At 40.3% G+C, this 127561-nt stretch overlaps 1 protein-coding gene across 7 annotated transcripts; it reads right to left on the bottom strand.

The window, feature by feature from the left end:
• Nucleotides 1–38109: 38109 nt before the first annotated feature.
• LOC310766400 (cadherin-19-like) lies at nt 38110–109463 on the bottom strand. 7 transcript variants are annotated; one of them, XM_083622588.1, is made up of 15 exons: nt 109151–109386; nt 98074–98157; nt 86248–86381; nt 85747–85816; nt 84724–84951; nt 81462–81564; nt 76902–77003; nt 75728–75886; nt 73307–73491; nt 71982–72235; nt 69547–69683; nt 66332–66453; nt 53965–54082; nt 47911–48162; nt 44188–45856 (listed from the first exon to the last, which is right to left on the bottom strand). In XM_083622588.1, the coding sequence occupies exons 5-15, from the start codon at nt 84919–84921 to the stop codon at nt 45363–45365; spliced, it is 2124 nt and encodes a 707-aa protein (XP_083478714.1). In that variant the 5' UTR covers nt 84922–84951; nt 85747–85816; nt 86248–86381; nt 98074–98157; nt 109151–109386; the 3' UTR covers nt 44188–45362. The 7 variants fall into 7 exon arrangements, with proteins under 7 accessions (XP_083478719.1, XP_083478714.1, XP_083478715.1 ...); XM_083622589.1 differs by lacking the exon at nt 86248–86381; XM_083622592.1 differs by lacking the exon at nt 98074–98157 and having other exon boundaries at nt 85723–85816.
• Between the last annotated feature and the right edge of the window lie 18098 nt (nt 109464–127561).

Below are 127561 nucleotides of genomic sequence, written 5' to 3'. Positions count from 1 at the left end.
TGCAGGTGAAAATAAAATGCCTTCATGCATTACCTGTGCAAATGGGGCTATATTGATGAAAGGGACATGGAGCTGAGCTCTGCTGACCCAGACAACAATGTATAGTTATTCCTCTCAGTTACCTGACTTTCAAATTATGTATAGGGCTCATTGCTATCTACTAAAATTGCATCCTAAATTTTAATCTAACACCGCAGTTTACCTGCCATGCTTGCCCTCCTCAAACTAATCATCAGCACTGAGACCTATATATTGTCATAAATCTGGGGGTGCAAGACACCCTAAATTCCAGATTAAGCTAGTGTTAGAATTTAATCAAGGTTTGGTTTATTAAAACCAAGAAAGAGCCAGACCCATGTGTATTTGAGATTGACCCAAGTGTGTATTTGAGCCATGCTAGACCTTGCTAATCCTTTAATTAAGCCACGTGTTACAGCTAATTAAGGTGGCCAGTGGATTAGCAGGTCAGGGTTAGGAGTGATATGACAAGCAGAAAGCAAACGGGCAGAGAAAATCACCAATATCTTCTTTGAATCCAATGCTGCTCTTATGGAGGAGGCAAGACCTTCCTGGAGTGTAACTCTGGAGACCCCTCCATCATACACTCAAGTTTTATATGTGTGTAAATAAGCCATATATCATAAAGACACCACAGTCTCCGCTGTGCCTCATTTCTCAAAGGAAACACAGACCCTGGTGGGTAAAACATACCTGGAATTCCCTGGAATCTCGTACTGTTGTGGTGATTGTGTAACAATGTTCAACACTGGTAAGAAAGAGGCCTATACAGTAATTACTACTCTACATCATGAGGACTATTAAGGTGGTCAGAAATCTTGATCATTTGGAAATACCTTTCGCATGGTCCACTATATACTCAGATATTAAGGGGCCTGAGGTCAGTGGGTAAGTGATTCTTTCTCCTCACCACACACATCGGGTATATGATTTGGAAGAGGAACACAAGTGTACCATCATGGCCTGCCTTCTTGAGCTCTGTCCACCCCTCCATATAATGTTAGACTATAACTCCCCAATAAGTGGCCATGCCGGCTGGGGTTGATGGGAGTTACAGTCTGACAACCTTTGGAGGGCACCATGTGGGCTAATCATGCCTTAGTGATCCAGATTTAGATTCAGATGTGCTGTGAACATCTTTTTAAACACACACACTCTTTAAAAGGCACAATAATGTATTGAAGGTTGAATGTAACTTTTGCTCCTCTTCTTAGGCACTTATGTTGCTATGAGCCTTGTGCTTTAAAGTCCTTACAATTGAATTTACCATTCCCCAGACTTCTACAATCTATGCTGGGTTATGCTGAAGTCAAAATTCTACTCAGTAATTACTCCACTATAATTACAAGCTTACCTTTGGTAAAAGTATATGCCAAAATAATAGAATAGATTGACACCAACAGTCATCAGAGAGAGAGATCTTCACCCAAATTAACACAAGCACTGAAAAGCCATTAGTATGTAACACAAAGACCAAAAGGTGAGAGCAGCTAGTTCAGCAGGATTTGCTAAAGGAATAATTTAATTTGCAGTCTAATTTTGGGCCATGTTACTATGACAGTAGAGGATGGCTTGAAGAAAAATATGCAAAGGAAACTTTTATTTATTCTGGCTGCCTACACCCTTTAGGATACATATGCAGTTGTTTTTAGTTATATCATACATAGCCTCCCCCCCCAATAAAATTGCCTGAAGTGACAAACACTCACACACACACACACACACATATCCACTCATCATCATCACATGCCCTAAAGGGAACACAAAGGGGAAGTAATTGTATGTTTGTATTTTGCTTCTTCAAAACAAAATAAAAACATCCAATGATACATCCAAACAGTTCTGTAAGATCATGTGCAATGTCCAGTATAGGCTCAGCTTCTTAGAAATAACTTTAACTTATAAAAAGAGCTGATAAACATACTCACTTGCTCTCATGCTCCATTTTGCCTGCATTCCACCCCCAAACCTATGTGCTCCTGGACAGCCATTGACATGTCCTCACTCTCAAAGAGTCTAGGAACAAAGACTCAAAGGCAACTCCCTTCAAAATGGTGATTTGTAATTCAATACCTTTGTCACTTGATCTAAGGTTAAACCCTCAGGTGTTAGCCAGCAGAAAACAACAATAGTTAATTATCAACTCAGTTAAAGCTTATAGTCCCGTTCTTGACTTCAATATAGCCCCATGGAAAATCTCCATATTAAAGCCTTCAGTAGTACACATTTAGGGGTAGTACACATTTAGGGGACGCGGGTGGCACTGTGGGTAAAACCTCAGCGCCTAGGACTTGCCGATCGCATGGTCGGCGGTTCGAATCCCCGCGGCAGGGTGCGCTCCCATCGTTCAGTCCCAGCGCTTGCCAACCTAGCAGTTCGAAAGCACCCCCGGGTGCAAGTAGATAAATAGGGACCGCTTACGAGCGGGAAGGTAAACGGCGTTCCGTGTGCTGCACTGGCTCGCCAGATGCAGCTTGTCACGCTGGCCACGTGACCTGGAAGTGTCTGCGGACAGCGCTGGCTCCCGGCCTATAGAGTGAGATGAGCGCACAACCCTAGAGTCTGTCAAGACTGGCCCGTACGGGCAGGGGTACCTTTACCTTTAGTACACATTTAGGCATTCACCATTTCAGTGTTAAGTATAAACCAATTATATTTAAAAGCCTATGTGCGGAAACAAGGCTACTGTACAAAGGTGAATTTTACATTAATTACTCCACCTACTTTTGCCTCTGGCTCCGATTCACACTGGCACATGACCCTTGGGCTGAAAACCATTCCCCACTACTGCTGTATAATATGTCTGGAAAGAGACCATTGTTTACAAAGGTCTCTGGGAGGCATGTTTGTCCCAGACCAGTAGCTCCATAGCCCGGCCCAGCAATGGGATCCTTCTTCAATACAATGATTTTCCCATGTTGTAATTTATTTCAGCCACAGAAACTCTACACTTTTGTGTTCATATGCAAACTAGTGGGGAAGAAGACAAAAGCACACAAAAAATCCATGATCAGATGAGGCAAATGAATCCAGTTCCGAAGAAGCAGAAATTATATTTACGTCAACTGCTATCAGCCATGACCCTAACATACAATAAGAAACAATGAATGAGATGGAAAACCATGGGATTGGTCCTATAGATAATGGACTGAAACAGGAAGGATTTCCCTTGAGTCTAAACCTTTGTTACAGTTCTGGAAACAAATTGAAACCATTATTTCCGTTCAATAAAACATGTGCCTTATGAGCTTGGCCACTTTGCTGGCATGCTGTGTGTGCCTTTTTACTTTGCTCTTTTGGGTCATCAGACTGAGGCTGTAGGCAAGAATCCATAATGCAACTATGTGGGAATGTGACCCGAAGATACTGCTACGGTGACAGTCGCCAGATGGTGTGATTTGGGTGGGTGGGTAAATCTCACCAGCTCTTCTTCTTGGAGTCAGAACAAATATTCGATCTGAGGCAAGTTATCTAAAATAAAATCTGATCAAGCGGCAGAATTTACTTTCTGAAAAACCTACAGCTGCTTGCACATAACTGGAAATGCTGTTGATCCAGTGGGATGAATGGCCCCACATACCTGCCCTCGTCCAGGGCATGACCCTCATCATCCTCTCCCAAATAAGGAGAAGATGAAAGTTGGATTTAGACGGCTAGTTACATAATTTCTTGCATTTATTCTGAAAGAGACAGTTGGTACAATCAACATATGAGATGGCTCTTTTAGAATAAATGAAACCATCATGTCACTGGTTATGTGGATTTTGAACTGATTGTTGTTAGATAAGGCTATAGACACAATCACTTCTAAACAACCACAGGCAAGATAAAGTGTTCTGGGCTACTCTGCTGTGTTTCACAATTGATGACAATTAAATGGCAAGTTTAACATCTAAAGTGTAGATGGTGGAAACCTTCACTATGACTGGGCACAGGTTAGAGTCCAGACCTTCTCTCTGGTAGCGATGGTGGTGGTGGGGAAAAGTATTTCTACATCAATATTGTTGTTGTTATTTAGTCATTTAGTCATGTCCAACTCTTCGTGACCCCATGGACCAGAGCACTCCAGGCACTCCTGTCTTTCACGGCCTCCCGCAGTTTGGTCAGACTCATGCTGGTAGCCTTGAGAACACTGTCCAGCCATCTTGTCCTCTGTTGTCCCCTTCTTCTTGTGCCCTCAATATTTCCCAACATCAGGGTCTTTTCCAGGGAGTCTTCTCTTTTCATGAGGTGGCCAAAGTATTGGAGCCTCAGTTTCACGATCTGTCCTTCCAGTGAGCACTCAGGGTGATTTCCTTAAGAATGGAGAGGTTTGATCTTCTTGCAGTCCATGGGACTCTCAAGAGTCTCCTCCAGCACCATAGTTCAAAAGCATGAATTCTTCGGTGATCAGCCTTCTTTATGGTCCAGCTCTCACTTCCATACATCACTACTGGAGAAACCATAGCTTTGACTATACAGACCTTTGTTGGCAAGGTGATGTCTCTCCTTTTTAAGATGCTGTCTAGGTTTGTCATTGCTTTTCTCCCAAGAAGCAGGCGTCTTTTAATTTTGTGACTGCTGTCACCATCTGCAGTGATCATGGAGCCCAAGAAAATAAAATCTCTCACTGCCTCCATTTCTTCCCCTTCTATTTGCCAGGAGGTGATGGGACCAGTGGCCATGATCTTATTATTTTTTTTATGTTGAGCGTCAGACCATATTTTGCACTCTCCTCTTTCACCCTCATTAAAAGGTTCTTTAATTCCTCCTCACTTTCTGCCATCAAGGTTATGTCATCTGCATATCTGAGGTTGTTGATATTTCTTCTGGCAATCTTAATTCCAGTTTGGGATTCATCCAGCCCAGCCTTTCGCATGATGAATTCTGCATGTAAGTTAAATAAGCAGGGAGACAATATACAGCCTTGCTGTACGCCTTTCCCAATTTTGAACCAATCAGTTGTTCTATATCCAGTTCTAACTATAGCTTCTTGTCCCACATAGAGATTTCTCAGGAGACAGATGAGGTGATCAGGCACACCCATTTTTTTTAGAACTTGCCATAGTGTGCTGTGGTCGACAGAGTCAAAGGCTTTTGCATAGTCAATGAAGCAGAAGTAGATGTTTTTCTGGAACTCTCTAGCTTTCTCCATAATCCAGCGCATGTTTGCAATTTGGTCTCTGGTTCCTCTGCCCCTTCGAAATCCAGCTTGCACTTCTGGGAGTTCTCGGTCCACATACTGCCTAAGCCTGCCTTGTAGAATTTTAAGCATAACCTTGCTAGCGTGTGAAATGAGCACAATTGTGCGGTACTTGGAGCATTCTTTGGCACTGCCCTTCTTTGGGATTGGGATGTAGACTGATCTTCTCCAATCCTCTGGCAACTGCTGAATTTTCCAAACTTGTTGGCATATTGAGTGTAGCACCTTAACAGCATCATCTTTTAAAATTTTAAATCAACATTACACCTGTTCAAAGTTGGCCAGTTGATCTGTTTGAGATCCTGCCAGGCCTGGTGAAACATCATCAGGTTGATCCATCAAAGGACTGTTGTGACCCATTTGCATTCCATTTTGCAGAAAAAAATCACTTGTCTCTGCTTTGCCTTAGGTGACCTACTTTTGACTGAATCAGAGGTGGAGGCAGCCAAGGTTCTGCTTGGTCATGTTGTTATGGATACTTTTGAGCTTCTGCAGCCTGAGGATGTAAACAAGCAGCTTGGCTGGATGAAGCCAGCCACCTGTGTTCTGCCTCCCTTGTAGGCACAGCTGGTGGGGAGAAAACAGTGGCCATTTTCATTTGCAGCACCCAGACTTTGGACTCCTACTCCAGAAACACTTCGATGGCCCCTTCCCTGATGAACATCAGGCATGCTGGTTAAGATTTTTTCCCCAAGACAGTTTTTCCGTACTGATTTTCTCCTCCTGCTTGGTTTTAATGTGCTGGCTCCTGTTCTACTGCTTATGTCATTCTTATGCTTTGACTACATTGGCATGCCTTTAATAGGAAGCCTCATTTGTGATGCAATGGTTTCTTGTCATGCTCAACATGGGGTGAGCTCAGGTTGCATTCCACATCTTGGCTCTGCTCTCCAGGCAACACACAACAGAAGAAGAAGAGTTTGGATTTGATATCCCGCTTTATCACTACCCGAAGGAGTCTCAAAGCGGCTAACATTCTCCTTTCCCTTCCTCCCCCACAACAAACACTCTGTGAGGTGAGTGAGGCTGAGAGACTTCAAAGAAGTGTGACCAAGGTCACCCAGCAGCTGCATGTGGAAGAGCAGGGAATCGAACCCGGTTCACCAGATTACGTGTCCACTGCTCTTAACCATTACACCACACTGGCTCTGGTATCATAACAGACTCCTTTATTACTGCTGTACGGAAGAAGACATTAACTTCTGAGGAGCCACTTGGCCTCAGTTCCAAGGCCTGCTCTAAGGCAGGTCTCTGGGAAGAAAAAACTAAAACCTATATGATATCTTAATGCTATATATACACACTCCTAAAAATTAGGGCTGTGGTGTTGTTGTTGTTTTTTAAAAAAATCTTATAATCTATTAAGAAGCATCCCTTTGTAATGACAAAAGCTAAAACTGTCAAATGTTGCTGTCAAATTATAACAGTGACACCCACATTTTAACATCAAAATGTTAAAATTTGGAATGAAGATGGCATAGTGGAAGCCTGCATGGTCTTTGGGAGTTCTCTTCCATCATGATTTTCATCTGAACTTCCCTCTTTTCTTTCCCCTACCCTAGGATGTCTGTATTGTGGCTGGCAAGAGGCAAAAAGATATTCTGCCTATGTATCAACTAAAGTCAGCAACTATTTATGCAGAAATAATGGGCAATGCTTTGAACTTTCACCCCTAGGTTAGACTATCACATACTTTGTTTTTTTGGGTATTCTGGGGGGGGGGGAGGCCTGCACAGACTTCAAACTGGACAAAATGCTGTTGTCAGAATTTTACTCACACTAAGTGGCCTCAGCATGTTGCAAGTATCCTGAGGGAGCTACATTGGCTCTCTGTCAAACATAAAATTGATTTTCAAATTGCTGTGATGGTTTATAAGGCAGGGCAGTTTGGGCACTGTGAATTTATTTGAGGCACTGCCTCAGCATGTGCTCAGTCTCTCTTTGAGATCATATGAAGCAAGTAAATTGGCCATTCCAAACACCACAGTAAGGTTAAAAATCTAAGGTTCTCACACTGAGCCAGTTTGTAGTATTGCAATACGACTCTAGTATGTGTTCAGTGACCAAGCTTTTCATTGTGTACTTCACTGACCCATCCCTATAGTACTATATAATGAAGTTCAGATACTTGTGGGAAGCAAATGATGGATATATTTTTATCTAGACCTGTGCAGTCCATGTCTACTTGGGGGTAAGTCCCAAGTTAGTGTGCATTAGACTGAAGATTTATAACATAGAAGGCCATTATTTTTTCTGTATAAAGGTTGTTGTGACACCCATAACTCTTTACTTTCAGAAAAGGAAGATGCCTCCCCTCTTAGTCATTCATGTACTGGGGTTTTCCTAGCACTCAGATTTGAATTTAACACAACTTTGTCTGTAGTTCTGTCTCCTTGCATGCTCTCTGATATCTATGGCAAGGCTGTATGTCTGCAAAGGGATCCCTGCATTAAAGAGGATACAACCTAAATTTGTCAGGAACTAATATGCCCCTCCATTTATCCCAGATTCCCAGAATTTGTGGTTATAAATGGTGATGGCAGTTATTTCCATTCTGACTATCTGTGAGGATCTAGATGAGTGGTACCACATGATGCAGTTTTGTATCAAACCATGCCTCTCTGCCTTGCTGACTTGTCTTCCTAGAATGTTGTACCTAATTATGATTTTCCAAAGCCACATTTTGCTGTTGCTTTGAGAGACATTGTTTAAGGCCCTTGCTGTTCTGCACACTTGGATGCAGACATGAGATAATATATGGGATGAACAATATAATCTGTCCCATCTCTATCTGCAAGGTAATAACAAATAATTATCTCAGTGTGGGTATTGCTCTTTAACACGATGGCTACATTTTGACTCCATCCCTATCAGCCTGAGATCAGCCCTATTTCTTGTAGGTGATCCTCTCAAGGAGCTGAGGCAACTACTGACAGCAACATTAACCTCAAGGTGTTTCATCTTTGAGAACAATGAAACTTTCTGTGCCCCAGGGAGGTTCCCATTCCACTTCTTTCCCACCACACAGGCTTGAAGGTTGATTCTGGCATCTTCACCAGGAACAGGTCTCACCAACATTATCCTACTTACTATTTTCCTTTCTACCTCAGTCACACTGTACTTATCCAGCGCAGACATTTTATTGACCTCATCTTCAAGAAGAAGAAACATTTTTCTTTAAATCCCATTAAAATTCTCACAAATTCTCTGTTTCAAGAATGGAGAATCTGTGGCCCTAAATATGTTGTTGGGTTCCACTCCCATGATCCAAAGCTAGCATGATCAATGGTCAAGAATGATGGGAGTTATTGTTCAGTAACACTTCTAAGGCCAACCTTTTCCCCACACCACATCTTTTTAATGTACTCCCCCCCCCTCAAAACATATTTATCCCTCTCTTCTTTAGGCAATTCAGGCCTAGTTTTACTGGTGGTAAACTTGGGTTGAAGATGGGAGCCTAAGAATGCTGCTCGAAACAAAAATATCCTTCACGTAGGGAAACAAGCAATACTAGGAAGCTAACCAGAATATGTACTTGTAGAGTCTAGTTTTCTATGTGTGGTAGGTTTTTGAAAAACGAAGAAACCCAGCCACATTAAATCAGTTTCACTCTGAAATGAAACAGTCCAGACACAGGTTTACTACCTTTGTGAGATCAAGGCCTCCAAATACATCTTTAAAGTAATAGTTTTCATATTACCATAGCTCACATTAAATCTATAAAGTCTTGGGAGATTTCAGGTAGGTATTGCAATACTAATTGTGAACAGATTATGATAAATCACAAAAGGCTGCCACAGCATTTCAAAGAAAGGGTGTATTGTGGGTTGTTTTTTTTGCTTATTCAATTAAGTTGTGATTTTATTGTGCATTTTTACAACAGATATCAACAATCCTGATGACATTTTCAATATGGCTATCAATGTCTCTCATTACAATTACTTCAAGAGCTTTGAACTTTATGCTTTGACAGGGAGGAAGGAAACGCTGATGACATTAGATTTTATGTTTTCTTAACAAGCCTCTGTAGACTATGCTTTAAAAAGTAAAAGTGTTCCAGAACATAAAAATCAATTATAATTATGTGAGAAGAAAAGATGAGAAGTACAATTTCATCAACTTTCTGGAAGTTATCTTGACTGTGTTAAAATAAAAGTAAAGTATCTTCATGAAATTTTGTATGATCAGACACTTTTCCTGGTGCTATGGCCACTCTATGGACCACTGTGAATATTATAAATTCTACCTTGAAAATGAAAAGGAATGTTTTGCATTTAACTTTTTTTAAAAAAGAAAACTACACTGTAAGCAGTAAAGCAATCTTATTTCTGATGAGATACCATATCTTGATGCTACTATAAGAAAAAAGGCCTCATCTTCACAGAGCAAGTCCTGGTGAAGAAAGCTGTGGAGGTTCATATGAGAGGAGGTGGTTCTTCGGAAACCTTCTTCTAGGTAAGCAAGAAGAAAACTTATTTCTCAAAATAAATTAAATAACTCCAAGAAAATGTTTAGAGTTAGAAGTGGCATAAATATTTTTTTTTATTTCTTTTTTTAAAAAAGATATTTATTGAAATTTCACAAAAAACAAAGAGTTACAGAATAAAAAGAAAACAGAAAGAAAAAAAAGAAAAAAATATACAAAAAATACAAAAAACATATATAAAAAGATATAAAGAACATACAAAGATAAATAGAAAAAAATAAAAAACAAATTAGTTTTTCTATCTTAAATTTCGTTTGCTTATTTCCCTGACCTCCTCACACCTCCCTTTTTTGTTTTCCCATTCACATGATTGGTTCAGCAAATCCTTACCCTCTTTCATTTATCTTAACTCAATATCTCAACACATTATAACTATATATTTTCATCCATTATCAATCCATTTTTACATATTCTTATTATCTTTGTTGCTAAGGCCACTTAATTTCAATCCAGCATCATTTTAACATTCATTAATTTTACAATGTTTCTGTAGATAGTCTTTAAATTTCTTCCAATCTTCTTCCACCAAATCTTCTCCCTGGTCTCGGATTCTGCCAGTCATTTCCGCCAGTTCCATATAGTCCATCACCTTCATCTGCCACTCTTCCAGGGTGGGTAAATCTTGTGTCTTCCAATACTTTGCAATAAGTATTCTTGCTGCTGTTATAGCATACATAAAAAAAGTTCTATCCTTCTTTAACACCAATTGGCCGACTATGCCCAGGAGGAAGGCCTCTGGTTTCTTCAGGAAGGTATATTTAAATACCTTTTTCATTTCATTATAGATCATCTCCCAGAAAGCCTTAATCTTTGGGCACGTCCACCAAAGGTGAAAGAATGTACCTTCATTTTCTTTACATTTCCAACATTTATTATCGGGCAAATGATAGATTTTTGCAAGCTTGACTGGTGTCATGTACCACCTGTATATCATTTTCATAATATTCTCTCTTAGGGCATTACATGCTGTAAATTTCATACCTGTGGTCCACAACTGTTCCCAGTCAGCAAACATTATGTTATGTCCAACATCATGTGCCCATTTAATCATAGCAGACTTAACCGTTTCATCCTGTGTGTTCCATTTTAACAGCAAGTTATACATTCTTGAAAGTATCTTAGTTTTGGGATCTAACAGTTCTGTTTCCAATTTTGATTTTTCCCCCTGGAAGCCAATTTTTTTGTCCAAAATATAAGCTTCCCTTATTTGATAATAGTGAAGCCAGTCTCGCACTTTATCTTTTAATTTCTCAAAACTCTGCAATTTCAATTTGTCTCCTTCTTGTTCCAAGATTTCCCAATATTTCGGCCATTTGGCCTCCATATTGAGCTTTTTCTGAGCCTTTGCTTCCATCGGTGACAACCACCTTGGGGTTTTGTTTTCAAGTAAGTCTTTATATCTTATCCAGACATTAAACAATGCTTTTCTAACAATATGGTTTTTAAATGTTTTATGTGCTTTAACCTTGTCATACCACAAATATGCATGCCACCCAAAAACATTGTTAAAACCTTCCAAATCCAAAATGTCTGTGTTCTCAAGAAGCAGCCATTCTTTCAACCAGCAGAATGCTGCTGATTCATAATAAAGTTTAAGGTCTGGCAGGGCAAATCCACCTCTTTCCTTTGCATCAGTTAATATTTTAAATTTTATTCTGGGCTTCTTGCCCTGCCAGACAAATCTAGAAATGTCTCTCTGCCACTTCTTGAAACAATCCATTTTGTCCAAAATTTGCAATGATTGAAACAAAAATAACATTCTTGGCAATACATTCATCTTTATAACAGCAATTCGACCCAACAAGGAAAGCTTCAAATTTGACCATATTTCTAAGTCCTTTTTCACTTCTGACCAACATTTCTCATAATTGTCTTTAAATAGGTTTAAATTCTTAGCCGTCATATTAACCCCCAGGTATTTTACTTTCTTAACCAATGTTAAACCTGTCTCCTTCTGAAACCTCTCTTTCTCAAACAGTGTTAAGTTTTTCTCAAGAACTTTAGTTTTTAACTTGTTTAACTTAAATCCTGCCACATGACCAAATTCTTGAATCAATTCTAATACTCTTCTAGTACTAGATTCTGGCTCCTGTAACGTCAATACTAAGTCATCTGCAAAAGCTTTCAATTTGTATTGTTTGGCTCCGACCTGTATACCTTTAATCAGACGGTCCCTTCTAATCATATTTAGCAAAACCTCCAGGACCGAAATAAAAAGCAATGGGGAAATTGGGCAGCCTTGTCGTGTCCCTTTCTCTATCTTAAATTCCTCTGTCACCACATTGTTAACTATTAGTTTAACCTTTTGTTCTGAGTAAATTGCACTTATACCATTTTCAAACCCTTGACCAATCCCCATCCCCTGAAGATTTTTCTTCATGAGACTCCAAGAAATATTATCAAAGGCTTTCTCCGCATCTACAAAGATTAAAACTGCTTTAGTATTAATGTTCACTTGCAACTTCTCCAAAATGTTAATTATATTCCTCGTGTTGTCAGACAAGTGTCTACCTGGGAGAAAACCGGCTTGGTCCTTATGTATCTCTTCCACTAATACTTTTTTTAATCTATTGGCCAAAATATCAGCAAATATTTTATAATCCACATTGAGCAGGGATATGGGGCGGTAGTTCTTAAGTTGTGTCTTTTCAGACTCAGTTTTCGGTATAAGCGTAATATAAGCTTCCTTCCACGACTCTGGCGCTTTTCCCCCCTCCAAAATTTCATTACAGACCTCCTTTAGTGGTTGAATTATCCAATCCTTCAAGGATCTATAATATTTTGAGGTTAATCCATCCGGCCCTGGAGATTTGCCCAACTGCATATTCTGGATGGCACCTTCCACCTCCTGTTCTGTTATTTTATAATTCAACATTAACTTATTTTATTGAGAGATTTTTTGTAGTCCATTTGTTTTCAAGAATTGATCTATATCAAACTCTTTCTGTGGCCCTTGTGTATATAACTGTTTAAAATACCTCTGGAAGCATTTTCTAATTTCCACTGGATTCTGAATGTTCTTTCCTTCCACTTCCAAGTTGGTAATAGTGTTAAGTTTTTGTCTTTTTTTCATTTGCCAGGCTAGCAATTTTCCACATTTATTAGCCGATTCGAATGTCCTTTGTCTCATCTGTTTAATTTTCCATTCTATTTCCTGATTCATCATCTTCATGTATTGAACCTGGTATAACTTTATTTCTCTCAGAATCTCTTGTGACTTTGGTTTCGCTCTCAGTTTCTTCTCACCCTCTTTTATTTTTTCCAAAATTTTGTCTTTTTTCTCATTTTGGATTCTTTTCTTTATTGCATTCTGTTGAATCAAAAACCCCCTCATAACCGCTTTGCTTGCGTCCCAGATTACTCTTTTTTCAATAGTGGTGTTCAAATTTATCTCAAAATAGTCTCTCAAGGTTTTTTGGGCCTTCTTAGTAACCTCTTGATCTCTAAACAAGGTGTCATTCATCCTCCATCTGAAAGAACCGGTTGATGTTAATTTCATCTCCATTTTCACAGCATTATGGTCAAGCAAGTTTTAGGGCAAATTTCCACTTTTCGGGTCTTAGGTGCCAGTCCTCTAGTTATCCAAATTTGGTCAATTCTTGTCCATGTCATTTTGGCTTCAGAGAAGAAGGTTCCCTCTCTGCCCAAGGGATTTTTTATTCTCCAAATGTCAATCAAGTCCATATTGTCAGTCATCTCAAAAAAGGTTTTTGGTAGTCTGCCATCTTTAGTAACTACCTGTCTCTGCGATTTGTCCATGTTTGTAGATACCACTCCATTCATATCTCCCATCATGATAATGTTGTAATCCATATAGTCTAACAATGTCTCATGCAACTTCTTAAAAAATTCAGATTTCCCCTCATTTGGTGCATATACTCCTACAATCAAAATTTTTTCTCCTTGTGTTTGAATTTCAATTGCCAGAAATCTTCCTTGGTCATCTTTAAAAACAAATTTCAGTGATAGGCTCTCTTTCGCATAAATTACTACTCCTCTCTTTTTAACCTTGTCCGATGAAATAAACTCTTGGCCCAATCTTTTATTAATCAATACTTTCCTATGAAGCCTTATCACATATGTTTCCTGTAAACAAATCAAGTCCAATTGTTCCTTTTTCAATAAATGAAAAACTTTTTTTCTTTTCTCCGGGGAATTAAATCCATGAATATTCCAACTTAATAGTTGCAGGGACATGGTGTATTTATTTTGCTTTTCCTCCACCTGCTCCCAACAATTGTTCTTGTTCTGACGGTGGTATCGCCTTCTCTAGCTTGTCCAATCCCAAAGGTAGTGGTACTATGTCTTGTATTCCTGGTTTTAAAGCTCTTGGCTCTTCTTCAGCTTCTTTTTGCAGGTCTTCTCCGTGTTCTCTCAGAAATTTTTCTTTATCTTCCACTGATCTTATTTTAAACTTTTTCCCTTTAAAGGTAAAAGATAGGCCTTGGGGGAATTCCCACCTAAAAATGGTTCTGTTTCCTCTTAACAGGGCCACCAGATCTCCGTAGTTGGACCTGAGGTCCAAAAATATTTAGGGATCTCCTTAAATATCTCCACTCTTGATTCGTTTATTTCCAAGGTCTTCTGGAAGTCAATATTCTGTCTCTCTCCTCTCTTGATCGGAGGGTAATCAAACAGTCTCTCACCCTGTTCTTTCTCCCCCCTCTTCCAAGTCTAAAAGCGCTTACTATCTTGAAATCTAACTTGTCTGAGTCTAAGTTCCAAAAGTCTGCAAATTCCTGCGTAAGAAAGTCACTCAAACTATCTTTCTCAAGTTCAGGTACAGCCCTGATCCTTAGATTTGTCTGTTTTTCTTTTAATTCAATCATAGACAGCAATGACTTGTGGTCCTCAAGCTGCCTACATATCGGTGGTATCTTTTCCTCTACAGCCAATACTTTTTCCTTGGCTTCTTCAGCTGTTTTTCGGTTCAAAGTAGATTCCCTCTTCTTTTTTTGCAGGCAAAAAATACTTCCCCTTCTCCCTCCCCTCTCCTGCACCTCAGGGAGGGAGTTCTCTTTTTATTGATGTTAAGATTTGAGTCTTTTTCAACGCGATTTTCAGGGTCTTAGCTTAGACAGTCTTTGCTTTGATCTATTTACAGAAAACGGAAGGCGGACTTCCTGTTTACGCCTTCCCGCTTCAGTGCTAAATTAGTCCTTCCCCAACCTTAAATTCCCCAATCTTCAAACTTGACCTACTCACGGATAGTTGTTTAGTAGCCGAATTGTCACAGGAAAAAGGTCAGCGCTCTCCGGCAACAGCTGCGCAGCTTCACTCCACGGAAGAAGCAGTTGACTCTCAGCACCGCGCCAAACTCCCCGTTTCTCTCCGGAACTCTTTACAGGGTTCCCTCACAGATTGGGGGGGGCGCTAAGGGTGCCTGCTGAGTCCCACGGTCACAGGCTTCACCCGCCTGTGGTTTTTGAAGGGGTCCCTGCTTCGCCGTAACGGCAAGACCCGATTTCCGCGGAGCTACTCCCTCAAGACTAGAGGGAATCCGCCATTGCCGATGGCGCCGCCTGCGGAAGTCTCGGCATAAATATTTTTGATCTCCTAAAAATAAAATAGTATTTGCTATAGACTGCCCTAGCAAAGCAATGCTAGAACTAAATCTAAGCTAATCTAAATGCAAATTTTTTGCACGTCAAGACCTCGAGCCCTCCCCAGTTCTTAAGAATAAATCACACAGGGACCAGAATTTGGGTTAATGGGCGATGCAAGAGGAGGAAGAGAGAGCTTCCCCGGCCCTGGGGCCATTTAAATTGCCCTACCCATGCCCTCCTGGATGACTGGATTGGTCAGTCAGGGGCCGTGACGCAGCTGAGGACTCCCTGTGATCTGGGGGCATCGCTACGCCCCCCTCACTGTACACGGGGAGAGTGCACAGCCAGACTGCAACCCTGCCCCCCTGGGATGGAGAGCAGATTAAAGTTTTGCTTGTTAGCATGCAAGAGGGGAAGTGGTGGCCCCCTCAGTATTTCCCTAGCGGATGGAAAAGATGCTCAACACAAGTTTCGAAACAGTATCCTACATGGTCTAAGGCTGTACTTGTAGTAAAATCCCCATATCCTCTTTGCAGGTGCCATTTTGCAGGATGCCATTTTGAACCAAGATGGTCAGCAGAACCTTTCAAAACTACACTGATTTGGGGGATTTCTTAGAATTCCTGAGCAATGCTGGGTGTAGGCTGCTAGTCCTTTGTAAATAATTAAAATATATATTTAGTGTTTTGAACTGTTATGTAATATCAACAAATCTGTATGTGTTTGGATATTATTGTCAAAGCTGACTTCTTTATAAGCAATCTTTTTAGTAACCTTAACCAAAATATTTTCAAACTTTTAATACTGCAGGTATTTCTTATTATTTTTTAAAGCCTACCTCTCTTTAGTTCGTCTTCTTTTGCAAAAAAAAGTAATTTTATTTATTTAAAAGACTATGCATATTGAAAATAAAGTTGTTGGTAAATATTTCTAAGTTACATAGGTAATATATAAAAAGTTTTGTCCCAAATGAAAACAAAATATAATAGAATTTAATATTCAATATTCCTCAGGCATTCTGAATTAATTCAGCACTGAAATATAAAAAAGACCCAAAGAAAAGGACTCATGAATGAAGTCAAATACATTGTTTTAGCATCCATTATTATTTTTCTCGCTGAAACCCAGGAGGAGGGGGAATATTGATTTACTACATTTGTAGCCGTTAGTTATCATTGATTTATTATTTCTCTTTCTGCTATTAATCTACACCATCAGACTAAAAAATAGCTTAACTACACAAATTCTCAATTTGTATTTCCCAAACTAACCCTTCTAAAATATCAGAACAATTGGCCCTTTTGACACAAGCTTGAGACAGCACTATTCAAATATCAAGAGTTTAATAGCGATTTTCAAATGTTTCAGGAACACAATTTGGCAATTAACTATTATCTGAAATAGTCATATATTTATTTCACTTGGCAAATGTTTTAGAACTTGAGCCTCGGTCAATATAACATACTTTTTTTACAGACTGCCTGAAGAAAAATGCTTAAACAAGCCATGCAATCCCATACATGTATAATTTATATTAGAGATTGATGGTTGCTATAAAGGATTTTTATGTAAGCAATGCCCTTAATTTCAGCATCAGAAATAAAGGAAAATAGTTCAGGCAAGGAAGACCGATACAGTCCTGGGAGTAAAGTTAGATAACTGGGAGATGATGGAATGACATTGGCTGAGGTGAATATAGATTTATAAATTGTTCTCTGCCCTGTGGCTACTGCAGGGTGTAAAAATGGTTTCTCACACTGTCAACATGAGATTATGTTAGGTTACAAACAGAGTACTTGATTAGCCAGACCAAAGTATTAAAATGGAGGGAAGCTTATTTTGAGGAAAGTGCTGTTTTGATATGTTGTCAGAATAAGGAACGTCTATATTTTTCTAATAGAAATAGTTCACCATTATAGTAAACATAAGAGATCACAGTCAGACAAGATCTATCAGGTCCAGCTTTCTGAGCTCACAGTGGCCAGCCAGATGACCATGGAAAGTCTCCAATCTCAATAGCACTTTCCTACTTGTTATCACCAGCAACTGGTCTTCAGAAGCTTACTGCCACAACTACTGGAAGTAATATAACTATTGCAACTAGAAGCCATCAATTGCCTTATCTTCCATGAACCAACCCTGATAACCATCTGAGGCCCATCTCATGTGCCTTCTCTGTCAGAGGTCTGGAGGCAACACAAAAATGGGCCTTTTTCCTTGGTGGCTCCTCGCTTGTGGAATGCTTTCCCCAGGGAGGCTCACCTGACGCCTCCATTACATATCTTTAGGTGCCAGACAAAAACATTCTTCTTACCCCAGGCCTTTAGCTAATTAAACAATCTATGGCCTTTTAAACTGTGTGTATTGAGTGTGTGAGTGTTTTTGTTTGTTATTAAGATATGTATTATGCCCCGTGATCTTATGACCTTGATGCTTCTATCATTAAACTTTAGATTGTTAAATAAGAATTTATTTAGATTGCATGAAACTGTCATGAAAGAGATGGCATATATTGAACTATGGCTTAATGGTTTATTGGAAAAATTCTTAAATCCAGATCAACTAAAGCTCAGTCTTAAATTTCATCTAATTCTTTCTCTTCTCTACAATAGCCTGAAACAAGTATATGATTGGCTCACTTAGCTAAGTTCATGGTTATATTTATAAATAGTCCTTTCTCCCAGGCAAGCAGAATTAGAGAGACTGGACAGAATCTCATAGGCCTTTATAATTCAGCACCTTGAATTATGGCTAAAACCAATGCACCAGAGATCTTGTAGCACATGAAATAATAAAAGCTGTCTAATGGCACAAAAAAGCTTTGCATTTTCTTAACGACTTGTTAAATCTATTAATATCTATTAGGGAGTGGGGGGGAATGTAACTCCTTAAAGCATGGTAACTGTTACTTGGAATATGCTCTATAGGTACACCAATTATCCTTACCTACGGAAGGTTATTATTCTTTCCAGTCCAGCTGGACATCATCTGCTCATTAATTCAGATTAACAAAGAGAGGTTCACAGCATTCTAGACAAGGGTGACATATCTAGGACACTGTGGAAACCCACAGCACTACCAATGGGACAGACGTATGTTAAATGTTCTTATTAAGAATACAGAAATTTCCTGAACTGTGACAATAATAGGACTATGGTTCCATGCAGTAATGAGACGGGCCATTTCCTCTTTAAATATACATGGGGTGTTGTTGTTTTTTGCTTCTGATATATTTGTTTGCCCTTGAAAAATGACATTATTTGCCCATGAACTATTCTATGTTCTTGTGTATAGCACACTTTGTCCCTGTAGCAGGCTGGATAGCTCAGCTGGTTAGAGTGTGGTGCTCATAATGCCAAGGTTGCAGGTTTGAGCCACTGTATTTTTGATAGGATCATAGAGGTGGAAGTGACCCTGAATATCATCTATGAATTATAGGTTTTCGTTTTACAAAAAACGATGGGAGACGTGAAATAAGCTTTATTTTCTTGGCTAAAACAAGGCAGATAATACACAAATGTGGGAATGCTGGGAAGTATAGTTTGTTCCATCACAACAGGCAAGCTTCACGAGGGCTCCTCTCCTTCGACATTCACCTGGGGCAGCCATTCCATCAGGCTGCCACAGTGGGAGAGATAGATAGCAGGGCTCATTTCTCCAAATTGGCTGGAAGCCCAACTCCATCAGGTACTTCCTGTCCCTGAACAGTGCCAGCTGGTCATTATAGTAAAAACTGTTGAAAAAAATGTGCCTGAGTTTTGATTTTGATTTTCCTCTTCCCTCCCTGTCCCCTTTCCCTGGCATTTATTTATTTATTTGTCAGATTGTAAGCCTGCGGGTAGGGACTGCTGTCTTATTTTGATTATATCTTAGCCACTGTGGAAGGCTTTTTTTGCCTGAAGAATGGGGTACAAATGCAGGTATGGTAAGTAAATACAACACTACCATATTCATAATCTAGTCTTACCCCCAGAAATGCAATTTTGACACATCTATACTTCTTAAAAGTTTAATAAACTGCCTAGGCTCTCCTGCCACCTGCAGCCCCCCACCTGCCTTCAAAATTTTCTCCAGAGGTTTGGGGTACCCTTTGGTGCAGATATAGGGGGCACCCAAGAAGAGGAGAGAAAGAGAAAGCTATATGGTGCAAGCAGAAATCCAATTGCACAGCTATGATACACCATAACACTCTGCAATGACTGCTTATGCACATAGGTCAGAATGGGGTAGGGTGGGGGCTAAGGCCAGAGCATTGAGGGACTCCTATGGGAAAAGGAGACAAGAAAATTTCTCTTGAGGAAACATTGAAACAACAATTAGTCATGCAGGAGGAGAAGTCACTACAGACAACATCACAGAGACTTAGAGTCAAAAGGGAGTCTAACAAGAGATACAAACAACTGTATCAAAGGTAGAAAGTTATATTTCATTAAAACTATCAGGGTTCACAAAGGCTAAATACTGTTTCACCCCATAGGATGCACCACCCCATAGGACACACCTAGGTTTTTTTGGGGGGGGGGGAATAAAGGAAAAAAAAATATTTTCCCCCCAGGCACGGGGCTGGAGCAGGGGAAGCCTGAGCTTCCCCCGACCCCAGCCCCCAGAACAGCCTGCTATCCACAAGCCTAGGGAGCCGCACTGGTCTCCTCAGGCTTGCGGAGAGCTGCGTGAAGCCCGGGCATGCTCTTCAGCGTGCCCCAGGCTTCGGAATGCAGGCAGCTCTGTGCAACCTTTAGGAGCCCGGCGCAACTTCGCGCCGGGCTCCCTATGGTTGCGCAGAGCTACGCAAAGCCCGGGAATGCAGGCAGCCCTGTGCAACCCTCAGGAGCCCGATGCGGCTTCGCGCTGGACTCCCTAAGGTTGCGCAGAGCTGCCTGAAGCCTGGAGAGCAAGAGGGGTCGGTGCACACCGAACCCTCTCACTCTCCAGGCTTCAGTGAAAGCCTGTATTCGCCCCATAGGACGCACACACATTTCCCCTTCATTTTTGGAGGGGGGAAAGTGCATCCTATAGGGCGAAAAATACAGTATATCATTTGGCATGCTGGAAATCGTATTTTCAAATGCTCTCACACTTTGTTTAGAAAGATAAATAAATAAATGAAAAACACTGTTGATACACCTTTTAAAAATGCAGGGAGAGAGAAGAATTTCACAGCGTACCATGGCTGCTGCGTGTGGGAGGCTAGCCATCGCTGTTTAACTAAGTAATTAAAGCAATCATAAAATTCTACCACATATGCTTGGCTTTCATTAGAATAGTGCTATATAACTGGAAAGGAGTGTTCCAAGTAAAAGCAGATGCAGACACTTATAAAATGTCCATAGGTATCTGGCATTCTCATCCACATTTGCCCTACTGTTATTATTCTATCCCATACTAGTTTTCTGACACATACACAAAATCAAGTTGGCATACAGAAGCTTTCTTGGATGAAATTTTATAATTGACAGATTGGAGCAGTGGCCAGAGGGGGTGAGAGTTTCTGCTTTTCCTGCTTTGAAACGATGCTGGTTTGTCAGCATTGGAAATTAGTGGCAATAATTGTCCCTGTCTAGCAGCTGAAAGAATGAGGTGCCAACTGGTGGCAAAGCTTCAATAGGTCGAGGAATACTGACAAACCAACCCTCCATTTTTTTTAGTGCTCCAAAGTGCTGAGAGGCAACAGTGAATGATTTCATACAACTATTCAGAAAATAAGTAAATGCGGGATTTTGGGGATAGCGATCTGCTCTTATCGACTACTTCCATTTGAAGAGACAGGAGTTTGAAAATACTTACCGCTCTTATTGCTCAAACTGTGTTTCCACTGGCTGGATCAGGGCAATGGCCCATCCAGTCCAGCATCCTGTTCTCACAGGAGCCAACCAGATGCTTATCTCCTAATAATTTCTCTCTTGACAGCTCTACTGCTCTGACCTTCTGGAGAAGGACAATTACACACAGAAAGGTTGTCATCTATTATCTTCCATTCCAGAAAAATAGTCAAATGTCCCTCTCTGTTTCATCGCCCCTCTATTCAATAGCTGATAGTTCTAGAAAATCATTTTTATATATATAAAAAATGAGATGGATCCAGGTTTCTTATTCACCTGAAAGTTAACAGTCATGGCAAAGGTCTCCCTGACTGAAATATTTTAAGGTCTTCTCTTCCCCTGATCGAGATGAGGGGAGAAACATTAAAGGGTGTGTATTTTCATGTGTTCTAAGAGCAGACAGTACAATGTCTTCCAAGCAAGGCAAGCTAAAGAATTAGAACAGTTAATGTCATTCTTCATAGCAGGAGGTCAATAGGATTGTTATTATTATCAAGAAAAGAGTTATTTTAGGTAATTTACTGCTGTAGCTAACACAAAAGCATGCTGATAGGCATGAAAGGAAGTAGGCTCATTATCAGCCAAGAGTGGACAGGCTGGTAAGTGTTAGGTAATAAGGGTGAGGAAAGATACTGCTATATCAAATCACAGCTCAAAGTTCAGAGCCACATTGTTGAATATGGTTGATGCAAGATGTGGCCTTTCATGCCAAGAGTGCAATGTGATGGGAAAGTTTCCTCCTTTCTCAGATTCTCAACAGTAAGAAATTTAACACTAAAACTGACCAGACTCTTTCAAACACTGTGATGACGCTCCAATAAAATGTCAGGTACTTATTTAATTTACAGCGCAGCGCTAAGAACTTCACTAGAAGCAAGCCCCATTGAACATAGTCACTTGCTTCCAAGTAAACTGTATTGTTAGTTAAACTACTTTTGCTAGTCTACCACTTTATACTGTCGTTAGATTATTCTTTTTCTAGTCACACCTACCACCAAAATCATGTCCTTGCAACATGTTACTGTACCCATGGTGACAAGCTAAAAATAATTTCTCAGCACCTTCTCATAGATTAACTAATATACTTGTAGGTTATACCTGAGGTCTTCCAATAACTAGATTACTAAAATATCACACACACACACACACACACACACACACACACAGCATTTCCCTATCTCCTTCTCCTTCTGTACTTTCATATCTATCCCTACCATTTTTAATTAAGATAAGTGTTTTAAACAAAAACATTAACATTATCTCACAAGAAGCTGATGTACCTTGTATCCGTTCTCCTAGCCAAGGATCTCTTCAGGAATTATTGTGGTACAGTCGTACCTCAGAAGTCAAACGCTTTGCAAGTCAAACATTTAGGCTCCTGAATGTCACAAACCCGGAAGTGATTGTTCTGGTTTGCAAACGTTCTTTGGAACCCAAATGTCTGTTGAGGCTTCCAATTGGCTGCAGGAGCTTTTTGCAGCCAATTGGAAACTGCACCTTGTTTCCCAAACACTTTAGAAGTCCAACGGACTTCCGGAATGGATTCTGTTCGACTTCCAAGGTACCACTGTATACTGGTCTGTGACATCCCTCTTGCGTTCTCAACACCTTTACCTTATGAGAAAATAATCTGCAAAGAATTTAATCTATTTTGCAGTCCCATTTTTCCTTGCCTTTTGAAGCTGGACAAGCTTTGGAAAGAAGAGAGAGAGATATAGAAATGTCCTCTCTAACCTGCTCCCCTGCTTTTATAATAAAGAGGATGAAGAAGATCCATCAGCCTTGGTGCCTGCCCGTCAAAGCAAGCCCTACCATTGGACATTTCTTCTCATCTGTTTTACCTTTATAGCAAAACTGAGTGATTTCACAATAACAAATGGGAAATAAGGGTGGGGTGAGGGTGGGAAGAGAAGCAACTTGTAATTAAGGCACTCCCCCCCCCACTCCCAGTGACTCTCATTAAAGAACAATTTGGAAGCTAGTCACAGGGCAATTCAAAGGTTATTCACTAGTATTATCACATTATCCTCAACTAGAAGCAATAAAAAGGAGACAAACTGGAGGAACCTTTTAATTAAAGGCTCATTAGACCTGAGAGGTCTCTATATATCTTGGCCAGTCCATACTGGATATTTTGCACTGACACTGCATTGTATTACACACACACACACATGCACACAGAGAGAGCGAGACAGCGCAAAACAGGTTTGAAATTTTTTGAAAAGCAATATAGAGACATCTAGAAAATAATGGGCTAGCAATAATATTGTATGGATCCTAGGTAAAAAGTGAGTGGCAAGTTCCAGACTAACGTTATAGTATGCAAAAGCTACCTACACAGTTCTCCTAGGAGATCTAGCTGCTCCTTTCATTTACCCAGGCAGTTGCATTATGTGATGCATGAGAGCAGCAAATAACCAGACTGTACACTGCTGATGGAATAAATTATTATTATTATTATTAAAATATTTTTTATTAACAGGCCAATCAAATCACATTAATTCCAAATCACATTAATTCCAAATTACACAGCCAAATTTTAAAATTTTTGTTGGGGGTACCCATACTTTGAGCTCCAAACAGGATCCAAACATCTCTCTTGATGCTGCTTTAATATACACAGTTCTATCCAAATAGTATTCACAGTTCTATTCCATCTTCTCTTTGTTGTTTTCCTCATCTTCTTGTTTTCTTTATGATCTCTGATAGTCTCCACAAGCAGGTTGAAAACAAACGTTGTTATATCCTGTGTGGATTTTACACTCATCCAAGAGCCATATCAAAATAGACAGACATCATTTCAGCACCTCCGTACAAAACGTTTCCCACCATCTGTCCTGGTTTCCACAGGCCTGCTGCTCTCATAAATTTTCTCAGGGGGCCCTGCCAGGCCGATCTCACATTCCGATATAGTAACAGCCATAGTCCTCCTCCCCCTCAGTCCTCCTGTGGGCAGGCCTGCCATAACAGTCTCTTTTTATGACTGCGTCACAGAGAACTTTCTTGATGTTCCCACACGGCATATCTTTGATTAGTAATTAATTTCCACACAGTTCTTACTCATCCTGCTTGTGATCAGTAATCATGACGATTCTTTCTTAGGGGGAAGGGTTATTGGGTACTCACATAAGACAAAAAAAGAAAAAGAAAAGTTCCCCCCCTTTTCAGTCTCGCTCCGACATACCAATCCTTTGATGATTCTTCTTCTTGATTTATTGTTGAATCCAGCCCGTCGCTCCACATCCCAGAGATCCCTTTAATTAGCAGTCTTTACTCCTGATCTTCACTTGAAGTATGTGCATTTGCTTCTTTTCTAATTGTTTATTTCGAGCTAATGCAGCCAGCGCGCGATCAGAGACAGTGTCCGGGAGAGCCGGACCCACACAAGGGCTTTGTGCCTAGTGCCCTCACCCCCTTCTTTCAAATCCGGGGGTGATTTATGGCCACAGCAGGCAAGGCAGTGTTCCCCATTCCCTTGGGCAACAAGGGAGGCTGCATACTCCCATATCAGCCTCTTAATTACCTCGTGTGAGTCGGAGAGATGTTATTGTCGGCCATCTTCCAATGTGCCCCTAGTGGCCCCCCGCTGATGGAATAAATTAGGCCAGATCGTTATTGACAACAACAATCATGGTAAGGGTTGGCATGGCATTGGGACCAGGACCAGTTCATCATTCCGCAACCACATATTGATAGAATGGGTCTGTTGGGTTTGGGCCACCCCAAACCTGTTCCATGGGCGTTGGCCAGTGTTGAACCTTGTTGTGGTGCAAGCCAAACAAGCAAAGGTCTCATTGGGCAATCAGGGTGCAGATTCCAACCAGGCAGATACCCCAACCCAAGCTTGTGAAGTACCATGGTCAACCTTCCCCCTTAGCTCTCCCCACATGCTTTGTTGGTCCTGCCCAATGCCATTTCTGCCCTCATACAAACAATGTACTTCTGTTTAACAAAAGTAGGCCATAAATTCACTGAGGAGAAGGTGAGAAAACCCCAGAACCAAGTGCCAATCATGCTGAGAGACAACATTACTTTCTGGCTTGTCAACCAGCACCCCAAAAGTGATCAGCGAAGGCTCTAACCTGAGGGTGGGTGGGAAGCACTCAAGGCAAAATGCCTCTGAGCTCCTTGCCTAGTATTTTGCTGCAGTCTATGGGCCACAGCGCTTCGTCTTCTCAAAATATCTATAGCATAACAAAATCCCACCTCTTTCTCATTTCTATCAGCCTGAAATAAACCATAACCTACTTTTGCATCCACCCACTGTATTTACTTATTTTGTCTTAAACGTGCATCTTGCTTTTTTGCTGGCATCAATTTGCTGCTCTTAATGACATGTATATGACAGGGATTGGTTTCTGTCAAGTTCTGCAGCTATGTCTCCCAAGCAACTTTTCCAGAACTCATTTTGAACAACAGATAATGTGTGACTGTGAATATGCTAGAGTGAATATGCCAGTTGAGCACCTGCTCAGCATTGTATAAACACCTTTTTCTCTGAAATTCCTGATTTGCTATGAAATAAATTGTCTGTTTTTATGTTCAACATCATCCACAAATTTTTGGTTCGCTTCCAACTTTTCTATGTCATCCCCTAAGAAAGCCTGCCTTTTCATTACTAGTAATTCAAAGAGACTTGTAGAAGGTGATGGTGGTAGGAGCAAGGACAAAACTCCTAGCACAGATTTGTGGGTGATGTTGCTCTGGTGTAGTTTTAAGTCAGGCTAACACTCCTTAGTCCATTAAAATTCCAGCACACTGAACAACACTGTATTTTCTCTACTGGAGAAAAATACTTTGCATGTTGGAAAGCATATATTTGATTCTTGATGAAATACAGAACAGCATGAGAAATGAAAGATCATTGCAAATATCTTTCCCCATCATCATTATTTTTCTCATAATAGGAGAAAAATGAATTTACCAAGAAAAATACATTTTTTAAAAAATTCCTAAGGCAATAATATGGATAATTGCAAATATTATTACTTTAGCTTGAATTATACAGACAAGGTATTTCAACAATTTACAGTACAACCATCTACACAGAAGCAAATCCCAATAATTTCAGTGGGGCTTACTCCTACATAAACAGACATAGGATTTCAAGTTTGGGCTGCAAGCCTAACCCCACTTAGTACTTGGGAGCAAACCCCACTGAATTAAACAGAGCTTACTTCTGAGTAGATCTCTTTAGTACTACATTGTTGCGATTGCCTTCCAGTTCTAGGTGAGAAGACAAAAATGCAATCATCCAGAGAGAGAAACGGCATAGAAAAATTGACAGAGTTGTGCATTTGATAAAGGAAAAATAAATACACAAAGTTACACATAAATAAGCAATGACAAAGAAGAGATTGATTATTTGGTGCTTTAATAATAAATGTCTGCAGCACAAGCTGAAAAAGAAAGTATAATAAACAGAAAGAACATTCAAGATTAATAAGAATTATGATGAACTGTGATGATTGCAGGATTTTGAAAATAATGGTTTTCCACTAGTCTTTTCAGCCATCATTATATGGACATAAACCCTGTAATTTCTTCTTCTTCTTTTCATTAGACTGGTAGTAAGCAAGAGTTTTGGCTGTGTTTGGCAGTAGGTTATGAAATGGGGAAAACACCCAACTCAGAATGATTGTAGATCAGGAAAGAAACTTGAATGATTATACTTCCTAGTTTTGAGGTCACTTGGCTGGGACACACAAATAAAATAGCCACTTTATCAGTGTTTGAAAACAGTTATTACTTTGCCATTCTCAGAAGCCACTGTTATGAAATGCACTTTCCTTTCCAAGGTACAAATTGCCATGAAGCATTGACTAAGAAGGGGATGGTTTGAGGTTTGGATAGCTTTTTTCACTGCAGCTGAACATGACCTTAAGTTTGAGTCTGTGCAGTTTAAATTTGAGTCTGAGCAGTTTACATAAAATAAAATTAGGAAAAAATAAAGTATTATTATTATTAATTACTACTACTACTACTATGGGACACAGGTGGTGCTGTGGGTTAAACCACAGACCCTAGGGCTTGCCAATCAGAAGGTCGGCGGTTCGAATCCCCACGACGGGGTGAGCTCCCGTTGCTCGGTCCTGGCTCCTGCCAACCTAGCAGTTTGAAAGCAAGTAGGTAAATAGGTACCGCTCCGGTGGGAAGGTAAACGGCGTTTCCGTGTGCTGCTCTGGTTTGCCAGAAGCGGCTTCGTCATGCTGGCCACATGACCAGCTGTACGCCGGCTCCCTCGGCCAATAAAGCGAGATGAGTGCCGCAACCCCAGAGTTGGTCATGACTGGACCTAATGGTCAGGGGCCCCTTTACCTTTACCTTTACTACTACTACTACTATTAATAGCTTCCCATGAGGCATACCAATGTGATTTAGGGTCCAAGATACAAAATGCAACAATGACAACAGAACTTTTAAAAACATATATAAAACCATAGATAAAACTGAGCAGTCTTATTCAGTGGGAGGGGCAGAGGTTTGTTTCTTTATGGTTTTGACATTTTTCTGTTGAATCTTTTGAGAACTCTGTTGCTGACTTCATGGGATCTGGAACTTGATCCTTATTGTATGCCCAAAACTGTATTAGGGAAAGAGCTGGTCACTAGGAAAGGGGCCATAGCTCTGTGGTAGAACATCTGCTTTTTTTCTTTTTTCTTTGCATGCAACAAGGTCCCTGGTTCTTTCACCAGTATTTCCAGGTAGGTTTGCTTAAAACCACTGTTTGAAACCCTGGAGAGCCACTGCTAGATGGATCAATGGCCTGATTCAGTAGGCAGTTTCCTATGTTCCTGTATCTTTTGGGGACTGCAAATCTAATACAGTGGTACCTCGAGTTACAAATGCCTCAGGTTACAAATGTTTCAGGTTACAAACTCCGCAAACCTGGAAGAGTTACCTCGAGTTGAGAACTTTGCCCCAGGATGAGAATGGAAACCGTGTGCCGGCGGCGCAGCAGCAGCAAGAGGCCCCATTAGCGAAAGCACTCCTTTAGTTAAGAACAGTTTCAGGTTAAGAATGGACCACCGGAACGAATTAAGTTTGTAACTAGAGGTACCACTGTACCACCATACATTTGAACAATGCCACTTGACACAGCCTGAATCAAACAATAAAATAAAGACACAAATCTGACATTATTGGGTCAGTTCTCCTACAATGCCCTATCACCACTTTTGATCCAAGTGACTTGAAGATTAAGCTAAGTTTGCAATTAACCTACATGGTTTTTCTATCGGAGTCCTTTAAACAAAATAAGCTTCGTTTCATTCTTCTTGAGCAGACTGGTTTTTATGGTGGCATACTTGGTTCTCCCCTTCCTCATTTAATCCTCACAACAACCTTATGAGGAAGGCTAGGCCAAGAGGCAGCAACTGGCCCAAGGTCATCCAATGAGCTTAATGGCTGACTGGGGATTCTGGTCTCCCAGTCCTACACACTAACCACTATGCCACACTGTCTCTCCAACTTTGCCCAAAGCTTTCAGAGGGATCTGGAGTGTTAAGAGATATATGTATCTCCTACTAGGTAGGGGAAATAACAGGTAGCTGAATATTTTGTCCCAGAGTGTTAATATTATCTACACACACACACACACACACTTCTACTTCCACTCTCTATTTCTTTCCTTCTGAGTCTCACTTCATTCACTTTTTATGTTTTTTATGTCGCAATAAAAATACTATTAATGAACTTTATGCAGGTTTATGGACTTGAGAGCTAAGCAGGGTGGCAGAAAATACATTATGGCATGTATGCCACCTTCCTTGATCTACTTACCTTGCAGTTACCATCTTTGTACTACCATGTTCCCTGCATGACTCTGCATATCTTTTCTGGGATGTCAAATAGGGTCCCAGTATTTTAAGAAATTAGTGAAATTATATCAGAATGAGAAATTATAGATAGTTCTAGTTAGAAAGAATCCATAGCTAATCTACATTAGCTTTCAACCTCATGCTTCCTCTCAAAACAGCTACACTACAGCTACCTCTACAGATAGGCATATTCTCTCTCGCTCGCTCTCTCTCGCTCTCTCTCTCTCTCACACACACACACACAGACACACACACACAGAGCACAGTACAAAAAGTATTCCTAATTTGCCTGCCCTTCATTCTAAGGTTTTGGGACAGGTTACAATCACAGAAATAAGGTGGGTTCTAAAAATATACAGCTCAAGTGTCAAACGCCAGGGTAAGCAGGTGAATCTTCACCATTCACCAAAAGCTGAAACTCCCTTCCAGAGGTTTCTAGGGCTTGAAGTATAGGGCAAGACAGGTGAAAAAAGCAATCCCCCGATGGCCAATTTGAAGTCTCTCACCCCATCATATTTAGGCAGAGGTACATAAAAAAGAAAAGCAATGCCTTTTTAGATCCACTTTGGATATGTTTTGTTGGTTTTTACAGAAGGCTACAACTATGAAGCATGCTCGGAAGAGCAAGCAGGTTTGCATGCTCCCCCCCTTGGGAAATGTTAGCAGTGGCCACTGGCCAGTACACAAATAAGATTTGTGTCTTATAAATAGTCTTGTACATGCTAATTACCCTGCTGAAAATGTTCAGTCAAATAAACTGTTGCAGTGGGGGAAATTAGAAGAGAAATGTAGCTGCACACAACAGATCTAGGTTATTTCAAAGACATACAAGCTGCCATTGTGGGAAATTAAGAATGAATGGGGCCCAACAATGAAACAATGTTCAAGGTTACCCATGTATGCTTACAATTAATTAACAGAAATGAGTGCATTAGTGCTACTTAAAAATATTGACGCTGTGGCATGATGTAATGGCATGGGGGAAGCAAGAGTCAGCTACCGCTGCAAGTCAAGTAAGTCTGAAATATTTGCATTCGATCTCATCTAGTCTCACCGATTCACAGGTTGCTAATACAGTTTAACTTTGAGATTGCTTTCCCACATTGCTTCTCTATATAATACAACTACTAATAATTTATTTTTCTATGCCACCCATCTGACTGGGTTGTCCCAACCACTCTGAGCAGCAATGCGAGAATTCTAAAGCCATATGGGAGGAGCCCACAACTATGGCTCCTTCCTAATGTCAGATAGTGGGACAATACTAGTATGGGAAGGAGCCAGCAATGATTTGGGAGGTATTGACAGAAAGTGTGCCTGCAAATGCATGTATTAATTAAAATGAACATACAAATGCATTGTATTGGGGAAAATTGCTCTGCAAAGAAGTGTGTATTAGGCAAAGTTGCATACAAAACTTCTGCTGTCTGTGCTCTGGTAACCTCCATGCTAGATTACTGCAATATGTTATATGTGGAGCTGCCTTTGAAGATGGTGTAGAAACTGAAACTGGTGCAGAATTCAGTGGCCAGATGGCTGACCAGAGTAGGATAGTCTGAAAAATAAAACTGATTCTGGCACAACTGCACTGGCTACCAATTAGTTTCTGGGCTCAACTCAAAGTTCTGGTTTTCAGCTAAAAAGCCTTATGCAGTTCAGGACCCCAGTAGCTCAAGAACCAACTTTCCCCATGTGAACCAACTCAAAGCCTGCTTTCATCATCTGAGGCCCTTCTCTCTGTGTGTCCCCACCCAATAAGGTGTGGAAGGAGGCAACACAAGGGCCTTTTCAGTGGTATATTTTCCTGAACCTTGCACATGTCAAACTGTGTAAAAAACAGCCTGTCTAATTAGTCTACTTTATTTTGGCTGCCTCTTACATAACATATATAAAGATGAGAGTTGTTCTAATATTCAGCATGATTCAGTCTCATGATTTCCCCCTCCCCAATTTTCTGAGCTTTTCACTTTTAAATAAGAATTACAGTGGTACCTCTAGTTACAAACTTAATTCGTTCCGGAGGTCCGTTCTTAACCTGAAACTGTTCTTAACTAGAGGTGTGCTTTTGCCTAATGGGGCCTCTTGCTGCTGCTGTGCCTCCGGCATACGACTTCCGTTCTCATCCTGGGGCAAAGTTCTCAACTCGAGGTAGTTCTTCCAGGTTAGCGGAGTTTGTAACCTGAAGCATTTGTAACTCGAGGTACCACTGTACATCAGTTCAGTCAGAGTTTTGGAGTCATAAAACATTAGAACTTTTGCAGAACTGTTAGATCCCAAAACTAAGACATTATCAAGAATGTATAACTTGTTGTTGAAATGGAATACTCAGGATGAAACGGTTAAATCTGCTATGATAAAACGGGCACAAGATGTTGGACATAACATAATGTTTGCTGACTGGGAACAGTTGTGGACCACAGGTATGAAATTTACGGCATGCAATGCCTTAAGAGAGAATATTATGAAAATGATATACAGGTGGTACATGACACCAGTCAAGCTTGCTAAAATATACCATTTGCCCGATAATAAGTGTTGGAAGTGTAAAGAAAACGAAGGTACATTCTTTCACCTTTGGTGGACGTGCCCAAAGATTAAGGCTTTCTGGGAAATGATCTATAATGAAATGAAAAAGGTATTTAAATATACCTTCCTGAAGAAACCAGAGGCCTTTCTCCTGGGCATGGTCGGCCAATTGGTGCCAAAGAAGGACAGAACTTTATTTATGTATGCAACAACAGCAGCAAGAATACTCATCGCGAAGTATTGGAAGACACAAGATCTACCCACCTTGGAAGAATGGCAGATGAAAGTGATAGACTATATGGAATTGGCGGAAATGACTGGCAGAATCCGCGACCAGGGAGAAGAGTTGGTGGAAGAAAATTGGAAGAAATTTAAAGACTATCTGCAGAAACACTGTAAAATTAATGAATGTTAATATGATGCAGGATTGAAATGAGATGGTTTTAGTAACAAAATTAAAAGAATATATCAAAGGATTGATAATTAGATGAAAATATGATGTTTAACATGTCAAGATTTATAATTAGGATAAAAACAAAGAGGGAAAGGATTTGCTGAATTAACTATGTGAACTGGAATACAAAAAAGGGAGGTGTGAGGAGGTCAGGAAACGAGTAATTGAAATATAAGACATGAAAAGTTTGATTTGTTTTTAATTGTTTTTTATTTTTTATATATTTTGTATTTTTTCTGTATTTTTGTATCCTTTTTCTTTGTCTTTTTATTTTCTTATATTGTAATTTTCTTTGTTTGTAAAATCTCAATAAATATCTTTAAAAAAATAAAAATAAAACATTAGAACTTTTGTTTCAATAGCCTTGTAGCACATTCTTAAACCCGGGGGGGGGCGGGCGGTACAGGGTTCAGATAGATGAATCAGAAGATAAATCAGAAAAAGACTATTTGCTTAAAGCATTCTTAGTAGGGCTCAGGTCATAAATTAATAAAAATATAAGAAGAAATTATTCTGATCCTAGTCCTCAGTGAGAAATGTATTCTTAATAGATGATACAAGTGTTTATTAAAACTAATGGATGATAGACACAGTGGACAATTTAGTTTTCCATTTAGTATACTGCAGTAGTAATATGTGGATTATTTTACCCAAACCACATACTGTATTTCTGACTATCAATAATAATAAGGCAGAATACAACATCCCCCGTGCCCCCCATCTGCACCAGAGGATCCCACAGATCACTCCCCAGAGCAGATGTTGAGGGATGACATGAGGCTTCAGGGGTGGGGGGAAGAAGAAGGTGAAGTCCCATTGCATTAGCACACAGTTTTGGATACAACCCATAATCATTAAAACTGTGTGTGTTTCCTATTTAGAGTTTTAAGGGAACCAGGGGGAAATGATCACTCTGAAAACTCCTGTTTACTTTAGTGGTCCTCATAACATTCATATTGGCTCTAAACTATCTCCTTCATAAGATGTCTGATGTATTTTTGCACTATGAAATCATGGGAACTGAATTCTATTATGTGTAGGCCATTTAAGGTGCATCTAAGCAGTCACCATAACTAATGGATAAAGTCTGCTAAAAGCCAGTTCTCAAGATTTTCATTCTGCACACTTTTTAACCTTGAAAATGTGTGGCTTTCTGTTTCTGGGTCCTCAGAACAAATTATTCTTTGTACTTTATAGGTGGACATATGTGATGGATGATTTCCTTAGCTAGTCTGTGGCCCTGAAAACAGTGCAGCTAAGAAATATTCATGGTAACAGGTCTTAGTGCTATGGGCCCACCTGTGCTAAAGTTGCTTGACTTGGATCTAGTTCTGTTTATAGTATATTGGCTGCAGAACTGCCTAGTTGTAGTGTTTTTGCTGTATGGCTTTGTTTATCTGATCCCTTTGGGAAAAATCTAAAACATTAAAGCCTTGGGTTCTAATAAAATATACATATATGCCTTATATTCTATATAACAGCAGATTTTATTCTGTTTTAGTAACTAACCACCATACAATTTCAATGAAAATGTACACTCACCTTTAGCATCACTGTGACATTAATCCAGAATCATACAGGCTGAAAGATACAGAACTACAGTGAAGTAAAATGCAAGTGAGCAGCCTGGTTCACATTTGTAGCACTTTTATCAGGGGGAGAAAGTGAATCCCTGCTAGACATTTTACAACAGCATCCTTATGTAGATTCATTCAAATCCAAGCACTTTTTCAAAGCTACTGTTATGAATTTTCCTATCTTTAATGTGCCGTACCTACACAAATCAGATAGTAAATCTAATTTATCCTGGCTTTCTTCTGAATTTCAGAAATAGCAGTTACACATTTCTAGTTTCCCACTCCAGTAAAAGAGGCGAAAGAACCTATATTCTACATAGTCTATATACAAGGCACACATGTTGCGGAGCCATTGTGGTATACTTAGGGAGCAATCTTATGCACAAGAAGATGGCAGAAAGCATACCGCTGTTAAGTTAAGTAGGCGTGAAGTTACACCAGATCCAAACACCACTCAGCAGCACAGCTGCTGTTGCTGCTCTGCCTAAGCCTGGTAGAAGCAGGGGGACAACCTTTTAAAATAGTATTTGATGCTGGGTTGCTAGGTCTTGTGACAGAGCTGAACTCGGTCCTAAATCCCCCCTCTGGACCTGCCTACCCACCCACTTTGGGGGACTGAGCCCCAGCTGAGCCAGGATGAGCAAGTTATGCTAGTTCATCTTCAGCTGAGCAGGGGCTCGGCTTTAACACTGGCCAAGCCCAGCTGATCTTGCCACAATATTGCCTCCCTTAGTGACATATTTGACTAAGTGAAACTAGAATGCCACACCTGATAAAATGCTCATTTTAGGAATGCCATTTGCTTACATCATATTTTGATTCCCAAACACCACATTTGCCTTGATCCCTTGGTCTATTGGGGAGGGTGATGAATACAAGGCTATCAATGAATGCAAGGGTGACCTATCCTTGCACCTTCTGATGTAATGCCTTGAACTGTATGTCTTAAAAAACTTCTCCCATAGGTTGTGTGACACCAAATAGGAAGTAAATGCAGAAACATCCATTAATTTTCAGTCTAGTCACTCAGTGGTCTTGGTTAACTCATGTTTGTTTCAAATACCCAAATAATTTAGGAATTATTTAGAAAGGAACACTGATAGCATGCCATTTTTGACAGTGCCCTCACAGCTACAGGTTTCCCTCCTCAGGTAAATACCCACATACTGACTTTTAAAAGAATGTTGACATTGATTTCTAAAAGAGCCATGAACTTTATTTTTTAAAGATCTATGTTTGTTTGATGTGCTCGTTCTTGAATTTTATTTGTTGCTGCTCATATAGGGTTATTTGGAAAGTTTGTTTTATGTGGTTTTATGTTTGTTTGTTTGTTTTTATAAAAAAAAAATCATTCTGAACCACCTTGGGAGAGCTGTGCTGTGAAAGGGAGGTTAGGAATAAATAAACCACAAATAAATAATACCTACACCGTAGTTCGCCAGGGACAGCTACCAGGAAAAGTGGGATTTTTCTTGGGTCATTTGGCTCAGAAATCAGCATATGTAGTACTAGCAGCAGCATAATGGTGACTGTGACAGAACTAGTCAGGTGAATAAAATTTAGACCTTAGGCATTTCCCTTCATTATTTTTTTAGACAGAAAAGCTTCAAATTCTTTGGATTTCTGAGAAACCTGAATGCATTATGTAAGAGAAAATCCAGAAATCGCAATCTATTCAGCTGAAGCGCTCCTCTAACAGACATAAGTTTATTAAAGCCCTTTATGAAATACTCTATCTGACTACCACTGAAAAGTTAATCACAATATGAAGCTGTGACTGGATATCAGGATTTCCTCCAATAAGCTCTGTGATCTGCGCAGAAGGCTCCACTGTAGCGCTTCTGTGCTTTACATGTTCAGGCTTGGACCCACAAAAACCACTTTAAGCTGAAAAGAAAGGCAAGAAACACAGTAATCAGAATTTAACCTAATGCAGGAGCATGAAAGGATCTATATAATCATGTGCTTAGTGAAAGCTGCTTGTGCGGTAATTCTCACTAAGCACTCGTTCCTAACGTCCTTAGTAAAGGCACTGCTTAAAAAGATGGCAAAACTATTCTTGTCAGCAACTAAAATTACTGCAAGGACAGCAATTCTTAAAATACTTTTTGGGGTTTTTTAAAAAAACACATTTCAAAGCTCAGTGCAGTTGCTTTACACTAATCTAGCAGTTTGGAGAAAACTGCTGGAATGACGATAGAGGTATTCCACATTTAATGACATGGCTTATTAACTTCTTTCATCTTTTTCCAGAAACTGTATCTTGTGTTGTGTGGACCATAGGGTAAAAATGCATCCTGCTAGATTTAGGCTGCAATTCTGTAGCCACTTTCAGGCTACAGTGGGATTTGTTACTGAGTAGACATGTGCAGGGTTGCATTGTTTGTGACTCATTGCAAGCAGAGAGGGCACACATTTCCAGCTTCAGAGAGGCGGTAGCCATAATCTCTGTGTATGGGAAATGCAGACATTTAGCAGTCTGGCCCCTATAAAACAGAAATATGCTCCTGCAGATTTTAGGGGTGGGCTGAATGAGGTGAAAAGGAACAATATACTGGATCCTTTTGTTTGTGCTCACTTTTGTTAATAAATATTGGTAAAATAGAAAAGAGAATCTACATAATATGAGGCCTAGACAGTGCTCCCCACCCCCTAGAAAAATAGGTCCTGGTACTCACCATGAAGTTGTTACAGCAAGTGCCACACTTTTTAACAACCAAAAAGAGGCATGCATACCATTGAGTAACCCCTGATATAAAAAGCACTGGGCCTGGATGATATTATATGGACCAAATATCCATATTTACCAGGGATTGTCTGGTTTTTCTGGGGCTATGCTGAACATTTCTCCTTTTCCTACTCAGTCATTCCCCTTTCACTTAACAAGATAATAAAATGTATTTGAAAATTATCAAAAGGCAGATATCATAGGTGTTTTGTCACACTTATTTTTATTTTCAAGGTGTCTGTTGGATGTTTCCAAGTGGCCTTCCTTCAACAAATCACCTCTCCAGTGGTCTGCATTCTGTAGCCCTCCCAGGGGTCTTTGTTTCAATCGAAGCCCAGAGAAAGACATCATGAAGTAACTTCCTTCAGGAATTGCTGATAGCCAGGGACACTGCAGACTGCTAAAGGAAATGTTTACTGGCAAGAAAACACACACAAACACACACACACACACACACACACACACACACACACACACCCCACCCTAGGCCACCTTATAGTGATAAGGCAAACTCAAAACCCAACACTGCAAGAAATTATCAAGTGCCCTGAGAATGAGAAAAATGGAAGCTTGTTTCACAGGGCAAGAACACTTTTGAGAAATCGGAGGATGGATGTTGGTATTGAACTAGAATTTTCTAGTAACTGTCCTGGGAGAATAACTGTCCTTTTGCTTTTGATGCCAGAGATATTCAAGTTTCACTCTCCAATCTCTAGAGCTTGAAGGGGAGGAGGGAATGAATCCTAACTCCCATGCAAATGGATGCAAATTTCTAGTGCACTATTTTCCTACCACCTCCCCATAACTCTCAAACATCCTTAAGCATTGCTTCTTTCCACATATACTTTTATTAGTTTAGGCTATTAATAAAATACTAATGAAAGGATGGAGCAGCTCTAAAGCCTTACTATGACCTAAAGAGGGCATGGGAACTCCAACTCCCTTCTGTCCCAGACATAATGGTCAAAAGTCCAGAATGACGGAAATCGTAGTTCAACATTTGCGCTTCGAGGACCTCAGGTAACCCCCCATAAATAAATTCACACAGACTCAAATTTTAGTTTAAAATTAATGGGCAAATTTAGGCCACAACTTTATTGATTACACAATGTGAGCAGTATTGGCTTAGGCATTGACAAACTAAAACTGACCCCTTCCAGGAGGTCTGGATGGGTAGACCAAACAAGGGAGCTAAATCGATGCAAATCAGCTGTAGCTCACCCCAGGTTTCCTGTGGTCCTGGCATGCCCCTAGCCCCTCAAGCAGACTTCGGACGAGATCCAGAACCCCCAGATTCCTTTAACGGAATACCCTTTTTTAAGGAGGAGCAGGTGATGGCCACACCTCCCCTCTCCCAACCACACTAAGTCAATGCCTAACCGCCAAACCTTACAAAGTTGTGACGATTGCTGGGAGGTAGGCGAGAACCCAAATGGCCAGTGCCAATCTGCCAAGTGGACAAAATTCCTACCAGGCCCCTGCCACAAAACAGGTGACCAACTGAAGTCCCAAGCAAGGCCAGAGCACAGAAACCAAAGAGGGCGGGTGGGCAGGTGTTTGGCAGTGTGAAGCAACTGGCTCTGACATGTCACGCTGCCGTTTATAAACCCTCACCCTCCCCAACTTGCAAAACAACCTGATTGGGTGCTGGAAATGGGGTGATCGAGAGACCATCCCAGGAATGCCCAGGCTAAGCCCTGCTTCCGGATGCCATGGGGGGCCCCAAGGTCCTGAGTGCAATTAGGACCCTCTTTGAAGAGGATCCCATATCCAGGACTGCAACTTCCTTCCTCCAGGCAAGAGGTGGATCTAGCTAGAGCATGGAAGCTTTACCAGCTTGGGTTAGGAGCTGCATTTTTAAAGAGTGGGGAGATTTTTTGGGTGGGGGGGCGGGTTGCAGTTTCTTTTTTCCAAAGGGAAAATAATATGAAAAGGATTCCCTGAAGGTATCCTTTTCTGCAGGTTGGTAAATTGACAATAGTGTCTTCAGCAACAAGGAAAAGCTCTGTATCACTCTTCATGTGTTAATAATTAGAGAGACAACAGCGACTCCCTGTGCAAATTGAAGCTTTTTATCTGCAAATATTATGAGATGCAAAAGGAAATGAAATGTATCTACGGAACACACACATCCTTTTAGGGGGTGTTTTTAAATGTGTTTGTTTCTTGTCCTGCTTTGACCATTTGCTTTGTGGAAGCGCAATATTCATTCTTTGTCAGTGTTTAATGTTGCAGAAGCCATTTCACTTTGCTTTCCAAAGGCAGAGGTTTCCTATCAAAAGAATGTACCATAAATGATGTTAATGCATAATGATGAACTTTTTTTCCTAGCACACATTCCTTTCTATTGACATAGTTCTCTGCTACTTTCCCTTCACATATAAAATGCATTAGAAAGGCTGTATTGCCAATCCAAATAATTAAAAAAACTCAGCCAGCAATGTAAATGAATTTCACAAAACCACTATGCAAAGACACTTGAATAAAGTGTCAGGTAGTCTACATAATATGAAATTCAAATACAGCCTTTCCTCAGGTTGGAATTCCTTTGTCAGGAGAGAGCCGCCGGACTCTTATGGTGTTATATATCCTTTTAAAAAAAACACACACAAATATATAAGTAGAGTTTAGGTAGAGGAAAAATTAAAACAAAGATAAAGCACTATTTCTTTTTTCTTTGCCTGTTGAATATAGTGTTTTCCAGTTTCCTTCTCACATTTATTATGTATATATGGCAACTTGTATTTCTCCAAGGGAATCCTTCCCTCACCCCAATTCTGTCAATATTTCCAGCCTTATTTCCAGACTATCTTTTTTATTTCATTTTGTAGCTTATCTCAGCTCTCCCTAGTGTTGCAATATATCCCATTTTTATCATTGGCAAATGTCATTAAAATGCTGTTTATCTCCTCTTCCTGATCATTAATGTAGGTGTTATAAACAACGTGGATCCTGTTTTTTGCCCCAGGGAACATTTCCTTCCATTTGATGTGTTGAAGTTTATCATATTCCTTTATTTATGATCCTTCAGTTACTTTCCAATTCTCTTGACAAACTAGGTAGGTATAATTGTCAAGAATATGGAGTATCTGGCTGCTGACTTATTTACCTTGAGGCTTTGGCTGTTTACTTTCTTCTTCTTCTTCTTCTTCTTCTTCTTCTTCTTCTTCTTCTTCTTCTTCTGTGCTAGGCTTTCTTTAGGCGTCATATAAACTGCTAGTTATCTAGTACAATTTGTATACTTTCAAATACCATCAAAATTATAGGCTCCTCCTTTCTTAAGTGTAGTATTACTCTGGCTGATTCTGTGATGTCTTGAAGCACCTGTTCCTTCAAAAATATGAAGCATGACTCAGTTGGTGTCAGGCAGACAATCTAGGAAAAATGAGGGACATCTGCTGCCACCTTATTGAGGATCCACTCTGTATTTATCAAGAGTTGCTTCATCATATTTATCAAACACCAAATGCTTACATCTTGTTGGCATGTAGTGAATCATGGGGCAACAGAAGTGTGCATGTCTGGAGTGGGTAGGAGAACAGCAACCATCAGATAATGGTGATTTTTGTGCTACACACCCTCCAACATTTCTCCAATAAAAATAGGGACATCCAACCATACCCCCCAACATTTCTCAGATGAAAATAGGGATGTCCTTAGGAAAAGCAGGACATTCCAGAATCAAATAGGAAACCGGGACAGCTTTTATAAATCCAGGACTGTCCCTGAAAAATAGGGACATTTTGGGGGTCTGGTGCTATACCATGTCAACTAGTGTAAATGAAATTTAGCATGCCATGGTGGTATAACAGTCAAATAGCCACAGCTGTATAATGCAATGGGTGCTGCTGTTTAAAAGGAACGTTAGCAATTGGGACAGTTTGTATCCATTAAAATAACACAATAAACCCCATGTCTGAATGCAGCTCTAGTCTTCATGGCTACATTGAGCTGGACTGCCTTTAAATAACATAACCAATTCAATATTAATGGCAAACAACTGGTTTGTTAATTGTGCATCCAGCACGTGCAGTTCATGAACACAGAAGTACTAGAGCTTGTGTTAGAAAAGGAGTGTTTAATAGAACATCTGAAATAGGAATGTTTGTGGAACTGGATTCTTTGTGAATTCTGCAATCAAGTGAGCTGATTCGAGCCACCTGGATTAATGTATAGAATTGAATTAGTTATCCACTGGCTTTCGCCCTTCCCAAACATTGCATTTCAATCACAGTTTTTGACACACAAGTGCACACACACACACAGTATATACACATTTTTAAATTCAGTTTTAGATAAAACACATTTAGAAATCCGTTTCTTTGAGAAAACATATCATTGGAATACATGTTTTCATATGGACTTTTTTTTTTTAATCACAATTGGCACAGAAAAAGGATTGGAAATATATTGAAAGCAGATTTATTCATCCATTCCCTAGTCTGAAAGGGGCTAGCTATGCACATAGAGCTGTAATTTTACAGAGGCTACATGTGATCAGGAATTCTGACCGTGCTGGATTTTTATCAACTGGAAAGCCTCAATATTTAGATTGTATGCATACATGTTGACTGTATGCACTCAGTCTCAGCTATTTCACTGAATATGTGGACATCAAGTGGGATGACAGATGGATCTCTTATTGTTATAAGAAATAAGAACAAAGCCTCCTTTACTTAAGAGAGAGGAATGTGGGTGATTATCATCTGTGCTCACAGGTATCCCTGCGTGTCTTTGCCAATAAGCGCATTGAAGAACTATATTTAGTTTTCATAGCCACGTTCACTCCCAGTTATGTATCTCTGAGACAAAGTTTCATTCTTCACTTTTAAGGAGATCTGTAAAACTTCAGGAACTCCTTGGTGCTACACCACATAAAAGTAATTTAATGAAGTGTAGTGAGGAAACTCTCAAACTGTAGTGTCCATTGCTTTTACTTTGACACCTCCACATAAAAGAGGACGCATGCCCTGAAAACTCAAAGTACCATGTTATATGAAGTTTTGTGTGCTGTTATTCTATATCCTCCAGCTAAAGGGAGAACAGCATAGCCTGTGCTTTCAAATATCAAATCCACTGAATTTCATATTTCATCAGATCCCTAAAGGCAGAAGGTGTACACATGCTGTTATGTCCTACATTCTGGCTTTCCAAGACAGCCCAGAAAATGTCCTCAAGCCATATATATATATATATATATATATATATATATATATATATGGGATGTGGGTGGCACTGTGGGTTAAAGCACAGAGCCTAGGGATTGTCGATCAGAAGATCGGTGGTTTGAATCCCCGTGACAGGGTGAGCTCCTGTTGCTCGGTACCTGCTCCTGCCAACCTAGCAGCTTGAAAGCACAAAGTGCAAGTAAATAGGTACCGCTCTGGTGGGAAGGTAAATGGCATTTCCATGCGCTGCTCTGGTTTGCCAGAAGCGGCTTTGTCATGCTGGCCACATAACCTGGAAGCTGTATGCCAGCTCCCTCGGCCAATAAAGCGAGATGAGCACTGCAACCCCAGAATTGTTCGCGACTGGACGTAATGGTCAGGGGTCCCTTTAACTTTACACACACACACACACACACACACACACACATACAGTGGCACTTCGGGTTACAGATGCTTCAGGTTACAGACGCTTCAGGTTACAAACTCTGCCTAACCAGAAGTAGTACCTCAGGTTAAGAACTTTATTTCAGGATGAGAACAGAAATCATGCGGTGGCAGCGGGAGGTCCCATTAGCTAAAGTGGTGCCTCAGGTTAAGAACAGTTTCAGGTTAAGAACGGACCTCCAGAACGAATTAAGTTCTTAACCTAAGGTACCGCTGTATATAAAATTTCATTTCATTATTATAACAACCAAATGAGGTAGATTAGGCTGAGAGAGTAAGAAATCCCTGAAACCTTTTAAGCAACTAAGCAACTTTCATTGTGGGGCAAAGATTGAGTCTGTGGCTACCCAGTACTTAAACTTACCTCTTTAGTATCTCCAGGCTGGGTGAATTGACCTAAAGTTGCTGGTGAACTGTCCTGTCTGGGGACTGCAGTAGATATTATGGACAGCAGAGGTGGCTAACTGACGCTCTCCAGATTTTGTTGTACTCCAACTCCCATCAGCCCTAACCAGCATGACCGATGGTCAGTTATCATGGAAGCTGTAGTCAAACATCATCTATGCCACGTCCAACCTCCAAGAGACTGTGATCTACTCCCACTATAAATAAACTGGCAGTGATCTACCCATTGGATTGACCAGAGTTGCTAAGCTTTTTTTTTGGGGGGGGGGGGAGACTTCTTCATAGTTGTTGAGCTTTTTTGGGGGGAGGCTTCATCAAAATTGATGAGCTATTTTTAGGGAGGATGAGCCAAAGTTGTTGAGCTTTTTTCTTCTTCATCAGATCAGTTGGACATACCTGAGGGTCAGAGGATATTCACCCCTGACATAGGTGACATACGACTAGATGTACTGTACCTATAGGGACGTGGGTGGCGCTGTGGGTTAAACCACAGAGCCTAGGACTTCCCGATTAGAAGGTTGGCGGTTCGAATCCCCGCGACGGGGTGAGCTCCCGTTGCTTGGTCCCTGCTCCTGCCAACCTAGCAGTTCGAAAGCACATCAAAGTGCAAGTAGATAAATAGGTACCGCTCTGGCAGGAAGGTAAACGGCGTTTCCCTGCGCTGCTCTGGTTTGCCAGAAGCGGCTTAGTCATGCTGGCCACATGACCCGGAAGCTGTATGCCGGCTCCCTCAGCCAATAAAGTGAGATGAGCGCCGCAACCCCAGGGTTGGTCACGACTGGACCTAATGGTCAGGGGTCCCTTTACCTTTACCTCTTACTGTACCTATGCAGTTCTATTACTCAAATAGGAACTACTGAGAAAAGGATTTAGGTCAGGACTGCAGTATGGGGAAGGAGAGTTGAATACTTTCCTTATCCAAATGACTTCCTCACACGGTTGTTAGTCAAAAAGAGGGATGCATAATAGCTCATTTCTCTTGCTCCCTTCATATGCTTTACAGGAGAAGAAATTATGTGGGTGGAAAGATCTCTCTCTCTCTTTCTCTTTCTCTCTCTCTCTCTCTCTCTCTCTCTCCACCTTCACATGAATATTCATTCTCCTCTACCCCCTGCAAAAGAAAAAACAAAACAAAACCCTACACAGCCTTCAAGAAAGTTCTAGAACATTACTTGGTGAGATCCAGTCACAGAACAACTAATTTTGGCCCTAAGAAACTCAAGCTATAGAACAAATTGGCGGAAAGGGGCTGTGGAGGATTTGCAGAGGAAGCCTGGGTACAAAACTGTCAGAGACGCTTTAAGTGAAGGTTATTTTGTTTTAAATAAAGATTGAATTAAATTACCAATATTGTCTCTTACCAATTCTACTACACTATAGTTAAGATGGCAGGCAAATTGTCCCTTTACCAGCAGCTTTCCACTTAGCCTATACTCTTCAGGTTTCTGTTTCTGTCTAACAAGCAAGTATAATAGTACAAACACTGATATTTGCAATTCCGTTTGCTTTTTGCTTCTCCATTTTTGCCTCAATGGTAATTCATTTGAGATTTCCTGTCTGGTGTTTCTTTTGCTTTTGTTCTTAAAAACAAAGTAGCTGATGGACTCGTTTTCCTTATCACAATGCCAGCTTTTGGGTATTGAAATGTTTCAATTGATTACACGACGCGGAGGCCATAAAATAAACACCTAATAGAAACATGGTAAATAAATAAGAGGCAGGGCTCTCTTTGCACCGGATGCCATTTGAATGCATTTGATGGCTTTTAGATCACTACATTTTGTGCTGATCAGCCAGATGGATAAAGTGACAGAGAATAATAGTTCTGAGCCAATTTTATACTGGCTGTAGATTGTGCAAACAAAAATACAGCAGGGGAATTTAATTTGGAAGACTGACTCTATTCCTGAAAGATGAAATGGAATGGGATCATTTTCTGAAGAGCTGGATTAACATTAAAGTGTTTTACTATCTTATTATCTAATGTTATACATAAAGTTTTATGTCCACCAGCTTAGCATTTTAAAGATCTTTAATACTGTGACAATAAAATTGAGTGCTGCAGCTAATTTTATATTCCATAATAAAAAAAATAAATCTGTGCTGGGAAATCAGTCATTTTTTAAGCTCTTAATAAAAAGGGGAAATGCCCAGATGTGAATAGTATTTGGTTTTATGCAACATGCTTGATTACCATAGTTAAGTTGAATATTGATTCACACTTGAACCTGCTATATTTTTACTTTTTCAGGTTCTGCCAGTGAGAAAATTAATTAGGAGTATAACAAGAAGTCACACTTAATTATGAATAGATATCGGCTGTTACAGAGATCTATGTTTTAACGCGGATAAATTAGATTTATTTCAAAATAAATACTTTTGCTGAGAGTCTAAAGTATATGTACAGCCACAACAAAGACAAATCACAAATTATGTGCACCTATTAATTTGTCTGAGGAAATGTAGGTGAAAGTCTCAGAGAGAGAAAAATGTGAAAAACAAAATGACTGTCACAACAGAGTTTCAGATTTCTCTAGATAATTCTAGAATTGGCAGTGAAACACATTGGTTTTTTTCTTTCTCTCCAAGACTTCAGGTGTTTCTGTATTCACTATAAACTGTACAAAATTCCATACTGTATGAAATACATATACATTTTCGATTGTGATTATTAAATTGTAGCCAGCAGAACTTTGTAAATAGCTGAAAAGCTTAAACTGCACAGAATATTGAAAGAAAATTAAGTTTTTCTGTACTTGTAATGTTGAATGTCTTTTTCTGAAGAGGAAAAAATAGCACATACTGATAATCTGAGATGATCATTTTAAGCAAGGATGTCTTTTCAAATGCAATATTCCTGTACACAGAAAATAATGTCTCAACAACAGGTGCACCAACTCACAATTTGCTTATATCAGAATCTTCCATTTTTGAAGGGAAGGTGGGTAGCCTTTATTCTAGCATCGTTTCTTCAAGATGCTGCCAGTACACAAATATATTTCTAACAACCATATGCCAAAAATACAATTTAAATAATAAGACTTGTGCTGTATTTCAAAACGGCTTGGCTTTGCCATCTGTGTTGATATTTCCCACTTTCTTTGATACAATAAGAGAGTTGCACTCTTTTGTAACTATTGCCACAGTCATGTCTGCTGGACTTTCCCATAATGTCACAATTAGCAGTGCCTATGGCTTTGCCCTCTTTGCAGAGCCCCAGGGGCTTCTTACATACTTGAAGCGAGATCCCAGTTCAGGAACATAGTCATAACTTTCATCCTGTTCAGAAGAACTTGATCCCAGGGAGCTAAGCGATCCAGCCACTGACCCAGTACCTTCAAAAGCATATATCTGAAGGGAATCATAAGGGGGAACATCGGGATCAGAGTTGGCTTCTTCTAACTTCATGGTAATGAATTCCCGGAAAACAGCACTCTCGGGGCCAACCTGCAGAGATTGCCTGTAAAGGCTCTGGATCTGTGTTGTGATATTTCTTCGAGGTTTGTGTTCTCTGAGGACAGTTTGGTTCCTCAGGGCTGAAATATCAAAAGCCTCCGTGTCCTGCTCCCCACCTCCTTCGTCGTCATACTTCACAATGTTTTCTCTGAATGCTTCTCCTCCTTTCTTGTGAAATAGAGATTGCTTTGTCTGCTGCTTCAAGGCCACAATTGCTAGAATAAAAACTGCCAAGCAAACAAATAAAAGCGTGGTGCTGGTGAAATACTTGAGAAATTCACACACACACACACACACAATTTTTACTAATCTTGATGCTACTGCAGTGTGACCAGTTTTATAGACTCTGGTTTCATGGGTGAGATAGGAAGAGTGTGGATCATGAGCATGGTAGTATTATGAGCACATATATGTGTATAGAACTGGGGTAGATAAATGGGGTCTATGAGTTATTGTAAATGGGGTTTTGTGTCTGGTGCTTTTTTAGTTTTTTAAAAAATTGAGGTGTTGGTACTCATATCTTGATAAAAGTGCTATAAGCACCAGCACAAAATCGTTGTCATCGTAGCAAAGGAAAGTGATGATGGCACCCTGTACCGTGAGTACTATCACAGATACAAAAGCACTGGTTGCATCCAGGATATACCGTATTTTTCGCTCTATAGGACGCACTTTTTCCCCTCCAAAAATGAAGGGGAAATGTGTGTGCGTCCTATGGAGCGAATGCAGGCTCCCTGGCTTCAGTGATAGCAACGCGAAGCCTCAGAAGCCTGTGCTCCGGAGGCTTCGCGTTGCTTCCGCTGAAGCCAGGAGAGTCTGCTCTTTGAGGCTGGCGGTGGGGGAATTCCCCCACCTCCCGCAAAAGCAGGCGAAAGCCGTGCGCTCTTTAAAGGCTGCGCGGCTCTTGCAGGCTTTTCTGCGAGGTGGGGGAATTCCCCCACCTCCAGAAAAGCCTGCAAGAGCTGCACAGCCTTTAAAGAGCGTGCAGCTCTTGGGGGCTTTTCCCCAAGGAGGGGGAAGGGACTGACTGGCCGAGTCAGTCCCTTCTCCCTCCTGCGGGCTTTTGCGGGAGATGGGGGAATTCCCCCACCTCCCGCAAAAGCAGGCAAAAGCTGTGCGCTCTTTAAATGGGCTGCGCGGCTTTGCTGGCTTTTCTAGGAGGTGGGGCAATTCCCCCACCTCGCAAGAAAGCCCGCAGGAGCCGCACAGCCTTTAAAGAGCGAGCGGCTCTTGGGGGCTTTTCCCCAAGGAGGGAGAAGGGACTGACTGGCCGTTTCAGTCCCTTCTCCCTCCTGGTCAAAAAGCCCGCAGGAGTCACGCGGGGCTCCTGTGGGCTTTTGCGGGAGGTGGGGGAATTCCCCCACCTCCCGCAAAAGCAGGGAGAAGGTCTTGGAGTAGCGCACAGGCTGCGTGCAGCCTGTCCACTGCTCCCAGAGCTGCGGGGGGGGGGGGATCATATTTTTTCCTTGATTTCCCCCCCTGAAAACTAGGTGCGTCCTATGGTCCGGTGCGTCCAATCGTGCGAAAAATACGGTAATCACCATGAAGGTGTTGAAAATTAGGGTAAGGGAAACTCAGGGCTGGGAGTCAAGTGTAGTCCTCCAGGCACGTCTATCTGGACCTTGGAACTCTCCCCAGGCTATGTGTTATCTCATCAGCCCACACCCCTCACTGGTTCTACTTCGTACACCAGCTGTCTGGCTATAATGCATTCTTTAACTCTAATCATCTCTCTTCCTTGTCTGGACAAGGATAGTGAGGATGTATTTCTGTGCATGTGTGTAGAAACTAGCCTATTATACAATGATAAAAGTTACATTCATTCTCTGGGCTATTTTTGCCTCTGGCCTTGTCCACCACTGGCATTTTGCTCTAAGGAGATTGCCCAGAAGTGAATACAGTGGTACCTCGGTTTTTTAACGTAATCTGTTCCGGAAGTTTCTGAAATGTTCGAAAACCGAAAACTCAATAGCCAACAGCTAGGCCTCAGGATCTTGCACTCAGCGGAAGCTGCGTGGCACATTCAACTTCTGAGGTGTGTTCAAAAACTGAAGCATTTACTTCTGGGTATACGGCATTCAAAAAGTGAAATGTTCATCAATGGAGACATTCAAAACCGGAGGTACCACTGTATGGTCCACTGTCTAAAAAAAGGGTGCCATTGACTCATATATGAGTTCTGTCAGGTTTTAATATGGGTAATACAAACCATGTTCTGGGCAACAAATCCATGGAACCAAGAAGACATAATATGAAATGAAGAAAGGATTGTTTTTCTTACCTAATATTATTAGTAGGCAAGCTACAACAGCAACTAAAGCTTGTACACTGATGCCCATTGAGAAGAGCATTGCTCCATATCTGCATGACTGGAGACTAGGTTTGTGGTCACAATCGCACACAGTGACGGTCAAAGTGTTTGTGCCGGTGAGGGGTGGACTTCCGTTGTCAGCAATTAGGATTGGTAAGGTAAAAATAAACTGTTCTCGACGATGAAATCCCCCTCGTGTGGTGATAATTCTAGCTGTATTATCTTAAAAAAAGAATAACAAAAAAGATGATTTTGTTTCATGACATTGCTTATGGGTTTCCAAGTCCAACAATTCACGTTCAGTTAGAATATCTTATTTATGAGAAACACTGTGCCATATTTTGTGCAGATAAAGAGGTGTGGGGGAAGAAAGTTGGAAATCATGATGCTAAGTGGACAACTTAGTCCCACTGAGATCAGTGGAGCTTGCCTCCTCATGTTTAGGATTATGCTGCACATTGGCTAAAATCTGAATAGTTCAGATGCACCGCTATCATCATCATCCCTACATAATCTCAGCAACCCTGCAGTACTAACTCAATAAGGTAGACTCGTATTATGTGCACCTGGGTGGTGTGAGGCTGAGAGGCAGTGGTTAGTCTAAGGCCACATATTTTGTGGGCCAGGCAGCATCTGAACCAAGCAATTTCTTATTCAGAATACAGTGAACTTTCCAAAAGTTAGCTGTATTGATTTATTCACCTAGCCAGAACATTCAAATAATTAGCAAAGTCAATATGAGCAATGTATACTTTAGTTGAATTTGAAATAGCTCTTCTTCTAAGTCTCAGAAGGCTGCCTTTAAGTGGTCTCCTTTCCTGCAATTTCATCAGCTGTTGAACTTAGGTTTTCCCCTCAGATTAGTTTCGATTGGTGTCCCCCCTTTACGATTCTTTCTCAGCCTAAGGGATCAATACAAATGCTGCATAACATCGCAGCACAGAAAAGTCATTCATATGATGTCATCTGTCTATCGATGAAAACAGTGTAATGGGGGAACAAGAAACAAAGTTAAATAATTGTGAACTGTGCCTTTGTCTTTAACTGTGTTTTAGCAGAACTAAATACAAAGCAGAAGCTTTTATTAATATTAAATCTTCACTTCATTTTAAAAACCTGCTCTCTCCCTTGCACGCTCTTCCCTTTTCTAATACTACCAGTGTTTGGCAGTTTAAGAGATAATGGGGAAGTTATTACTCCTACAATCTGCCATATTTAGAAAGCAATTATTAAGAGATAAAATTGGCTTTTGAGATTTTGTTCTGAGGGTTTTTTATTATTTCAGAGCACTATATCTGCAGATCTGTGAAAGAGCTGCTGGAATAAGAATCTGCCAGCGGTGCTCTACATAAGAGGGAAAGAATTTAGTATCCTACTACCTAATCCAGCTTCCTGTTTTCAGCAGTAGCCAGTCCATATTTATCAGGAACAATCAAGAAGAGCATGAAGGCACTAGGCCACCCTCAGTGATTTACTGTCCCTGAACTTGGAAGTTCTACTTAAATGTCATCTACATCAGCCTCCCCAACCATGTGCCCTCCAGGTGTTGTTTGATTATAATCAGGGTGGAGGAAGGGGGTGTGGTAGGGGCTGACCACCCCAGTTGTCACCACTGAGGGGGTGACAAAATGCCAGACGGCACTCACTGCGGGGCCTGCAGTGTGCCTGAGCCACACATCTCTCCTGTGAGTGATGCAGTGGCTTGGGCGCCCACAGGCTCCGCGCTGCCCCAAACGGTCTGCCCACCACCTCCTCCTCAGCTGTTGGGTGAGGAGGAAGGTAGACACCTTGGAGGCCCTGTGGAGTGCCCTGCTCCCACTTGCCCTGTCCTCACGGGCGGCTGGCCCCACCCCTGGTTATAGGGTATGCACGCCTCCCTAGGCATTTGCTCCGCTGCTGATTATAATCCCCATCATTTCTGACCAGTGGCTATGCTGGCTGGGCCTGATGGAAATTGGAGTCCAAAACATGTGGAGGGCACTGGGTTGGGCAAGGCTGAACTTTATAGAACAGGAGCTCTCCACTCTGCAACAGTTTGTTGTAGATCCCACTTGTCCTGGCTAACAGCTACTGTTCACCCTATCCTTAATTTTATCTAACATTTTGCAACGTTGTCAAAGCTAGTAGTCATAGTGCACCATTTCACCATTGATTCTGCACATTTTGTTATGTATTGTATGAAGCGGTGCTTCCTTTTGAATCAATTTTATTGGTTGACTCCTAGTACTGTGAGATCACCTCATGAGAAGAGAAGACTCCCTGGAAAAGACCCTGATGTTGGGAAAGATGGAGGGCACAAGGCGAAGGGGACGACAGAGAACGAGATGGTTGGCCAGTGTTCTCGAAGCTACTAACATGAGTTTGACCAAACTGTGGGAGGCAGTGGAAATCAGGAGTGCCTGGAGTGCTCTGGTCCATGGGGTCACGAAGAGTCGGACACGACTAAACGACTAAACAACAAACAACTATAAGATGAGGAACATCTCCTCTTTCTCCTCATGGTATCCTTACTTTCTATAAACAACCCTACCATTCCCACCAACCCCACCAGAACCAAGCTAAAGATGTTGCTACTGAACTGTGTGCAGTCTCCCAGTGCCCTGGACTATTGGCATAGAAGAGGCTGCAATCTGCCTTGCTACTTCTCTATAGGCTTTCTAAGTCAGATTGCAGTTTCTTTTGCTGCAGAGAAGGATCCTTGAGGAGAAACCTCATGAAATTCAGCATCACCTTAGTCCTTAGTCATCTCCCCCATCCCCTCTAAATCAGAAGTCAACAATTCCTAACAATCTGCTACAACTGCCCAGATAGTTGCTTATTTGAGTAAGTGCTTAATAGGCTTTTTTTTTTTACACCAAGAATAGTGACTCTGGTGGGACTTATAATTTTATATGACTCTGGCTATAGTCCCTTACCTCCGTGAGATTACACAGACTTAGGTGACTACAGCTGGCAAGAATTAAACACAAATGTTATTAGGGACAAAATATTCTGTCCCTGGGTGGGGGCAAATATACCCACCCTTGATAGGAGACTTGCAGATGGTAAGATCAAGCAGGGTGTGGAAGGCTTAAGGTAATGGTGTGGAGAAGCAGGCCAAGAGAAGTTTTTCTAATAGTAGAACTCAGGGCCACCCATTGAAGCTGAATGTTGGAAGATTCAAGACAGACAAAAGAAAGTTGCATAGTGAAACCATTGCATTAGCTCCTCCAAGAGGTAGTGATAGCCACCAACTTTAAAAGAACTGTAGAAAAATTCATAGAGTTGGAGGCCATCAATGGTTACCGGCCATGTTGGCTGTGTTCTGTCTCCAATGTTTGAGGCAATATGCCTCTGAGTATCAGTTCCTAGGAATCACAACTGAGAAGAACACTGTTGTATTCAGGTCCTGCTTGCAGGCTTCCTATAAGCATATGGTTGCCTCCTGTGAGCAGAATATTTGACTGGATGTGCCTTTGCTCTGATCCAGCAGAACTCTTATAATGGTCTCAAGCTACACAGTAAGAAAAAGAGGAGACTGAATATGATAGTAGAAATGCTTGTGGGGATCTATGTCCCATTCAGCAAAAAGCAGCACTATATTTTATCATTAAGATATGGAAAAGAGGTGTAATTAATTTGTCAGAAGATAAATGATAGATATGCCATAAATACAAACCCAATTTCTTCCACATTTGGTGGAGGAATTCAGGAACTGAAAAATCTTGGAAGCAATAACTTATCAACTTCCTGCACCTTAAATAGAATATTTTATTTGATCTATGAGTTATTTTATTTGCATTCTTATAATTAGATAAAAGCCAAGCATGCCAGATTAATTTTTGCTTATTAGCTGTAGCTCAATTATAAATAGCTAAATTGGGGAGGGGATGACATCATGAGATCACTGCCTAATAAAGGTTTCAGAAACAGCAGACATAGCGGAATTCTTAAAGCAATGCTTTCCTGGCCTGATGACAAGTATTTAAGATTTGTGTCTTGTGGAATGTGTGCCTGACTGTTGAGTATGCTGTCTTCAGTATTGTGCTTTACAACAGCTCAGTAAAAACACATTTTAAAAAAGGAAATGGCTCCAACACTCTATAGTTATTCTGCTCAACACATGAAATAACCAATGATCACAAACATCCTTATTCATTTGTGTGTGTGTGTGTGTGTGTATATATATATATATGTGTGTGTGTGTGTGTGTGTGTGTATATATATATATATATATATATATATATATATATATATATATATATATATGTGTGTGTGTGTGTGTGTGTGAGTGGTGTTTTTAGTGTGTTTATACACCATACCTCTAGTGTAAATACATCTCTCAGGACAGTTTGCAACATATAAAAATTATAATTTCATTAAAAACCTCAAAGAGACAGCATCATCAGTTGTTGTTTTTTTAAAAATAATAAAAGTGTTGCCTATTTCAAAAATTAAAAGACTGCTAGAATAAAACTTTCTTTGATGCCTTGCAAAAAGCAGCAAGTGTGGGGTGGGACAGTATTGAACTACACTTCATTGGTTTTTCATATTATGGGACCAATCTGGAGAAGGCTGTATCCTCGCCGACTATGCCACTACCAGAGGAGACACTTCTTCTAATCAAAGGAAATGGGCAGGATAATAAGGGATGCGATGCTCCCTAAATTGTCTTGGGCTAAGCTGTTTAGGACTTTAACGGTAAACACCATCTCTACGAATTGTGCCTGTAAGCAAACTGGTACATAGTACAGATGTATTGGTGCAAAGTGACCCTATTTGCTAGTATTCACCAACAGCTACAGAGGTAATACCATGTGGAGTGCATTACACAGACCAGGTTTAATTTCCTAAGGTATGTGCACTGCTGGTACAGCAGCCTCAGCTGACCAAAGGGACAGCAAAGCACAGACACTACTTGATTATCCAGGTGTAAAACCAAAACCAGGATGACTGAAAGGGACTGTTCCTGACAACTTTGACATGATTAACTGTGAGAGTATGCTGCAGATTCGTTTTAGATGAAGACACCAGCCCAGGTTCTAAACACTAGGATATAATTATGTATGTGGTATGTTTTTATTCATTGGATAACTATCCAGCCATATCAGCAAGAAATTTACAGACAGCAAGTTAATCTCATTAATATTCCTGTGAGGTAATAAAAGAGAATGACATCATTGATGTTCATAGCTGAGCTCTGAGTTGAGCCTGGGATTCTAAATCCTGAAAATTAAGCCGTTGTGTGGCCCACAGTGGTTCTCAGCTATACACCACAATTTGTACTATTTACCAGATGAACAATAGACTTGCTCAGATGTTAGCTTTCAAGAGTTCTCAGAACATATGGAGAGAGGACCACATGCACTGCCCCCACCCCCCAGTGTCTACATTGAAAAAAATCTCCACCCTTGATTGTAGAAGAAGAGAAGAGTTTGGATTTGATATCCCGCTTTATCACTACCCGAAGGAGTCTCAAAGCGCCTAACAATCTCCTTTCCCTTCCTCCCTCCCACAACAAACACTCTGTGAGGTGAGTGGGGCTGAGAGACTTCAAAGAAGTGTGACTAGCCCAAGGTCACCCAGCAGCTGCATGTGGAGGAGTGGAGACACAAACCCAGTTCACCAGATTACAAGTCTACTGCTCTTAACCACTACACCACACTGGCTCTTACTATTGCAACTGAGTGGGAAGGTCAGCAGGGAGAAACTTTGCACATTCAGCTGAACGTGCTTAGAATTTTCTGTGTGAACAGGAACCACAATTGCTCAGGGTTTCCAGCTGCATAAAGGCTTCTAAGGGCTTTCTAAGTTCATTCTAAGTTCATTCAAATGAACACATGAAAATTCCATCTTTAGATTCAAGATCTAAGGCTGCAGTCAGCACAAACAGGGTATGCACAACTAGTTCCTCCCTCCACAATTTCTGAGAACACATGAAGGTGAATGTCTGAACAGGTCTAGTGAAAGTTTCATAATTAAAGTGGCAAATTGAGCATTAATTCTTTGCAGAAATATTTCAAGGGCTGTGCACACAATACCTACTTTGATTATCTTTGACTGCAAAACCAGAGCTGTTTGTGGCCTCCTCATTCAAATAGTAGAAGAAATGATGGTCCTCCACAGAATTGTCTTTGTCCACTGCACTGATGGTCTGAATAACCTAAAAGCAAACAATGGCAAACAATATGCTTAGCACCAAATATTATTGGCTGCCTTTGAAAGCAATGCAACAAAATTGCGTGCAAGACATTCCATTCAATTAGTAAGGTTGAAATCCCCCTGCCTTGTCTCTGAAGGGCAGGAAATGTATTAGCTGCAGCAGCAAATACACATCACTTAACAGAAGCCTGTTGAGCTTGTTGATTTTCTAATGTCCTACAATTATGCCACTTGATTTTGTATTGATTGGGAGGAGATAAGCACTAAAGTCGTGGGCTAATGCAAATGGCTTCTGGAATTGAAAATGCAAAGGTTAAATAAAGTTTCCATAAGGGAAAAAAAAGAATAATGTATAAAGTATTCTGCCCTTCCTTTGTTCTCCAAGGTGAAAAGTATATCATTCTATATTTGAACACATCCTTCAATACAAAAACCTATTTCCTTCCAGCCCACAAACATCATAGGCATCACTCAAGTGATGTATTATAGTTGCCGTGACCGCAAGATTGTGACAAGTTCATGTGCTGAATTGTTGATTCTTTGAGATAGTAACAGATTGATTATGGGAACACTTGGTTGTGTTTTCAAAGAAACAAAATAGCCTAAATTTCCAAACCTATTGAACCAGATTGTCATTTGCAGGAAAACAGAGTCAAAATTAGAGTCTTTGCATTCAGAAATCATTGATTCCATCACCTCAAATAAACAAGCCATGTTGCAGTTGTTATAATGAACAGTTGCTCTGCTTGGTAAGAGTAAATATTTGTTACCATTATCGGTTGATACCATTGGGCAAATTGTACATTATCAGTGACAACATTTTTTATCTTGCTATTTCAGCTCCACATTATCTTGCCATTTCAATGCACTACCAGTTCATTTCTTTCATTAAGAGGGTAAGTCTTCTAAAATGCTGTTTAATGGCTAATTGGGGCTTAAAAACCCAGCCTTGCCAAGTACAGGGTCAGAGAAGCCAACAGACAGCCACAGAAATTACTTTGTGATTATGGCACAACCATAGTTCAATGCAATGATGGGCTAATAGAGTTTTTTAAAGAAATGATTTTTAAATGTTTATTTTCATTGATAACAGCCTGATTCTATCATCTGCTGCTTTAGTTCTTAGGATGAGATGCAAGCTTCTGCATCAACCTGACATAAAAACAAACTGTTTCACATTACACCTATGACACCCTAAGTTACTGATCTAATCATAACAGGATTGCAGCAGCAGGTCCTCTGACTCTAGCTACTACAAGTTGTCTGCTGTCTCTGCAAGCAGTAGCAGCAGCTCCTTGTAATGACTTAACTTTACATTAGATACAACTCCATGGTGGCAGAATACTCATGGACAGATTGGGTAGGCAAACTCCCCTTGCTCCCTCTTCCCCTTCAGAAACAATAGTGGGTGTGGTTTAAGAATGGACCATCTGTCAGTGTCATCCACCCCACCCAGTTTCTCATTTTTCAAGGCTCAAGTTAAGTGTTCTGCATCAGTTTGCATTTAAAAAAAAAATCCTCTTGGAAATTCACCAGCAGTTTAATGCAATTTTTTCCTGTGCACAGTTCTGTAAGCAATTTTGCCGACAAATACATTTTTACAAGCAATTTCCTCTAACATGCATGGTATTTTCTGTAATATATGGGTTTTGTGAATAATTTCCCCTGAATATTTGCATTTTTGTACACATTTATTTGGTTAGAGAATTGTCTCACAAGATTCAGAGGAGTATAAATTTAAAACAATTAATGATCTCCCACATCGTTTCTACTTTGGTCCGAAACTACCTGATAGACAGCAGTTCACTAGTTAAACCATCATCTCCTTTAAAAAGAAAAAGAAAAGAGTGCACTAATTGTTTCTGGATCAGGGTCTAATATGACTTCATGCTTTATGTTAAAACAAAGGTAACATAGTTGGATATTACTTTGGAAAGCTTGCATGGGTTGGTTTATTGATTGTGCTGAAATCTAATTGCCAAGAATTGTGTCATATCAAGGCTCATTAATCTGAAAACTGTAACAATCTACAAGTCAGTGGGGAAGACTACTAACTGGGGAACTTGCCTGGTCATTGTTTAAAAATGAAATTGGTTTGAGTAAAAATCCAGGCTTTAGAGAAGGGTCAGCCCTAGCATTAGACATAGTGAAGCAACTGCTTCAGGCAGCTGCATTGGATATCATGATTACATTTGTACTGCCATAGAGGATGGGGAGCTTTCAGCGTAACTTGACTGGCCTTGGGTATTCTGCATGTTGACTCGGGGATGAAGACTTTAATGCTCAACCTAAGTCAGCAGAAAAGTGCCTTAGGTCAGCCTTTGAGTGGAAGCAGCTCTATCTCCTAAAAACCTTGAAAGCAAACTGAATCTTTACAGCTTGAAGTCTGCCTGATACAACCAGAGGGCCTTGAAATTATTGTGGCAGGGGATGGAGAAAATGGTCAACTATAGTTTCTTTCAGTTTCATATTTTTCCAGTCTTGGGATCAGGTCGCCACATTTATGCAACCAGGCATAATGTATTTCTTTTTTAAAAGGAGTCTTCATAAAAAAAAAATGCCAGCATTTTAATGTGCATTTCTAATATGCACCTTTTATCATGCAGTATATATTTTCCAGAAATATATGCTATTTTGAGCACAGGATATATGTATGTCTGCGCATATTTCCTGGTTGGAAAAGATCGTCACAAAATTCAAAGAACTGCACATTTCAAAGTTGTGCTTTGGTTCGCATATTGTTTCAGCAAGTGCAAATAAGGCACGTCTGTGTTAACATGCAAACTCACTGAATCTCTTCCCCATCAAAACTTGTAGCTAATTTGGCCTTCACTTCAGATGAATAATCCAATTTCTTCCCCATTGCATCCTTAACGCTACTAACTTTCTCTACCTGTTGGAAGGGAAGGAGAGAAGAGTATATACCGTAAACTTCGTGGGTATTGAGAGAAAAATTATTCTCCAACCTTGCACATATATTTTTCAGTGGGTGATCCTCTCACCTTTCATTTCCCACTTTCTTTCTCAGCACCAGAGCCAAAGATAAAGATAAAATCAGTAGCTACCACAGAAAATGAATTTCCAAACTGGGAAGCTGTGCACTACTGCAACAGGAACTTGAACTCTTCTTAGGCATTATGTCATCTCATTGGAAGGCAAAAATTGCAGGGGAGGTTTCTGTGGGAAAGTGTGGTGCATGTGCCCCTTGTCTTCATCCTTGCATGGTCAAGCTGAATAGCTGTAGAGGGCTTTGACTTCTTATTCCTTCTGTCTCTCCCAGGGTCTGTTTTGCTGATTTGTCAGTGGCTGATTTTCACTGAAAAAAGCCCTGTTCATCTGAGCTGTCTCCTTTTCATTAGTATTACATGGGAGCTTCAAACACACTTCATTTTTCTTTTCAAGGATGGTTAGTGATGTTCAAGGATTTCATTTGACTTGAAGATTTTTACTTGATTCACATCTCAGACTCAAACTGCCGTTTTCTTGCACTTCAAATTTTGCATTATACTTCACAGCTCAAAGAACATACCAAAATGTGTACAGAATATATACTTCAGGTTGAAACACAAACAAAATGCACACAGAAACTGATATACTCTGAAACAATACATTCATCGTTTGTTTTTGTATTTTAATGCAGATGGATGCAAAAATGGAATGGGACAGAAATATTAACACATGTGAAACTGACACAAATCAGAAACAGAATGATCTATCCATCTCTTTTAATCACTCCCACATAAGAACTTCTTTAAATTCAAGATGGCTGCCAATATATTGTCACAAACAACTATCAGACGCCATCCTGTCGCCCTGAGGTTCCACCAATCAGATTATTGTAGCATGTCCCTCAGACCTTGTGGGGGCCCGGACTATATGTTGCCATGACTATGACCCGCATTTCTGGCAAAAAACCTTATTGGGATCAACCCCCACATTGCCCAAATGTTATTTTTTTTTTGGGGGGGTGCCTCATACACCCATGCTGCTTCCTTTGCATGTTTCGTGTTGACAGATATTATTTCTCTCATAAGGTGGGGGTGGGGGGCTGAGGTAAGCGTGCCATTCCTGTCAGCCCTGGAGAGTGTGTGTGCATGCATGGGTGAAGAGAAAAGCCATTGGCCATGCTAAGTCAGGCTGGTGCCGCTCAAGCTAAAACGTTCTTTTCCCCAGGTGAGGGAAGACAAGGTGGTGGCTATTTACCTTTCCATGGCTTGCACCATGTAGCTAACGAGCAGCCTCTCCAGCAGAGTGCAGAATTGCTTTGGAGTGCAGCCGCCCAGGCGCTCACCGCTTCCTCCAGTGGGGAGCACTGCCGCTACAGACACTGGTGGGCATTGCTCCTGAGGCGCCTCCGAGCCCCTGCCACCACAACTACCCTTTCTGAGGTCAGTCACCGGCAGCTCCATGGTGGAAATCCGAACTGTGGCTCCTTTCCCCTCTTCCCCACCCTCCACCCCGGAAGAAAAGATTGCTGCGCACACACGATAGACAGAGAAGGAACTTGTCTTGAGCAGCTGCCCGTCTCACTTTTGACCCCCAAGCCTGGCCTGGCTGAGTCACAAAAACCATCATGCATGTGCACTATGCTGGCTGCCTGGATCTAGAAGGCAATCGGGCCTGATCCAACCCGCGGGGCTTAGTTTGCCAATCCATGCTTTAGATGAATACAGCTCCCACACCCTTTGGGGAACCTGTTAAGCAGGTTTCCTCAAACTTGTCCCTCCAGGTGTTTTGAGACTACAGTTCCCATCATTCCTAACCACTGGTCCTGCTAGCTAGGGATCATGGGAGTTGTAGGCCAAAAACATATGGAGGGCTGAGTTTGAGGAAGCCTGCTGTTAAGGGTTCTCAGAACTGGAGGAGTCTTCCGTGTGAATCTCTGTAGGGTCCCTTCCTCACTAAACCTAAATGCACAGCCACTGGGGGCAGGGCCAGAAGTTACATTCACACTGGGGGCAGGGTGGGTGAGGAAGCTTGGCCCGAAGCCATAGGACTCCATTTGCCCCTCACATATTCAGATGAGCACCCTCCTTAAATGGCTTGCTGTCTTCTGGCAAATCCTATAAAGTCTTAGTGAAGCCAGTTGCAATGTGTAGATCTTCCGATAGCCAAAGATGCAACATCCACACACAAGAGAGTCATATTAGCACGTCTGGGGGGAAATTCCAAACTTTGCAGAAAAACAACAGCAAAACACTAAGGTGTGTAGGAGGGGGAATCCCCAAAAGGGGAAGAACCGTGGAATGGCAAAAATGGTTGTGACATCCCCTACAGTGACCGAACTGGTTACACTCCCTTATTTCTATCCCTGCTCTGAATAATAGCACTTCAGTCTGCAGCATTTTGTTTCATGTTCCACTTGTTCATATGGACTCTTGCTTGTTTTATAAAATGTTATCTTCATTCTCATCTTCCTACATAAAAACAGGTAGGAATTTCACAATTAGAGATCAAATTTGTCATGGTCTAGAAGGGCATGTAAATAAAACAACTGGTCTCTGCTGACATTTTCCAACACTTTTCACTTATTGTTTCTTTTTTTCTTGATCCACTACATTTAGATTATCAATATTGTTTTAATTTATACAGAATGCCTCCCTAGTTTTATTTTTTTAAAAATGTTTGAATTATATTCAAGCTGTTATTTTTCCTGGCATTTGCGGCATTATCTCTCTTTTATAGAGAACTAATGTCAAGTAAGTAGCTTTCACTTTGACTGTAATTGCTGACTATTTTATTTTATGCTAAGTGCTGGGTAAATATGTATTGCCTTGCTATCTCTGTTTCAAAGTGCAAAATACACATTCATCCACTTTACGAGCTAATAAGTAAATGGTCAAGTAAATTGCTGCATCAAAGTCAATTCGCAGATGATACGCAAATTGCAGGTATTTGTGCCAGAATAAATATGTATTAGAGAGGACAGCATTATTTCAGAAAGATACAAGTAAACATAGTATCTCACCCTCAGCAAAAAATATTATTCTTCCTTCATGCAAAGCAACTGTAATGTCCACAAGATAGCAGGGATACACTATTATTATTGTTGTTATTATTTTCTTTTGTTGGTTATTAAAAGAATTATTGAGTAGCCACTCGTTTTAATGATTCTTCTGTACTACTTCTAAAGGGTTTTTTTAAAAGGTTTGTGTACTGATATGCACCACCCTGATATTTTTTGAGAGGATAATATATAAATGCTTTTATAAAAAACCATTTTCATGGATTTCATGCTCTCCAAGGGTGTGTGAACACTGAATACTGTCTTCAAGCTGGGTTTTTAAAAAATACACTGTACATAAAAGTTCAAGATCTGAAATAGCAGTAAGAATTATTAAAATACAGCAGCAGATAAACCAGTTATTAGATGAAACAACTACAAAATCATCCCAATGCAAACTGATTTTTTTTAAAAGTCTTTACGAAAAATGTAAAAGGCAATGGAAAGAGTGGAGGGCACTCTGGCAAAACAGAGCCACCACGAAGAAGGCTTGATCCATGTTACTTACGAACTGAATCATTTTCACTAGTAAACTGGCAACATATGGTGATAAACAAGTTCAGTCAGGTACATATGGATGTAAGCAGTTCTTCCAATAATGACCGCTCTCCACATCAAACGGAGGGTGCGCAGTACCCCTGATCCTACGTGACTCCTGGCAGAGCACTCCTGGACCACCTCCCCAAGTCACGAACCTTGAGGTTCCTGCCAAACCTCAGTTCAAATAACCAATCACAACTTGGGAGGTGGAGCCAGGGGAGTGGACCAAGTAAGGGTAGGATCCCCTCTTTAAGCATAAAAGAGGGAGCTCTCAGTCAGCCCCAGAGCTTCACCTGCCCTATCCTCCCTTCGTTTAGACCTTTTATTGCAGGTTGGCTTCTTCTTTACAGGTATGTTGGTGCTGCTGCAGTCTTACGATGGTTGTTGTTAAAGGACCGGGAAGGAATTTCCCCTCCATTGGCAGGTTTCGCCTTCCCCGTAGCAAAATGTCACAACTTTGGCGGTTTTAGGCCTTGGCAGGAATCCTTTAGTCTATCTTCCCTAAATGGGGTGTGGGGGGGTGAAGTGGTGAAACACCCCCCCCCCCCCGCTGCAGCGATCCCAGGGTTCCCCATTAAAGGGGTTGTGTTGAGGGGAGGCACTGGCCATATGCTGAACGGTTGTCAGTGCACTCCCCTGTGTTGAGGTGAAATGGGGGGGGGGCTCTCTGCTTAAACATATGTCTTCCAAAGCCAGCCCAATCCCCAGACAGATTGGTTAACCCTGATGTGCCCCAGATCCCCGGACGGAGACTGGGAGGGATAAACACCAGTGCCAAAGCCAAGGTCTTCCTACATCTGAAAGTTTTATAAAGTTGTGGACAATTTTAATCCCGTAACACGTTGTCACGAGTCATTATTCCACCCGGGTGTCGCATGGGGTCAGGGGGTCTCAGCCTGCGCACACAAACTGCTTACAAACCATTGGGGGCTTTAAAGAGCAATAACATAATGCTTAAATTGGCCCTGAAATCAAACAGTTATAAAATGTGACTGGTAACAGCAACAGCCACAGCAACAACAACAACAACAACAACAGTGCAATAGGATCAAGGTGGCACAAGCAATACAAAGCAGATGCTCCTAAAATGTTCTTGTTTTGCACTCTAAACCAATTGAAGTTTCCAGGAGTTCCTCATGTTTCTTTTTCAGCTTGAAAGCCGTGGTTTGAGGACCAATGCCCCACATAATCTGTGTTCCTTTTTTATTGGCTAATCAAAACATTCACCTCAGCATTCCACTTTGCAGCTTATTTGCTGCCCATATCTTTTTTTTCTTTCTATTTCATTCCAGTGCAAGTAATACAAGCCATCTGGGGTCATGTATTGAATGCCAAAATACCGTACTAGGCAGCCAACCTTTTTGGGTTATTGTCTGACATCCCTAAGGGCAAATGAAGGTCATTTAAGCAATGCTCACTGTACAAATCATTTGCACAATCCTAAACAATCAGGGATCACAAACTATCAGGGATCAAAAATGAAACTTTTTTTTATTTATCCTGAACAAATGATGAAAGTGTATTACTTCTTCCAATTCTAGCAAAGTTGTGTGTGTGTGTGTGTGTGTGTGTGTGTGTGTGTGAGAGAGAGAGAGAGAGAGAGAGAGAGAGAGAGAGAGAGAGAGACACTCCCTTCTGGCTCAGCCCTACATATAATACACAATAACAAATGTTGCTCAGCTTGCTTACTTACTTGTCTACAAATACATTTGAAGCAGAACGTTTCAATCTTCTTTAGGTCAGAACCAGGTTGTGGTAATTCTGACTGAGTCAGATTAATTCTGCTGTAGCATCTAAGATAAATTTGGTCCCCTTTTATATTGCTGGATATATTGCCGCCATTCTGGCACCCTTGTTTGGAAGTAAGCACAACTAAAAGCAATAGGATTTATTTGCAAACTGACAACTGCTCTGTCCTGAACGTTTATGCTTTACTGCAGCAAGTCTTATCCCGGAATGGACTAGAGAGCCAAAGACATGTGTCTCCAAATAACAGCAGACTCAAATCTACCTTGATCATGTTAAAGGAAAGGGCAAGTGATAATTTAGTCCACCCCAAAGTCATTTTTACCCTAGCTCTGGTCAGATATGAGACATTTTACTAGAAAAAAAGTAACCTGGGAAGGGAAAGTACATAGTAAAATGGTGTGTTTTGTGTGCATGTTCCTTCACCCTGTCTCACCCATTTCTCTGCTTGGTACTTTAAATCACACACTCCGCCACTTAAGGCAGATCCAAGTTTGTGACCCCTGCATGTAGTTTGAACCTTAGGAGCAGTTTATAAGCGATAAATACTCTACAGGTTGTTTGGATGTGAATTTAAAGTTCTGCTGCACAAGGACTTGGGAAAGACATTCTGTCAGCCTAAACCCTGCATCCATCAAATGAGAAACTTAGCAACCAGCATAATTTATAAAATGGGAGTCTTACATGTGTGTGTTGTGTAGGTGAATGGCATAATTACTTTGCACTTTAAGAACTATAGAAATGACAGGGAATAATAAATCAGTTAAAGTACAGTGCGGAGCTAATTAAAAAAGATCTTTGTTTTGTCAGGTTTTAATCTGATCATATTGCCCAGCTTTTATAGTTTGCTCTGAGAGCTGAAGAGAGGCAGTGTAAATTCATGTAAATGTAACACACAATTTACTGGTATTATTCTGTTACATCTGATGGCTATCAAAGGATTAGACTTTCATTTTATTGAGTTCCTTTCATGCACATCCTGTTTTGAAGTGTTTTACAGACCAATGAATCCAACTCTAGGAGTGCACTGGACTTGGTTTGTGTAAGAAAAAGTCAGCTATTGTGTAGCCGATGCCTGGGTTTGGGGAAGGTGTAGAGCACTGACATGAAAAGTATAATGGAAATCTATTTAAAGTGTCTGGTAAGCATGATGGATAGAGTTATGGAAAAATCAATCTCCTTTTACATTTAGTTTTTATTACCAAGTTATGTTTTCATATGATAGTCCCAAGGACTTACATATAGAGAGAGACCCATTTCCAGAGGGTAAATCAAAAAGTTCAAGAGCACCCAAAAGTCACAATAAAGGCAAAAAGAGGATGCAATCACTTTACTAAATGCAGCTTTCCCCCCAGAATCTTGATAAATACTAAACAAAATTTCTATGGAAGTGATTTTTATTGGGAATTTTATAAATGGACTCTCCTACATTGGATTGAACAGATGTAAGCCACATTAGCATAGAATCTCTTTTTACTTTTAAGGTAACTATGTAGAGGGCTTTATGAAATCTTAGCCCTGGTTCATATATTTGGTCAGGATCAGTGCTGAGATATTGTTGAAGAAATATCAGTAGATGCTGTTCCATTAGGTAGGGCAACCAGGGCTTAGTCTGACCAAACTAAATTTCCAGAACCTCCTGACTCAACCAGACATCCACTGAATCTTAACCCTGCTTATCCCTATACAACTGCTCATTTAGGTGCTAAGTATTGATGAAACGACAATGTTTTAAGTCTCTACGGTTTCTCTGCAAAGAAGAAGGAAAGAAGAAGAACCAGAACAGGTGGAGGTTACACAACTTTCTTTCCCAGCATAGAACAATTCTGAAAAATATATATGACATTTTTCCGTTTGGTTAGGTGCTGTCTATTTATAAACAGCAATGCTTAAGTGTCTGGAATATATTTGCAAGGGAGGAAGCTGAGGACCTGGCTATGCCACACCACATGACCTCTTAGAAGTCCCAACAGGTCTAGTGCACATCAGTTGCCACTGGGCGTGAGTCTATCCCCTTCACTAGGGAATTAGTCTTAGGTGTGAAACAAACCCTCTATTTGAGCACACAGCCTATGAAGGCCCAGCTCACATTATTTCTCCTCTTCAGAAATTGGTCAGGAAGAGCATACATGAAATGGGACATGCTCCTGGCTGTTCATAAGGCCCAATTTCACATTATTTAGACACTAGGAGAGGATTTGCTTGAAAGAAACTGGCACAGTGACTGAAAATATACGTGCTACCCTTTTAAAAGGGAGAACGCTAGACAGTCTAAAACCTGCAGTTTTCTGGCCCACCTGCTGCGTGTCTGGCAATGTTGATGTATTGTGTGGTGACCTTGGCATTTATGATTCACCTGAATAGCATTGTTATTGGTTTCTAGGGCCCCCACAATTCTTGTTTTCATCACGATGGCACTCGTATGATGTTTGTGCCCTTATAGAGTGATCAATACACATTCCCTGCTCATTGTACATCAGCTTTCAATACCATGGGTTATTATGAGATGCTGGTGATGTTTCTGTGGAAGCAAACAGGCATTTGAGAGATCTTATCATGTTCCTCTTTGCAGACAAGATAAACATGAGGCTGCTAAGTGGTATGTCTTTAATATACTGCTCTTAATTCTTTCTTTAAAAAGTCTGACCCAGATGTAGTCTGGATACAGTTGGTGAGCCAATAGAAGCTGGAGTACAGGATTAGTACACAGGACATTATATGTTTAAATCAAAATATTTATATACCACGTTTCATTAAAAAAATCCCAAGGTGGCATGCACCAGGATTAACAAAAGGAGGTAAATAACTGGTATAGAATGATCGTAAAAGTGACTGGCTCATCTTAAAAGTTTAAACCACTGAATAGTGGACTTTCCCCCCAGGATTCCGGTCAAAATAGAAGGGTTAAACCTCCCCTTTCTATGTACTGTGGTCTCAATCCTGATTCCAATTCCAATTAAAAAAACCCCCTGACATTCCTGCAAGCCACCCCTTTAACATCCTGTGTAGCTAGTCCTAAGTTTGAGTGAATCATAAGCAGGAGATATACAGAAGATAGGAGGATTCATGTTAGTGATTAGATTCAACCTCCTCTAGATATCTGGTGAGCAGTCTAGGGTACTCTTGGATTCAGTGACAGTAATTGGAATGGTAGCCGGTGATGGTGGACGTGAACTATTCTCATCAACTGTATCTGATTAAAATGAGCTATGACATTATATTTCAGTTTCACAGCTGATGAATGTCAACCACAACTTTGAACCTACACAGTAATATTGTGCTTGCAGGAGAGAATACGAGAGGAGGGAGGCAGACAGACACACAGAAAGAAAAGGACTACAGCTCTTATTAACAACACAAACAAGCATTATGGAAACCTGGCACTGAGAGGACAGGGAATGAAGCAGGTAGAAGGTAAGAAGACAATGCAGATCAATTACAGAGCCAGTTGTTTCTGTTTTTGTCTCATTTCACAGTTTTACCAGTTCCATTTCTTCTTCAAAATTTGCATACCTGCCCCAATATATAAGTTCCAGTTTCAACAGTGGACAATGAAACACCTGTCCAGAGCAATGACCCATCTAAAGGGATGCCAAGCACTGATGAAAAACCCAGGATCATATGACTGATTTTTTTCCTCATGGCCATCCAAAGAAGCGGTCAACAAACACCCACAGTGATAACAAAAGTGAAACAGAAAGCAATGCAGATGAGGAGATGCATCAAGACTGAGATCAAAGCAAGGCTTCACTCTCCATTTACCTCCTGTGGTGGACTGGAAAGGAGAAGTACTCCAATGATATGAACCACTAAAATCAGCTGCCACTGAAAGAAATCATTCATCCCAGAGTACCTGTCCAAATAAGAAAATCTTACACAATTTCAGGCAGCCAAGAAAGGATGAGCACTGGCAGATCTCAGCAGGGAGGAAAAGAGATCAACAAGACTTTTTCATCTTACCTGTCCAGAACCTGCATTCTCACACACATATGTCTCATAGTAATCCGAAAATTCTGGCGCATGTTCGTTAACATCACGAACATGTATATAAACATTCACTTTCGATATTTGCTTTGGGTTCACTGAAGCAAAGGAAACAAAAGTAAGTATAAATAAAAGGCAAAATTGGCAGCTCATAGTCTATTGTGCGACCCTGTAGTATGATATATAATTTTGTCATTAAAATGCTTTGTTCAGCTCTAGAAGACGTGACTATTGTAAAAAAGAGAACACCTCTCCTGTGAGACATACTGTGCCTTTGATTTCAGGAACAAATAGTATGACTGTTACATATTATTATATGTCACAATGAAATAATAATAAAAGTAATAGTCATTTTGCATAGCATTATCCACTGTGCTGATACAGTGTTTTCAATAGGGGTAACCACTTAGCATTCCATGACTACCTGTGACTGAGTCACATACAGTACAACATTCTAGAGCATGTGACGAGTTCATTTAGGCAAGTTCCTCCTTTGATCAGCACAAACGGCAAATTGCCTATTTGAAAGAGCCATGAAAGAATAAGCACCCCAAACAAATGTTCCCTTATGTGACTTAAGACAAATGTTGTAGGTAAGTGAACTGAGTAAGCAATAACTGAGATATGGACAAATGTGAAAGAAAATAACTGAAAACCAGAACCACTGAAGGAAGGAATTTACTGTCTTACTTTCCTTCTTTCTAGCAATTCTTTTACAGAAGATATGATAATTTTAAATGCTTTTGAACAAATGAATATTTTGCTTAAGACAGGTATGACAGAGTATTCGCAGTCCCACACTTAAATAAGCTTAATTTTCAAGAAGTACTTGATAAAGCCATTTTTTGTCTTTACTTGTACAAGTAAATGAAATCTAAAATTCTCTCCATTGGCTATCTTCAACAGTTTTATTTATTCATAGAATTTTCTTAGTCTTTGGATATTGTTCCACAGGTCAACATATCATTGCTTAGAAAAAGCAGAAAAGGTTAATTTTCCCTTATGTTGAAAAGAGGAAAGGGATTGCGGGAACTGGTTGTAAAACTTGGACATATTGACAAGATCAGTCATGCCAATGGAAATCTGCTATAATGAATAAATGAATAAAATTTATAATGAATAAAATTAAAAGCAAAAATAAAGCCCATATTTTGAATAAAGGCCTTTGTGACATTTTGTCACAACAAATAATGCCAAATAGTTCTGTTTTGTTGTTTTGAACAAAATGTTTTAGGCTCTTTTATCATAACACCTGCTGTTCCAAAGAGGAATTTTCTTCTTCTTCCCAATTAGCTGTGCCAGTGTTTGATAACAACTAACGTGACTTGCTTTTAAGAAATGAGGGTAGGATTACAGAAATTAATTCAATATTTTTTGAAAAACCTCTGGAGAACAAAAATGTCAAACTAGATTTTCTATCTTATGTAATGCATTTTTTTATATTGACCAAATTAATATGGCAACTATCACTTCCCAGCTGAACAACAAAATAAAAGCTAGCATACAGGTATAGAACTTCTTTCTGGATAGTTTATCTCTAAATAGTTTCAGACAACCAGGCTTTTCTCAGTAATCTGTAGCTTTCCTGGTCAGCAAGGGATGAAAATTGTATGCATGCTGCACAACCAACTTTCCTAATATCCTAATTCTGCCACAGGTATCGGGAAACTGTACTTATTAAAGATGTCTGTCACTAATGGGGCAATCCTGTATCAAGATCCTCTGGGATGAGCAGTTTAGCATGCAGTGGTTAAGTCCCCAACCCTGGTTTAGCCAAAAATACACCACTGTAACTTGCTCATCCTATTCAGGACTCAGTAAGTCCTCCAAAAGGGATGTTCCAGAGGCATGGTGGGGTGGGACCAGAAAGGGAGGATTTAGGCTGCAACCTAAGCTCGTTCAGCTCAGTCACAAGACTGAGCAACCCAGCACAGAATGCTATCTGGAAGTCTCTCACCTCTGCTAGGCTTAGGCAGAGCAGCAGCAGCAGCAGCCCCACTGCTGAATGGGGTCTGGATCTGGTGTAAATTTACGCTGGCTCACTTTTCTTGTCCATAGGATTGCTCCCTAAATCTATTCTGATTATCAGTTCCTATAAATCATTGCATACAGCAATCCGAGATGTTCTAAAATTGGAATTTTGTGAGAATTTGTGATTTCAGAAAAAAGATGAGAGATATGTAGAGACAGATAACAGACTACTGAATACTATTTGGGATATTGCACAAAGAAGATCTCTTTATTGTCATTCTGTGTTGTTGTTTTAAAGGAAACAGAACAAAAGTGAAAATGAAGATTCAAAATTTCACGTGATATGTTGGAATGTTGCAAGGTGGAAGGGAAGAAACGAGCCATACTATTTTGAGTTAAACTGAACTCAGTTTAAAATCTATTAGGATTCTATTTAAAAAATCTGTATAGTTTTTCCATGCTGTAAGTAATTTTTATTTTGGTATAATTTAATTTGTGTGTGCATTATCCTTTATAATGAAAAGCCCACAGCTCATCTTTTTGACAAGACAATCTCGAGTTATCTGAAATTGTTCCCTTGTGGTTTTCATTTACTCTTTTTATTGCTAGGCACTAAGTTTCTGGCACACTGTTCCAGATTTACATTTTTGATTTTTTGGAATTACCTCCCTAAGGCAAGGTGACCTGTAAGTGAGAGCACAAACGAGGCAATTTGCATTTGATTTTGAGACAAAACTGACAGGTGATATCTATATAAGGTATGCTTTCCTGATTTAATTGCAACTGTATGGAAGTCTAGCTGATTAAAGCCCTGCTTTCACAATTAATTTGAGACACAGGTTTCTGACTGGTGTTAAATTAAACCCTGGCTAATTTCATACCAGTCAAAAAATCTGCTGTGAAATTAACTGGGGTCTAATTTAACATAAGATCTTGTACCAGGAGAGCAGTTTTATATGTAACTTAAAACTGTTTTAGTTTCCATTATTTTCTTTTTAAAAAATGGTATAATATTTTATGAGAACCCAAGACTTGGGAGATCAAACATTATTTGGCTTCCAACTCATCATTTTAGCAATGCTACATAATGTTAGCTAGCAACGGTGAAATAATGAAAAAGTAGCTTATTTTCTCAGTTCAGAAAGAAGAGATATACTGAAGATAATTGCAAGGAATTCATGCCATCGCTCAAGCATAGGGTTCCTTAAAGTCTTACTCACTTGATTCAGTGGCTGAGACGGTTATGTTGTGCCAAGCCGCTATCTCTCGGTCCAGAGGTTTGGTCATACTGATTGTTCCATTGTGTGCATTGATGCTGAAAAATCCCTTTAAATGCTTGCTGTGGACAATAGAATACCTGCACATCAAAGTAAGGAAGGGGGAGATGGAGACTTTCTTATGAACTGAACAAAAATGGTACTTCTGAAACAAGGCTATATAAGCTATTGTCAGTGAAGAAAGGAGAGTGGTGTAGATATGAATATGGATGTGTTCTCCAGCTGCTCAGAAATCATGAAAAATGTACACTGATAAACATTTAAAATTCACTGCTACCAAGATCAAAGCGCTTCTTTCTATGAAACTAAATATGCCTCAGACCTATATTAATGTGAACCAAATCTAAAATGCATTATTCATTCTCATTGCGCAGGCAGACTCACAGCAGGTGAGTGACTCAATTCAAAAGAAACAGTGAAGTGCCACTTGTGAAATGAGTAACACTGGCAACTTAGTTGAGATATAACCGTACATTTATTTCATCATGGTTGGCTTGATGCAGTGTCAAAGAAGCAGAGCAAAGGAGAAAGAGCTGAAAAGAGCCCCTTTGATAGTATGTATCCCACTTCCATAAAATAAAAAGAAAAGGTCAGAAAATGGTGTTGCCGGGAAGTGGGGGGGGGGGGGAGAGACCTTTGGGCTTGCTTTTCACAAACTGTTTTGTAAGGCAGAATAAGGTTTTCCTACTTAAAAGACCTCCTTCTTAGCTTCCCTACAGTCTTCCAGCACCCCCTCCCAAAAAAACAAAAACTGGATATTTTATAGATGGAATTTTTATATTTTTTTAATATATACCTATTCTGTACCCTTGGAAAGGGGGCACTCAAAGATCATTTTTTTTAAAAAAAAATGGCTTACTTTAAAGCAGGCGTCACCAAACATGGGGTCATTTGACATTTTGAGAAAATGCCGTTTTTTGCAGAGAAGGCAAAGCGTAACACAAAATGGCTGCCATGGGGACACGGCATAATGCTTGCCACAACTAAAACAACAGAAAAAATGGAACAAGACCATAAAATGGTGTGGGCATGGACCTCAGCAATGAAGAAAAGGCACCTACACCAGCCACCACAATTCATCTTAGTCACTGAGATAAATTACTGGGACTTCTCTGTTCAGATGACATGTTCATGGCACAGAGGCTGGGCCAGTGCAAACAGGAACTGAGCAGGAACGGCAAACAATCTCATATGTTGTGGATTTTTGAGGAAATATTTACTGAGATCTTTTGCAGATACTATTGGAAATGCTGACAGGTCCCATGATAGGGACCCCTACAATGAGATTTTGCAGAGTGCATGAGATCTCATGAAAATTTGGCGAGTTCTTTTCAAAATCAGTGTCGCTGGTGCTTCTCTGCCAGTGGGGTGGGCAGGGCAGCAGCAGGGCAGCACTTCCCATTTTACCTAAATTGGATGGCAAAATGGGATGTGCCACTCCTGATTAGATAACCCATTAAAAGCAGCTACTATTGAAATAGATCATACATCCCAGAATACCTGTCCAAATAAAAACAATTTTTTTTTTTTGACTATGGCAGACCAACACGGCTACCTATCTGTAACTGTCCAAATAAGTAATTCTTATCAGATTTGTGGCAGCCAAGAAAACATGAAAAGTAACTCTGTTTCAAAATGTTTGTATTGTTTAATAACCCCATTTTCTTTACCAGGATCCACTTTACTTCACAATTTATCAAAGCAGTTATATTTATAAATCAGCAGTTCTTTCCAAACAGCAAATGTGCAACTAAACACTGAATGTGCAGAGTCTGGATATGCACACAGAGGTTCCCCTATTGCAAGGCTTTGCCATTGTATTTAATAATAATAATAATAATAATAATAATAATAATAATAATAATAATTTTTATTTATATCCTGCCCTCCCCAGCCGAAGCCGGGCTCAGGGCAGCTAACAACAATCAAATAATCAAACAATCAAATAATCCAACATTTTAAAAACATTTCATTATAAAAATTAATTAAAATCAAATTGATGGCAACCGTTAAGCAAAATTCTGTGCAGGTTGCCAGAGGAGGGGTCAGGCTGCGCCCTAACCAAAGGCCTGGTGGAACAACTCTGTCTTGCAGGCCTTGCAGAAAGATGTCAGGTCCCGCAGGGCCTTAGTCTCTTGTGACAGAGCATTCCACCAGATTGGAGCCACAGCCGAAAAAGCCCTAGCCCTATTTAAGGGAAACAAAGCTCCATAAATGTACCATTTTAAACACAAACAGGAGAGCCTCAACTGAATTAATGGGGAAGTGCCATACACCCCTCAGACGGAACATACAGGTCTAGATTTGAGCTGTTGTCTTCAGTGTTATTCAAGAATCTATGACAATCTCAGCTGTAAAAGGATCTCTTGAAGCTGCACCTGATTGAACTGTTGACACTGTCTGGATCTCTGGAACTCACAACTCCTACAAATGAATCATTCAGATCCCCTTCATCAATCTCCATCACAAATTCATCTAACATGAAAACGGGAGGCTCATCAACATCCTTCACTCTGATCCTAAGAGAAGTTGTGTCTTCAAATGGCCCATCTTTCAGGAAGCGCTCATCTATGTGCCTGTTGACACCTTTCACTTTCATATTATATATGCTTTGATTCTCATAATCCAATATCTGTATGTAAGAAAAGGAAGGGGGGAAGTAGAATATTTTCCATTCAGCATTAGGAAACCGATAATGTGTAGAATTAAAGACAATAAACATATTAATGGTTCATCTTTGCCTTGACTCTCTTTGCTTTTACTATTAAGTTTACTCCTTTAGTTTCCTGGTGTTTTTGATGATCAATCATTGGGCTGGAGCCTGGCTTTAGGAGTCTGCTCCTCTTGGCATTTTGCTGTATGCTCCCTCCCTATATGCAGTGTGGGCTTTGGCTAGGTGCCTTTTAGAAGAGGCTGAGCAGGATTATTATTATTTTTTTTGGGGGGGGGGGTCCTTCATTGCCCATTAAGGTACATTCTTGTTTGCCTACTCCACACTGGGAACAATTTGGCTGGCATTCTGGCGAGTGGCATAGATTAGCTGCTCACGGAGCATTGAGCCTAGGCATGTGAAGAAGCTGAGGGGAAAAAACCTTAGGTATATTGAGGCATTACCAGGTAAAGGGCCCACTTTAGGGATCCACCAGTGTTTTAGGTGTGGTGGCATTGGGGAGGTGCCCTGTATACCTGAAATACATATTATGGATGGACACTGGGCAACAGGGCCTGGGTACGCATGGTGAGCTGATACTCAAGGCTCGCCCAGCAAAAAAGGGCATTGTTTCCTCCTCATCCTTTGCTGGGGAACCACAACCTGCAGCTTCACATGCCCAGGGGTCTGGAGGGATGCTTCCCTACTATAGACAAAATTCTCAGCTGATCACAGTTTCTGAATGTGGTTAATTTGATTTGTCATTCCTGCAAGGTATTGTATTAATTAAAATGCCACTGTCCCATGTTTGGTCTCATGAATTTGTGTGAGTCTAGGGCCATACTTTTCTGCATACAGCCAATCTATCCTGGATCATGTCGGAGTTTGGCATACGTCTGAGAGAAGATTTTCTTCTTCAAAACAGCCCTTTATATTGCATTGATATTTTATCATGACCAACAACACAAGGCTATAACAAGCAAACATACTTAATCTTGTCCGTTTCAATGATTTCTGTGATATTTCTTTGTCAAGTAATGGCTGACGTCTCACCTTGTTTAATATGACAGTTCCTTCTTGAGTCTCATTGTTAGTAACGATGCGAACAATGTGAGGAGTGTCTCCTTCTATTACATAGTCCATGGCAGCATTCTCTCCCAAGTCACTGTCATCTGCCTTGATTTTGCCTAGGATGCTGCCCACAGGTGCTGCCTCAGATGCATACATTTCATAACGCTCTTAAAGAAACAACCAAATATCAAAGAAAGTTGCCAACACAATCTTGATCACCGAAATAACAACTAAATGTAGACCACTTTTTATTCTGAAAATTGCCCAGTTACACAAGATGTATGGCTTGGGGGTGGGGGAGCTTATGTCATAAGCTCATTTTCTTTTGTTAAGCTTGGCAGCCTTGACTTGGATCATCCATTCATGTGTTTCAACATTCATGAGCCAATTCAACATTCCAGTTGTTTATAAGTTCACTTGCTTGCTTGTGTGCAATACAAAAACTCAATTGAACAATGAGATATCAATTGTCCAACCACCAATTTCAAAGAGGGGAGATGAAAAATACAACTAATTATGACTGAAACATCCAAGACTGACTTCATTTTTAAGGGAGACTGGAAATATGTATGATGCTTTTCAACACAATACCTCAATATATTTCATTAGCTAAGCATCCAGAAACTGTCCCTAAGCAGTTGTGGGTTGTTTTGTATTGAAAGCAATGCATTCTACATCCTCTAATGAAGTGTTCAGTGTAAACTCTACAGGAAAACACTGGGAGAGGTCATTAGGTCACTTTATGATGCTCATGTCTAGAATATTTTTCCTTGTGCTTTCATTGCACAGTAGCAACCTAGTACCCACTAAAATTAAAGTTTTCCCCTAAAGCAATGGGGGTTTCAAACATTCCACCTTCTGAGGCTCATTCCAGATCACTTTGTCTTTTGAGGAACCTGTGGAGAAGGTTTGAAGGAAATGTCATTACATGTGCACACAATTCACTGTACTGATCAGGACTGCTGGACCTCACCATTGCTCTACTTGAACTGAAAATGCACCCAAAATTATACTCAGCACCAGCCTGCCCATGAGGAAAGTGTTTGCAGCAATGTAGGAGAGGAGAGAAAATTGCAGGCTGTCTGTCTTTTAGGGAAACACATTTGCCATGACTGCTTTTTTTAACTGAGGAACACCTGATAAGCTTTTAGAGAATCCAAGTAGTGAAAACCACTACCATAAATTACAGATTTTCTATTATTAAAAATCCAAGGTGTACTATGCCTTGCCTGCTAGATTGCACTGAGATGTGTTGGTCCCAAGTTACTCAGTTTATATTTATCACTTAATTAGTTGGTCCTCAGAGGATTTTTGTCCTTAGCAAAACCTCATTTTATCCTTGTCGGTATATCAACAGTAGTTACAAAAATATAGGCTGCTATCCCCAAGAGAGGTGGAAATTGTATTAGGTGTTCAAAAGAACAGTTTCTTTCTATTTTAAATATCTGTATAGAAAGTGATAAGGCTGAGACAAAATGGCAGGGAACATGTTTTGTGTGAGTTTTACCTCCTCCAAAAAGAGATGCTCCCTCTTTCAGCAATGGGAAATACCAATATGGGGAAAAAATATTTGGAGCATGGTTCTCTCTCTAACACCCATTCAAGATAAAAGCAATACTCCTGGACCTTATTCTGAATTGCCTTTGTGATGCAGTAAAATCTAAGCGGCTCTGTGGTATTTTTACAAAATCAAATGTATTAGGTGATCCCTGTTTGGTTAGGATCATACAGGGAAGGGGAAGACATAGTGGAGAGGTACATGGCACTAAAGCAACAGTAAAGAAAAATATTTTTTCAGGATTCTCCATGTACACTCTAAACATTTTCACAGGGTGACTATTGGGAGAACTGTTTGTTCAAATGAAGAAGCTGTTTGCATTGGTTATGGACATGCAACTAAAGAAGAAACAGTTGCAGTTTTCTGACTGTGTTTTCTTTATAGGTTGCTCAATGCTTTTATTTTTTTATAGCTATTTAAACATAGGGACTACATCTATGTTACCAAGACAAAATTGACAGTACAAATTTAAACTGGTGTAAAAAGACTGAATTTGTAGCAGTAGTAGAGTTCTAGATGCCTCAGTTAAGAATTCACAGAAGTACATTTCTCAAAGCTCCTTTATCTAAATTATAAACGTTCCAACGAAATGGCTTATGGAGTCTGGACACACTGGGTTTACCATCCTTTGGCATTAATTATACTATCAATGCAATGTTTCTTTGAATGGGTTATAAAGAGACAATGACATTTAATCAAGGAACATATGCAATATAAAAGCGTTAATTTTTAAGTTTTGTACAAAAGTATTTCACATATAACGTATGTTTTATTTATCAGAATTAGTTGGTCTGAATTTGCTCCCAGCATTTTAAAAAAATTGAACCAGGAGACATTTTACTCACTCTGCTGAAATCGAGGAGGATTGTCATTAACATCAGAGAGGTTGATAGTTACAGTTGTGGTGGCTGTAGAGACACCTGCTTCACCAACTCTGGCTTGAATGACAACAAAGCACTGATCCTGTGTTTCTCTGTCCATTGGGTAAGCTGTTCTTACTACCCCTGAAAAATATACAATATTTACAGCACAGCTAGATATCAATGAGACATGCAGCCTGGCAAGCATGTACAGCACTGGAGTCTTAAAGTTCAAAATATTTTTCTCACACCAACACATGAGAGTATTTTATCATACCATTGCCCCAGTCTAGAGAGGACACTTTGCATGCACAGAGGGTTTCCATGATTGGATAGCCTCTGGCTCTGCCTTTGTATGGACAAAAAGAAAAGGAAGCCTACAGGATGGTATTTTGATGGCCCCAGCTGTTTTGAAATCTGAAGGTACTGCTGAATTAGTACTGTGACCTGTAAGGTAGGGCTAAGGAACTTGTGACACCCCCCCCGAGATTATTGAACTACAACTCCCATCATCCCCGAACACATAGACTTGTGTTGATGGGAGCTGGAATCCAATAACATCTGGAGGACCACAAGTTCCCCTTCCCTGTTCTAAGAGCCCAGTTGCCTGTTTGGGAAAGACAGTCACTCTCTACCTCCAGCTGGTGAGAAGTGCAGTCAAAGTAATCTGGATCAGTATCTGTTGATTTAGAAGCTGTGCACCACACACAGCTGGGTACATTTTGAAGAGCAATTCATATGTGGAAGCTGATGTGGGCTTAAAACGACCACAACTTTACTTGTTACAGCTGGGATCACTGGGTGGGCTGCTCCTATGGGCTCTATAAACAAACACACAAAGTCCCAGAATGGAGGAACCAGTAAGAAGAGGAGGAGGAGGAGGAGGAGGAAGAAGAAGAAGAGTCATCCTTCCTCCCACCTTCATCTTCATCAATAGAGCATGGAAGAGGGGGCCACAATGGGGGAAAGGCAGCATCTTCCTGTGGCACCATTATGTGCATTTAATCTTAGTTGAAATCTGTATCCAACCCAGTTATAATACAGATCCAATTATAATACAGATATAACATCAAAGGGAGATTATTGGTTATACAGGTTTTTCACACCCATGTTGTGCATTACTGATACTCAAGAGTCTTATATCCATAACCAGCAATACCTGTTGTTGGCTCCACAGAAAAATAGGGTTGTTCAGAAGGGATACTGTAAAGCAGGCGGGCACCTGTTGGAGCTGTAGCTGTAACCTGAATCACCGAAGTACCTGTGGAAGGTTTGAGTGAAAGGCACAGTTCTTATGGGAGCATTTACTATAGCTAGCCATGTAAAAAAGTTACTCATTCTTTGTTAATGTTTCGATATGTGTATAGACATATAGGCAACATAAAGATACTTTCTTTTCAAGATCCTGTTAGGGAAAGTGAGGGTTAGGGTTAGGGTTAATTTACATGCTTTATTCCATATATAAATAAATACCATATTCCTTTGAAGTGTAGATGAAATCCTCTTTTGTGTGTGACCCTTTATTTACCGAAGTATAGTGGATCTCTTTACAGACACCCAGCTTTTGGAATTATTTACCTGAAAAGCTGCCTGTCTCATTTTTTATGAGATTGCGAAGCCTAGCAGAATCTAAATCTTGTCCTCCTTTTTACTGAATTTCACTGTGAATGCCTCCCATATCACTGCAAGGACAGCTACTTTTGGGTTACATTTTGCCCATGGTAACAATGTGTAAACTAACCATTTTATGTTTTGCATTTTTAGATTGCTACTTTGGCCTTTGGACAAAATGGAAATAAATCTCAACTGACAGCACATTCCTATACATTTCTGTGGAATTTAAGTAAGGTAAGTAACAATGTAATCCAGACCCATGATCTGGCTGGATTAGAGTTTGGATTTGATAGATCTTGGGCTTTCCTGGCTGAGCCTTGCCTCAGCCAGGGCTCAGCAGCTTTAAGACCTTCTCAAAATATACATCTCAAAAGCCAGTCTAAAGAGGCACATCCACCAAAAGCTGTGTAATGAAGATGAACCTGTTTGGGAAGGCAATTCCACATTATAAGGGCTGCCACAGGAAATGCCCTCCCCAGGGCCACCCCCCCAAGCATCTGAGGGTGGTTGGACAGCCAAGAGTACTCCCTATACCAGGCTTCCTCAAACTCAGCCCTCCAGATGTTTTTGGCCTACGACTCCCATGATCCCTACCTAGCAGGACCAGTGGTCAGGGATGATGGGAATTGTAGTCACAAAACATCTGGAGGGCCAAGTTTGAGGAAGCCTGCCTATGCTGATCTGAACACCAAGGGGTCTGTAGGAAATGACGTGGTCTTCAGCTATTCAGGGCCTGAGTCATTTAGGGCTTTAAACACTAATTTGAGCACCTTAAATTCAGTCCAGAAATGAACTGGCGACCGGTGCAGTTGTTTTTAATTGGCCATACTTTAAAAACAGGAGTATGGGGCCTGTGGCGCTCTAGATATGGCTCAGCTACAACTCCCATCATTCCTGGCCTTTGACTATGATGGCTGTTGTTGAAGGGAGCTGAAGTCCAGCAACATATTGAGAGCCACAGTTCCTCCATTCCTGTTTTACACTTTGTTTTTCACACACATGTGTACATATGCGAGATCATCTCTTAATTTTCCACTGGCTACAGGTTTAAGAGATAATAAAGGACTCCATATTAAAAAAACACACAAAAAACCCACCAAACCAGGAGCACTGCATCAGTCCTTAATTTAATGCCTGTGGTGCGGCTTAAAAGAAATAAACTCAAAACAAGCAATGCAGGCAAGACACACAACAGGATTCTGATAGCTTTTTATATCCTTGAGGTTGGTAATGAGCATTTTCCACTGAATAACAGATAGTGCAATCCATCTAGAGAAGACAATTTTGTCTCTGGTTGGGAGCTGGCTATATCCTAGATCTAAATCTGACACCATCCCCACGGGCCTTTCATAAGATTATACCCATGAAGGAAATATTCGTCAGAGCTTCTCATTTTATAATGCAGTGTTTATGTCTAACTCATTTCTTTCCTAACTCCTAAATACAAATACAAATCGACCTCTCTTGGGGCACGCAAGACCTCCAGCCACTTTCTATCATAGAATCACATTATCGCATCTTATCCCAAGACATTCCACTACAACGGCATGTTTCTCTGATAAATTAGTCAGCAGCACCCTGAGGACTTTTAGATGCCTATATAAAGCTGTAATATTATCTGTAAATATGTTGATAGGGAATCTGGCTGCTTTCATGGCATCAAAAGAAATGTCCCAAACTAATGGCTTTTGTGTTGTATCACACCTGCAAACTTATTTGTATACTATTACTTAAGAAAGCAGCACAGAGTATTAAATTTATCTGCTTGGAAGCTTCTTTGGGACCACATCATTTAAGTCAATTATGTCTACCCTGTGGGTCTTCAGAGGTTGTTGGATTACAACTTTCGTCATCACTGACCAATGGCCATGATAGTTGGGGCTGATGGAAATTGGAGTCCAATAACTTCAGGAAGGCTTCAGTTTCCCCATACCTAGTATATTTTGGCTGTGATTTGGTTTAAGTAAAAAGGAAGTCACTACTAAGAAGATAATCCTTAGGTAACACCCACTACTATAATCTTATTATTGTGTGGCTTCAATCATGTGATTTTTTTGAATGGCCCATGAGGCACTGAATAGCTCATGAGGCTAGACATATGGCACATAAAATGGATTGCTACGTACATATGTTTATTTGCTCCTGAGGTAATACGAGAAGAACAACTCTGAAATCTGCATTACGATAACCAGATGGATATTCAGCTTTTTGCAGACTCATAAGGCCATTCAGGAAAATGCTAGAAATGTGGCAACATAATAATTTCAAAAAGTTGCCAAAGATGAATCAGTTGTGCCATGGAATTTGTTCCTTTAGTAGCTTCCACATATTACATTTAATAGCTTCCAAATACTATAGGACTTCAAGATTGTGTACTCAAAAATGATTTCAACTAATTAAAAATGATTTCACGTGTGACTATTAGGCTACAGTGTTTAAACTGAAATGTAACTCTTACGAGTACAACAACTTGTCAGTGTTGATGGAAGGCGAGAACCATGGAAGCAATGAATGGAATAAGAATGCAATAATAATACAATGTGTCCTGAATTTGCTACTAGACAGCGGTATAAACAATAATACCAAGCAAACTGCAGAAAAACTATATGTATAAAGTTTTAAATCAAATCTCAAAACCACTGAAATATAAAGTATGACCACTGCACTCAAATCTTGCTGATTTTTATAAATGTATTGTGTCTATAGACATTTAAACTACGGTATATGAATTACACTCATGGAAAGCACCAACTAGCAGGGGGTGGGGACAGAGATCATAGCATTGTATTTGCGGAAGAGTCTGCAGTGGTACCTCAGTTTTTGAAAGTCTCCGCTGATGAACATTTCGGTTTTCAAACACCATAAACCTGGAAGTAAATGCTTCGGTTTTCGAGCACACCTCGGAAATCGAACATGCCACGCAGCTTCTATTGAGTGCGAGATCCTGAGGCCTAGCTGTCGGCTATTGATTTTTTGGTTTTCAAATGTTTTAGAACTCAAACTGTCTTCTGGAATGGATTATGTTCAAAAACTGAGGTACCCCTGTATTTCCTGTTACACTTTAATTTAGTATAACACTTGTATTTAAAACCTGAAGAAAATGTAAATGCGGGGAAGTAAGAAAGTATAATGGTGAAGTAAGAAAGTGTACTAAATAATAAATTAATGTGCATTCATGTTAATATAGATATTGATTCTTGAAATCTCACTTAGAGCTAAATATTCTGCTGAAGAAACTATATAATTTGAAGAGCCCTGAAGAGACTGTGTAAATGTGAGATAGCAACTGAATGATAGGAAGGAAGTGTTTAAAAAAGAAGTTAAAACTTAATTTAACCAGTTAAACCAGATTTAAATTGGTATTTCTCCTATCCTTTTGCAGAACCCCCCAAAAGAAGGATGTGATCTAGACAAGCTACAATTTAGATCTCAGGAAGCCAGCTAGTCCAAAAGAGATGTTCAGATGGAGAAAACAGAAAAATAAAACCAAATCAGAGATTAAACACTCGTACAGACAATGTGTTTATTGTGCATTCATACTGATTTGCTTACTCAAGGCTTATACAGTGTCCACTCTTTTTGAGCATTTGTTCTGATTTGGTTGTGAGAAGCTTATGTGGCAAAGAGCCTTTTCTGCAGTGGCTCCCCATTTGTGGAATGCTCTTCTGGCATTTTCATTATATATATTGTTTCTCTATAACCTTGCCTTTGGTTGATAAAACATTGTATGGCCTTTTAAATATGTTTGTGGGAGGAGGGTATTTGGTTTGTTTTTTTTGTTTTTTATTTATTGCATGTTTTGTGTTCTCGTTTGGTATTTTTATGTAACTTTGCCCAGCATTTTGCTGCAATCTATGGGCCACAGCATCACTGGGCAAAGGCATCCCATGATTATTGGGCATGGAACGAGGTTTATAGGAATGATAGGGATGTGATGATTAGAAATGCTGGTTTAGAGAAACCCCATTGGTTTGCACATATTTAAAGTCCTGAATCTTTTCAAATTTAGATTCTTTAGGAAAATGAAATAATCTAGCTGCAACAGCCTACTTCATAAACATAAACACATAGAATCAGTGCAAGGTCAAAGTACAACACACAGTACCTCTTACAGACATTTCGGGAACAGTGGCTTCATAGGGTTCATCCAAGAAATGTGGTCCATTATCAGCCAGGGAATTGTCTTGTTTATCTACATCAGATTTCAGCTGCGAGAATAATGAGTAACAAGCTGATTTCAAGATAGGATTCAAACAAACAAACCTTATCAAATTTAATGTCAAGTCGGTTTCCCCCCAATAAGGTCAGCAATCCCTTTCATGTATTGATTTATACCAAATTGAATGAGATTGTAGTATGTCATTCTGATTGCAAAGCAAATGGAGTCAATTTATTTTCGTAATTAGCAGAATTTTCTCCTTGTAATAGAAACAAACAGTTGCAGAATTTCACAAATGCCCCATGATTCAGCAGTTGAGATACAAAAGGTGCCCAATATCTGGAAACAACTTACTGGAAATAACTAAAGGCATTTTTGATCTGACAGACTTTAACAGCTGAATAAATGGGTCCTTGCCATGAATGTCTATTTTGTATGATTTTAGTTTTGTTTTAAACATATTTGCTGTTTTGGTTGTCTTTATTGTAAATCATCTTGAAATGCTTGTTTGGAGTGTGAATAATTGATTGATTGATTGATTGATTGATAATTCTTGCAAAGACTAAATGACAAGTATTTGGATCTGGTATCCATCATTATCTATATTTGCGTGGTGAAATCTTCTCCTTAGTATGGCATCAGTGAAAAAAGGCAAGTTCATCAGATATGACAAATTTAAACGATATGAGGTGCTAATGAAAATTCAAATATTTATCAAACCATCTTGATATATTTATGGTACATCTAGAGATTGTATGTAATGTGGAGGAGATTATGCGTTGAAATATTTTAGTTGATATTTTAGAATGTAAAATGTTATTTTATTTATTGATTGGTCTTACCTTGTGGGCTTATAGCCGAATAAAGTATTAACTATCTATCTATCTATCTTGATATATTCAACTCCAGTTCCCAAAGTTGAGAAACATCAGCCATCTTGATTAATAATCAATCACTCTTCCCAGGGAATTCTAGGAACTGTAAGAGGAACAGTGGTCTCCTAACAACCCTCAGCACCATTAGAAAACTACAGTTCCCATGAATCTTTGGAGAAAGCCATCTCTGTTTAAAGTGCTATAATACTGCTTTAAATGCATAGTGCACATGAGGCCTCAATAAGGCTTTTTTAGGCTTATATGTTTAAGGAGAAACTTCAGAAGCCGTTTCTAAATGCATTGATGACAAAACGGAGGGGCAAAGGTACCCAGGAAATGCTTCCTATAAACAAATAGAGCCCTCTGCCTCACATTACATTCTGCAAATTAAATCCATACTTGCTTTTGGTGTTGTTTTTTTAAACTTTCTGAAAGCTGATCACATTTTTGTGACCTTTCTGTTAAAAAAAAAGTGACCCATATTTGCAGATTCACAAAATATAAAGGGATTGTCTTGTTTATCCTTTTGAAATGAGACATCATACTTCCAGAGTTTTTGCTTTGAAAGGCTGTAAAAAGTAATTAATGAATTTTGAGCACTTCACCCTTTGGGCCCAATTAAATTTTAGTGCTAGTTAATTAGTGGTTAAACTTTTTTTGCCATTCATTCAGCTCAAAAGTTGCCTTACAGGAAAAGGATGCAAAATGGAGAGATTAAAAATGGCTTTAGCATTGTGTGTGTTTTTTCTTCTCTTGTTTTGATTTGGTGGTTTGTTTGTTTTTTAAGTAACTAAATAACAGCAATAAAGAAGAAGGGGGAAGAATCATTAAGAAAATTACTGGGCATCGTATACATTTTCAAACAGGGTGGAAAATAATTGCTTATTGTGCCCAAGTCACGTTAACGTAATGAACTGTGCCGGTTCCTGGTGCTTTCTTACTGGTAAAAAGGATTTAGTATTAATCTGCTTCATTAAAAATTAATGAGGGGTAAATCAAATGCCACTTAACGTAACAGAATATCAATCTAAATAGTGTTGGTAAACTGCATTGCTGCTCAGTGTGTCTGTTCTGATGCAATGCCAAAAAAAGGGAAAAAAAGAAAAAAACCTAAGCAAGTTGCCAGATGTTGATAAATGAGTCCTTTCTTTCTTTTCGGAAGATGGAAGGGAATTTCAAAACACTTTTGTCAATACAGCATGATACTATTTTTTAATTGCACAGTGCCTTTCCCTGTGCTGTAGCTCAGATAAAAGTCCAGAAGTATGTACATATCAACCCTCAAGTTAAACTACTATGATTGGCTACCTCAGCCCATAGGGAATTTGATTCTGAGTTTGTAAGTTTCTTCAAGGAGCCAGGGAAATGCTGAGAAGTGGCCTAAACCAAATACGGTTTTAAGTTTATGATAGCAACTTTAGTGTCAAACAAGTACTTGCGGTTGAAGGACAGGCTGGATGATGAAAAGTGGTGGCCAACCCAAGAACCCCTTAGAGATGACATAGAGGAAGAAGACTTGGACCAGGACAGTGGTGGTGGGACACTGAGGAAGAAAGCTGGGAGGTGGTAGAAGCAGGAGGCTTGAGTGAACATAGAGAGTCAGAAGAAGGAAGCTGTCCACAGACAAGGTGGGATGCCAAGTATGTCAGTTTGAGTGCAGACTCTGACAGAGAGGAGCCAGACGCTGCCTCAGTTTCATATCAGTAGGCAAGTCCTCCTACAGTGGCCTGTCCTCCTCCACTGACACCAAGATCATGAAGAGCCTTGCACATTGCTGAGCAACAGGCCAGACAGGCCCAGAGGAGGGGTCCTTCCTCCTCACCATAGTTTATGTCTGCTTGGGAGGAGTCCAGAGGCAACGGGCTAAAGAGGGATGCCAGCCACAACAACGTCTTCAACTAGGGCAGTTGAGCCTGAGTGAACTCTGCTGTGTTTTCCTTTTCTGAATGAAAAAGCTGACTGCACATTGGGTCTTGAGAAGTCATTCTGACCTGTGGATGATCCTGCCTGTCTGACAGTCCTAACACAGAATCTTACATGGCTCTCTGACCAAGTCCTCCAGTCCCAAGTAAAACCTGGACAGGAGATCTTTCAGATTCTTTGATGCTAAAGCAGCTTTGAAAACATGGAACAGATTGTTAAACAGTGCAAGAAGGGCAAAGATGGTGCTTATTCTTCGGGCATTGCTGTATATTGCTGCACATCTCAGAAGAAAGGCTTCAAGGAGACTGTTCTTTCACAAGGCCAGATTGAGGGAAGATTTAGAAAAGCAAGCAGGTACTAATCAACACCTCAACGAGATGTTAAACCTCCCACAGAAAGAGTTACTGTACCTGGCCCGATTTCAAAGGATGTGTTAACATCAGTTCTTCCTGTACAACCAGCAGGTTCCGAACCCCGCCATGTTTCACTCTCTGACGTCTCACAAATGCTTGCTCCAAGTCATCGGGGTTACACTTGTGCGTACAGGGAAAACAGGGCCCAAGCTGAGCCAGGGTCAGTGCGAGTGAGAGCCATTTGTAACAATGCATGCTGAAATTTCCTTTTCAATCAATATGCATCTGTGGGAAGACAAAAAGTAACTCTTACAAAGCAGAACAAATATTGATTCTCCGTCAAACTGAAGGCTCAATTTTCGCCATTAGAAAGACTTTTTACTCTTGAAAGAAAGGAAGTAGAATAAAGCCACAGGTTTTTGATTAGAAACACAAAACGCATAAAGTCAACCTCCCCCTGCCTTTCTTTGTTTGGGAAATGTGTAAACGCCACACAGACACATTTGCCACATAAAGGAAAATAATCTTACGTATTAAGCTTGGTAATGCCTATTGTGCAACCAAGCCATTATGCTTTAAGTAGATTCCATTGTCACATTCTACCTACCCAAAATTCATTTTGAGATGCAGGTGCCTAGGACATGAATGATTTGCTGATTCTAATGAGTGCAACAAGAAACAGGAATCCTAAAAATTGTGGTTGGCATGCACATTCTCTGTTCTGAAAAGAAATACTTCAGAAGTCTCATTTATGTGTTGCATGTGGGAAAAGACTAAACATGAAGCCAGGAGGTGTGGAGTCCTGTCTCCACATCCACATGCCTCCCACTGCTCCTGATTTCTCAGTCACTGTATTCACCATAACTTATTCAGCAGAACTACTACATGATTTAGAACCTTGATCCTTTAGGGTTCAACAATGGGCAAGGAGACTTCATGCAAAGAGCAGGCTCCCTATTGGCAGAGGTTATGATGGGCACAATGATGTCAGTGAAGGCAGCCATGTAGTCCCTGGCACCATGATTATATCAGAAACACGTGAAGAATATTACCCACATGTTTGAGTAAAGATGGATGTACCTTCCAATTTCAGGTCCTCGTTTTTCTGATCTTAAATTCGGTTCTCCACATTTCCATCGAAATTTTTGATCTGTTTTGGGGAAAGAAAGAAAAAAACCAACCTACAGCATTAGTGAATTTCTCCTAATAAATAGTTTTGTATTTGGTTTTGACAAATACACATATTTTTGCAAGTAATTTTTACCCAGGCACATTTCTGTTTTGGTTTTTTCATCAATGCATGCATTTATTGGACCCTTCCCCAGCTCTTTCCCAGGGCAAAACCATTCTGAGTCTTCTTCCCAGGGGAGTTGGGTTGTGGCAAATTCACCTCCACTCTAAGGTGGTAGTAGCTGTTTCTCATTAAAGAGCAACCAGAATGAGATCCTCCCCACAACCCTATGTGTGAGTCACATGGTTTCCAGGATCTTTTTGCCTCCTCAGAAACAGAGTATCATAGAATTAGGATGAACTTCATTTTCACATGTCTTCCCTCAAAAAACCATGGGAACTATAGCTTACCTCTCACAGTGCTACAATTGCATCCTTAACAAATAATAATTCCTGGGATTCTTTGGGGAAAGTCATGTGCTTTATATGTGTGTATATGCATCCCGAGTTTCAGGAACATGATAGAATCACAGCAAGTCTTTTTTCTGAAAACATAACAGCATCTTGTGTGATTTTAGAGGAAGGGACTAGCATGTGGAAGAGACTAGCTCCCTAACAAATGATACAGTACTACTCTCTCTGTTTTTCTTTTTAACCTTTTTATGTCCTTTCATGCTATCAGTTCATCTGACAAAAGGAAAATGTGACCCGCAAGTTCCTGGTTTAAAATGCATGAATGATAAATTGATGATGCAAACGATGCACTTGGTGAGCCAAGCATTTTTGGAAGATGTACACAATCAGCATTTGTTCTGAGTGGTTTCTTTATAGACAAGGTTAATAAACCTGAGTATCAGAGGCAAAGCTTCAAATGACTGAGCACGGCTTCCCACCTTCCATGATGTAAATAAAATATTTCATAATACCCAGCCACTCACACATTTTTATTTTATTACAAGGAACAGCTAAATCTAATAGTGGTAGGCATTTAGAGTTTTACAGTTCTTAGAAGGAAAGATCTGCCTTGTATACATGTGGCAAACCTCTCTGCTCCCCATTTACAAAGTGCGTTTGTGGGCTGCATGCATGTTTGTTCCAGGAGCTACAAGCTTGCATGAATATAGGCCTCCCTAGGCTAGACCTGACAGACCCTTCTAAAGGCACCCTCTGAAATCCTCAGAGCTTGAAATCCCAGGGCCTAGAAAAGGCAAATGGTTGTATTGCCCCTCAACAGGCAGATACAACATTCAGGGTTTGAGGTCTTTAGTCAATGGATAACTAGTCTAGGCTATAAAGCTCAGTTGCTTCAGGACACCATTGAGGCAACTTGTATGTTTTGCTGTCAGTGATAGTATAATCAACTGTGGTCCTAAAGTCCACACCACTTTCCAAGGTGTTGATTTTCCTTCCGCAATGAAACCCTACCAGGATTGTGCTGCCGGGGTGGTGCGCTCCCCCCGCCCCCTTCTTCCTCCACCAGTGGGTCCCCAGGTTCAATTCGTAGAATCTCCAGGTAGGATAAGGGATTTCCTTGCCTGAAATTATAGCCAGTACTGAGTGACATGGTCTGACTCAATATAAGACAGCTTCTTGTGTTTCTACATACATGTCTTGCCATGGGCAGTTATATAGGGGTCACCAACTTCAGACTTGAGAAAAACATCATCAATGAACTGGGGAGGGGGAGGATTTCTCATCCATAAATACAGAGCACCCCCATCACAAAACACCACTCCATCAACAATAAATCCAATGTATCAAATAGCACAGACATTTGGATCACACTTCGTACATTTTCTAGCAATTTTTAAAAACTTAATGGAACAGCATTAAGTCTCATTTTTAAAAAAAGCTTTTGCACTGCAGGGGGTGGAACTCACCTACTATCTAGCAACACCTGCAGATGATTTAAGATGCTTATATTTATGCTTTAAATGTCATATTCATTATCTCAATAATACCCAAGGGGAGACACCAGCATAAATCAAAGCATGTCATTAATGCATTTGTTAAGCGGGTTTTCTTTGCAGCATACTTAGGAGAAGCTACAGATCAATGAGGAAATCTGGAACTGCATGCCAGGCAGTGACTATAACATTATTCTTACTAAAATTGTATGGTGAATTCCACAAGGATAGTACACACCAATTACTGAATTTGTGGTGCTGATTAATTATCCATCTGATTGCTTTTCAAACACACTATTTGTTTTTTGCAGTCACTGTGAAGGAAAGACTGATGTACCATTGTCTTCTCAGTTTAGATTAAGAATATTCTGCACAGTGAGCTGGATAAATGCATATTAGAAAGTAGTGTCATTTTGAATGAGTTTCTTTATTCATGTCATGCTGGCAAGTCACTCTGCTGCTGTTGTTTGTTAGGGAAGCAAATTTAGGGCAAAGCTATCAGTATGAGCACTAGAAATAGTTTTCTTTTACATGGTATTTCGGGTACTTTTTCCTAGACTATGCGACTTATACTTAAAAATGGTTCAACACATTGATTTGAAACATCATGAGAAGAAAGCTTGTACATGGAGCATGCTGCATTTGAGGTATAAAGGATAAGAAACAGCTTACTTTGAATGAGTTAACTTGTTTGACAAGACACTCTGGCACTAAACAGTTTGAGAAAAAATGGGGAATATAAAATACTCAGGCACAAATTCTACACGTGCTGCTTTTCCAAATACTTGCTGTCTAAGTAAACTAAGAATTTCTGCCTGATAATCTATAAAATGCAACGTTCTCTCCCCACAGCAATGTGTACTGGATATCCAGTAACTAATCCTACAGGTTCAGCCTCCTCAAACACTTGCTGTATATGCATCTGGTGGCCACATTTCTCACTCTCACACATGTACACCAACACCCACCCACCCATGTTGAATGGAAAATCAGCATGAATGACATTTCGCTGGATCATAGAATCACAGAGTTGGAAGGAACCCCCATAGTAATCTAGTCCAACTCCTTGCAATGCAGGGAATCTCAACACATGGTCCCCCATCCAATTTGAAACCATACCAGACCCTGCTTAGCTTTGAAAATGTGCTAGCCATTTTATTGCCAATTTCATACTGACACAAAACATGGTTTCAATTTTATTGAAAATACAATTTATAAAGAGGGCCAATATGGTATAGTGGTTAAGAGTGTTGGAGTAGGACCTGAGATAACAGGGTTCAAATCACCATTCAGCCACGTATGTCACTGGGTGATCCTGGACCAGTCACCATCTCTTAGCCTAACCTACTTCACAGGGCTGTTGAAAAGATAAACTAGGAAGGAGGAGACCCATGTATACCACCTTGAGCATCAATCAATCAATAAAGTATTTTTATTAAATGAATGAATGAATGAATGAATGTACTTTAAGCTTGCATTTCAGATGCATGGTGGATGTATTCCACCGAGCAGATAAATGTGGTCCACCTCTCTGTAACTGACAGCCATCCACCCCCCAGTAGTCCTGAAACATGAATCAACCACAATATAGGATACCATACTATATTTATATTTTCTAAATAACCATCTATTAAGTGCATAACCCTGCTGCTATTTGCTAGCATTTTAGAGCCTCAGTGAACAGAGAAAGCCTTTAACACAACTTGGCAGACTAAAAGCGTTGTCATTGCTGCTGCTACTGCTGCTGCTGCTGCTGCTCATTAAATTACAGAAGATGGTTGCACAAATCATTAATATCATCAGAAGAAAGTAGTTTTTAAGACTACTGGTTTTGTGACCAAGCTCTATTTTTTAAAATAGAAGATGCTTCATCACAGCAGGGGGAAATATATTTATTTCATAAAATTTATATGCCACTTAATTGTAAAACACAAAAACAAAACTCAAAGTAGTTTGCAAAAAAAAGTAAGGTATTTTTATGTTGATGTGATTCTTTTGCTTTGCTCTGTAACCACAAGACCCTACAGCTAGTTCCAAGAGAGATGAGAGACATCACACTACAAAGTGCTTCAATTCAGCTGAAGATTTCACAAGACTATTGAGCAATTTAGTATTAAAATGGGGGTTGGCAGCAGAAAACTTGCTGACTGCAATTCTGTAAGGGTTTATCTGTCATATTGCACTACACCAGGAGTGGGAAATCTTGGGCCTTCCATATATTGATGAACTCCCATCAGCTCTAACAAACCTGGTCAATGGCCAGAGATGATGGGTGTTGTGTAGGTTCCCCACATTGAATTACCTGGTTCCTTTATGCTCACTCTTGTGTCATTCTGGGTAATCTCTAGTGCTTATGCTCATTTGATTTTTTTTTTTAAAAATAATATTTATTAAAAGTTTAAAGATTACAGAAAGAAGGGGAAAAAAGAAAAGTTAAACAAAACAAATCAATACATTACAATACATAGGGGGGAAAGAACTAAAAAACAATGCAGCAAAGCAAAAAAGAAAAGCAAAAACAATTAAAAACACATCCAATATTTCCATATCTTTATCTTTCATTTACTTGATTCATCGTCCTCCTCACACCTCCCTTTTTTGTATTCTAGTTCAATTAGCTATTTCAGCAAATCCTTTCCATCTTTCTCAGTTTTTGTTCTATAATTTATCTTAACACAATCTAACCTTAATTTTTCCACTTTGGCCCATTAACAATCTATTTTTACTTAATTCTTTATAACATTTCTGCTAAAGCCATATAACTTCATTCCAGCATCCTTCTAACATTCATTAATTTTACAGTATTTCTGTAAATAAACTTTAATTTTTTTCCAATCTTCTTCCACCGACTCTTCTCCCTGGTCTCGGATTCTGCCAGTCATTTCCGCCAGTTCCATATAGTCCATCAACTTCATCTGCCATTCTTCCTGGGTGGGTAAATCTTGTGTCTTCCAATGCTTTGCGATAAGTATTCTTGCTGCTGTTGTAGCATACATAAAGAAAATTCTATCCTTCTTTGGCACCAATTGGCCGACCATGCCCAGGAGAAAGGCCTCTGGTTTCTTCAGGAAGGTATATTTAAATACCTTTTTCATTTCATTATAAATCATCTCCCAGAAAGTCTTAATCCTTGGGCATGTCCACCAAAGGTGAAAGAATGTACCTTCAGTCTCATTACATTTCCAACATTTATTATCGGGCAAATGGTAAATTTTTGCAAGCTTGACTGGTGTCATGTACCACCTGTAGATCATTTTCATTAGATTCTCTCTTAAGGCATTACATGCCGTAAACTTCATACCTGTGGTCCATAACTGTTCCCAGTCAGCCATCATGATGTTGTGTCCAACATCTTGTGCCCATTTAATCATAGCAGATTTCACCATTTCATCCTGAGTATTCCATTTTAACAGCAAGTTATACATTCTTGACAAATTCTTAACTTTGGGATGTAACAATTCTGTTTCCAATTTTGATTTTTCCACCTGGAAGCCAAGTTTTTTATCCAAATTATATGCCTCCATTATTTGATAATAATGGAGCCAGTCTCGCACTCTATTTTTTAATTTTTCAAAACTCTGCAGTTTTAATCTGTCTCCCTCTTGTTCCCGAATTTCCCAATATTTCGGCCATTTGGCCTCCATATTGAGTTTTTTCTGAGCCTTTGCTTCCATTGGTGACAACCATCTTGGGGTTTTATTTTCTAACAAGTCCTTATATCTTATCCAGACATTAAACAGTGCTTTTCTGACAATATGGTTTTTAAACACTTTATGTGCTTTAACCTTATCGTACCACAGATATGCTTGCCAATCAAATACATTGTTGAAACCTTCCAAGTCCAAAATGTCCGTGTTCTCAAGAAGCAGCCAGTCTTTCAACCAGCAGAATGCTGCTGATTCATAATAAAGTTTAAGGTCTGGCAGGGCAAATCCGCCTCTTTCCTTTGCATCAGTTAATATTTTAAATTTTATTCTGGGCTTCTTGCCCTGCCAGACAAATCTAGAAATATCTCTCTGCCATTTCTTGAAACAGTCCATCTTGTCCAGAATTTGCAATGATTGAAACAAAAATAACATTTTTGGCAATACATTCATCTTTATAGCTGCAATTCGACCCAACAAGGAAAGCTTCAAATTTGACCATATTTCTAAGTCTTTTTTCACTTCTGTCCAACATTTCTCATAGTTATCTATAAATAAGTTTAAGTTCTTAGCAGTCATATTAACCCCCAAATATTTAACTTTCTTAGCTAATGTTAAACCAGTCTCCTTCTGAAACCTCTCTTTCTCAATCGGTGTTAAGTTTTTCTCAAGAACTTTAGTTTTTGACTTGTTCAGTTTAAATCCTGCCACATGACCAAATTCTTGAATCAGTTCTAATACTCGTTTCATACTAGATTCTGGCTCCTGTAGCGTCAAAACTAGGTCATCTGCAAAAGCTTTCAATTTATATTGTTTGGCTCCGACCTGAATACCTTGAATCAGACGGTCCCTTCTAATCATATTTAACAAAACCTCCAGGACTGAAATAAAAAGCAATGGGGAAATTGGGCAGCCTTGTTGTGTCCCTTTCTCTATCTTAAATTCCTCTGTCATCACATTATTGACTATTAGCTTAGCCTTTTGTTCTAAATAAATTGCACTTATACCATTTTCAAACCCTTGACCCACCCCCATCCCCCGAAGGTTTTTCTTCATAAAATTCCAAGAAATATTGTCAAAGGCTTTCTCCGCATCTATAAAAATTAAAACTGCTTTAGTATTAATGTTCACTTGCAACTTCTCCAATATGTTAATTATGTTCCTCGTGTTGTCAGACAAGTGTGTACCTGGGAGAAAGCCAGCTTGGTCCTTATGTATCTCTTCCACTAAAACTTTTTTTAATCTATTAGCTAAAATATCAGCAAAAATTTTGTAATCCACATTAAGCAGGGATATGGGGCGGTAGTTCTTAAGTTGTGTCTTCTCAGACTCCATTTTTGGTATAAGTGTAATGTAGGCTTCCTTCCACGACTCTGGCGCTTTTTCCCCCTCCAAAATTTCATTACAAACCTCCTTCAGTGGCTGAATTAACCAATCTTTCAAAGATCTATAGTATTTTGAGGTTAAGCCATCCGGCCCTGGAGATTTACCCAACTGCATATTCTGAATGGCACCTTCTACCTCCTGTTCTGTAATTTTGTAATTCAGCATTATCTTATTTTCTTGAGAGATTTTTTGTAATCCATTTGTTTTTAAAAATTGGTCTATAGTGCTGATCAGAAATAAAGGCCTTTCAGTGGTGGTGCTTCAGTTCTGGAATGAGGAAGATACAGCATTCATTCACGCTGTGCACCTTTTCGCTCTAAGACTGTGCACAAACTACACATCTGAAGCACATTCTTTCTCTCACAGAATTCTGGGCACTCTCATTTGTTAAGGTTTGCTGAGAATTGTAACTTTGTGAAGGGTGAACTACAGTGCCCAGAATTCTTTGAGGGAAAGAATAATGTGTTTTGAATGTGCTTTAATGTTGTGGTGTATACACAGCCTAGCTTCCAGCAGAGAGATGCTAAAACAGGGAAGGGCAGCCTATGGCCTTCTATTAACCCTGACCATTGGCCATGTGGGCTTGGGCTACTGGAGTCTAACAACATGCCATTGTTCTTCTCTGCACCATGATATTGGTTGAACAAACTTCAACCTGGGAACCAGGTGAGGTGGGTAAGATCTCAGAGACATCCTTCTTTGCTGTGGCACCTGTTCTGTCTCTGCACCGCCTTGCCCCCTTTCAACACCAAAAATGGCATGCGTGGCAGCCGTCACACGTGTGCTGATTGCGTACAAGTGGGGAGGTATTAAGTTCAGTGAAAACAAATCATAGACAAGAGAGTAAGGACAAATCCATACCATACATCTGCAGTGCATTCAATACACATGGCTTCTCCTAAAGAATCCTGAGAACTGTGGCTATAGCTACTATTACCAGCATCGGTATGAAACTACAGTTCCCAGGATTTGGGGAGGGGAAGTCACGTGTTATAAAAGTGTGTTGGATACACTTTACTTGTATAATGTGCATCTGTCCCAGGAGTAAAAATGGGAGTACAGTGGTACCTCGGGATAAGAACTTAATTCGTTCTGGAGATCTGTTCTTAACCTGAAACTGTTCTTAACCTGAAGCACCACTTTAGCTAATAGGGCTTCCCGCTGCACCGCTGCATGATTTCTGTTCTCATCCTGAAGCAAAGTTCTTAACCAGAGGTACTATTTCTGGGTTAGCATAGTCTGTAACCTGAAGTGTCTGTAACCTGAAGCGTCCGTAACCTGAGGTAAAGGTAAAGGGACCCCTGACCATTAGGTCCAGTCGTGACCGACTCTGGGGTTGCAGCACTCATCTCGCTTTATTAGCCGAGGGAGCCGGCGTACAGCTTCCGGATCATGTGGCCAGCATGACTAAGCCGCTTCTGGTGAACCAGAGCAGTGCACGGAAACACCGTTTACCTTCCCACCGGAGCGGTACCTATTTATCTACTTGCACTTTGACGTGCTTTCGAACTGCTAGGTTGGCAGGAGCAGGGACCGAGCAACAGGAGCTCACCCCAGCACGGGGATTCGAACCGCCGACCTTCTGATCGGCAAGCCCTAGGCTCTGTGGTTTAACACACAGCGCCACCCGCATGCCGTAACCTGAGGTACCATTGTACTAATGCTGCTGTTGGGGGACTGGCACTCAACTTAGTCATAATCATTATTTTCAACAGAACTGCTATGAATTGAATGCCATCCTTAATGTTTAAACACCAGTTTTGAAGAAATGGGATGCTTACAACATTTGCTTGCCAAGTCAGCACTGTGACTGATGCAGTGCCTCACAAAAGCTACACAAAGGAGCTTATGCACAGACCTTATAACTGCAGCTTTATACCTAGGAAAGTGCTCAGGGCCAAATCCCTCCTGGTTTACACTACTCTTGTCAGCAGCCATTCAAATCTGGGGGGGAAAGAAGCAGCTTAATGTATTTGATTATGCTTCTGATTTAGAAGCGTGCTTGTTTGATTCATGAATAATTATCACTTTCTCTTCCATGCAGATTATGCTTGAACACAGCAAAATTCTTTTCCAGTCAAATTGCATCTGAATGCAACCACTAAGCTAAGCAGGGAAAGGGTGCAGGGGTGGAATATTTATCTGAAAATTGGATATTATGCCAAATTGCATTCATTTTGTAGGTATTTAATAACTGTGGCAAATGTGTTTTATTTATGTGTCTCAGTCCTTGTACTCAATTGAACAAATATATCTACAGAGTCATTGTGCTGGGACTTATAAAATGGGAGTGCATGCCAATCTTTGCTTCTGTTGCCCTTACTATTTTTTGATATTGAGTTAATGTTGAGAGTCAGGTGTTCCTACCATGGGAATTTGCTCTTCCTAAGCAATAATATGTCTCAATAATATGAAATAAAAAGAACTCTGGCAGACTTAGTTGTTCCAAGTAACTAGAATGTGAGTCACACCCATATTTATGCAAGGCGTAACAGAGTAAGGACTCCATCCAATGACCTGTTCACCCAGCATTCATTCTGATTTGCATGCAAAAAGCTGATGCAGTGCTTAGACTATGTCCTGTCTTTACTGAGCATTCATACTTATTTGTTGATGGGGTGGTTATATGACAATAATCATTGATCCTGATTTGCTTGCAAGGTCTTGACCTGACTTCCAGCTAATCAATTGTACATCCCACATTTTTCAAAACTTTTCCCTGTCATTTTTCAAAATCCAAAAAAATAAAAATCCATTTTATTTTTTAAGTGAATTTGTTACATGAGTGCAAGAGGAAGTGTTGGGTGTGCTACACGGCCTGTTTTGCAATCATCAGGCTTTCCTCAGCTGCAGCAGAGGACACTCTCTTTGCTAGTGTTGGAAAAATATTTAGTTGCTAGTCCAGTCAACTTCTATGCATGAGAATTAGGGGAGAGGGGGCTATCTTGTCCATTGCTTCCGGCAACCACATGGCTTAACCCAGCCCTAGCAGTCAGGGGGTTTCATCATGTCACTCCTTTTTGTCACAACATTCAAAGTGTTGGTGCTGACCTTTAAAGCCCTAAATGGCCTCAGCCCAGTATACCTGAAAGAGCGTCTCCACCCCCATCGTTCAGCCCAGACACTGAGGTCCATCGCTGAGGGCCTTCCGGCAGTTCCCTCCCTGCGAGAAGCCATGTTACAGGGAACCAGGCAGAGGGCCTTCTTGGTGGTGCACCCACCCTGTGGAACACCCTCCCACCAGATGTCAAAGAGAACAGCAACTACCAGACTTTTAGAAGACATCTGAAGGCAGCCCTCTTTAGGGAAGCTTTTAATGTTTGATGGATTACTGTATTTTTAATATTTTGTTGGAAGCCATCCAAAGTGGCTGGGAAAACCCAGCCAGATGGGTGGGGTATAAATAATGTTGTTGTTGTTGTTGTTGTTACTCACAGCCGTTAACAAGGTAAAGGTAAAGGGACCCCTGACCGTTAGGTCCAGTCGTGACCGACTCTGGGGCTGCGGCGCTCATCTCACTTTATTGGCCGAGGGAGCCGGCGTACAGCTCCCAGGTCATGTGGCCAGCATGACTAAGCCACTTCTGGCGAACCAGAGCAGCGCACGGAAACGCTGTTTACCTTCCCGCCGGAGCGGTACCTATTTATCTACTTGCAGTTTGACATGCTTTCGAACTGCTAGGTTGGCAGGAGCAGGGACCGAGCAATGGGAGCTCACCCCGTCACAGGGATTCGAACCGCCGACCTTCCGATCGGCAAGTCCTAAGAGTAAGTTGAAAACCCTGCTGAGCACCCACATGCAGAACCTCATTTAACATTCCAAGTCAGGAAACAACGTCCGGGGGGGCGGGGGGGGAATAGAAACCTGCAATTCCTAATGCAGCTGAGCACTTTGAGCTGGACAAATTTGTGCAGCAAACCAGGCAATTATGAATTTTGTCAACATCACTAATCATTTTCTTAGTTCCAAGTCAAGGCATTTGACTCTCGGAGACTAGAGCAATACTATTTCTGACTGCTCCTGAATGGCAATGTGGTTATTAACTGCTGGAAGAATGCCAAGATTCCGCTGTCCCTTGCTACTTCCTCATCACTATTCATGATTTAATCAGGATGCTGAATATGGTTTGCATCCTTATGCAGATTTATTTACATGGGCATTATTTTCTTAGCTGTTTTGAATTGCTTCTTCCCTTTGAAAAGATATTCAGCCACGGTTGTTCAGAAGTGCCAGAGCCATTTGGCTGTGTTTGCTATCACTTAGCATTGTCTATGTGTCAGTGATTATCAATCCATAGTCCACATAATTACAGCAAGAGGTGTGGAGTGGGCAGGATACAATTCCACCCTATATTGGGTTTAGGAAGGATTTTCCTTTCCTTCTGTGAATTCAGTTTATTGGCAAAAAATAAAAATTAAAAATTAAAAAAATGGTAGGGAACAGATGGCAATAGAAGGGTAGTCATGGTTTTGGGGTCAGGTACCTTAAATTCTCTCAAACTTCAACCTAGCCCCTTCTCTCTGATGCCCTGCTAGCACTCTTTCCAGTGGATAGTTCAACAAACCCCACAATCCATCACAAATGCCATTCCTCTCAAACATTGTCTTGGCAGAAGTTGCTCAAGTTGGAAAACCCAAAATGGGCCTTCTAAGAGCGAGCAGTGGTGTTGAGTGTGGAACATAGCACTTTATGAACACTTAAGCTGTCATCATAGAGTAAAGGGAATGGTAAAACATGAGAAGTTTGACAAAATTTGGTTCCCATTTATCAGCTCTGTTTACATAATGTAAAAGCATCACCCTCCAGACACTTACACTTCATGTCAGAGAGGTTGCCTTATGTTCCAACAGTCATGAATGAGAATGAGCTTTTCTCCCCTTGGCTACTTCAATATGATAGTGTGCTTGTATGTTTATGAACTGTCGTAACCGTGATATGTTTACATGTTTTCTTGAACTATTATAATCAGTGGTACCTTGGTTTAAGAACAGTCCGGTTTAAGAACAATTCAGTTTACAAACTCCACAAAACCGGAAATAGTGTCCCGGTTTGAGAACTTTACCTTGGTCTAAGAACGGAATCCAAATGGAGGAAGGGCACCGGCGGTGGGAGGCCTCATTAGGGAAAGCACACCTTGGTTTAAGAATGGTTTCGGTTTAAGAACGGACTTCCGGAACGGATTAAGTTTGTAAACCGAGGTACCACTGTATAAATATATGAGTGGCAAAGAGACAGAGATGGGGAAATACTAGGCATTGCATCACACCCATATTTCATTGGCTTCCAATATCACATCTTACCATGCTTATACAGGGTACATATCTCAATACAGGCCCTTGGGAACAGCAGATGTCTGGGGCTTTCACTCTGGGGTCCTCTTCCTTCTGCAGCCCAGAAGGAAAAGGAAAGAGAGATGTTGCTACTTCTCTATAAATCTGCTGAGCTGGCCAGAGTCCATATGCAATGGAATAACAACAATGAGAGTCCTTGAAAGCTTCCACAAGAGACACGGAGAGAGTCTATGGGGGTCACGATACTACTATCACTTTAAAAATTCATGCTGCCTCTGCATTTGCTTCCCCGCCCCCTTGATAACTCCCTCAGTCTGTATATGCATATACAGTGGTACCTCGCAAGATGAAATTAATTTGTTCTGCGAGTTTTTTCGTCTTGCAAATTTTTCGTCTTGCAAAGCACGGATTCCCTGGGTATTAACGGTTTTAAGAAAAAGGAAACAAGCTCGCAAGACGTTTTCGTCTTGCGAAGCAAGCCCATAGGGAAATTCGTCTTGCGAAGCAACTCAAAAAATGAAAAACTCTTTCGTCTTGCGAGTTTTTCGTCTTACGAGGCATTCGTCTTGCGAGGTACCACTGTATAACATATTTTTATGAAACAGTGCTAAGTATTTCTGCCTTCTTTCTCTCAGTGATAAAATCCAGTTGAGAGAAAGTCCCTGTAGAGCCGTCTGCATTCTTAGTATGTGGTAAAGAATATATTGATTGCCCTGTGCCACTCGATATACAATATATACCCATCACAAGGATGAATAGATGTAGAGACACTGTGTTGTTATGAAACAAGAAGTAAATCAGGATATGCATAAAGAAATACACACACAATAAAATGGGCATGGAGTGAAAAAGTTAGTATTAGTGAATGAACTCTTGTATGAACTTGATTAATACTGTACTGGCCCGTATATAAGCCACACTTGTTTTCCAAACTACAACAGTGAAAAGTTAAAAAGTGGCTTAAATCCGCAACCTTACAAAAATTGCTGTGGTCAAACCACAGCAGCCCGTGAGGTAGAGGGTGGCAGGGAAGAAGTGGGGCCACAAGTGAGTGGGGCAGGGCAGGCGTTGTATGAGAGGGGAGAGAGAAACTTCCCCTCACAGGCTGCCCAAGTTTGTTCTCCTCTTTGGGGAGCGCTCCCGCTTCTCCCGTCAATGGCAGGCTCCTCCATTTTCCCATCCTTCAATCTTTCTCTCCAGTGATGCCTGGATGCCTTGAGCTGATAGGGAAGACAAGAAGCCAAGGCAGGAGCAGGAGCGGTGGCGGTGGGACAATGTGTGCCTGTGCTGCTTGCTAGGAGGAACCGGCCTGGAGGGGGTGTGAAGAGCGTGCGTGAGAGAGCACTTCAGACAGACACACACGGTGAGCGCCTTATATTCAGGTATTTTCTTTTTTTTTTCCTTTTTCCCCCCTTGAATTTTAAAGGTGCAACTTATTTGTGGGTGCGGCTTGTATTCGGGTCAATACGGTACATGGAGACAGATTTCATCAGGTGCTTTGTTCGCAAGATCATCATGACAAAAACAAAACTACTGACTGTTCTTTCCCCCACACACCCTCTCTCACTTTTCAAAAACATGCATAATGAAGGTGACTTGATCACTGAAGCCAGATCCCTTGACTCATAGATCACAGCCTGGCAGGCCATAGGTTTACCATTGTAAGTATTATGATTTATTTCACTGGGTTGCTTCCATATTGGGTGGTATTAAACTAAATAACTGCAGAAGTGGAACGGCATCCCCTTGTGCAACAGGACTTCTCCCATCCTCCCCCTGCACATGTCCTGCACCATCCTTAGATCTCCTTTGGAAGGCAGTGGGAACCCAAAGAACAGATTTAGGTGGAATAGGAGGGAGTAGAGCAGGCATAGGCAAACTTGGCCCTCCAGATGTTTTGGGACTACAACTCCCATCATCCCTAGCCAACAGGACCAGTGTTCAGGGATGATGGGAGTTGTAGTCCCAAAACATCTGGAGCGCTGAGTTTGCCTATGCCTGGGGTAGAGGCAGAAGTCCCATTGCACAAGGGGAAGTTCTTCCACTCACACAATTACTTGGTTGACTACCAGCCAGTCTTCTTGATTCCAGAGATTATAGCAACTTTAAAAGAAATTTGATGCTAATGGAGCCACTGCATTTGCAGGATTAAAATATTAATAAATCCTAAATAGATTTCTGTTCTTTAAAAGGGTTAACATTTTGATTGCTCTGTGCTGGCTGGGATAGAGGTTGGAGTTTGACAGGCAATCAAGAAGTCATGATAGATGAACCGGAAAAAAACAATTCAGAACTCTCTCTTTTCTATCTGGCAGAGTTGGAGAACACAGTGCATTTTTCATTCATTATGGCTTTATGTTTATAATTAACCAACCCCTTCCACAAACCCTTTTCACACAGTAGACATACTCACTATGAAACTCTGCACACAGAAAAAAAGGTTGGAAAGGGCAATAACAGCAAGGCTAATGCTGGTGCTTCCAGTTTTTAATGCTAATGAGACTATGTAACCTGATTCTCTCTGCTTCAGTTCACAAATACAATTTTTGGAGACCAAATAAATGAAAAAGTGGTATGACAGAGAGGAAAATTTGCTTGAAAAATATTTGATGCATCACATTTGTGTGTCATGAAATGTCCCATTTATTTTGATGCATTTTATTCTCTTATGTTGAAATGTGCATGATGTGAAACAGTCTGAATTATACAATGCGATATCTGGAAGGAAAGTGTCAGAACTAAATAACAGAAAATAATGGTATTTTCTTGGCTCAGACAAACAGCTAACCTTGGACTTGGCTTCTGGAAACAAGGAAAGTGGAAATAGAGCCTGATGACCAAGTTCTCGCCTAGGTGAGGGATTGTGATAAGCACTGTATGGTAATTCTTGCAAGTAAGGCTGATTTTGTTAGTAAAATAAATATAATGAGCTCGAGTTGAGCACATATCACTTTACACATGATGATAAAACTAGAAAGGGAAAGAGAAGAGTAACAATACTCGAAAGAAAGAAAGAAAGAAAGAAAGAAAGAAAGAAAGAAAGAAATGATCCCCTAGGCAGAGATGTAAAAGGACTAGGAAAAAGAAAAGTACAATTCATCATTTGGCAGAATGTTAATACATCTAAATAGAAATATTCTCAAATAACTTTAAAGAATTGGAATGCCCATAAAATGGAACTACTTTTCTATAATATAAAGTGTTTATGGTTAGTCACAGTTTTGTAGTGACTGATCATTCCCCTATCCATAACAATAATATTACAGGGATTAGGCCATCAGATTCCTTATGATAAAGTAAGCTTATCCCCACCCCACATGGAAATTATTAAGGGACTCCCAAGTGCGCAGCAAACAATGCAGAGAAATGGAAGCCTCTTTTGCAACAAAAGAAAGCTTCTGAGAAATGCAGAACAAGTTTCAGCCCAGGGCTAATATAATCAATAAAGTCAGTAGATGTGGTGGTGTCCCCATGACAAAAGTATGATGTATCTCCAATAGTGTTCCTCAGCCTTGGTTTCCTAATGCTGTTAGACTACAACTCCTATAATCTCTCACTATTGACTAAACTGGTCAGGGATGATAGGCAACATCTGGAGACAACTGTTGAAGAACCCTGCAGTCCAACTCATATTCCTGCTCATGGATGTCATTCATTTATTTCATGCTCTCCAACATTTCTCCAATGAACATAGGGACATCCCATTCCATAACAATAATTTTACTGTTCATACCCACACATCTTACTGAGTTGTCCTAGCCACTCTGGGCAGCTTCCAACATATATAATTTTTTTATATAAAACATTAAACATTAAAAAAAATCTTCCTATACAGGGCTGCTTTGAGACAGCTCAGGGACCAGATAACTCCATACCCTCCAACATTTCTCCAATGAAAATAGGGATGTCTTATGGAAAAGTGGGACATTCCGGGATCAATCAAAAACTGGGACAGCTTCTCTAAATCAGGGATGTCCCTGGAAAATAGGGACACTTGGAGGGTCTGTTATTTTAAATTTAGATCTCTGACTCTATTTGGCTTGTAATAATAAATCATGATCACTAGAATAAGCAGAATAAAATAGCTCAAAGCTTGGTCACAATCAGCCCATTGATTCTCCCTAGTAGGATCAGGCAAGCTCCTATGGATTCAGATTGTAATGGGCCTAACTCCAAACATGCAAATTTTGGAGTTGCAAGACTGAATTAGACTTGATCCTTGGTCCTTAATTCAGAATTGGCCTGGAGAAGCTTATTTCTGTTTCTGTTGGACCATTCTGTAAGACCTCCCCACAAACATGTCCTGTCAAAGGTTATGGCAATTGAGACTTCAGATTAAATCTAGGTGCGCCTGTGAACATTGTCATTCTAAGTCTTTAATGGAAGATGCTGTTTGCCTATGAGCACACCTGTGTGAATTCATCTGGGGTGGTTTGGTTCAGAGGTAGACAGAGGAGATTTCTTGCCTGCCTGAACAGATTGTATCTGCCTACATTTGTTTGGTTTGGTTTTATTTATTTATATAGCAAATAATAATTTCTGACAATGTGTTACCCAAATGCTTGATTTTCCAATTCTTCATTCCTGGTGTGAGGTATGTACTGGACTGTTTCACATAAGTCAAGTGGAACTAACCCAAGACAAGTAGCTTTATGATTGCTATGTAACACATAAAAACACTGCACTTTGCAGTGCATACTCTAAATGCTATTTGTTCATTGTGAATTTTAGGAGACATTGTCTTTTATGCGTTTTGTTATATTGTTTTATGTTTTAAGTATGGCTCACACTTAAATAGCTTCGTAATAGTTTTATGCTATTTTATGCAGAAGAGAACAAAGAAGGATAGAAAAAAATAAAATATTATTAGTGGAAACCAATTATACTTGCATTCAGAATAGCCTTAAATTGAGTTGAATGCCAAGGTAGTTTGGAACAATGTAGATTTAACCCTGAGTTTATGAAAGAAGGCAGTGCTTTATACAGACTTATAGTTTAGGTAAGAGCAATCTGTTGTGACCAGTTTATTGCATGAACAAAAGGGGAAATTAGTTCATGCATATGAGCTTCAAAATTAAAATTACAAATTAAAAAGCAGTCATTAATAGGATAAATAGATAAAAGATAGATGATATAGATGTATAAAAATTAAGATAAAAGGTTGATTGAAATATTCATTCTATTTCATTCAGCATTTAATTTATTTATTTTTACAAGAAAGAAAATACAATGGCATTCATCTCAATCTAAAACTTGAAATTTTATGTTGGGGTGGAACTAAACTTTTCTCTGGCAGAAGCTGTTGTTCTCACATTTTCTACATGCATTATCTTCTGTCATTTGACTGGAAAGCAAATGAGAATAGTTTTGTCTGTCATACTTGAAGTCATTAAGGGTCCCAGGCCAATTCTTAAATAATACAGATACATAGGTTTCTATATGATATGGCAAGATGCCATTTGGAAAATGAAAAAAGAAAAGAAAAGATGGTGAGCAAATATAAATAGAGGCACTAGCGGAGGAAGGGGTGTGTGGTGGGTGCGGTCTGACCTGGATGTCATCCCAGAGGGGGGTGACATCACCGCGCCTCCCCCCCAGGACGTTCACCATGGGTGGCGCCCCCTTGGATGCTCATCCCACCCCCATGGGCGGCAAGGTGGGTGGCTAGCCCTACCCCCCGGGCAGCTAGCCCCGCCCCTGGGTGCACAGCTAGCTCTACCTCTGAATAGAGGGGAGTCCTTAACAGACCACTTCACGGTTCCTTACAACACATTTAACATATAAATTGAATTGGATTCAAATGCTACATCATTAGATAGCTGGAATACCTGATCATTTTCCTAAAAAAAGTGACTCCTGAAATCCATGAGGAGCTTTTGGAAATGCTATGCAGATGTAAACTGTGTCGATTGCTCAGCTTTCTGTGTCTACACACACAAATATGTTAATGACAGAAAATAAGATGCTTTTGAACTATCTAATTGATGATGCATGTATATATTGCAGTCCTCAGAAAGATGAAGATGCAAAACCTTACATTTGCTTCTATTGAAATTCATTTTGTTAGTTTAGGGGCAGTTCTCTAATCTGCTAAATTCATCTTGTATCCTGGTTCTGTTTTCTGTGGCATTGGCTACCCTCTACCAGTTGTGTCATCTGCAAATTTGATTAACATCCCCTCAGTTCATTTATCCAAGTTGCTTATAATTATATTAAACAACAGTGGGCCCAGGACAGAATCCTGTGGCACCCCACTTGTCACTTATTTCCGGGATGATGAGGAACCACTGGTAAACACACTTTGTGTTCAGTTCTCTGAGTATGATTTTTGCTTCCTGTACAACAGCATTGGTCAGTTTTTGGTTTGTTTTCTGATGCTGTTATTCTAAGTCTTGTTGGGTTTTCCACATAATTTTATCAGCTATTCTCTGCTTGAGGAGTATCATCTATCTGATTAATTAGAAGATGGCTTTCTCTAACTCAGTGGCAGCAGCAATAGTGTCAGCTGAAGAGCACTTGGCACAAAAACCTTGCTAATGCATAACATTAGGGAATTTACAATGGCATAAATTCTGTCGGCTTAAGTTCCACCAGCATAGCTCCAGTTCAGCCAAGATGACTTGAGCCAGGACAGACCAAGACCTGCTTATTCAAAACTTTCTCATTGAAGCAGATCTTAAATTTGGATTGCACTGTTAATCTCACAACTCTCACAATTCATACCTAGATTCCTTATCTCACAATTACCTAGATTCCTTAATCTCACATACCTATCTCACATACCTAGATTCCTTAATCTCGCAATTCATACCTAGATTCCTTACCTATCGCACAGAGTAAGCTATCAAAGATGTGTTTGCTTGCACTTCAATTGTCTCTTGCTTTCCAGCAAAAGCTCCATGTTGGCCTTTAGTATATCAATGTATGGAACTAAGTAAAAGGGTTAGGACAGCAAACAGGTTATGTAAGGACTTCTTCTAATTGGTGTGACACAGGGAACTCTCAAAAAACTGGTTGACTGATGGCAATGCCACCATAATCCAGATAGCAACTCACTCACCATTCCGTAGCTAAACTGAATTTAGAAAGACAGCTAAACAAAGAAAATAAACCAGTCATACACTCTGTGGCCTTGTGGATTGGCCCTAATTTAAGACATGACTACATGTAGCCAACGGAAAGAATGTAAAAATGTCCTGTCTGAGGACTGATTCATACAAACACATTGATCACTTGATGCCTGAAAAGCCATTGCATACACGTGTGGCTGATGCAGAATGCCTGCCCACAATACTCCGCCTGGTCACATGTTTGTCCCCAAGGCCATATCCTGGCCACATGCCCTGTGGAAGAGTGAAGAGTCCAGATGTACACTCAGAAGCCTCCTCTAACACAGCTACCATTGGATTAGTAAAGGCCTGCACATCTACATATGTACAGTACATATATAGGAGCCCTTCACACTTCGGCTGAAGGGATGGCTGTCAATGAATGGCCATGTCAAACATGGCAGGACAGAGTCTCAAAACAAAGATGTACTCTCCCAAGTGCACATTCCCAGCATGTGCTCTCCAGGGAGCTGGCTTCAGGCACCAGGCCCATTGACAGACCAGCTCTCTGCATTACAAAGCTGTCTATGTGAAATGAATGCTGACAACATTATCCTTGCCATGTGGGAATTCCTTGTGGATGATCGCAGTGCCTGGAGACAGACAGGTCATGTATCAACAACAGTGAGAAGAAGAGGAATGACTGCTGGGAGAAGCACAGAGAGAAGAAACACCATGGCACACCTATAGCAGCAAAATCAGACACCTTCATCTGCCCCGCCTGCAATAAAACATGTCTCCCCCATATCAGTCTCTACAGCCACAGCAGCTGCTGTAACTCACCAGCAGTTTGAGTTTACCCTAAAGGCACACTCTTACATTGTCCACTGAGACAGATGGATGACAACAGCAGCAATGGATGCAGTAGGAAGGCCTATTTGTGCTTAAGGGTGTGGCCAATATGTGCATTTTCACTCCTTCCTCATTTGTCTGGCAAATGCAAGAGAAGTACAATGGAATATTCTTACACTGACATCTGATCATTTTGAGCTAGTTCACACATATAGGTCCATATATTCATTTATGGCCAGCAAGATTTGGTACAACAGCTTAATTTCTTGACATTTCATTGCTATATACCGGATTGATGGTGTGTGGCTGATTGTGAGAACTGAAGCCATTGTAAGACACTGCATTCAGCATTATGTGAAGCAATATTATTCTGTCCTTGGCTTTATATTTGCAGTGGGCCATTCATAATTCCTATTCAGGAGCTAAGGATCCAAGTTTACTGAAATAATGTTAGGTTCTGCTCTCAGTTTATGCATGATAATTTGAACATTTATCAGTGTCTCCCACTCATACAGCTACGTATGTGGGAGCTATGGACAGATATAATAATATATGCAAGCAATACAGAGCTTTCCCTCCCTTGATCGATGTGCATTGAGAATAGAGGTATTTGGGCATGTCAATATGTGATGTTGTAGTAATTAAGAAGCAAACATGCATATGTGAACCTGCTTCAATAACTGAGCATTCAAGTGATGAGAAAAACAAGCTATGTTCATGAATGTGTGAACTAGTCTTCAGAGACACACAAGAGCTACAATTCTTTTCTTTCTCTCTTTCATTGGCATTGGTAAAATTAGGGCACAATTCAGCTCCAAATTGGTTCTCTCAAACGGTATGAATATTGTATGCTTTACTTGAAGTGTTTAAATACAGAAACTGTCAGTATCTTTTTAAAATAAAACACAGCATCCACCATGCCTTAAAATGTAGAAGAGTTTTCAAACAGAAAAGAAGTTTCAAGAGAGGAAAAGTTGGTTTTTTAACTGCTGGTGTTTTCATCTTTCTCAACATAAAAGTAATTTTGTTTGATGGAGCTATGACCATTTCTTCCGCTTTAGACACCTTGAGAAACAGGAATCTATTTTCAACCTACCTAAAAACATACTGTAGCTGAAATAATCTCACAGTGTCAAAGAGATAAAATAAAAACCCTTCATCTTTCAAAATTTAAAGGAAAACTATTTGTGTGTGGGTGTAGAGTAAAAAGCTAGCATTTTAGGGTGAAACATTCTGTTTGTATGGCCAGGGTTAAGCTGAATTTTGGCCTATAACTCCATTCACAGTGTCTTCCTGCCTCTTATTTTGAAGAGTTTCAGTTATTTGTGCTATTTGGGTTAACTAAAATCCATCAAAATGACCACTTGCTTAGTTCTCTCCCTCATTGAAATAAATGGAACACATTGAACTTTGGCTGAATTATGTCTTTGTCTTCAAGGTTTTAATGTTCCACTTGTCTTCAGTATAAGGTTAGTCTTTTCTTGAACTTCTCAGTCTATTCAATTTATCTACAAGTTCAAGAAAAGACAGTAAAAGGCATATTTGAAAACAACAACTGTTCCTTGTTAAACCATTTAAAATATACAATGAACTTCAAACTTCTGAGTAAATATAGCTACAGTTTTCCCATCACAATTTTTAAAAATTAAATTATTAAAACAGGTTCTTTGCTCATAAGCAAAACATTTTGAACCTGTGAATTATAATGCTATAGATGAATTTTTTTTAAAAAAAAACTTAACAGTATATTCAGCATGATCAAAAATTGATTTTCATAAAAATATATATTCCAAGATGCATATATTTCTTTACTCTAGAGCAAGCCATATTTACATTAATTTATAGACTTCCGGTCATTGTGTATACACATAGAACTTTTTCTCCTGTTACATTTCTGCCTCCTCCCATGCAAAATACCAACTTTTGCATATAAATAAATCCAGAACTATCCCTGCAGCTTTAATTTGGGTAGGATTTTCAATAGTTCTTTCCTAAAGGAAAGTGTTAGTGGTAATATTTTCATGGCATACTACAATTTCAAATCTGCAGTTCAATAAACTCATAGCAATTTGTCTCAGAGGTCTTGGCTATCTGAGCACGTTGTTTGAAACTATAAACCAAAATGGAAGAGAAATATGAATTGCTGAGGTTGACCGCTGTTGTAGTCAGGTGCTGAATTATGGAACAAATTAGTTATGAAACTGTTTCTGAAGGAATCAGGGAACTGTACACTCTGCAGTACCACAAAATCAAATGAAGACACTCTGAATGAAAATAAATCTATTGTTTCTATGTATTTTTTGATCAAATTTTGGTGCCTTCTATGACCAGAAATAGATAACTGCTTTAACAAATCTTTGGCATAAAAGCAGAAACTTTTCCCTCATGAAACAGCTTTATGGAATGGACTTCTGAGTTGATTTGCTGAGGACTGCAGCTTTAGTTAAGGAAAACTAATCCTAAACTCATACTCAGTGACTAAAAACTAATTCCCACTGAAATCAATTGGACTTCTTTGGACTAAATATGCTTAGGATTGCATTGTTGGTGATATATTCAACATTTACCAAACTTTTAAAATAGTATCTGAACAAGTTTGCACAAAATAATATATTTATATTGGAGAAATTACAGAAAAGCCCCGTTCTCTATCTCTCCTCAGCAGGAAAGAAACCATTTGTTTTATTGCTGTGATAATGATGATATGATCATGAAATGTGGTTTTTTTTTATCCCATTACTGTATTTGCTTCAAAGATGTTTCGCAGATTTTTTTATGCTGCTTCCAAAACCTAAAAACACTTCATAGATTTCAAATGACAATGAGGCCAAAGAAATATATGTACAACTTTATCACACCTGGCTCCACCTTGATGGATCCCTTTAGACAAAGCACTACTTCTCTGTATAACCGAGTTTACCAGGTTGCTTAGAGAGAAAATAAATAGCAGTATGCTTGTAAGCTACTATTGTTGTAAACAACAAGATTTGCACTCTGATCCAAAACACATTTCTTGAAGTGTAAAGTGTCCACCTCAATCAAAAGATGTCAATTCCAAGTAAACGTATTCAGAACTAGAGTGTTGGTCTTTCCAAAACTCCCATTTGAAGTCGTTTTAGATTTTATTCTTTTATTAAAACCAGTACAAATATTTCTTTTTTTAAAAAAAGGTATTGAAAACTTACCTGTGCGGCACCAAGCCCTCCTAGCTTTTGAAGAATGAATAATACAAAAAAAATGGCTTAAATGTCTGATGAAAGAAAGGAGAAGTTCTTTTGACTTCAGAGCCTTCTGAAAGCTTTGGGAAGAAACAATTTCCTGCCAGTAAAAGGCACTTATGCTTTGGGATTTGAAAACTCACAGTATGTCACTGCTTACTGCTTGCTATTTTGGGTGTTCCTAGTAAAACATAGACTCTTTTGTGCAAAACATCATAATGCTTCTCTGAAGTTCAGGCTGAACCCAGCATTGAAATGAAGCAAGACGGATGTAGTGAGCAAAAGGAAAACGGATTTTCTTTCTTTTTCTTTCTTTCTCTCTTCTGGAAAAAGGACTTACTGGCAAGTACCAGATGTGTTAAAGAGAAGAGTCATTTTCTGTGTGAGTGTTTTGCAAATGAAATAGACATGCCCTCCACTTAGATGTTAAGAAAACAATCAATCGTTTTACAGGAGCTACAAAGTAATATGAAGTAAAGGACTGGTTCTGCAGCACTCCCCTTTTGCTTCCTTAAATATATTTTTCTATAAATTCTTAAATAATCCTTCCTGTTCCCAGTCTCTGAGTGGATCATGCCTACTTTATTCTTTTCATAGAGCTCTGTACCCTAATTTCTGCCAGCTTTTGACACTTGTAATGTATATTTTAAGGACCCATCTTATTTTTATGGTTCTACGTTGTAATAAGCTGTTTTCAATATTGTGTTGTTCAAAAGCACACCAGTGTAAGTAAATAAATAGGTACCGCTGCAGCGGGAAGGTAAATGGCATTTCCATGCGCTCTGACTTCCATCACGGTGTTCTGTTGCACCAGAAGCAGTTTAGTCATGCTGACCACATGACCCGGAAAGCTGTCTGTGGACAAATGCCGGCTCCCTCGGCCTGAAAGCGAGATGAGCGCCGCACCCCATAGTCGCCTTTGACTGGATATAACTGTCCAGGGGTCCTTTACCTTAACCCTTTTACCTGTAATTGTTGTAACCTGCCCTGGAACATTAGTAGTATTGTTACTATCATTACTATCTCTATTTCCAATTTCCTGAAATTATTCTCCCACTGTGACAACAAAGACAGATTTTCTGCTACTTTCTGGCATGTGGAAAGAGAAATTCTTTCAACATGTTGGGAAGGCAATTTCCACTTACCTTCCAGAAGTGTGGTCCATGGGAAGCTATGAAATGAGCCCAAACTACATCAGCTGGCTATGCTTCCTGGAACAAATTGGGATTGATGCAATGCAACCTGCAGGGCTGGGAGGAGGGTTTGCAGATGGTTAGATTATTTGACCCTTCGTGTCACTTCCAACTCTACAGTTTTATGATACTATGATGTGGCATTGCTTTCAAGGCATTCCAGGAAGTGTGGCTCATAGCAAGCTGGGGTTGGGGGAGTCTTGCAACACAGCAAGTGGCATGGTTGGTTTTTTTGTTTTGTTTTTGTTTTAAGTTACTAAAGCAATAAAAATGGAAAGTCATTGGCTTCTTCCTAAGATAAGCATCTACCGCCCAAATTGGAGAGATTTATTCCCCTTATAGTTCTTTGGGGAGGGTTTCATTTTGTCCCACCCATCCCATGAATTTAGGATCATGGATCACATAACAGTTTGAGAAGAGGATATCCAAAGCTATAGACCAGAGGTTGGCAACCTTAATTGGAGGATGGGCTGGTCAACGCTCCGTCTATTGGAGAATGGGCCAGAGCGTGTGGGCATGCGCATTCTTCCAGGTCGGAGGAGTGCCTGTGCACGTGCGCACACACTATTTCTGGTGCTCCTCCGACCCGGAAGTACACCAGAAATAGCATGCGCTTCTCTGTTCCGTATGCATGCGCACATGCTATTTCCGGTGCACATCCAGGTCGGAGGAGCGCCCATGCGCATGGGCCGGTTAGACAAGCCTTGTGGGCCACTACTGGCCCATGAGCCTTAAGTTGCCGACCCCTGCTATAGGCGATCAGATGTGCAGTACATTTTTCTTCCTTTATATTTTATTGGATTTCAGTGACATGCTCATTGTAGTTTCCTAAATAAAATGAAGATGCAAGTGTGGTACATATACAAGGTTTTACTAGTAGCACAAAACACATGGACAACCACAAATATTTTAAAAACAACAAAGATCCTTGTGGCACCTTAAAGAGAAATAAATTTACTATGGCATAAGCTTTGTGAGCTTGAGTCTGCTTCATCAGATGCATTGCCTATGTCAGGTGCACAAATGTCTTATTTTAAGGTTGTACAAGATTTTTTTGCTGTTTTTTCTTCAGCAGACTACCATGGCTACCTCTTTGGAAAATATCACAGTGGAATCTTGTTGCTAGATGTGGAGATGACAAGGAACTGCTTGACCTTTCAGTGGACTGCAGAAATTAGTTATTTCTGATACACTTTTGGTCTTTACTCCTTCATCTATTATTTCAATTTAGTTTTCTTGGAAAAGATCATTGTGACCAAAGTTCACTCAATGGTGCAATACTGGCCATGAGAAAAGAGGAAGGAGAAAGGCAATTGACACCGGCGGGCAGCCTGATAGCTTTTAGCAAAATTTTGTAACATAAAAACTGTATAGAATGCAGTGTGCAAGGAAATTTAGCTCTTGTACTTTACAGTACAAGATGCATTCAAGAGCTTGGATCAGCACAAAACTGCTTCAAGCAATCACCAGGAAAGCCCTTTGCCAGTTCCCTCATAAAACAAGGCCAAATTTATGTTTGTGACTTTCATCACAGATACTTGTGGCAAAGATACCGTGCTGTATCAGGATGAAATTTATTGTGACGTGGGAAGTCAGTGGTGATATCTCCCAATGTTTTGTTTGTTTGTTTGTTTGTTTGTTTTTGGTTAAAAACAGCTGGGCAGGGTGTCCCATTTGGATTTTAGCTGTGGGACAGGAGAAAGGAGCAATGCAAAAGAAGGACATTGCACACACCAGGACAGTCACCTCATTGTGTCTTATTACTGATGCACAAAAACGCTAAGGCAGCTCTTCACAACATGGGAACGTATGCCCAAATAGTGCACCAGCATTCACTAAAGTTATCATTTATAAGAGCTATGTTTCAAATTAGGCTTCAGAAGTTAACATTTGCTCTTGGCACCTGGCATGAGAAATAGGGGCTTTTACATGGTAGTGCTGATCCTCATGAAATGTTCCCCCAATCAAGATTTGTCAGGGTCCCTCTTTTTATTTCTTTTGCTAGGCAACACTTTAATTTCAATGGGCTTTTAATGTGTTAGCACCTCATATTATTGCTCCCAATTTTAATGTGTAATACCATTTACCCTGGCTGCTGTTAAGCTTTTGCTTTGTTTCATTTGTAAGCGTTGATTGTGCTATGTTCTTTGTTATTGCTTTTCAAAATTGGTTGTTGCATTTGAATTTTTTATTTTGTAATTATGTTGCACATGGTTCTGTGGACTTTTAGCGTAAGAGTGGGATGTATACTAATGATGATGATAATAATAATAATGAAAAATCACACCTATTCAAGGATGTGTGTTTCAGCGTAACTGATCTTTCATCGCAACTCACAAAACATGGACCATTGCAAACTTTTTATTACTGGATTCCCCCCCCCCCCCATAAAATTTCTCCTTCAGCAACTATCATAATCACATTTGACAGATTGCACTCTCTGAAAAGTTAACCCAGAATGTTTGGCTATTTAAGGAGCTTCCTAAACCAGACTCATTTGAGGCCATATGGTTTTCCTTTCTGTTTATTAACTCTTCTGTTGAAGGTAAAAAACAACAACAAAAAACCCTCCTGGGTCTCAAGCCTAATTCTGGGAGAACTTGTTAAGTATAATTGTTTAATTGCACATTGAAATGGAGAATGACTTTGTGTATGTTGCTAAGGGTTCAACACTGGAAAATTTCATTAGAGTATTCTAAGTTAGAAAGAGGTCTCTGAGCTTCCAGCTAAGTTGATAATTAACTGTTAATGTTGTCTGCTAGCCTTCACATGGGTGTTTAACCTTAGATCACATGATTAAGGTATTCAATTGCAAATTTTCCATTTGAAAGGGAATTGCCCCTTTTGGTCTTTTGATTCCCCAGTCAATGAGAAAAGGATGTGAAAATTATTCTCTCCAGGAGCTGCTAATGTAAGCTGTGGAACAGACAGAGCTTGATTTTAGCCTGGATCATAATTATGTTATGCATTTAAGAAGAAGAACCTATACCTGGTTATGCTTATACTTTATACAACTTTCTGGGTGTATCACTGATTGTTTTGTACTTGTTTTGATGATGTTCTGGTTAGTAAAGTTCTGAATCATATTTATGGTCTGGACAATTTTATTCCAAAAGGAGTCAACTTTTGTGCATCCAGTTGCTTCATGTTGCACAATATTTGCAATAGGACTCTATGCTCTAATAGTTGCTCTTACTTTTCCCTTTGCCCCTCCCCCTCTTCCCACTCCCCCAGCTGCAATGAATAGTCACATCCACACCATACATTTAAAAGTCATTCAATGCACATGGCTTAATAATAATAATAATAATAATAATAGTAATAATAATAATAATTGTGGTAACTGTTATTTGTTAAGGGTGCTGGGAATTATAGCTCTGTGAGGGACAAATTACAGTTCATGGGACCCCACATGTTTTACATGTGCATTAAATGGTATTTAATTATATGGTGTGGATTTGACCATATATTCTTTAAGCTTGGGTTTGCTTTTTACAAAAAGAAACAGTTTATATTTCATCATTTGCTCTGTTAATGTAAATCTTTGTTATTCATATTGAAAACCACATTAAATACAGTTTAAAAATTATCAGCATATAGAATGTACACAAACATTACAAACTATCACATCAATTCAGTTGTTTGTTGCCAAAGACTTTATCACTATCCCACAGTATTTCTTAATGCATTACAGTATAGAACTAGCTGCCTCTGTATTGTAGGTCTGTTATGGAATGCAAAGGAATAAAAATGATGTGCACAGCACAAGGAAAGTGTGGCAATGAAGATAAAGAAAGCAGAACATTACTGAGAGCTACAGGTGTGGAGCACAGGAGGTTATATCACAAGACTCAGGCTCTGCATTTAGGAAGGGATTAAGGCAGTGCACAGTAGACAGAGGATATATGTAAAAAGGGCTGAGAATGAAAGAGTTATAATTGAGAAGCAACATCAGTTGATGTTTCCAAGAATAAACCAGATGGAAAAGCTGCAACTGGGTTAGTTTGGCAAGACGCCAGCTGAAGAACTAGCTTACCCAGCAGACAAGAGGAAAAGAAATTATCCTAGAGGCAAAACAGCAAAGTCCCAGTTAGATCAAGTGTTGGCAAGCCCAGCAGCAAGGTCAATCATTTCTGGAACCAGCTACCCACTGGCCAGATGGAGACACCATTTGGGTGTCAGCCTGGGCCAGGCAATTGCTAGAACAGCTTGACCACTGAGCAAAATAACAAGCAAAATGGTAGAATTTCAAACTCCAAAGGTGCCTAAAGGTACAGTAGGTTATAATTATGATTTAATGAGCAAATTAAGACATTTTGGAAGGTATTAGCAGTGCAAGCAGATTGTTAGACCAGAAGCAGTCATTTGCAAATATAGTACCTGCTAGCTTATATATCTTACCCAACTAGTGTTAATATCTTACCCAACTAGTGGGAGAGATCAACAGGAGGTTTGGGCTGGGTGTTCATCAGTATGCGGATGATACCCAGCTCTACCTCTCTTTTAAATCAGAACCAGTGAGGGCGGTGAAGGTCCTGTGTGAGTGTCTGGAAGCGGTTGGAGGATGGATGGTGGCTAACAGATTGAGGTTGAATCCTGACAAGACAGAAGTACTGTTTTGGGGGGACAGGAGGCGGGCAGGTGTGGAGGATTCCCTGGTCCTGAATGGGGTAGCTGTGCCCCTGAAGGACCAGGTGCGCAGCCTGGGAGTCATTTTGGACTCACAGCTGTCCATGGAGGCACAGGTCAAATCTGTGTCCAGGGCAGCTGTTTACCAGCTCCATCTGGTACGTAGGCTGAGACCCTATCTGCCTGCGGACTGTCTCGCCAGAGTGGTGCATGCTCTGGTTATCTCCCGCTTGGACTACTGCAATGCACTCTACGTGGGGCTACCTTTGAAGGTGACTCGGAAAATACAACTAATCCAGAATGCGGCAGCTAGACTGGTGACTGGGGGCGGCCGCCGAGACCATATAACACCGGTCTTGAAAGACCTACATTGGCTCCCAGTACGTTTCCGAGCACAATTCAAAGTGTTGGTGCTGACCTTTAAAGCCCTAAACGGCCTCGGTCCAGTATACCTGAAGGAGCGTCTCCACCCCCATCGTTCTGCCCGGACGCTGAGGTCCAGCGCCGAGGGCCTTCTGGCGGTTCCCTCATTGCGAGAAGCAAAGCTACAGGGAACCAGGCAGAGGGCCTTCTCGGTAGTGGCGCCTGCCCTGTGGAACGCCCTTCCAGCAGATGTCAAAGCGATAAACAACTACCTGACATTCAGAAGACATCTTAAGGCAGCCCTGTTCAGGGAAGTTTTTAACGTGTGATATTTTATTGTATTTTTGGTTTTTATGGAAGCCGCCAAGAGTGTCTGGGGAGGCCCAGCCAGATGGGCGGGGTATAAATAATAAATTATTATTATTATTATTATAAGTGATGGCACTGGCTGCATCCTGCATTGTGACTCAGAGAGGAGGCATGCAAACTGGTTAACCAACCCAACCCCTCTTTCTTTCCTTTACTTGTGATCCTTAGCTTGGAATTTGCATTTTCCCACAACTGGCAGTCACTCTCAACACAAGGAAGGTTTCATCACCAAAAGTGCAAGTCAATGTGCATGAGAACTCGGAGGGAGGGCTTGTATGCCCACAGCTGTCTCCCATTCACAAATACAGTTTAAGAGTGTTCAGGTAAACACCTGCAAATGCCACACTAAGGAGTGTATCTGGTCAGGGTTCCAGCTATTCAGCCATGCCATCTTTCAGGAAATTCAATTCTGTTGTTTTGAGGGAAGGGGAAGGCTTGCTTCCAACCAGCAAATAAATAAACAAACGTTCAGACATCACTGTCAAAACAATCTCTTCAGTGACAATAATGCATTTGCTGTGAAATATCTTATAGGAACCTCTGAAGGAGAGTGTCTGATGAGTGCTGAAATAGCTTAGTTTGTTTAAAATAAGAGGATGTGAAAAGTAGCTCAGCCCCAGAAGACTATTTCTAGAATGGCTGTAAAAACGTCATATACAATGTATGGCTTTGACCGGCTAAATTCAGTTCACACAGTAAAGAATAGAAAGAAGGTCACTATTGCCCCCCTTCATTCATACACTATCACATCTTCTCATTACTTGAGCTAAAAGGAGCCTTCTGACTCAATTCTGGGGCATTAAATTCCTCAACATTCCTAAAATTCATTTAGCATTTAACTTCCTAGTGAAATCAGCTGGACATAATTCCACAAAATGTGCTTAGGATAAAAATTCCCCTTAGCTTATATATAAGTATTACAGTTTAATTAAATTGTAGATTGTACAATTAAGACTAGATAGAGTTGCACCGAAGTGTGGTGCAATAAATAAAATGCAAGAATGGAAGAAAACATGTCTCTACATTTTAATTATCTTTGTTCATAGTGATGTTTCCTGGAAGAGCCAGCTCAGAAATCAAAATGAGGAATGGCAGTTTGTGATTTCAAAACCAGAAACTCGTCAAAAACAGCTCAGGTTTTAACTGAGGAAGTAATTCTGTGCCTGGGCTGGGCCACTTTTGACTGCAGCTGAAGGGTCATGTGGCAATAGACCCTATTGTGTAGCACCCTTCTTGCAATGTTGTGGTGCTGGTTGCCATCTTAACTTAACTGTTATTTGTATTATTTTAAAACTGTATTGTGGAACTGTACTTGCCCTTTCCTGGGACTTTGTGGTGAAAAGCAGGTTATAAATTCAAAGAAATAAAAAATAAATTGTGTTTATTCATTTAAAACTTTAACTTATTTAATCTTATTTATATTGGATTGTATCTAATGTGGCATGAGCAGTGCTCCACTCATGCTACAAGACTTCCCTTCCCTTTCCTCTCCTCGTGGAACCCCAAAATTTACTCTAGTCTCCCAACCCTCTGGAACAGATTTTGAGATTGCCTGGGAGGTTCCATGAGAAACAAGGGGAAAGTACCATTATGCAAGTGGAAGTCTGCTGTGCAGCTCACCTGCAGCACTAGATACAACCCATTATTTATTCCACCATTTGTAAGCCATTTTTCACCACTGGGTGATCAAAGTGGTTTCTAATAGCACTCAATAAAGCAAACCATCAATCAAAGCAATGCCGTATTTCAAACCGCTAGGCTGGCTGAGTTATAATGCTGCCCTTTGCCTCCTGCCTTCAAGGAGGAAGGTGAGTCTGGAGCTCCTATCCACTTCATCGTTGGCGGGAGCTACTGCAGCAGAAGCTACAGGTGCATGGACTCTGGGGCATCCATGGGTGCTTTGCAAAGCTTTTGGTTTTCATCACCCAATGTCAATCAACTCATGCTATTGGAACTCACATTACTAGGTCAAATGGACCATTACAGCAATTTGCTCTATCTTTCTAGTGGTTAAATAACTGCAAAGGGTTACAGTCATTCACATCTCAATAAGGTAACGATCATAACCCAGAAATAAGTTCTGATATAGAACTTTTGTTGCCATCCATCTATCTCAAGAGGATGAAATCAAACTGCTGGAGCTGCAGAGATTGGTAACTCGTAGCTGCTGCCTCCCATATTGTTTTTGCTACATTGCTAGCACTCTAGTAACCACTACAGGGAACAAACCTGGGCAGTGTGTATGGAGGTCCTGGGCTGCTCAGATGACAAGACCTCACATTCAGCCTCACTGATGTGGTCCAAAGGAAAGCAAAGCAATACATTTGGCACCATCTTGGCCTACAAGACACCATCCAACAATCTTAGGGTCCCCACTCTGAATTTGTTTAGGTTTTACTCCTTAGCCTTTTCTTCTTCCAAAGATGTCCTGCAAGACAGTGGGTAGAGATTTTTCTTCAGAGTTTATACCTGAAGGCTTTCCAACAAATGATTATAGCCATAAGACAGTGGAGGTTTAGCATCAGAGTTTTCCTTTTCCTTATAGAACTTCCTAATAAATAGATTAAAGGGTGTGCAGCAATCAACAGGATCTGCCTTGCATCTGCAACATTTGGAAGAAGCCCAATTTGTTCAGTTTATTTTTTTGTCCTGCTTCTGATGTGCTGCAGTCCCACCAGAAGGGGCGTGGGTGGTGCTGTGGGTTAAACCACAGAGCCTAGGACTTGCCGATCAGAAGGTTGGCGGTTCGAATCCCCGCGACAGGGTGAGCTCCCATTGCTCGGTCCCTGTTCCTGCCAACCTAGCAGTACGAAAGCATGTCAAAGTGCAAGTAGATAAATAGGTGCCGCTCCGGCGGGAAGGTAAACGGCGTTTCCATGCAGTGCTCTGGTTCGCCAGAAGCGGCTTAGTCATGCTGGCCACATGACCCGGAAGCTGTACGCCAGCTCCCTCAGCCAATAAAGCGAGATGAGCGCCGCAACCCCAGAGTCGGTCACGACTGGACCTAATGGTCAGCGGTCCCTTTACCTTTACCTTAGTCCCTCCAGACAGCAATAATTTTGTAGCACTAAAGAAGCATCACAGAAACTAAAGCAGAATAAATCCACCACTGGTGCACTATTAATGTATTAACAACATTTTGCCCTCGAACACCTGTCTGGAGAGGCCCTTAGAACAAGTTGCGTTTAGGAGTGGCATATCCCGTTAGCCATAGTAATCTGTCTGTGGATCAGGACATTTTCCTATACATAAACTGGACTCTTGGTGGCATTGCAAGGACTGGTACCTTGATTATTATTTTTATTTTATACATTGTTCCTTTTTATCCATATGTTGGATATTTTGAAGAGTTTGCATATAAGCCACTGTCTCTCAGCTGAATAAAGGAGATACCAATTGTCATTGGTATCAGCACTTCAGCTTGAGTGGGTTGTGGTGAGGAGTCTGAAGTACTATACTGGCTCAATCAAGTGCATTTTTGATGTATGGACTAAATTAACGTTCTAAATAGTACAATTCATCTTTTAATTCAAAAGAAACTGTGGAAATGAGAACTCTATTAACAGGAAGGAAATATACAGACGACATTCTGAAAGCGCTGTCAATGGCCCAATAAAATAGCCTGACGAATTAGTAGATAACAGCTCTTGTAAATCAGTGTCATGTTCCTCTTAACTATGACTGCATGGACACACACCAAATCACACCCCAGCCTTTTGCATTGTTGCTAAAGTTGTTGGCATAAAATGAGTGGCGAGTCAGTGTTCGTGATGTCAATTAGAAGGTTGAGTTTTCTTCCCCCTTTTTCTTTGAAAATGGGAAAATTAAGAGAATATCAGTACCATACTGCAGAAATGGTGATTCCTTTCAGTTTTGCAAAAGCACGCCTCCGTGCCTCTCTCCCACTGAAATGGCTGGCAGCCATTCATCAGAATAAATCCTGTACAGTGAGCTGGCATTGCCCCCTCCTGCTATAAAGGCTGACTGCCTCTCAATTTAAAGCTAGTGAAAGAGGCGTCTGCTGGTGGACAGCTGAACAATTGTCAAACCAGACAGCTGAACAGTGGGGTGGTGAAGGCCACAGTGGAGAGGGAAAGAGGGTCGGTTTCTGTCAAAAAAGGAACAATGACAGTTTGACAAATTTCATAGTGGCACTTTTTCTTCTCCCACAATTAGTGGCGCTTTAATCCAAAGGTAGCAAAATTGCATAATTAATGATCTGTTTAAGCACAAATGTTAAAAGAATATTAGAAGCATCAGCCTTACCTTTAAGTCTCTGCTCCACCTTATCACTTCAGCTGTCTATTTTGCCCCCTGGTAATTGTAGCTGAATTAAAAGGGAAACATAGTAAAGGGAAGGGAACCCTGACCATTAGGTCCAGTCGTGGCCGACTCTGGGGTTGCGGCGCTCATCTCGCTTTATTGGCCGAGGGAGCCGGCATACAGCTTCCAGGTCATGTGGCCAGCATGACTAAGCCGCTTCTGGCGAACCAGAGCTGCACATGGAAACGCCGTTTACCTTCCCGCCGGAGCAGTACCTATTTATCTACTTGCACTTTGATGTGCTTTCGAACTGCTAGGTTGGCAGGAGCAGGGACCGAACAACGGGAGCTCACCCCGTCACAGGGATTCGAACTGCTGATCTTCTGATCAGCAAGTCCTAGGCTCTGTGCTTTAACCCACAGCGCCACCCACGTCCCTAAAAGGGAAACATAGTAAGTTTTAATAGGTAATCTTACCATTGAACTTAATGTTATCACAACATGTCACTGGGCAACTTAATCTTACCTCTGGCTGTAAGATGCTTTGTATTCCAGGTGTGATTCCAGCATACATTTTGCTCCTGAACAAAAATAAATAGACATTTCAGCTGTTGTCCAAATTATAGAAGAAGAAGAAGAGTTTGGATTTGATATGCCGCTTTATCACTACCCAAGGGAGTCTCAAAGTGGCTAACATTCTCCTTTCCCTTCCTCCCCCACAACAAACACTCTGTGAGGTGAGTGGGGCTGAGAGACTTCAAAGAAGTGTGACTAGCCCAAGGTCACCCAGCAGCTGCATGTGGAGGAGTGGAGATGCGAACCCAGTTCCCCAGATTACGAGACTACCGCTCTTAACCACTACACCACACTGGCTCCCAATATACTCCCAATATTAATTTTACTGGGCATTTCAGCCTCAAAACAAAACAGCCTCCATTAAACATGTTTCACTAGGGCACTTTCCACATTAATGACTGAAGATGTTATACTAAGCAAGTCACTATTAAATTAAGCGTTTTATTAGAAATATGGTTCTGGTGCATTTAAGTTACTTGTAAATGGCAACTGTTTTCATTGGCAGAACCAACATAATTGCTCAAAGATATTCAGCTCTAGTAGTCAAAGAAGAGTCTGGAAATATATTACATTTGGCAATAGGCATTTGTAGTTGTGTCTCCTTCCCAAGGGGTGGCTTTCCTACTGAAGATAAAGGTCCAGAGTTTACTGAGATGATGCTAGCTACCCTTCACTTCCCCAAAAGCTTATAATTACATCAACAGAATCCCTGTCGTGTGGATTCACAGGATTTTTTTCCCAAGAGAGGAGGCAATGTAAAACACTGAAAGGCAAACATGTTAGCTCCTAACAACAATATAAGGAGAATATAAATGTATATTTCACCTTTCATCCAAGGATCACAGGATCATTTACAGCATAAAAAGAAGAATAATACCAGATGGGGAGGGAAGGAGATCTTGAAATTATGGTTTGGGGGTGTCAACTGCCCCCAGCCGCCCGTGGATTACTATGACCCCAGTATACACATGGTTTGTATACATCCAGCTTCCACAGGTTCAAACATACCCAGAGAGGTAGTCAATATTCTTGCAAAATAAACCCAGTTAAGGATTTCAAAAGCTCTCTCTATATGTATTGTGTGTGTCTATTAATGAAGGCTGGCTCTGTTGATAGCTGCTAGCCATGGTACCTAGAATTAAAACACCCATGATCAAAACCAGCACATTTCTCATTATCAGATACCGAGGCCAGACGATCACAGACTGGTCTGCTCATTTTTGCGCTGCCTTGCAATCATATTTCGGACATCTGGCTGACCATTGTCTGAGAACAAGAGTACTTGACTGTTCTTTGATCTCACCCGTTGTATTATTATATTCTGATGATGCTCTACATAAAAACAATAACTGACAACGACTTCATTGGACCTCATTTTTCAACTGCCAGAATGAAAATGGTATCCAAATGTGTCGACTGTTTACGTGATGTGTCAGACAGCGATGAACTGCCATTATTTATGTACGGATTCCACCGTATATCAAGTTCGAAATAGAAAGATTTATTTGCTCTTAAGCATTCCCTTAAATGTGCAAATGTGTAAACACGGATGCATTTGCATGAAATACTTCTGGGTGAAAAACAAATTGAATGCTCAGGAGCTCGATGTAATCTAAAGTACAGGTTCATTGGATTTAAATGAGAAATGTTCCCTACATCCCCCACCTTTTACATATTTTGGCTTGAAGATAAATAGCCTAGTGCCACTTATTGAATATCCTAAAGTGCTATGCATCAAGAAAAATTACTATCAGAGATATCAGAGCAAATTTGCGCATCACATTAGATTATTTTTTATGTCATCCCTAAAGATGTATGACTCCTCCACAACATATCTTCATGAAGATTTAATGGGTTATTTTTAATGAGTAAGCTTTTCTCCTCCTTCTGGTATTTCTCTGTCATGTTAATTGTTACAAGATAAAGCTGATAAAGCTCTTTCCCTCCCTCCCCAGTGTTTGGTTAAAAGTTGCAATAATTTCTTTGATTCTTTGGGAAACTACAGTTCTTCGGAAGTATATTTTGAAGTTGGGCGTTCTCTTTTGTTTGCTGGTAGGGCTAGATATAGAGTCTTGAAGAAATGAACATGAACATATTTTCTGTGGTATTTTCACTAATACATTCGCTTAAATGACACTTTCCCCTTCATGTAAACATTAGTTGGTTGGAGAACTGCATCACAATATTTGTGCAATTGTGAATTTTGAAAGACAGCTGTGTTTTGGTTCAGGTACTGTTTTGGAAAGTTGTGATAGATTCACCTTCAAGTGAAAACAAATGAATTTCTGCCCCCATCCCTACTTGCAATATTAAGAGAGTGGGGAATTGGGATGATATCTCTCTCCATCTGTGCTACCATTCTTCCTGGCTCTGCTTTTGTCTCTTCCCCACTCTATGTCACAGATCCCCCAAATCTGGAGATGGTTGCAGTATCAAAACCTCATCTAAAATATGCAGCAGCATCCTATTGACCAAAAAAGCTAACCAGGAAATTCATATCCCTTCTCTTACTTTTGGAATATTTTATGGTATTTATATCAGGGGTTGGGCATCTCAAACCCAGGAGCCAAATGAAGTCCTCCAGGCCTTTCTGTTCAGTCCTTGGGAGTCTCCCCAGGCCACAACCCGCACTAGCCCTGCTTCACAGAATCCTTGAGTGTTTTTGCCTGGCTGGAATGTGACCTGGAACTGTGATACTGTCTGTTGCTTGTCTGGAGGGAGGTCATAAGAACCTCTGGCTTTTGTGTGGCTGGAGCATGGCATATTGCCAACAGGCTTTATCAGCAGTTTAAATTTATTACCCAGTCACTTTACTGATTATCTCTGTTGGTTTTAGTGGTGTTTTATGCTTTAAGGTTGTACACTGCCCTGATATTTTATGATATGGTGGCACTGAAATATTTTTATACAAATAAATGAATAAATATCACATCCCTTCCCCTGTCTACTTTTGCCTCTGGCTACACTGGTATGTGATCCTAAGAAGGTTGCCTCACAAGGGAATTGTTATGTACTAAGCTTGGATCCTAGAACAATACGCAGGTAAGATCCTAGAATGCAACAACCTGATTGGCCTGCAGGAGCAGCCCATTCAGGCCCCAGGAGGAAGTTAATCAGCCTGTTAGGCAGGTAGGATCCTAGAATGCAACAACTGATTCGCCTGCAGGAGCAGCCCAATCAGGCTCCAGGAGGGAAGCAGAATCAGCCAATCAGATGGGACCCATTATGTAAATAATGTATATAAAGCCAGAGGGTTGGGCGGGGTGGGGGGGATTCATTCACTGTTTTACGAGTTGCAATAAAGAGCTATGTGACTCTAAGTATATTTCAGGAATACTGCCCTTTGTTTGCAAAAAGTTTCCTATAGGAGGCTGCACAACAAAGTGGGATAAATACTGTTACCACACAATGGCCTTTGATCTGCACAGACAGTGGAGTTTGCCAGACAGTTATCTGCACATAGAAGAAGTGTCAACCATACCTATGATGGTTACGTATGAAGCCACTCTTGCCTCTTTGACAACACAGAAGAAAAGAAAACAGACAAATCATTTCAATATACTGTAGATTGATACAGATAAGCAAATTGTAACAGAAGTGCAAGCCTTCCAATTTTCATCACTGGATGTGCAAGTGCAGTCACAATTCCTGTGTGAAATGTCCATACAGTAAGCTATTCTTCTTAAATTGCTAAAAAGGAACGTGGCACAATTGTCTTTAACTTAAACCTTGGCTTCCTGTGTTGTTTTTCATTCTCCTTAACAGGAGGCAGAAAAATCAATATTTTATTTATACAGAAGGAACAAAAGACTTCTTTTCACTTTGAGTTCTGTGCATGAAAGAGCATCAGTTACCCACTCCCCTCCCTGCCCCGAAAGTCTTCTTTTTGACCTATCAGTGATCCTACTTTGGAATCCCTGATTGCCTATTCAAACCAATGATGACTAGCCAATGAGACTTGAGGGCAAACAACTGGTAGGAGGTTATGCAGCAAATACTTTTTGACATGCTGCATAATTTAACATGAAATCTATTACTGCAATGCGTGGTGGCCTCTAGGCCTTCTTAAGGAGGGCTTGGGGAAGTTTAAAGCAGTAGATTCTCTGTCATGTCCAAAGCTTTGCCAGTTTGTGCTGGACAGGGTGGAAGGTGGGATTACTTTTTTCTGTCATTTTCATGAGAACAGCTCTAGACAACCATAGTTGATGGGAACCATGGGACTTTAGATCCATCTGTTCCAAAGCCTTTGGTGTCTCACTCCCACCCAAAGTGCCCTCTTGCCATGTCTACCACAGGCAACTGTCACTGAGAGAAGCAGCCATGGCTGCATTCCAGTTGCTAGGGTGAAACTGAAACCCAGTGGTGCACCTCTCTGTCAATGGAGACTGACTAACATAAACCTATGTGCCATCCTAACCCTGCTCCATACCCAGGGGCTGGGTATGGATTGCACTCTGGATTGCTTTTAAAAATGAAACAAACCTTATTTCTAGAGAACCGATCTACAAATGGCTATTAACTATCACATCAAAAACAAAGCTTCTACATAATGATTGCTGGATTTTTGCACAAGTAACAGGAGAGTGATTAATAGAAAAAAAATATCATGCTGGGCCATTGGTCTGATCCAGCAAGGCAATATATATGTTACTTTATTCCTACAGTCACTATAAAATTCCTGATAACATTGTTGATACACATCTCAGACAAATAGAGCCTTCTACTATATTCTTTTTGGTTAAGCCACTATCTATCATTGCTATTTCGGTTGAACTGCTGCCCATTGCCACATTCTTTGGTCAGATGACCCTGATACATTGCAAAATACAACCTAATAACATGAAAACTCATTGTCAGTCTACTTTTATTTCATGCAACTGCTGAAGACGACAACTACCTAGCATGGGCTCAATTAACCAGGTGCTAACTATCCAAAGGGTCACAACACTTTCTGTTTTCAAACTTTTTCTACTATTCTACTATTTTCTACTATTATTCTCCTATTTAAACTCTACAGTGAGGTGTTGTAATGGAAACAATGTGAAAAGCAACTGAGAAATAATCATAATAATAAAATCCTTCTATTCTAAACCTTATCTCTATCCACAAACAGAAATATATAGTCCTGCATAGATTTCCTTGCACACATCAGAGATCTATTATCCAAAAAATGTGGTGAAAAGGCTAAAAGACATAAATTGTGTGGGAGCTGATTGACTTTATCATGAGGCAGGGTTGTTATCAATGCTAGCAGGCATCTGGCTGTATTCACTTTGATTTACTCTGCTGAGCGTTTTTACAGATGTAAACCTGCTTTGCCAAGACAAATGGAGTGGTAAATAAACTAAATGCTCATTGTATAAGAAGAGGAATTGTGTCAAGGCTCTAGCCATAGCAGAAGGGAGGTTAGAGGCGGGGGAGCCAGGTTCCTAAGACACAGCCTTCATCTTTCCTAAAGGATAGACTGAAGCCAAAATAAAAACCATTCCAGAGAGGGATAAAATAGCTCTAAAGGCAAAGGGGAAAAAACAGGCCTGCTGAGGTTAATCTTTTTATTTATCTGCCCACCCCCCCACCCGCCCACAAAAGACATCTCAGCAAACAGTGGCAGATGTCACCCTGACAGGAAAAGTGGCAAACGGCCATCTCTTTGTGACTTCTTTCACCAAAGTCAAGCTGTTTTTTTCCACTCCATTCAGCATGTTTGTGCATGCTTGATTTGGTTGGAAGAAACAGGGGAGAAAAAACCCAAAAAATAAAAAGGGCAAGAGTTCTGGAATTCAATAGAAGGTCAAAATGGCAATCTTTTTGCCGGGTCCAGCTTCCTTTTATGCTTTGACATCTGGTGCCCATTACCAGGACAAACTGGAGCAATTCAAATAGTTGGAGTGAGGAGGGGCAATGAGGGTTTCTCTCCTTTTTATATACCGCACCAGCTACAAATTTGAGGACAGGAACCGGGGCTCTGCGTGATGCAGCACAGCAATAGATTGGCCACACTTGTTTCACAGGCATGGATGACTACAAATGTAATCAGTGATCACACTAGAGATGGCCACCCTGCAGGACACTCCTCTCACACAAAGAAGAAAAGAAATAATTATTCTGATGAGTTTGCGCTGAATTTTCAGCCTGTTATAGCATGAAGCTCAAGCATGAAGTTGATTCACATCATGAGGAGCCTATTACATTGTATCTCTCTCCTCACCAGTTGAGCAATTGAATAAATCTAGCAATGCAACATTTTCTACAATGTTCCGACTTTGGGGCATCACATAACATCATAGAATTTGTAAAAGCAAAAATGTATCTTCTGCCTTAAACAACACACCAAAACAAAACAGCTTCACAGAATCTCTCTCATTTATTTGCATTCTAATGGGCTTCACTTTCATATTTGGCATCAATTCACAAAGAGGAGGAAACATACTGTACTTCTGAAGGCCCATGGTACACAGTTAACAACCATACTCACGGCTACAGGCAAAAACAGGTCTTGAACATAGAATCTATAAGTGTGATTTGCTTCAGAGAAAAGGCAATACATTATGTCCAATTGAGTTGCACCAGGGAGGTGATAACTTATCCATTTAGAGTCTTTCCATTGAAACACATATGCTGTATCTGGGGCTGAGATTTGCTTTTCAGTTAAGATAGGTCATTCTTATAAATATCTTGCCCCCATGGCTCTTTATTCCACTGACAAAGTCAAGTCTTAAGTATAAATAAGGGAGGGGAAATCAGAGTCTAAAAAAAGAAGCCCTCCTGTTCCAAAGGAGATAAAGGGCTTTTCACACAAAGTTGGTTGAGTCCCAGCTGCACAGCACAACTGATGTAATACTTAGCAAGACATCAGGCATATAACTGACACTATTTATGGCATCATAATATATATATTGAAGATCCTTAACTTACTAGGGAGCATGGAAGGTCTCTGCACAATAGTCAAAGAGTTCCTCCCTTCACAGCATTTTTGTAATGATGTT

The sequence above is a fragment of the Podarcis filfolensis genome, assembly GCF_964270895.1.
Source record: "Podarcis filfolensis genome assembly, chromosome: 7".
Classification (NCBI taxonomy): domain Eukaryota; kingdom Metazoa; phylum Chordata; class Lepidosauria; order Squamata; family Lacertidae; genus Podarcis; species Podarcis filfolensis.
This window is presented reverse-complemented; position numbering and strand designations above follow the sequence as displayed.

Excerpts from the sequence above, each read along its gene's own strand:
- LOC310766400 (XM_083622591.1), bottom strand. The coding sequence starts at position 84,921 with ATGCATTGTTACAAATGGCTCTCACTCGCACTGACCCTGGCTCAGCTT. Across the intron at positions 73,492-75,727 it reads TCCTCCTCGATTTCAGCAGA|AGCGTTATGAAATGTATGCA; the intron begins GTGAGTAAAATG and ends TGTTTCTTTAAG. Across the intron at positions 69,684-71,981 it reads AGTGTCAACAGTTCAATCAG|GTATTCTATTGTCCACAGCA; the intron begins GTGCAGCTTCAA and ends TTTGATGTGCAG.